At 39.9% G+C, this 144179-nt stretch overlaps 2 protein-coding genes across 8 annotated transcripts; one reads left to right on the forward strand and one right to left on the reverse strand.

Moving 5' to 3' along the window:
- Window positions 1-48503: 48503 nt before the first annotated feature.
- Window positions 48504-88543, reverse strand: CCDC122 (coiled-coil domain containing 122). Of its 5 annotated transcripts, XR_011488975.1 has the most exons (8): window positions 84618-84721; window positions 81960-82179; window positions 78576-78726; window positions 77944-78059; window positions 69459-69857; window positions 68593-68709; window positions 54456-54663; window positions 48504-49119 (listed from the first exon to the last, which is right to left on the reverse strand). XR_011488975.1 is itself a non-coding variant. In XM_070471191.1 (7 exons), the coding sequence occupies exons 3-7, from the start codon at window positions 78616-78618 to the stop codon at window positions 54514-54516; spliced, it is 825 nt and encodes a 274-aa protein (XP_070327292.1). In that variant the 5' UTR covers window positions 78619-78726; window positions 82020-82179; window positions 84618-84721; the 3' UTR covers window positions 50082-54513. The 5 variants fall into 5 exon arrangements, 4 of the variants coding, with proteins under 4 accessions (XP_070327292.1, XP_070327291.1, XP_070327293.1 ...); XM_070471191.1 differs by lacking the exon at window positions 48504-49119 and having other exon boundaries at window positions 50082-54663; window positions 82020-82179; XM_070471190.1 differs by lacking the exon at window positions 48504-49119 and having other exon boundaries at window positions 50082-54663.
- A 227-nt stretch (window positions 88544-88770) lies between these two features.
- On the forward strand, window positions 88771-100055 carry LACC1 (laccase domain containing 1). 3 transcript variants are annotated; one of them, XM_070471189.1, is made up of 7 exons: window positions 88771-88859; window positions 90050-90654; window positions 92364-92542; window positions 94264-94429; window positions 98213-98438; window positions 98859-99019; window positions 99940-100055. In XM_070471189.1, exons 2-6 carry the CDS (start codon window positions 90105-90107, stop codon window positions 99016-99018), a joined length of 1281 nt encoding a protein of 426 aa, XP_070327290.1. In that variant the 5' UTR covers window positions 88771-88859; window positions 90050-90104; the 3' UTR covers window position 99019; window positions 99940-100055. The 3 variants fall into 3 exon arrangements, with proteins under 3 accessions (XP_070327290.1, XP_020765743.2, XP_020765742.2); XM_020910084.2 differs by lacking the exon at window positions 88771-88859 and adding an exon at window positions 88909-88997; XM_020910083.2 differs by lacking the exon at window positions 88771-88859 and adding an exon at window positions 89147-89341.
- Window positions 100056-144179: the final 44124 nt, after the last annotated feature.

The raw sequence follows: 144179 nt of genomic DNA on the forward strand, positions 1-144179 counted from the left end.
TTTATGACGATGATTTATTTGATGATTAAGAGTAGTTATCTTTCACTGGGCAGTGAATGGGTCCCTAGAACTTCAGCTGTTTTACCACCATGAGGAGCAAGGAAAAAAGCAAGTTCTAAAGAAAGAAATCCTAAATCCTGATTAAATCATGCCTGGAAGTCCCAGCCCACAGGATTTTTCAGTATGTTCTATTATTTAAACTAGTTTGCCCTGGGATTTGCATTACTCACAATGAAAAGCATTCAATACAACTGTTTAGTCATTAAAAAGATAAGATATATTTGTTGACATGGAAGGATGCCCAGCACACGTCAGTAGAACAACATAGTAGATTACAGAATAGCATGCATAGCAAAATCCCTTTTATTTAGAATTTCATCTGTATATCATGTGTACACACATATGTATATGTGCAGATATATACATATATATATATATATATAGAGAGAGAGAGAGACAAAGAGATATGCCTGGAAGAACTTTACTAAAATGTCAACAATGATTAGCTCCAATATTTCTGAAGAATTTCACTTTCTTCTTTGTATTCTTCTATAGCGTTTGCTGTTACATAACAAAAAATATTTGGGGGGGGTGCAAAAAAATCAAGCTTTAAGAAAATTTATTTACTGATTCTGTGTATCTTGAGTGTAAAATAAGTGGACAGTTTTGCCTCCTATCCCTCACAAAACTGAAGTGTTTCAAGATTTTTTTAAAAAATGAAGATGATAGCCAGACACTCAAAATATTATTTCTTTATAAAATTCCATGATGAAGCAGTGAAACCACTTTCAGATCTGAGATAGTACATGCTGAAAAAGAAACACAGCCCGAGGTGCCTAAGCATCATTCTAGGAGAGTGGAAATAATATTAATCAAAATGAAACATCTTCTTAAAGAAGCTGAGCACCTCATTTCCCCAAAAGGGAAAGCAGGACGGGGGAGGGCGGGAGGGGCAGAGAGAGGGTAACACACAGCTGCTTCCAGGAAAAGCAGGTGCCAGTGAGCAGGCAAAGGGCACAAGGCTGGCTGCTATGGGATGCTGCCGTGCTGGGGTGCAGAGAGCTTCACCCCTTGGCTGCCGATGGACATCCGCACCCTTTTCTCATGGGGACAGTCCCCCCCAGCAAACCTAACCCCACTCCCCAGCAGCGAGGACCGTGACAGTCCCTTCAAGCTCTCCAAAGGTAATTGCTTCAAGCAGACTAGAAAACTAGATGCTCTCCATGAGCTATTTCAGTTCTAAAGCTATAATTCAACCAAACATATTATCTAAATTGTTGGGAGGATTATTTGAAAGATCCAAACACCATTAGGACAGAATCATCTGAATGGCTTAGACTTCGTGGGAAGTGACTTGGCTTAGACGTGGCGGGAAATTCTGTCTGTAAGAGGAAGCACTGGGCTAGAAAAATGTAGCAAAGGCAAGTGGAAAACAGAAGTCAAAGACAAAAATCTCCATCTCTTTGATGGCGATTTTTACTACAGCTTTGTAGGATCTTCTGACTACGAAGTCTCAAAAACTCTAGATCTAAAGTCAGTTAATTAGAGGAAGTATCTCTTTAAAGTTGTAAGAATCTTGTGGCTAGAAGGTAACTCCAAAAATACCAGGATGGTTTTCTTTACAAGTTAATTTCCTGCAGTTATTGGCTTTTTTTTTTTTACAATAAATTGGGCTTCCCAGATGGCTCAGTGGTAAAGAATCTGCCTGCCAAGCAGGAGATGCTGGTTTGATCCCTGGGTTGGGAAGATCCATCTGGAGAAGGAAATAGCAACTCACTTCAGTACTCTTGCCAGGAGAATCCCATAGACACAGGAGCCTGGCAGGCTACAGCCCATGGGGTTACAAAAGAGTCAGACACAATTTAGCGACTAAACAACACAATAAATGACTACACAGTACCTACACTGTATTGCATGATAATGCCATTGTTCACAAGTCAGTAACCATTAATTCTGGGAGAGGCACGAAACTCAAGAGAAAAGAATCAAAAACAAACACCACCCACAGAATTGTCTACACTACACATCCCGATCTGCTTTGGGATCAAGTCAAAGACACATCTCAGAAAAGCATCTCTCCCATTCAAAGTCACAAGCATGCGCTAGGCAATCCGTTTGTCTATCCTGTGTCTCGTTATGATTCATCCCTCTTGGATGGACTGCTGGCAACCTTCAACCTGAAAGGGCATCAGAATGAGGAGACAGTAAGTGGTTCTCAAACCGCAGTTCAGCTTATGTTGTATAAATTTCACCCTGATTAAAAAAAAAGAAAAACAAAAAACCTTTTCAGTGATGCCCCAGGGTGTTTGGGCTAAAAGCCAAAGTCCTCAGCTTGGCCTGGCAGGTCCTGCGTCACCAGACCCCAACCTACCAACCTACCCTCAGCAGCCTCACGCCAGCCACGGCCACCCTGACTCTGCCCTGAAGCCACACTGCCTCTTCCAGGGACCCCCGCTCACACACGGGTCCCTCCCCACCACCACACCCCAGGACAGCCCCAACCAATCTCCAGGTCTTGAACGACTCTCTCATACAGGCCTTCCCTAACCACCTTCACGGAATCTTTTCAGAGAAACCTGGTCTTTTCCAAGAACTTCTCGTAAGCTTCAGTTACATCATGATTTTTGCTTTACTTGATATTCTTTCCAGTAAACTATGGACTCCCCGGAGAACAGGACCAGGACTTTTTGTCCACTCCTGCGTTCCCAGCACCCAGTGGGAACCTGGCAACCATAAAATCGTTTGGCACAAAGGTTGTGTAGCGTGCCTTCCTCCAAAACCATTAACTCTCTGCTACAAAGGGAGTAGAGAGCTGGGTCATGATACGACGGGAGATTCAAAACAGACATGTCAACATTATTAATAACTAGATGGGAAACGTCACACACTACTTAGGGCCAACTCAGCACAGTACAGCGAACACCCACCTGGCACAGAAAGCAAGCTCTCTGCCTTCTGCAGCACCTGCTTTGTGCTTCTGGGCAGAATCGAGTCCCTGATGCTCAAGAAAACTCCACATCCAGACTCTCTCCTCGTGCCACTGCCCATCGCTGAGTAACATGGAAAGAAACAGAGAGTATATCTCTGCAGAGAGATATACCTGAACCAGGTGAAAGACCAAGCTTCGGAAGGATGTCAGGAGAAACCACAAGCTGGCTCTCTCGTGGGTACCAATTTCTTAAAGGAAAATGTGGAGAGCCTGACCTGGGAAAGAGAGGATGCTGAACTCAGACTGTTCTGAGGGATATTCCTTTGCAAGGGAAATAGAGGAGAAACTCACATAAGAGCAGGCATAATTGGTGTTTTGTTACTAAACAAATTGTTCTTTGGTGATTATAGGTGTGCAAGTGACTTATTCTTTTCAATCTTGTGTTTGTATTAACTAGAACCCTAATTTGTAAGTGTGTCTTAATTAACTTCCTTCAAAGCTTCTGCCCATTGAAAATAAGCTTATTTCTTTTCCATTGCCAGCTCACTCAGAGCCTCTAATCCACAGTCCTCGGGCCCAGCTCTCGCCACTTGGGCTCACCGTGGAGAGCAGAGACTGGCAAGTGACCCAGCTCCAAGGAGACCCATCTGTGCAAAACTCTGCACAAGCCCTGTCCCCCACCAAGGGCAGGAGAACATCAGGATCGGGCACATCACTACCCATGTCATCAGCTATTTCTCAACACTCAAGTTCGCCTTTAGCCAGAGCTCCTGACTTGCCCAAGCCCCAGTCCTCAGACCTGGTGGTGATCTGCATGCCTGGGAATTTAGGGTATCTCCCTGTATGCTGAGGGCTTTCCAGGTGGCTCAGTAGTAAAGAACCCACCTGCTAATACAAGAGACGCAGGAGAGGCAGTCTGAGCCTCAAGTCGGGAAGATTCCCCGGAGAAGGGAATGGCAACTCACTCAGGTCAGGTCTTGCCTGGAGACTCCCATGGACAGAGGGGCCTGGAGATCTACAGTCCATGGGGTCGCCAGGAGTCAGACACCTGGGCGCAAAGCTGAGCACTTCCGTGCTGCAACGCCAGAAGGTTCTGCTCCTGGCATCTGAGGATGGGGCACCTACAACTGGGCAGTGTGTGCAAGCTCTTGGACATCGTGGTCGAAGACGACTCGAAGGCTTTCTCCTTGCTCCAATTCCCAGCTCTCTGTGCTCAACTGGGGACCCCCTGGAGAAGGGACAGAGCTGCCCCTGTGGTCAACTACGGGCCCCAGGGAAGCAACCACCGAGACGCGCCCTCCAGGGGGAGAGAGGCCTGGGCAAAGCTGGCCGCCAGCATGGCTTCCTCTGATGCGGCTTCTAAATTAGCTTTATACTGGAAGATGCCACTTCAGTCCTACCTCCCTCTTCCCAAAGCATCCTTATTAACGTTCTTAGCAATGGTTTGTTACAAACCACATACGCTTCCATAGGAGATAAGGGGGTCAGACATTTTGAAAGCATCTCAGTAGGGGAAAGCAAAGTGCCCGCAAACCCAGGATTGTTGTTGTTTAGTCTCTAAGGCGTGTCCGACTCTTCTGTGACCCCAGGGACGGTAGCCTGCCAGGCTCCTCTGTCCATGGGATTTCCCGGGCAAGAATCCTGGAGTGGGTTGCCATGTCCTTCTCCAGGGGACCTTCCTGACCCAGGGATCGAACCTGAGTCTCCTGCATTGGCAGGCAGATTGTTTACCACTGAGCCGCCAGGGAAGTCCAGTAGAAGTACAACTGTAAACCGAAGGACATTCAGGAGTGAGTCACGAGACCAACACACTGAGACGGGCTCTAAGGATATAACACACAAGAGATGAAGCCAGCAAGAAAAACCACTTGCAGAAAATAAGGCAGGGATGGTTAGACAAAGAGGAGCTCAAGGACAGATTACAAGGACACCAGGGGAGGTTGCCAAACTGCAGAATATATTTGACAAAGAGAAATTAGCGCTTCGGAAACCAGAGCCTAGAAGATGAATAGTCACTAAAAGGAAGGAAACGCCTGGTGGGAGGCGGTGACATTAAAAATGCAGGTACTTTCTGCCAGGACTGGAGCTGGCCAGATTCTTGTGGTGGAAGAAGCCAGCATGTCAGAAAGAGGAAAATCTCATCAGATTTTATCATTCCCACGCTTTGAGGACCTGGGGACTGTCTAACTAAGAAAACAGGAATCTCTACAAGTATATTTCACAGAGGAAATTTATGAGCGTGAATCGGTTACTCAGGTGATGGGAGGAGCAGAGAGCCTACACCAGGATAGTTAGATAATCCAGAGATTAGCTCAGAGCAGGAAGCTGCCGCCTCCCCTGGGCTGAGGGGACAAGAGACAGTAGGAGGAGGTAGGGCTGCAGGCGTCCAAGGCCACTTGTGAGCAGCTGGAACCACAGAAGGTCCGTCAGGCATGAGTGGTGCTACCAGGGAGGGCCTCCCACTGCCAGGGATGCCCCAGGAAGCTGGAGGAAAGAAAAAAAAAAACCCTCCCTGGCTGGGCCCTTCTGCCTGCTGCCTCCTACCTGCCTCCCCAGGGCTGAGGACAGCTGAAGCCGGCAGCCTCAGAAACCCGGGAGAGAAGCCAGCAGGGGTGAGCCCCAGGACCCGCAGGGTAAGGGGAGACCAGGGGCGCGGGACGCGGACCAGGAGGGCGGGCAGCGCGCTGGAACAGGCAAGCTTCCCTCCCAACAGACGCACTTCTAAAAGAGCCCCTTACTGCGGTCTCCCCGGTGGCGCGGTGGTAGAGAATCCGCCTACCAGCGCAGGAGACACCGGTTCAAACTCTGCAACCACTGGAGACACGGGTTCAAATTCTGCAAACACTGAAACCCGCGCCCTAGAGCCCGTGGTCCGCAACCAGAGCCCCGCAACGAGAGAGCAGACCCCGCTTGCCGCGACTAGAGAAGGGTCGGCGCAGCGACAAAGACCGAGCGCGAGCCAAAAATAAATAAAAAATAAACTTATTTTTTAAAAAAAGCTTTGCTTCCTGCCACAGAATGGTCACACAGGAATAAATTAAGTGGAAGTTACGCCTGCAGCATGGCCTACTGACCTGGTCTCCACAGTCCCTGAGTAGCAAGGGGTGGGGAATTTATTCTAACTTTATAATTTATATAATACCCTTTCTTCAGCTACAATTAATCCAGGACTAGTCTTAACAAATGCATTCCCCGCCCCCCCAAAATCCTAAGGGAAAAAAGACTCGTTGAAAAAATATAGGTATCGAATAGGAGAAAATATACATGAGCACGGCTGAGCGCACACACGCCCAAATAAGTCCAAGTGAAACTAGGGAAATCTGACGAAGACTGGCCTGCAGCCGACCAGGTTGGTCATGATGCCGCCCTACAGATCTGTAAGACATTACCAGGGGCATGGGGTGGGGGTGGGGTGGGAAATGTTACCAGACACAGGCTCTGCGACTTCCCTGGCAGTCTTTAGAAATCTATACTTCCAGTAGAGAGTTTGGGTTCGATCTCTGGTCGGGAACTAAGATCCTGCATGCTGCGCAGCCAAAAACATTTAAGTGTACAACTTAATTGAAAAGTTGTCAAACTTTCAAAAAGTTTCAAACATATTTACACATTAAAAAAAAAGTACACAGGTTCTGCATTCTTACAACTGCACAAGAATCTATAATGATCTCCAAATTAAAATTTTAATTAAAAAATATCATAAATGTGAGCATGCATGCTAATTCATTTTGGTCATGTCTGACTCTTTTGAGATCCCATGGACTGTGGCCCGCCAGCCTCCTCTGTCCATGGAATTCTCCAGGCAAGAATACTGGAGTGGGTGTGTTCCTCTCTTTAGAGGATCTTCCCCGACCCAGGGATTGAACATCATCTCATGTCTCCTGCATCGCAGGCAGGTACGTTAGCACTAGCGCCACCTGGGAAGCCGAGACTCTTGTCAATTATTAAGCCCTCTTCCTTTCCAGGGTGTTTCCTCCGTAAGCGTCTCCGGTGTGTATACTCACAAGCACGCATCGCTGCTCTCAGGACTCTGACCTCCCTATGCAGTGAGGCCCAGGAAGCTCTGCACTGGCCCCATCTGCAGCTCCTCCAAATTCTGTCTACTCTGCGTCATTGGCTCAGGGCTACTTTTGCAGAAACAGGATGGTGTTACTCGTGTTTGAGTCTTCAGCCTTGGCCTTTCTGACTGCAGACGGAGCCAGGACATTAGTATTCACACACAGGACAATTAGGAAGCCGCCTGATCTTAGTACAGATCAGCTAACAAGCCTTAACCTGCTCATTTCACGATGAAGGATTCATTTCAAAACCACTCTCTTTCTGGAATGCATGCTTTCCTTCCCACATCCTCTGGTCTCCTATGAGAGCTGGTGGCCTAAGAACCAGTGGGAGAAGCTGCATGGGGAGAGCCTGGCACTTTGACAGATCAAGAGGCAAGAGCCAGCCCACCCCAGCCACCACTCATCCACTTAGCTAAAATACAGGCTCCAGGAGAAGCAGGGAAAACAATAGATAGAAGTGCATGCTAGGTCTTCCGGAAACTGATGCTGGATGAATATCCCTTCTTAGGCAAGAGTATGAGGGTGGGGGGAAAATCACTATTCATCACAAAATGGACACGCACCACGGACATCTCTCCAACTCTCCTTCTCTACCACTCCACAAATCCTGCCTGTGAAATATAACTTTCTTCCTTTAATGATCTGGTGGTGAATTATTTATATGCTTCAATTTATCTTTCTGTCTTCTTTTATTTATGCCCAGAATTGTACTACTTAACTCTAAGACAGCCTGACCAGGCCTGCAGGCAAGGCAGAGGCGACCCGGCCCTTTAGGGGGTCACTGAGCTGGAGGGACAGAGCAGGTGGAGCTGTGGGGAGAGGCCGAGGTCTCCGTCTAGGGACGCTGCATCAGGCTGACTTTTCCAGCCAGCTTTCCATCCAAATCCATCTTGCATCCCCTCCCCATCTCCAGCCCCCCAGCCACTATCTTCACTATTTGTCTGGGCAGCGCCACCTCGGAGCTGGTGTCCATGCCCCCAACTCTTCCTCTATCAATCCCTCCCCCAACAGCCGTTATCAAGAGGAACAATGCCGTCATCATAATTCTTAAGCCGCTCTCTATCACCTGAAGCCAGAGCTCCCAAATCTTCCTAATTGGTGAAACCAGTGTGGTAGTGATTCAGTCACTAAATCACGTCTGACTCTTGCAACCCCATGGACTGTAGCCCACCAGGCTCCTCTGTCTATAGGATTTCCCAGGCAAGAATACTAGAGTGCATTGCCATTTCCTTCTCCAAGGGATCTTCCCTCCCAGATCAGGAATCAAACCCAAGTCTCCTGCACTGCAGGCAGCTTCTTCACTGCTGAGCCAATGGGGGCATTATTTTAAAATAAATAAATCAAGCAGATTCTTCGGTGTCTTATGTTGGGGTTCTCCTGAAACAGCCCTTGAGACAGAGGTCTCTTAAATGCAAGTTATTCATCTGAGAGAGGACCCTGGGAAAGACTAGTTACTGGGGAGGAAGGCAGCCAAATAAGCCCAGATTCTGCAGGAGACGGCCACCACGGGCAACACCGTCAGTCTCACCAGGGATCCTGTGACATCGCACAGGACACAGGTCAGTCTCTGCACGGGATGGGTCAGGAGGCCAGGGCACTGCCTCCCTGCTCTCTTCGGTCATCAGCTGAGGTCCACTCCTGGGGTCACTTAGCTTCGCTGCCCCACAAGTCAGAGAGAAAGCCCTCAGGTGGAGAAAATAGATGCTTGCAGAAGGATTTTGCAGAAGTGCACAGGAGTGGTGAGTGTCTGGGCATATAGCTGAGTCTACCCAAGCCGGCCATGTCCCTGAAGATTCTGATTTTGTGGGACCCAGGAATCAGCACTGTGGCCAAGCACTTAGTGGGACTTTTGCACAGGCAGACTGTGAAACACTGACCCATATCAGGAAGTGCAAAACCTTCAGTGGCAGCTCCCAGGAGTCACCTGTAAACCACACTTCAGTGGTTTACAGTGCCCTTTCCACAAGTCTTCCCTTTAGGCAGCATACTCTTCTACAAGCAGGAAACGTGCCTTAAAAATGTCCATGATCCCCAGAGCCAAATACCAGTCATACCAGTCAATATGCTCATATTGAGCATAAATGCTCAATAAATGTGTGTTAAAGAAATCACCCTGAAAAGAAACAGTATGGTACTAGATACATCGTTTCCCTAGACAAAACTATCTGCCAAATCTCTCAAAATAGTAGTAAAACGAAAAAAAAAAAACCTATTGAGCACCTATCTATGCAAGACACTCAGGAGTTCCTCCTGAGATGCTCCGGTAACTGCTGATCCGCGTGCACCTTAACAGAGACTTGCTGCTATAACACAAAACGGTGAATTAATCCCTACCAGGGAGACAAAAGACTGAGGTCCTGGTGGGAAGGTGAAGCGTGCTTTCTTTCCGAGGAACTGGAAGCCTTCTGGGCTTGACCCTACCTGGTGATTCTGCCGGGACTGTCCCCACAAACCCAGTCGCCCTCCACCTACTTCACAGAGATGGAGCGGGATGAAGAGCAAAGTCGTATTTCAGCGGCAGGCGCTGATGTCTCAAGATGAAAGCTTCTTCCAATGACCAGAAATTTGGTACCTGGGGCCTCGATGGGAACTCTGGGCTCCATCCTCAGAGGCACAACAGTTTCTGTGGTTTTCAAGGAGCTCTCTCGCAGACGAGACCGAAGCAGAGGCCTGGGCACTGGGAGTCACTATAGACCTCCTCTGTGGCATTTCTCCCCCGTCTGGGATGTTAAACCACAGCGTGCTGGCCACGCTCCAGTCTGGATAATCAGGCTGGGGCTAGCAGACTTCCCCTCCCACTCCAGCTAAATAAAGTATTTCTTCAGACCAGATGCCCTAACCTCTGTTATGTGGCTGTGGGCTATTAAAGAGTTCTTCTGTACTTAGGATGGCTGTATGTGTGAAAAATCAACACCCCAACACTTTTACACTGACAAGAAGTACGTTCCAAAATATCACTGACTATGCTAGTCCTTTTGATATGCTTTTATACAGGGCTGGAAACAATTAGAAAAGTATAGTCATTTCTTCTCCATTTCCCCAGCTTTTGCTATTCAGGAAGATACAGACCAAAATATTTGCAACATCACAAAAAGGAGGCGGCAGGTGCATACTTCCCAAAACACGCTGAGAGTCCACTGCAAGCCAAGCGCAGATGCAGGTACCAGGTGCTGATGGAAGGGTCATAGGTTATGCGGTCAGCACAAATCTGACATTTTTCCAAGGGGAATAATTCAATTTAATTCTTCCTCTTCTGCTGCATTTCTGAAAATTTGAATCCACCGGCTTTGCTTAAAATCTATTCATACACAAGTGGCCCCGTCAAATACTATTTCTGTCCACCCTTAAAACTAAAACCACCAAAAGAAGAATACGTAAGACCTTAAACTCAGTGTGTGTGTGGGTGTGTGTAGAAGTGTGTCTGTGTCGAAGAATGAGAAAATATGCTTCTTGCCCAGGCTGTAGGGCAGCAAATGGGATGCTGCTTAGGTAAATATTTATTTGTTTGCTTGTTTTCAGCAATCATCCTATTTGTGTGGGCGAGAGTTTACAGCTTATAATAGCAGAAGCTGACATAAGGAAGTGGAAAACATAAATATCTCTTGCTTAAAGATTCTCTTTACTGTATGAAAAAAAATACAAATCAGGCCCGTTGGCATTCTATTGTTAGCATAAAAGCAACGAAAAGGAAAACAAATGCCAACACATATGTATGCATACACACACATTATCTTGAACATGAAGATAGAAGAAGGAAGTTAATTAAATTTCAAGATTCCAGTGGAATAAATTAAATGTAAGAACTACAGAATATTTAACATCATGCCACAAAAAGAGAGACAGTTCTGATTTTTCTAAAAAATAATAACTTTAAAATTTAGATTACTCCTAGAAGACCCAAAGCAAGTGCCTGTCCTGAACTACAGACTGTGAAAAATAATTTTAAAAATCAGTGAAGTTCACTTGAAATCTGCCAAATTATTATTGCTTGGAAATCCTTCTAGCTAGAACAAGTTAATAGCAGGCTTCTAACACTAGGTGAACATGCTGTAAATCAACTTATTCCCCCCGACAAATCTGCTAAAGTGCATGCTTTTCTGGTGAAAATGGTTCTTCAATGATACTTAATACTGTCACTACATTGTTTCCCCAGCCAGTCCAATCCAAATTTTTCTTCCAGTTAAATGCCTACCTTTGTAAAAAATAATAAACAACAGAACACAGATTCTTCAAAGTATTTATGGCAGAACGAAACTCAAAATGTATCGCCATGCAATACATTTCCTAAGCTTAAAAAGAAGGCTTAATAAAGCACATGTGATTCAAGTTCACCATCCAATACTCCATTCATTAGCATCTCAGGGTTCAGAAACAATCTATGCCATTGTCATCTCTCACAGATAGATGACTGTCCTCCACAAGTAGGCTTCAGGTGACACCTTTGCAAAACAGTTTTGAAAAGGACCAAAAGTAGGATTATGCAGCAACATAGGCTGTCCTGTGTACTTTTTTTAAAAATTTTTATTCTCTACTGGAGCATAGCTGATTAATAATGTTGTATTAGAGTCAGGTATCCAGCAAAGGGACTCAGTTATACATACACCTGCATCTATTTTCCAAATCATCTTCCCATTTAGGTTATTAGAGAATATTGAGCAGCGTTCCCTGTGCTACACAGTAGGTCCTTGTTGGCCAGCTGTTTTAAATACAGCATGCATACATGTCTATCCCAATCCCCAATCTTGCTTCTCACCAACTCATCCCCTGGGGAACCATAAATTCAGTTCTCTTAAGTCTGTGAGTTTGTCTGTTTTCTAAATAAGTTCAATTTTTGTTTGTTTTTGAGCCCCGATCATTAGACCAAAAATGTGTCTCTCCCTTGCAGACAGAAGCCCACAACAAGTGGGCTTCAGCAGTAATGGTTAAACTCTCACAGGTAGACACGTGGACCAATACAATCCTCAATCTCATCCCTAGTTTAAATTCTTATAGAGAAAAGGGGAACATTAAAAACTGTCCAAAGATGTAAACAATTACCAAAGCAAGGGAAAGGGCATCCCCAGTTTGAGGAAAGAGGTAGGAGGCCCAGGACTTTCTGAGACCGAAGGCTGAACACCTACACAAGGTATCTAAAACCAAAACGGAGCCTGGTGTCAACACTGAATCTTGACTCCCAAATACTACTGTGTTTTTCTAATGATCTTTATCAGGGTAAAAATCCTGATTACAAATTATGTGTAAATAAAGAACAAAGAAAGAATGATTTGGGGGAGGAAACGGGGTGGGGGTGATTTTCAAGTGTGACCCAAGGCAAGACCTCCTGGAGAGCCCTTGGTCAGCAGGTCTGAGTCACAACAACCTCCCCGGGCCACAGTGTCCCTTAAAACTAAAGGCTTAGGCCAGAGCATCCGTTTCTAACTCCCTCCTAGCAGTAAAACCCAGTCACCTATTTAGGTATCAGAGAGAACTCAAGTTTTTGCAAAATCCTAAGAGCATCGGAGAGCGGCAGAAAACGTGCTTATGGTGTTTAATGACTACAAAGGGGAGAATGAGGAGGGTCTAAACAATCCTCCCAGCCTTATTTTCCAGTTTCTACCGGGCTTAAGAGGGCAATTGAAATTAGATGCTTCATTTCATCCCACAATAACAATGTAATTCTGATTATAATAAAATGTTGGAATGTTCTCTTTAAAAACATCCCCCTCCAAAGGAAACAGCTTCACCTTCCTCAGATGTAGCCTGGTAGATCAGCCTCCGGAGGTTGCAGTGCCCGAGCTACGGTGTGAGTATCAGGATGTGGAAGCAGCTGTCACCGCTTTGTTGTTCAGTCACAGTAGGTGGTTGCCAAGCAACAAAATACTATTGTCTGTTTCCATGATCTATTGGCCAATTCTACCGGTGATAATGCTTTCCACAGTTTAAAACAGGGCCACCTTTTGGACAAGGAGAAATGCGAAAAAATTCTAAGAACAATAAACATATATATAAACAAACACACTGAACGTATCCCTAAATTATGTTTATAAATATCCAGCTGTGTGCTGATACACATACATAATTTTGCATGTGTATGTATGTGTGTGGGTGACTATTTATTACCCATTCTCCTCCCACCTACCTCCAAACTCATCTAAATTGAATAGGCCAAAAACTAGATCTAAATCCCAGAGGGCAAATTAAAGCATGACCTGGGGATACGAAAACAAGTCAGAATTATTTTCTCAACAACAGCAATAATTTCCAACTTGCCAGATGTATCAAATTCTGTCCCTTGAATACAAAGTTCTCCAGTCAGGAAAGCAATTCTACTGATATAAAAATAATAAATGGAATGCCTTTACTATCTACTTTGGAATCACTGATCATTTGTTGTTTTACTTCATGTCATCATCTGCTACCCCTGTGTACAAAGATAATAATTCAAATGGGAAAATTCTGTTTTTCTTTACACCCAAGAATATTAACATATATTCACTTTGAAAATAATTGAATTGTTCTCTATGGAATAGCCTCATGTGATTCCCCACTTTGTTCTGATATTGGTCCCCCAGGAATAGCAGTCATGCTATGTTACTCTTGCATATTTCACTAGCTTACAAATAAAATAATGCAGTGTACTCAATATAAAGTTGTCAACATTCGCTTGCATCAGCTGCTGTTTGTTTTCCATTGACAAGGCTTCTAAAGATAAGAATTACAATATTCTTAGATGTACAGACACAACATCAAAACAGCCTGAAGGAATTAAAGCTGGAAACTGCTAGAGGCAATCATGCTTTGAAATGAAGAGAAATCAGTATCACTTATGCACACATATATTTCGGCAAAGACCCTAAATAATGCCAGAACAGTCTTTGAATTTTATGCAACGCTCATCCATCTTCCCTCACAATATTTCCAAAGCACTTTAACTATTTAGTTCATTCCTCTAAACAAGACTTTGAAATTCACCTTTTGAAATTCACTACCACTTGTAAATCTACACGATGTAAGAAACTGGTAATAAGAAAAACTCATTACGTGGATTGACGTTATTACTATAAAATCTGCTATCAAAAGGGCAACTTTAGCAAAACAGAAACAGAGTACGTTAAATAATTAACTGAATACTAGTCAAATGATCACTTTTCCGGACAGAGCCATCCTCAGCAGTCCGCTCCTGGGAAGAAGCGCCCAATCCAGGTTTCTCCTTCAGGTCTCACCCCACACACGACCTTCTCCCACAGCTTCCCAAGCTTGTCCACCTTATCCCGACCTCACTAAGAAACATGCTCTCCCCACTTTCTCCACCCTTGTCATATTCCTTAGACACTCATTACTTTCTGCAAACCACCGGACTCAAACCTGCAGTTTGCCACGAACCTCCCCATAAACACTTGTCTTCCCGATTCTTCAAGATCTGCTTTAAAAATCTCCGACACCGAACAAATACAATATTAATAAAAGAAAGGCTACAAGCCAGTTGATTTTTTAATGTCATAGCAGCAAAACGTTGGGGGAAAAAAGACAGAAAAGGAGACATGCAGGCGTGTACTTGGAGGAAGGCGGGTGGAAGTGTAGCTCCGCACAGTGGGTCGCGGGGACCCAAGGGGCCTCGCTTCCCCCACTTGTCAACCCCACTTCCCCCATGTGCGCAGCGCCGCTGACAACCACAACACTCCCGGACCACCCCCTCCGGAAAGGGGGCGGGGTTACGCTTTCGGCCAATCAGAACCCGCAAGCCCCGGGTGTCCAACCTATGGGGTGGCCCTGGCCGTGCAGGGGGAGGACGCGGGGTGGTCGGGGAGGGGCCGCGTCCGTGGGAGGCGCGCACGTGTCGGGTCCGGGGAGGCGGCGGGCGTCCGGGTCCCGAGGCGTGGGCTCTGCACCCCGGCAGCCCCCGAGTCCCGCTGCCCAGTGCCTCTTTTGCCTCGGCCCGATTCGGGCAGGACATGCTCCCGCCGAAAAAAAACAAAGACCGGTCCACGACGTCTGACTTCCTCCCCCGAGTAAGGGGACAGTCACAGATAACAACAGTAGTACCCGGCTCAGACAAGACCGGGAGGAAAGTTTCAGGCCCGCATCCGACGGAGTCCTCCAGGGCTGGGAGGAGGAGCAGGAGGCGGACGGAGGCTGGGCGGGAGGGTGACGACCTGGAAAGCAGAAGGCGGCGGGAGGGCTGCGCGAGCCGGGCGCGGACCGGGGCGCGGTGCTGGGGGACGCTAGCGGCGGGGTGCGCTGTCCAAGGTGCACGGGAGGTGGTGGGCGCGCGGCGGGCGCGGAGCCCGGAGCCAACACTGGCCGGCGGCGGCGGCGGCGGGGGAGAGAGCTCGGAACGGCTGTCCGGGGGAGCCAGGCCCCCCCCCCCACCACCACCACCCAGGCTTGTAAAAGTGAGCCTAGTGGAGCTAAGACAGGAAGGGGAAGGGCGCGGGAGGCTGCGCCGAAGCCCCTCACGCTCCCCTGCACCCCTCCCTCCCGGCCGCACCTCGAGCTCCTTTCCTTTTTCCCCTTCCCCCGCCCCGAGCCCACTCCCCTCCGGGCCTCGATCCCGGTACCGCGGCGGGGGCGGGACCGCGGGACCCCCGCTCCGAGCCCGGACGCCCCAGGGATGCTGCGGGCCCCCCGGAGCTGCTTACCTGTGGCCGCGGCACCAGGAGCGGGCGCGGCGCGGCTCCTTCTCGCCTCCGCGCCCTCCTTCCCCGCTTCTCCCCCGGACTCTGTCCTGTGCGCCGAGCTCTGAGACCGGGCCGGGCTGCAGCCGCCTTCCCCGCCGCCGCCTCGGCCGCCGCTGCCGCAGACAGAGGACGCCCAGTGGCGGCTGGAAGCCCGTGTGAGTAGCGGCGCCGGAGATTCCGCGGCTCCGGGCGCGCGGGCGTGCGCACGCGCGCCGGCGAGTGTGAGTGTGTGTGTGAGTGTGCGCGCGCGCGCCCACGGGGAGGGGGGGAGAAGCCGAGAGATGCTCGTAGGGACCGAGGCAAAATTCTCCTGCCTCGGGAATCCGTAAGCCGGGGAAGAAGGCTCGAACGCGCGTCTCGCCGCGGGGAGGAGCTGCCCACCGGGCGACGCCGAGGAGGAAGGGGCGGCCGCGTGGGGCGTGCGGGTTCCGGATCCGAGCGGGGCCGAACTGAGCGGGACGCGCAGCCACAGACGCAGCGGAGGCGGTGTCCGCAGCCCACGGTCGCTCTGCCCGCTCTGGGGAGGGGCCGGGCCGCTCGCTCCCGCCGCCGCCGCCGCCGTCCGGACTTCTCGGCTGGGCGCGGAGGACAGGGATCGAGACCCTCACCGCTGCCACCTCGACCGTGAAGGCGCCCGGGGCCGAGCCGGGGAACCCGGGCGCACGTGGCCGATTACCGGCTGCAGCCGGCGTGCGCGAGGGCTGCAGGCGTGCGGTGGGCGGTGGACCCGGGGCGGCGCGGCCCGCCGCCTCCGCTGGGTGGAGGAAGCCGGGCGGGGGAGTGGGGGTTAGGTCGGTCCAGGGTGCGGTCGGCAGGCAGAGTCGAGGGTTGCGGGGGGCTTCCGCTCCGGGCGGAACGTTGCCTGTTTTCCCCTTCGGAGGGCACTTTTCCTCAAAGTTATCCACTGCCCAGGTAAAAGTGCTGGCTTCCTCTTTGTTCGGAGCCAGCTCACTGTGCAAGGCATCTGAACACTGTGCTGCTTTGAAGTCCGGCTTCTCCAAGAACCAGCCAGCCTGGCGCCTCTTAAACCTTTTAAACCGCTACTCTCTCACTTATCCAGGCTACACTTTTTATCACAGAAATAAAATGTTCAAGCACATTTACATGCCTTTTCTCCTAAAAGATTTGTCGTCCTAGCGGTATTCTTTTCCCTGCTTATTTTAAATTCGGAATGCACTTTTATTCACTCAAGAATTTCTTAAAAGGTCATTGAGGTCTGTTTGATACTTGAAATAACCCGTCCGAGTCCGCGGGCAGGGGTTGTGTTCTGCGTACTTTTGCATGCCCTCCAGTCCTGAGCCCAGCACCGTGGACTCTGTGTGTTCTCTACAAATGTTAAATGAATGACATTGTTTTCTAGCTTCACATATCCTGAAGGCAAAGGTTTGGATGCTGGGAAAGTCATTACCACCCCACCAGGCTTGCTTGATTTTAACTTGGGCCATTACCCCGTGTGTGTGAGTGACTATTTTCCCCTCTGGCGGCCAGAGCCCCAGTGCAAAGAAAGACAGCAGAGAATACTGACCCTTAGTGCTGTGTTGCCGAGGTGCAGGCAGAGAGCACTCTGCGGGGAGCCCCAGAGGACATGGGTGTGAGAAGGCTAAAGAGTGCTTCATTTCAGTCCTGGGGCAATCCAGTCTCTCAACACGAAAGTCACATTTCATTAGCAGTTTATAATGTCTTTTTTTGTGTGCAGGACAGGAAGAGAGTTTTAAGAGAAATGCATGCTTCTAATAGCTTGTCAGGTACAGGCTTTTCTCTTGTAAAAAGCATTACTTCATGGCTACTTGCCAGTCTATGCAGGGTCATCTCAGATTACTAATTCTCCTGTGCACTGAGCCCACACGATTCCACGCTGGTATTTCCACAATCATCCTCTGAGAAGCAGAAGCCCTGGATTTTACATTGCATACTAAATTTCAGTGCGTTTGAACTCGGGCTGTTCTATGAGCTGCTTCTCTCTCCACTCATGATATCACAGCTTTGAAGCAGAACGGAAATGAAGTGAAAATTAAAATGGATTTATTTGGGCGCTGCCTTGTGTTCTGTAGTGGGAGTCCCTTTAAATGACTTCTGTTCTGTCACTCAATTTACAATCATTGTAGAAGCCATTTGTTGTGCTATGGAATTCATGTGCTTTTTTGTTAAGTTAAAAGCGTGGATATTTAATTTTTTTACTTGAAGCTCTAGAACTTGCAGGAGCAGAAAATAAATCTCTGACATTCCAAATGGACTCTTGACAGCCAACCTTTAAAATGGGTATGAGTCAAAGTCTTCCAATGTAATTGTAAAGCTTTATTTTGCTTAGAAAGATGCCTTTAGGGTTTCATTCAACAGCTTCCCAAGAGCTTGCTCACTTGGTAGGATGGAAGAATGGAACAAAGCCATAACTTCTCTGATGAGCACCAGAGGGAGCAGACTTGGCCGTGTAAAAACAAAAACATTTACAAGAAGCCAAAATTTAAAAACAAGAATGTAGACTTGCAGCAGTCCTAATAAATGTTAATTTAAAAGATAAACAATAGAAAGAAAAAAGTCACAACATAAGAGTTAAAAGTGCTTCTGACCCGCTTAAAGTTTGGAGGAGGAGCTAGGATTAAAATGCCATAAACCATGGCTCTTCATGCTAGCTAAACACTAAATAATAAAATGTTCTACTGAGAGATTCATTTTCATATGTTGTTATCAGTTAAACTGAGAATTAATAGCATAATTATAAAGGTTTGATTTTTCTTCCTTAAAAGGGAATGCTCCTTAACATAACTGCCTTTTTTTAAAATTCGCAGCAGTGCAATAAACCAAGTTAAACGTTAACTTCCTTAGAAATACAGGACTGGGAAAGGGTAGGGTGTGTAGAGAAACACTTTGAACTGATTTGACCACAACTAACTAATCTATTCTGTCCATCTACAGAAACAACAAAAGCTTTCTAACTCTGAAGACTGGTAAATTTAAGCTGTGAGATGTACCATGAATTCGAAAATCAACTCCTCATGCTGGGAGCCGATTGCCCCAAATTCTTTCAAGTGAGAAGACAGGGACCGTTAGCTGAAATGTCGCTGTTGAGTTTAGTGGTGTGAGCACGCATAAGGATACAGGTAATTTCCCCCATAATTAGGTCGCAGATCACTTCGTGCATTAGAGTTTTAAATAATAAAAAATACCTTGACCTACACATGGACCCACATGCCAGCTCAGTAAAGAGTGCAGCCTAGGAACAAGAAGTTTCAGTTATCCTGTTTGTCTTCATGCTTTATACACTGGTTTATTCCAGATATTATTAAATGCTTAGGGCAACTTGAGTCTAACCGGAGATCAGGCATGTTTAGGAAAGTAAAAGATCAGAAAAAAGGTTATAGTGTATTCCAAGCAAATGTAGATGGGCTTCCAGAGTTATCAGTGCTGATATTTGAGATGCAGGGGAAAATATTAAATACCACTTGTTCTTAATAGTTTATGGAGTGATGGATTTTCTGGAAGTGAAGAACATTCTAGATCCTCTCCCCAGCAAAGTTAACATATGAAGACACAAAAAAAACTGAATAAAATTTCAAAGAGTTAAGGGAACACCCTCTGAAGGTCTGGGTAAGAACCCCCATATAACATAGATCCTTTGCACATTGACATTTATGGCTAACGGGAAATGAATTGGTAAATACACTACCATCCTTACATCTGTTTTTAATCTAATAAGTTATTTAACTGCCAAAGCCAAGAAGGTGCAGAAGCAAATCAGTAAACCCCACAAGTAACTACTGAGTACCTGCTTCATCAGTTCAGTGCAGTTCAGTCGCTCAGTCGTGTCCGACTCTTTGCAACCCCAAGGATGGCAGCACACCAGGTTTCCCTGTCCATCACCAACTCCTGGAGCTTGCCCAAACTCATGCCTATCGAGTCAGTGATGCCATCCAACCATCTCATCCTCTGTGGTCCTCTTCTCCTCCTATCTTCAGTCTTTCCCAGCATTAGGGTCTTAACCTACTTCATAATCAGTACTATTCCTCACGCCATGATTGTTACCAATGAAGTATAAAATGCAATCTATCTCTGCCTCTAAGGAGCCTACAATACAGCTATGCTTATTCTTGGAAACAAAAAAGTGAACATAAGCATACTTTATCACTTGACAAGGTACAACAAACTTAAACGTGAATTACCAATGTGACTTAGTGAGCCACTGGTTAAGTAAATAAACCAACTGAAAATTGATTAGTGGCCAAGGTATATATGCATATTTCATATTCATATTTCCTGGTAGTAATCACTTAGATTACCACATGATGTATAAGGTGAAAAGCTCATCTGATGCTGAATTCTGAATTTTAAATTGGGGACAAGAAGAAAATTATGGACAAGAAAAAATCAACCATATTGGCAACAGCAGCTGTGAATTGCCTATCATTGGGGATCCTTGGGCAGAATGGAATTGATTAGAATATGCTAATCAATTTTATAGACTTTATATTTCAACTGATTCATAAGTTAGTAGGGCTACCCATGTATTTTGAAGTTTCTCTATCTACAAAGACCCTTTAGTCTATTCTTGAATAATGTTAGTATAATACTTTATTATTCCTCTCCTTAAAATTTCTTTCTTTTGCCCTCTGTTCTTCTCACTTATTAACATGATTTTTTTAAATGTATTTAATTTTAATTGGAGGATAACTGCTTTACAGTATTGTGTTGGTTTCTGCCATACATCAACATGAATCAGTCATAAGGATACCTAGGTCCCCTCCAACATGACTTAGTTTTGGCTAATAGAGCTTTTGAAACTACAACTCCTTCACTCAATTCATGAAAAACTTATAAACAGGAAAAGGAATAATCCAAGGATACAAGAAGCTTTCAGGTGAAGGCAGTGTTAAGGGGAAGTCCCCTGCCACTTACAGGGTGGCACAAACATAAAGTCAGACACGTGATTCAGTTCAGGTCAGTCACTCAGTCGTGTCCAAGTCTTTGTGACCCCATGGACTGCAGCACACCAGGCTTCCCTATCCATCACCAACTCCTGGAGCTTGCTCAAACTCATGTCCATCGAGTAGGTGATGCCATCTAACTATCTCATCCTCAGTTGTCCCCTTCTCTTCCTGCCTTCAGTCTTTCCCAGCATCGGGGTCTTTTCCAAGGAGTCAGTTCTTAGCATCAGGTGGCCAAAGTATTGGACAGCTTCAGCATCAGTCCTTCCAATGACTATTCAGGACTGATTTCCTTTAGGATTGACTGGTTTGATCTCCTTGCAATCCAAGGGACTCTCAAGAGTCTTCTCTAATACCACAGTTCTGGACGTGATTAGAGCTGTGGAAAGCTCACCCATCCATGTGTTGACTATTTACATAACCTGCCTCGCCAAGTACCAGGACTACCAGTCACATCTTTTTACTTTTCCAGCAGCAGTCTTGATGTCATATAAAAATGGCACTGAGCACCAAGTTGTATGATCCAAGGTCAATCCCAGCCTGGTTTTAACCTTTTTAAAGGTGCTGGGAGACCTTGGCAACTCACTTTCTGAACTTCAGTTGACCTTGCTGTGTAATCCGGACAATAATAACTACCTCACTGGTTAAGAACATTACAACGTGAGAAAGGGTTTCTCATGTAGGAGCTTAGTCACTCTTGCACAGCCTTGGATCTAAATCAAGTGTGTGGCAGAAAATTGGAACATGTACATGAATGGGCAGCTCCCGTAGAAATGCTGGAGCCTTTGTTAGACTATAACTTAGAGAACGTTGAACTGATTTGATGATTTCTTGGAGTCCCTTCCAAGGATATTTTAAGAAAACCACAGACAACCAGAAGTTGGCAGAAACAGACACACTGCAGGAAATTGTGGGTTCCATAATTCTAGAGGTGCTGTAATTCTATAAATTCTGCTGCTGTTGCAAAACCCAAGCTTTTGTGTTCATTTGTTTTTAATTAGTCTCTGTTTTTCCTGCCACACAGATCCTGCTTCCCCAGTGGTGCTCTGAGTTGCTAACTTAGCTATAGGAACATTTATTTTACAGATTAAGACCAACCATAAAATTTCTTTTGTTTTTAAACAAAAATAATTCACTGTTTATCCCTCCTTAATTGTGAAAGCAGTGTGTGTACTCACTGGGGGAAAAGAGCCAATACAGAAATGTATAAAGAAGAAAAAAATTGTTGTTTAACGTTCCTTCTTAGGGAACAACCAACATTGCTACTTTGGTGTGGACCTTTCCAGACATTTTCTTTGCATCATTTTACTCTTTTAAAATGTCATTCAAGTCAACATATCAGCCACTTAAATATATGCTACCAGCATTTTAGCAAAAATAGACTCTTTCACAATAAGATTCAAAAGTGTTTTCTTTTTTTTTTTTTCCCTTTCATACTCTTTCTTATCAGGATGGATTCTTTGCTCAGCAGGTCCTTTAAATGAGATTTTACCAAGTCATCCTTGAAACCTTTCCTTGTACTTCACCACTTTCAACACCTCTAACAATGAGCACTTTTTAATGACCTTTAAAAATTTCATCTCACCTTGAGTTGACGTATTCTGGAGTCACAAGCCCTGCTCCTTGGCCTCTAGCCATTCTGTGGATGCTTTGCATTACTTAACCTCCACCCTCAAGATGTGGTCCAGCACTGACCTTGGATCTGGTACTGAATTCCCTAATGGAGCAGGAAAGATTCCTGATTTCAATAAGTAACCAGAATGTTCACTGGAGTGACCATCTATTGGTTATACAGAAGATTGGCCAGGAGGTAAATTATTTGAGTTCATGTTTTGCCTCAACTGCTGCAGGCAAAATTTGGGAAGTATGTTTTGTTTTCAGAGTCCATAAACAGTCCTTCAAGACACAAATGCTGACCGTAATTCCAAAAGAATCTCCTGCTTTTGCAACTGAGCATACTCATTATTTTATCTAGGAAGCTATCATTGTTAATGAAACATGTAACAATGCTTCTAATTTTGCTGATTTGTTAATTGTACAGAGCACAAGTTCCCACAAGTTCCCAAAACAACTCCAACTCAGCCTATCCCACTCCATCAATCCAAGAAACCAGGACATCTGGCATCACTCTTAAAATGAAATCTAAAGAACTGACAATAAGAAGGAAGGAAAGAAAACAAGGTGAGATTAATTATCTATAGGAGCTTTCTAAAGAATATACACTCTATACTGTGAATTATGAAAGTTTTAAGTAAATAAATTACCACCCTCTATGTGCAACTCATATAAGAAAATAATGAGATAATAAAATGCAACATATGAGACTAGCTATAATCTTAGAAATTGCATACATGGCATAGCAATATGCATTAAAAAGTTTTAGAGAATTGATAACATGTCTCTAGCATTCATCAAAGGAGGGAGCCACCATATTTGGAAAATCAGAGAATTTTAGCAACTGGAAAGGTATGCTTGTGCAGGATCATTTACCCTGGCTCCTTCCTGCCCTAGATGCTGCAAGTCTGTGTCTGTAGGTCCAGCTTGGGCTGAGAAGCTGTCTGAGGCAGGAAAAGACACCGTGTGTGCAGCACCGAGTCTGAAAGGTGCGGTGAGAACAGAGACAGCAAGTCTGCCACGTGGGGACAGGGCTAGGCCGCTGCTATGAACCAAGCCCAAGAGCTGAGCAGCCATGGATCGTGTCTCGTACGTGGGACTTGGCTTGGTTAAAGGGCAAAGGGGTGAATGTGCTCCAGTTTTATTTCTTTTGACCCCACTTCTCAAAAGTCAGCCTTTATTTCAACTAATATAATAAGGCCATATTTGACCCAAATAATTAAGAAAAGTTAAGTACCAAAATATTTTTAAATTTAAGTATTAAATACTTTATGGAATTATGCTAAAATATAGTATGTTGTATATGCTCTAATCTTCACAAAGTAAAATCAGTAGTATAAATATAATATTTAATAGTATGATAAAGAGCATAGAACAGTAAAAATATTATAGGATTTAAGATCAGATTGGGCTAGATTTAAATCATAGATCTGTTACTCTCTGAGTGAACATGGGTGAGTTTTTCAGGTTTTTTTATCAAGATCAATAAAATGAACTTCTTAAAAAATTGGAGTAAAATCAACTGATTTACAATGTGTGAGTTTCAAGTGTACAGCAAAGTGATTCAGATATATATATATATATAATATATATACACATATATACCTACATATGCATATGTGTGTGTGTGTATATATATGTGTGTGTGTGTGTGAATATCTATATATATAAATGTTCAGTTCCTGGGTCATGAAGATCCCCCGGAGGAGGGCAGGCAACCCACTCCAGCATTTTGCCTGGAGATCCACATGGACAGAGGAGCCTGGCAGGCTACAGTCCATAGAGTCGCAAAGAGTCGGACATGACTGAGTGACTAAGCACACATACACACCTATCTGGAGAACTCTGGCTAATACACCCTCTTCTACACCAAACAGACCTTTGAGTTCACATGTCTGCTTTCTCTATATTCTTTCAAGGTGTCAGCCATTTCTTCTTAAACACTTATTCAGTGTGACTGACTGTAGATTCTTCTCTGCTCAAAACAGAACTCCATTACACAGACTTGAGGACATCAATTTTTCACTACAAATAGTCTCTTTATTTATTTTCCATGTCCAAGCTATATTCAGAATACATAATATTTTGTATTATTGATATCTTAAAAGATGTCAATATCAAAAGATATTGATATCTTAAAATACAACAAAAAAAAGTCCAACAGAAAAGGCATACATCTGTCCTGCCTCCTCCATGTTCAACTCCGTACCCCTCATGTCATACCACATATTCACCCTTGTAAACAAGTTTCTTGTGATTTCAGCTAGCATGAATCATTTGCTCAGGCCCAGACCACTCCTCTGGAGAATGCAATGGCAAACCACTCCGGTACTCTTGCCTGGAAAATCCCATTGATGGAGGAGCCTGGTAGGCTGCAGTCCATGGGGTCACGAAGAGTCGAACACGACTCAGCAACTTCACTTTCACTTTTCACTCTCATGCACTGGAGAAGAAAACGGCAACCCACTCCAGTGTTCTTGCCTGGAGAATCCCAGGGACGGCGGAGCCTGGTGGGCTGCCATCTATGGGTCGCACAGAGTTGGACACAACTGAAGCAACTTAGCAGCAGCAGCAGCAGACCACTCCTCAATTTACTGAAACTGTAAAACCGTGGACCAAGGGCCAGACCATGAAAATTTCATTAAGGATCACAACATGTGTGATACAGCCTGAAACATTCAGTGATTTTCATATCATAAAAATCACAAGTTTTTGGAAATAAATTAAGTTGTTTTCTATATTTAAGACAGTCCAAGAGTCAAATTTTCAAATGCAGATATTCAGTCTATATTTCTTAATCTGTGGTAAGGGATTTTATCAGTATAAAGAAGAGTTTTGAAACAAAGAAAGTGATTGCATTCTAATTCAGTTAAGAAAGGTAATGGGATTGTCCTCTCTGAAACTCTTCATAAATAAGTCTAAATGAAAGTATTTATACACAGTACTTCCTAAAGGCAGACACTGCTAATCAACCAAGTACTCTTCTAGTCATGATTCTCTGCTTCTATAGAAAATTCAGAGTAGGATGATATGTTTTGATAGTTTTATTACATGACAATTATAGAAGGAGAAATGAAAAGAAAGGGAAATTGGCCTTCAGCATGTGTTTTAGTAAGACAATCTTTATTTCAGATTTCTGAAATGGAGACAACAGTCTGGGGGAGAAGAAACAAGATTTTGTTTTTATTGTGATAAAAGATCTTTAGTTAAATATTTTGTTTTTATTGTATGTGTGTTTGTGGGAGAGAGAGAGATCTAAGCTACTTGCTTTGGACTGAATGTTTGTGTCCCCCCCAAAGTTCATATGTGGAAGACTAATCCCCAAAGTGATAGTATTGGTTTTAGAAGATGGGGTCTTTGAGAGGTAATTAGGTCATGAGGATGGAGCCCTCATGAATGGGATTAGTGCCCTTGCAAGAAGAGACAAGAGAACTTGTTCTTTGCTATGTGAGGCTAAGGCAAGAAGATAGCCATCTGCAAGCCATGAAGCGTCTTCACAAGAAGAAGCCAGGGTCTTCACAAGACCCTGGATCTACCAACACCTTGATCTTGGACCTCCCAGCCTTCAGAACTGTGAAAATAAATGTTTTTGTTTAAGTCACCAAGTCTGTGGTATTCTGTTAAGGTATGAACATTAACTATAGCACTACCTCCGGAGTTATTGTAGTGGTTGTTGTCTTTTACCCCAACTTTGGCAAAGGGGCCATGCTATAATCTGTTCTTGGACTAGAAGACTATTAGAATTTCCAGGAAAGCATTAAAGTTTTGCTACAACCATGCATAATTATGTGATTGTGTATGTGTTTTACTCATACAGCCTTCTCATTAATTAGACATTTAACTAGAATCTGATTTCATTCTTTAGAAAAGAGATGTCAATTATGACTTTGTATTTGGGTTATGTTTCTCTAAAGCTATTTTCACTCTCTTTTTAGATTTCATGTTACATATGACTACCTGTAACTAATGAAAATAAACTAAATCCTTTATGCTTTAAACTTTTTTAGTGAATCTCACATCAGGGTTCTTTTTCTTTTTTTGGAGAATTCTAACCATGTTATAAAAGAAAATGTCATAAAACTATGCAGAACCACAATCCACAATTAAATCTTCACAGTGACATTCCTTAAGAAGGCAGAGTTTGCCCCAAACAACCATTTCATGAAATTCTACTAATAACTGCATTACTCTGGAAACCAATGGAATGGACTTGTAAATCCTACAGATGGAATAAGATGAGTATAAAAGGCACAAGGCTTCCAAGTTCAAGCCATGCTTTGAGTTTCCTTTTAAATTTATTTACCAGGTTTCTTTCTTTTTCCAGTACATTTTAACAGCAATTTATTTTAGAATGTTGATTTATTTTTATGTGACATAAAGATGGAAAACACATCTAAGAGTCAGAAAATCTGGGTTCAAGCCATGAGTCTCTCACTTACTGTCTTACTTCCAGTAAATTATTTTAACAACTCCTGCCCAGCTTTTTCATCTGTAAATTAGAGATAATGGTGATGGCCATCTCATGAAGTTATTATGAAGATTAAATTTAATTGTTCATGTAAAATATTTGTAAAACCTAAGGCATCATATAGATACTAAAATACCTGGGGGAGTAGTATTACAATTGTTACTACTTAAAAATATTAATATTTTCAAAGCTAACTGTTCAACTATGAGTTGAACTACTTAGTATAGTTTCTAGAGCAAAATAAAGAATCTGCTTGATGTTCATCTCGTACCAACATCAATCTTTCCCCCATTGAGGGCTCAATGTAATATAAATCATACAGCATCTTGTTGGACTCAACTTCCCCATGTTATTTATTCCTTTTTTTTTTAAATTGACATATAATCTTTTTTTAATTGACATATGGTTGATTTGCAAAATTTCAGGTGTACAGCAAGGTGATTCACTTATATATGAATATATGTATCATTTTCACATTCATTTTAGGTCATTACCAGATATTGAAAATAATTACTTGTGCTGTACAGTAGGTCCTTGTTGTTTATCTATTTTATATATAGCAGTGTGTATCTGTTAATCCCAAGTTCCTAATTTATCCTTCCTCCTACTCTTTCCACTTTGGTAACTAAGTTGGAATTTTTTTTTTCTCTATGAGTCTATTTTTGTTCTGTAAATAAGTTCGTTTGTTTCATAGTTTTACACTCCACATATATATGTGATATCATATGATGTTTGTCTTTGTCTGACTTATTCCCTTCTTTTTACTCAATTTCTTTTCAGTCCTCCTATAGCTTTCTTTTTATTTTGCATTATGTGGATTATTTTTTCACAAGAAACAAATATCCTAAGGGCTATGAAAAAATGCCCATAGCACTTGCCATCTAAGAAATTCACAGGCCTTTTAAAATACATTAATGATCATCACACAATACTGTCTACCTTGAATGGTTTGTCATCGTTTTGTCACGCATGTCTGCCTAGTTTAAAATCACAGGGCAGGAACTCTAATTCTGTCTGTAAATCAGGGAGTGAGCGTTGTTGTTCAATAAATGCCACAAAGCAACAGCATGCATGTGAGGTGAATAGGCGGAAATTACTATTTCTGTCTATTGCAAGGTGAAAATAAAATGGGCACTTTACAATTTTTAAAGCATTCTCCTATCGATTATCTGGTTTGTCCATCATACCAACACTGCAAGGAAGCTGGATGGGGCAGTTTGACTGTTAGCCTCCATGTATGAAAGCAGAGAGTGAGACTAAAAGGTTAAGTGCCCTCTCTCAGGCTCCTTGGCAACTCAGCAGCACAGCCAGAGCAGAACCTCTGCCCATCTCCTCTTAACTGATACCCCAGGAACTTCACAGCCATCACTGGGGCTGCCTGTGAACACATCAGGAAGCGTATCTATCTTCTTTCCTTTGAAACTCAGCACTGAACTCTAACTGGGGCCCACAGCAAGTGCTCAGTAAACAGTTGTTTGATTAATTAATTAATACTATGGATGTTCTGTCAGCAAGATTCAAGAAATAATTATTGAATCCATAGTGAGGTCTGTATCTCTGCCATCTAGGCTGTTGCTCAGCCCACGGAAAATCATGATATATTTCTAATTTTCTGTTTCATTTAGGGAAACTTGTGAGGCCAGTTTTCCATCCCACTTTCCAATCATACCATTCTCTCAACAAGTTGATACCCCTGTTCAGCAGCCCAATCATACAGCCATCACTCTGATAGACTCAACTATAACCTATAAAACACATTAGAAGAGCCCTTAAAAGTTTAACTTCTCATCTCATTAAGAAAATGTGTGGCTTGTTACTGCCAGAATCTTCTGTGTTGTCCAGAAGTCAGACACTGATACCAGGACACATGTGACTGAGTGTCTGCTATGAAGATCCTCTGTTTGTGCTAATGGCATACAGGAGTTCTGAGACATTGGTGTGCTTAGACTGAGCTTTGGAAAGTGTTGAGCATGCAAGCTGGGTTGTGCAATAAGGGAGCTGGGGACTGTACGAGTAAGGAAGGGAAGGCTATGAGAATGGCTGTCCATTTCTCAGCAATGCTTTTCTTACACGTGCCAGAAACAGTGAGGAATCTTCTCACCTAGATGAGATTGAGCTGAAGGAGCTGCCTGCTCACATATGAGTTGCTAGAGTGATCTTCAACCCTTGATGATACCAGAATCAAATGACAAGGCAAGTGTTTGAATGTGCACTAGTGTAGGGACAAAGTCGACATCCTCCACCCCCTTTCTATGTATGCTTTCATTTTGCAGATTCATTTCGTGTTTTAGTAGCATTTTGCCTAATTATCTTTTCAAAATGGTTCAAGGAAGTCAGTGGTTGAACTTAGTCTTATTTCTCTTAATCAATTCTGATTACAATCCAAGAGACTACCAACACTTTCTCACCCACACAGCCTCTGTTAGACAGACATATGGGTGAATTCAACTAATTCTGCATCCTCAGTTCAGTTTTTCAATTTCTAGTAAACTGACAAAACATCCATCAAACTATTTCTCTTGGAAGAAAATCTTATTTAAAATGAAGACCTTATGATAAAATGTTCTAATAACATTTTGAGAAATTGTAGAATATACAACCCTGGATTCATGAGTGCCAATATCAACATATGGTAGTTCAATTTTAATATCCCTTCAATAAAACCATCTGAGATTTTAAGTACTTTTTCAACTTTTAATATCAAATGAGAGATCTGAGAGACACATAGAGAAAGGGACAGAGGAGAGTGGGTCCAAACTCTTTCTCTTGATCCTTAAGTCTTCTTTATGTTCATTTTGCTTAACCTTTTCACATCCTGACTAGACACATATTAACTAATCTCTCTGAATATCACAAAACAACACACACACAACACAACACACACACAGAGAAAATATCTAAGTTAACAAACCTAAACATCTAAATATCAACCAGTCCTATTTAAAGTAGACTATAGACAAATACTTGTTAGGTGTTTCCCTACTCCTCAAGTAGGGAAGCTAATTTTCGTTAATAGGACTCAACAAATGAATGACTTAGAAACAACAATGTCTTCCTTTTGGTGTCCTGTTATTCCACAATTTCACTGTACTTAATAACATTTTTTACAGTGTCATTTTTGTTAAATTTTAAATGAACGAATAGATGCTTTTTAAGGTAATTCTATTATTATTTCTTTTAAATTATGTTTAAAAATAATTATTAACAAACTAATTTTTTGTAGTTGCAAATCCAGGTTTTAATATATCCAGTTGTTTAAGGGTCCACCTATGCTCTGAGTTAATTTTTAAGCAAATATTTAGCTACTCCTATATTTCAGGCACAGTGATGAAATACTGCAATCACTTCCTATGGGGCATATGTTATTAACCTCTTTTTTTATAGATGACAAAGTTTTGCTTCAGAAAGGTTAAATAAGTTCTCAAGGTAAGAAAACAAATAAATGCTAGTGTCTATCTATGAATCCAGATCTGTCTTTCTCCAAGGCCTGTGCTCTTTTCAGTATATCATATGGTTTCTCAAATTTCAGAACCACCAAGGTTTATATAGATATAACACACAAAAATACACACAAGCAGAGTAGGATTCTCTCTTTTTTAAAAATAATCTTGGCATCCAAAAAACAACTGCACTGAAAAGACATGAATATCAGTAGTGAACTTCTGACATCTTGGTATATACCTGCCTTGGCTTTAACCTGGACAAAATCTTCTTTTTATTTATTTTTTTAATTGAAGGATAATTGCTTTATGGAATCTTTTTGTTTTCTGTCAAACTGCAACATGAATCAGCCATAGGCATGCATACATCCCCTCCCTCCAGAACCTCCCTCCCATCTCCCTCCCCTCCCCACCCCTCTAGGGTGATCCAGAGCCCCTGTTTGAGTTCCCCCGAGCCCTACAGCAGATTCCCATTGGCTATCTGTGTTGCACATGGTAATGTAAGTTTCCATGTTACTCCCTCCATACATCTCCCCTCTCCTCCCCTCTCCCTATGTCCGAAGTCTTAATTAACATTGGGCCAACCTTGAGAAATCAACCTTGCTCTTAATAAATATGGTTTGTGAAGGAGATACTTTGCCATTTTCTGCACTTCTAAACAGTTGTTTCACCAGGCATAAAGACTAACGGCAGATTTAGTAAGCTATTTATTTCTATAAAGAGAGACTCTTATTATTCACCAAGAATAGACTGCATTTGGGGATACTATAATAGATGGCTGAAATAACAACTGAAATTCTGAATACATTGGAACCCCCAGCATGTTGCCAACCAATTAAAATTGACAACCAAGTAGAGCAAATACACACGGATAAACAAAGAAAATTCAAAATATTTCAAAGGTGATCCCCCTCTTATCTCTTTACTAGTTGGTATTTTTCTTCCCTCTGAACATTCCAGTCTCAATTTGTTAATATTTTTCTGCTTGGCTTCTGAATTTTAATCAAATTGAATGCCGACAGACATCAAATTTTAATTCACAGGAGAATACCTTGGCACTTTGATGTATTTAGTGCTCTGATGTTGGGAAACTATCACTAACTAGAAATACTAGCTTTTGTAGACAGTGTATAATTTTCATAATCTTAAACTAGGATGGGAAAAAACAGATACTGTACTAAACATTTCAGCCATGTGTTCACCTCTCTGTATTAAATTAGTATTGGCAGCTGAGTAGGAGATTACAGGGTACAGCTGCTTTAACCTTCAACAGTAAATGATGCTTGTTGAATTGCCTCTGTGTGCCTGCCTCTAAAGCCCAAGAAGCTTAAAGACATAGGCTTGGTGCTAATGATGAGAAAACACAGTAAATTAGCATCCTGTAGGTTGGGGGAGAGTTACAACTAAATATACTACTGATAGAAATTATGGAATTTATTTTTCTGAAGTTTTTAGAAAGTTTTGTATCAAGCTTGGCTGATTCTGGGAGATTAAGTTTGATATAACAACATAAACAACAGATACTAACTACTACTTGATTATCTGTTGTGGATAATGCACTGTACTGGATGCTTATACTATCTGGTTTCATTTTCATCATATCCTTATGGAATAGTCATTGCTATCACAATTATACACAGGGTAAAAATGATGCTCAGACAAGTTAAATACTGGACCCAGGGTCCTATGATTAGAGCTGGGGCTCATACCAGAGCTCCATCTGATCTCAGTGACCTACCCACAAGGATTACACCTTGTTTCTCTCATCAAGAGACACATGAGAGGTTTGTTCATAAATGTATTATAACATTTAAAAAAACATGATGTTCGAGAACAGCTAGGTATAATCCCAATACAAACATAATTTCATTTTAGCACAAGTGCAGTTCTGGCCTGAAATTGATTTTGAGCCTACATCTTTTTTGAAGAGGGAGCATCTGTAGAGTGGATGGGGGTGGGTGGCGGAGGAGAAATACAGCTGTCTCAGCAGCACTGAAGGAAAAGGGACAAGCTAAATGCATTCTTCACTCAAACAAGATTAATAATCCTTAAGTACTTTTCTATTTAATAAATTGTGACAGAGTTACTCAGCGTAGGTCCAGAAGAGGACGTAATGATTGGGCTTCTTGTAAGGAACGCTTTTTTAAAACGGAGGTTAGATTTATATTATTGTAAAAACAAATAGATTTGGGGGACAGGGGAATGTTTCCTTGCTGAATTAACTTGTAAAAGGTAGCAGACAGTGACATCTACTGGGCTTTAATTTCCTCTTTGTTAGAAGTTTTTGTAACAGCTGTGTACCTGTATATTCAATATACATACACAAGATAAATAAAACAATAAAATAAGAAAAAATATGTTACCTGTCATGAAGATTTCAAGCTATTTTATTTTTTTTCAAGCTATTTTAAAGTGGCTGTTTGTTTCTTTATGAATACATTCTAGGTCACTTTCTAATGGTATTAACAGAAATAGTCAATAAAAACAGAAATCTATTTTGATAATAGGAATTCCCAGGTGGTGCAGTGGTAAAGAATCCACCTGCCAATGTAGGAAATGCAAGAGATACGGGTTTGATCCCTGGGCTGGGAAGATCCCCTGGAGGAGGAAGTGGCCACCTGCTCCAGTATTCTTGCCTGGGAAACCCCATGGACAGCACAGCCTGGTGGGCTACAGTCCGTGGGGTCGTGAAGAGTCAGACACGACTGAGTGACTGAGCACACAACACTGTGATATTTAAAAAGATCTTTGTAGAAAGAAAGTCAGAGTACACTACATGGAAGCATCGTCAGGGAAAAGTCGAGTGAAACCTCCATAGGTTATGAGATAACCCATCTCCTCTGCTCAGCTGACAACTCTCCAACCTCAGTCTGATCCATCTCAGAGGCTAACATATTACCTTCTCTACAGAGAAGAGGAGGAATAAAATAACTTATCCTAGGAAGGAGACTAGGGCCTATGTGGTGTGTACGATGCTGGTTCTATGCTGCCCATATGGTGGGGGAAAATGGCTGGAAGTGTTGGTCCTAACTTCCCAGGAGGACTCAGGGCACTGGGTCACCTGGCTTCCACACCAGTGAGTGTGCAAGGCTGTTCGTGATCCACCTCCTGGCAATAACCTGCACAGTGTTTCTCAAACTGAGGTCCTCAAACCACCCACATAGGAATCACCTGGGGAGCTTGCAAAAGACTGAGGTTCCCAGTCTGAACCTAAGATGTGCTTAATCATAAACCTCTGGTTCTGGCACCCAGACATCTTCATTTAACAAAAGGTTCTTATGCATGTGGAGGTTTGCTGACCACAGTCCAGCACCTTGGGATTCTTGACTCTGCAGCCCCTGTGGTGCTTGAGACCACACTGCAGGTGGGCAGGCCTCCAACCGTCCATCTAGGCCTTTCCTGGTAGGGCTGTTCTGGGACACTGTGTGTCTGCGCATCAGCACCATCTGTGGCATTTTAAAAGCTGTGCATCACTCACCCATAAAAAAGAATGAAATTATGCCATCTGCAGCAACATGGATGGACCTAGGGTTTATGAGACTAAGTGAAGTAAGCAGGAGCAAGACCAATATCATATATCACTTATATGTGGAATTCAAAAAATTTTACAAATGAACTTATCCACAAAACAGAAAGACTCACAGACACAAAAAACAATCTTATGGTTACAAAAGGAAGCAGGGGAGGAAGATGAATTGGAAATTTGGGATTAACAGATACTCTCCTTAAAAATAATGGATAAACAACAAAGACCTACTGTATAGCACAGGGAACTATATTCAATATCTTGTAATAACTTACAATGAAAAAGGATATACATATATATACATAACTGAAACACTTTGCTGTATACCTGAAATCTTGTAAATCAAGTATATTTCAATTAAATAATTGCTGAAGGCATACAAAAAAAAAAGTCTTCCACAACATAGATGTACTTGAAAAACATTAAAAAAAAATTTTCCATTCCTGGGTCCTAGCTCAGTTATCTCGATTAACTGGGTGTCTCCCCAGGTCACACCAATGTACAGCCAGTCTTGGTAAGGTGCAGCTCTGGGGAGACTCCAGGCCTACCCCAACAAAGGAGTCTTCAGGAAAACTATGGAGCAGACGGGAAGCATCTGCTGGCCATCTCCTGCTGCTTTTTGAATGTCCCCGCCTTCCTCTTGGCACCTGTCTCTCCCTGTGGGCTGCTCCTCTCTTACACCCTACACTCAAGATTCCTCTCATTTATCCCATTCTTGATCAGTCTCATTAATGGTAATTTACCTCTCCCAGAACATTAACTTTTAATGAACTTCAGTGCTCACCAGGTGACCTATAAACATAAAATATTATTTTGTCATACACTGTAACAGAATACCAATAAATCATTTATTCTTTTTCCAACTATGTCCTCAGATTGGTGCTCCTTCAGATCTGGTGTCAAATACTTTGGCCTGGCAAAGGCTCTCAGATGTGACGGCGATGCGTGTGTGGTTGACAGAGCGTGTGAAGGGTGTGGCAGTGTGGACAGGGGTTCAGTTACCTGGCCTTATGTGGAAGTCGGCTCGTGTGTGGTGTCACCTCTCCTGCACATGCTGGTGCAGTGAGGCCACCTGACTGTCAGTAAATCCGACCTTCTCTCACTCTCCCTAAGGACAACAGTGACACCAGGGAAATGCAACCCCAGGACTGACAACACCCTCCTGTCAGTTAACTACAGCCAATTCAGCCATCAGACCCAGCTCGGGTTTGAGCCCCCTGTGAAGTCCTCTCCTAGGTCAGCCCTGTCTGCGGTGATCTCTTCTTGTCTAAAGCCACAGCACTTACAGTTCGACACTCTCCATGACAACTAGTCACTGTTTCAAAATACTTCAGTTGTGTTGAAGAAGGCCTTGAAGAAAGATGATTTGAAAGTGAACATTTGCAATAATGTCAAGCATGAGTGTTGGTGTTACAATTATTGGAAATATTCTGCTAAGAGGCAGGGACCATATATTTATTATCTCCAATATCACGCTCATAGTACCTCCTATCTCATTAAATAGTGGCTCATTTAATGCAACTCTTTCTTTCCTACCTGTCCTAGGGGCTAAGATGCAAATAGCAATTTTTGAAGTGTTCAGAATCTCCTTTAATGCAGGACTTGCTGACTGTTCTGCAGATTGGAGGTTTACAGTCAACAGAGAAGGATTATGTCTGAGGTTGAGACCCTCTGAACATCACTGTCATGAAATTTTGATTCAGTCTCTTCCATACCAAGTCCTTCTTCACGTGGGGACCTTAGAAGTCTACTTATTTCATTTCATCCAGCTCTAATGGGCTCTGCAGCTTGTCTCTTCATGCAGAACTCCTCCCAGGGCAATTCCATTATGCTCTAAGCACAGCTTTTGCCCTGTTTCCCCAGACACTTCCATAGCCATAAAACACTTCCTCTTCTTACTGGTTGTTGGTTATCCTTTTCTAGAGGATCCTAACTTCAGCAACGTATCAGAAACATTTGAAAAACTTTGTAGAATGCTGATGCCCAGGTCTCTTAAGCAAGTCTGATTTCATTGGTTTGGAGTGGACTCAAGGGGTCAGTATATTTAAAAATTTCTCGGGTGATTTTTAGGAAATTTTCCTGGTTGCTCTGACGGTAAAGAATCTGTCTGCAATGTAGGAGACCTGGGTTCAACCCTTGGGTCGGGAAGATCCCCTGGAGAAGGGAATGACAACCCATTCCAGTATTCTTGCCTGGAGAATTCGATGATAGAGGAGCCTGGAGGGCTATAGTCCATGGGTTGCAGAGTCAGACACTACTGACCGACTAACATTTTCACTTACAGGTGATTTTAATATGAGAATTGAGAACACAACTTTTCTTATGCTCAGCTAAGAAGCTCCTATTTTGTCTTTCTCACCAAATTTAAGTCAAAATTCCTGACTTAAGATGTAACTATTAAAAATTAATATATGAAAATATTGACATTTACAGAAAGTAGGCAGACAGTGGTATAGACTGTATAAATCTGAATATGATTATATAAATACAATGTATTTGAAGTGTTATACTCTACCTTATTTCCATCAGCTTATGTAGCTAACTAAAATCCTCAGCTATTTTAAAGGTTTTAAGGCTAGGGATTCTCCCTAATGTGTTTAAGAACCACCAAGTTAATATATTAATTATAAATGGGTGTGAAATGGAAAGCTCTGGTAAAACAAGACCTTGGAAATCTTCACCAGTGTTCTCTCCTCCCAAGCATTTCTCTTTAGTGCTGGAGAAATTAAAGGGTTGAGAGGTGTGTTTGCTTTAAGGACTGCCTTGAATGTAATTTAAAAACACGACTCCCACTCAGATGTGCTGCCCAGTAGATGATGTTGCCAGGCATCGTATCTAACCCGGTTTACTGCCCACTCAGTGCACTGTTTCCAGGATTTATTTGTTAATTACCTTTGAGGACAATAGCACGGGATACTTCTCAACCCATCTCTATGTTTTGCATGGCACATCAGTGTCTAGGGGATATGTGAATGGCTAATAAATACATGTGTGCAATAGGTTTCGCTAAAATAGAATGATTCACATTAGGACAAAATGCCCTCCTCCATCCATCTGAAATTGTTTTATTTAACTGCATTCCACATTATTGGATCCCTACGCTGTCTGTCAGTAACCAATTGAGATGACGATGGTATAAAATCTGCATGTCTAATCATCTATTTTATCAGCAAATATTAGCTGATCTGAAATACATAATTAGTTTATAAAGTGTGTTTTTGAACACATTTAAAGAATGAGAGTATTTTTAATCTGCCAATTTTGCTAAATAGGTATTTATAGGTATATGGGAACTCCAAGGACAATTATGAAAGAATTCACAACAAATTGAGGGATGAGCCTTAGAAGGGTACTGAGATCATTATGAAACCATGTCATCCTTCCAGAAACATTCTGTGAGCTGAAAACAGCCATTTCTGTTTCTTCTTAAAGAACTTTAACAGATTTTTCTAGGTTTGGATTTTGTTACCTTTCTAAAGATACAGAGATGTGTAATTGAAAAATCAAAAGACTTGACAAGCCAGAAAGCCAGACTGAGAAGAAGCAGAGCACATAGGTGTGCAATTCTTGACAGACCCCCAGCCAGGCTGCCTCCTTTTTTTTAACTGCAGACCCATCATGTAGGCTTATTTTCTTTGTTCTGTTTTACTCGTTAACTAAGCATGTCAAAGTTGGCCCAGCAGCATCTAAAAGCTTTGTAGAAATAAAGTGGAATCTAGTGACACAATAGCATCACATATTTTTAAGTATGAAATATGCCCTTTTAGAATGGTTATTAACATTGGATAAATGCCCAGGTAATGAATATTTTTGCTATCTTAGAAATTAACAGAGAAGATCAATAGAATAGCAAATTGTCAGAACATGATGGTCCCCTGCTGCCACAACAAGGACAAGCTAAAATCTAGAAATGAGAGAGTGAAAAAAAGCCAACTTTGTGACAGTTAGCAATTAGCAGTGACTTGTGGCTTTTGGCTACTATTGATCAACTGACAAAAGAAGGAAGAGGGAGGGTGAAGGGGAAGAGAGGAGGGAAAGGCATCTCTTTCTTCACATTGTTCTACTAAAGAAAACTATCATTGTTTGTAAAATTTTGAATGAGAAACCAGAAGGCACTACTCAATGGATACCATGATTTACATGGTTACACGCTGATTACAGAGTAAATTATTCCTTCAGCCTCCCATAAGATAATGGCAGTTGACGTCACCTCCTCTTCAACTATTCCAAGAAAATTTGTTTCAATGAGCAAAAACCTGACCTACATTAGTAATCGTTGCTTCCCTGGTAGCTCAGCTGGTAAAGAATCTGCCTGCAGTGCAGGAGACCCCAGTTTGATTCCTGAGTCAGGAAGACCCCCTGGAGAAGGGATAGGCTACCACTCCAGTGTTCTTGGGCTTCCCTGGTAGCTCAGCTGGTAAAGAATCCGCCTGCAATGCGGGAGACCTGGATTCGATCCCTGGGTTGGGAAGATCCCCTGGAGGAGGGCATGGCAACCCACTCCAGTATTCTTGCCTGGAGAATCCCCATGGACAGAGGAGCCTGGCGGGCTGCAGTCCATGGGGTGGCAGAGTCGGACACAGCTGAGCAACTAATCACAGCACAGGGCCATGTGACACATAAATCCAGAGACCACATTCTAAAGGACACTTACTCATTTAGCAGGTATGACTCTCAAACCACAAACACAACTGTGTGAAAAATATCCACTTACTTTCTAAAATGCACCTTAATTTCTGACTCCAGACTTCCCATCACTCCTGCCTGGAGGAAATCTTAATTTCCTGCTTCTCTTGGAAGCCTCCTCAGCCCCCCAAACGTCTCATCGTTCCCGGACTTTGCACATCACAAGCAGTGGATACCAGAGAGGAGCCAGGTTTGAGCCAGCTCATGAGGCTGCCCGTTGAAGTGAAAGGACCCCAGCATAAGGAGACTGTGGGTGCACAACAGAGGCTGGGAGCTGCAGGGGATGGTAGGAGGCCATATAGGAGGTATTCTACTACAGAACGGTGCAGACTAGAGTTCCCTGACTGGGAGGGATTTAACTCATCAGCGCACACACCTAGACAGAGAGTCTACATCTGACAGAAGACAAACAGCAAAGCTAAGTACTTAAGCTTTTGCTCTTTCCTCTCAGCCCTCCTCCTTGACCTTGGGGTGTGGAGAGGAGGTCATGGTGTTGCTAGCTGGAGTTTGGAAGAAGACAGCTGTAGAAGTAGCCTGCACCTCTTAATCCTGGCACCCAAACAAAAGCAGGAGTCAGACCTCAGCTGAGAGAAGAGAAGTCTTATTGTAAGCAGGGAATTAAGAGTTACATTTATGCCTGCCTGAAGACAAGACTGTCTTTTAATTTTAATTTCAAAAGACAGTCTTGTCTCCTTGGAAGGAAAGTTATGACCAACCCAGATGGCATATTAAAAAGCAGAGACATTACTTTGCCAACAAAGGTCCATCTAGTCAAGGCTATGGTTTTTCCAGTAGTCATGTACGGATGTGAAAGTTGGACTAAAAAGAAAGCTGAGCGCCAAAGATTTGATGCTCCAACACTGTGGTGTTGGAGAAGATTTTTGAGAGTCCCTTGGACTGCAACAAGATCAAACCAGTCCATCCTAAAGGAAATCAGTCCTGAATAGTCATTGGAAGGACTGATGTTGAAGCTAAAACTCCAATACTTTGGCCACCTGATGCAAAGAACTGACTCATTGGAAAAGACCCTGATGCTGGGAAAGATTGAGGGCAGGAGGAGAAGGGGACGACAGAGGAAGAGATAGTTGGATGGCATCACCGACTCAATGGACATGAGTTTGAGTAAACTCTGGGAATTGGTGATGGACCGAGAGGTCTGGTGTGCTGCAGTTCATGGGGTCACAAAGAGTTGGACACTGAACTTCCCTGCTCAGTTATGAGTTCTGTAAGTAAGTTGACTCCTGAGATACCTTACAATTCATGCAACTGTCTGGGGCTTTCTGATTCAGAGTCAGCCTGGTGTTATATATGATCTGCTATAGGATTGGGGGTTATAGGATATATTACAGCAAGTTTTGTTCAAGCATTTGTTAAAATAAAAATTTACTTTCTTTTAAAAATGGAAGTATAGTCGATTTATAATGTTGTGTTAGTTTCAGGTGTATAGCAAAGTAATTCAGTTACACATATTTTTTTCCGATTCTTTCCATTATAGATTTCTACAATATTTTGAATGTAGTTCCCTGTTCACTTCAGTTCAGTTCAATCGCTTAGTTGTGTCTGGCTCTTTGCGCCCCAGGAACTGCAGCACGCCAGGCCTCCCTGTCCATCACCAACTCCCAGAGTCCACCCAAACCCATGTCCATCGAGTCAATGATGCCATCCAACCATCTCTTCCTCTGTCATCCCCTTCTCCTCCTGCCCTCAATCTTTCCCAGCACCAGGGTCTTTTCCAATGAGTCAACTCTTTGCATGAGGTGGCTAAAGTATTGGAGTTTCAACTTTAACATCAGTCCTTCCAACGAACACCCAGGACTGATCTCCTTTAGGATGGACTGGTTGGATCTCCTTGCAGTCCAAGGGACTCTCGAGTCTTCTCCAACACCACAGTTCAAAAGCATCGGTGCTCAGCTTTCTTTATAGTCCAACTCTCACATCCATACATGACCATTGGAAAAACTATAGACTTGACTAGATGGACCTTTGTTGGCAAAGTAATGTCTCTGCTTTTTAATATGCTGTCTAGATTGGTCATAACTTTCCTTCCAAGGAGTAAGTGTCTTTTAATTTCATGGCTACAATCACCATCTGCAGTGATTTTGGAGCCCAGAAAAATAAAGTCAGCCACTGCTTCCCTATCTATCTGCCATGAAGTGACAGGACCGGATGCCATGATCTTAGTTTTCTGAATATTGAGCTTTCAGCCAACTTTTTCACTCTCCTCTTTCACTTTCATCAAGAGGCTTTTTAGTTCCTCTTTGCTTCCTGCCGTAAGGGTGGTGTCATCTGCATATCTGAGGTTATTGATATTTCTCCCAGAAATCCTAATTCCAGCTTGTGCTTTATCCAGCCCAGCGTTTCTCATGATGTACTCTGCATATAAGTTAAACAAGCAGGGTGACAATATACAGCCTTGACATACTCCTTTTCCTATTGGGAACCAGTCTGTTGGTCCATGTCCAGTAGTTTCCTGTGCTATACAAGAAATCCTTGTTGTTTACCTAGGCTATATATAGTGTTTATCTGTGAATCCTACACTTCAAGTTCATCCCTCCTCTGTCTTTTAACCCCTTTGCTAACCGTAAGTTTGTTTTCTAACATCTGTGAGTCTGTTTTGTAAATAAGTTTATTTGTATTATTTTTAGATTCCACATATAAGTGATATCATATAAACAATTTACTTTCCAGACATAGGATAAAATGGCATCAACCTACCAGCTGGTTTTAGAACTATAACGAAGGAAAACATCTGGGCTTAGTTTTTTACTTTAAAGGGGAAATCAGAAAATTTAAATTGCTACCTCTTCGTACTTATTTGGTATATTTTGAGACTTTAAAAAGAAAAAAGTATAGGTTGCTTAAAGGCCTTGTGGCTTGCTCCACAATTGTTAGTTTCCAATTTAACTTAAGACTACTGAGTTGGTTGGCTGAGGACTGCTTGCAGGAGAGGGACTTACTTAATGATGACAGAGAACACTAACATATATATAAACTTCATGTTTTGAAAATCATTATGCAGGATTTATGATAAGTTATAATATTCACAGAACACTATGTGAATAACATACCATAGTAATGACTCCACAGTCAAAACAACCTAGAGACTTAGATCCAGCAAAGCCAGTGATGTAAACAGATGCTCAGAGATGTGGTTCTCTTCTCTCCCTCCATGAAGCAGCCCTCCCAACCCTACCCAGCCTCAAGGTCAGTATATGATTCAAATATGCTCTTTCACTCTCTCCCGCATAGTAACAAGACTTGTGTGCTGTGGGTATCCCAGCACACAATGGCTGTAGTTTGAAATATCCAATTTTTTTTCCTTTCCTTTTCATCCAAATCCTATCCATCACCCCAAAGATAGTTCATACTGTTCATTCCTCTGAAAATTTGTAAAATATGTTAGTAGTTCATTATAATTACTCTTCCAGTGTTGCTGAACTGATTCATCTGTTTCATATCTTACTGGAAGGCACACTTGGGTATAAGATAAAGGAGAAAAAGGATTATGTATTGAACTTTATATTACATTGCAGAGAGATGCAGTTAGTAGATATACAATTCTTGAATAAATGATCCAGAACCTTGGAATGCTTAATTAAATCAAGTTACATATTTGTGTGGTGCCCTAGCAAATATTGAGCATTTCTTAGGTATCCCATAAATATTAGCACTCCACTTGTAATCTGAGATGTCAAATTTAATTTTAAAATAAACCAACAAGTCACACAAACTACTTTCCAGGTATGAGTTCAACCTTCTTTTTTACAACTTTTATATTTACCACTATACTAGCAAATGGAGAGAACAGACATTTAAAACGACTTCCCTCTGGTAAAAGTCCGTAATTTTTTAAGAAAATTAAAAAGTGTTTAACACACTGAATTTATTTAATCCAATTTCCATCCCATCTTTTGCTATGCCTGCCGACCCCGGACAAGAGAACTTCGCTGAATAAACACTGCAAGGTTTAAATTAGTAGGTTCACCACAGATTTACACTAACCATGGATTTACTCTAATCAGCCCCATTTAGATCATTAAAGCTCATCCCTTTTTTCCCTAGCTTTATGGCAGCTCACATAATTTCCCTTTTCCTCTAATGTGCTAACACTACACTGTCACCCTCAGCTGTTTTCCTTACCCTCTGTCTAATAATTAAGAACTCCTTTGATTTCCCATTTTCTTTCAATTGTCCTATTAGTTTATTCAGTCTTTTTTTTTTCCATCCTGATTCAGGAGTACTCTTTCTTCTCAAGGCTACTCCCTTCCTTTCTGCCCTGGAACCTGTCCCCTCCTGGCTTCCAGGATTAGCATCCATGAATCAGCTTTCACTCTCTTATATCTTCAACGCTGCCCTTTTCAAGAGCCCGGCAAGCCTGGTCACCCTTTTAGTTACCCTGTAAGTCATCTTGCATTTCTATAGAACAGTCAATATATGCCATCTCAATTTATCCACTTCTTGAGTTGGATGTATGGCATCCCTCTGGTCCGCATACCTAGGGCCACAAATCCCAGTCCTGAGGGGTAGTAAGCTTGTACTTAGATTCTGTGACAAAACTAGTGACAAGGGAGCAACTACCACCCCTCAGATTTAGTTTTGAATCTCTAGGTTAGGTGCTCCTACCAGAACTCGAGGCTGCATGCGTGCGTGCATGCTGTCGCCTCACTCAGTCATGTCTGACTCTCTGCAGCCCGCCAGGCTCCTCTGTGCAAGGGGTGCTCCAGGCAAGAATACTGGAGTGGGCTGCCATGCCCTCCTCCAGAGGATTATCCTGATCGATCCAGGAATCGAGTCCACGTCTCCTGTGGTTCCTGCTTTGCAGGCGGATTCTTTACCACCAAGCCTCCTGGGAAGCCTAGATGCTGCCTGTGTCACTGCTACTTTAGAACTTACAGAAACTAGCCACCTACTGGCTTCAATTTCTACCTACTGCTAACCCCCAATGCACTCCTTTCTTCCCCCTTCACATTTGGACAGACCTCAGAACGTTGACTTTACTATTGATAAAGCTGATTGGTAAATGTGTCTTTAGATATTTAGGCTAATAGTTCTATTAAATTGGATTTTCTCCTGTAATAGCAGCCTAGAATGCACCCTCTCTGCACTTGCTTTGCAGTCTGGCTTACAAGAAAAAGGATCAGGGGCTAAGCATGATTCCAAATCAACAAGAGGTAAGTCACTCATCTACTGGGACAAGTGGAAGATCAGAGATTAGCTGAAAACATTCCTACCATAATTTTCCATTCCTGGAGAGTAGATTGGACATTCTCTTCCCTTTATGGAAATATGAGTCATGGGGAATTAATGTTCTACACTATCCATCCTCTGCCTCCTTGCTAAGGCTTCTCCTAACTGCTCCTCTGTGCCAGAAAGCCTCTAATCTTAGCCACCATGGGAGCCCTGCAGCTGCTGGAATACACTCACTCCTTAACTCTATATGCTCTTTTCCGGCTCAAGGATCAACTGTAAGATTGCAACTACTCAATCCAGTGACACCTTCCCAGTCTCAAATTCTCAGCTCTAAAATTCTGATCACTTCCCATCCGACTGTGGAAAAAGTCATGAGGTCATGCAGTGCGGTATTGTATACTGTTTCTTATATGATCACTACTATTTCCAATCAGAAGAGATTTCTCTTAATAACTATGGTCCTCTAAAATTAACATTCCTACTGATGTAGTGAGGAATGGGAGCTCTGAAGTAAAGTCAGATCACAGGTTACATTTGAGTCCAAAATCTGACACATACTAGTTAAATGACTTCATCTAACTTTCCACTGCTTCAGTAATTTCATTCATAAATTGAGAATTTTATTAAGTAATAGTAATACTAATTATATTAACAGTAGTTAGTATATACTGAATATTTCATTCTAATCACTAAGGACTTTATATGCATTATCTTATGTAATCTACAACAACTTCATGAAGCAAATAGTATTATTATTCCCATTCTACAGATTTTAAAACTGAGACTTAATGAATATAAGAAACTTGCCCCTAATCACACCACAAATGGGTAATAGCCTGGACTAGTAAAATCTGGTAAAACAGGTATCAGAACTCAAGTTTATATAACTGTAAAGTTAAATCTCTTAACAACTTTATTTTTCCACTTTCCCTATACTTAACTGTATGTAAAGATCTCCTACAGGGCCCTGTACAGAATATGAAGCCATTAGATAGTCAGCTGGCATCATCATGATGGTGGTGTCATCATTATTATTGAACAAAGGATTACATTCTAACTTGGACAACAGTCTTTGTGTATAGTCTTTTCTCAACTTGGTTTTTTATCATTTGAGGAAAGGAGTCAATCTTTTTCTCTGAAAATGTTATAGTGTTATTCATGTACTAGAAGAAAACATAGGTATGTTCCTTTATAAGTTAGGTACAGTGAAAACTGTCCTGTGACACAAAATATAGAAGTAATAAAAAAATTGATAAATTTAACTACATAAAAATAAAATTATATTTGCATGGAAAAAAGTACTATAAGCAAAGTAAAAAGACAAGCTCAGGGCTGGTGCACTGGGATGACCCTGAGGGATGGGATGGGGAGGGAGGTGGGAGGGGTTTCTGGATGGGGAACACATGTGCACCCATGGCTGATTCATGTCGATGTTTGGCAAAAACCACTACAGTATTGTAAAGTAATTAGCCTCCAATTAAAATTAATTAATTAATTTTTAAAAAAAGGACAAGCAACAAACTGGGATAAATATTTGCTACTTGTATCACAAATATAAGATTCTTCTGTCATCGAGGTAGATGTGTTGATCAATGAAATAGAATACAGAGCCCAGAAATAAACCCTCCTGTGTGTGGTCAAACGATTTTTGACAAGGGTGCCAAGACCATCCAATGGGGAGAGGGCAGTCTTTTCAGCAAATAGAGCTGGAACTCCAGATATCCACACACAGAAGAATGATGTTGGACCCCTACCTTCTGTTATGCATAAAATTAACTCAAAACAGATGAAAGACCTAAATGTAAGAATCCAAGCAATAAAACTCTTAAAAAAAAAAACAAAAAGGAAAAGCTTCATGACACTGGATTTGGCAAGAATTTTAGGGATATGATACAAAAGTACAATCAAAAAGAAAAACTAAATAAAAGGCTTTCATCAAAATTTTCTGCACATCAAAGGATGCACTCAACAGAGCAGAAAGGAAATTCATGGAGTGGGAAAATATTTGTAAATACATATCTGATGAACAATTAGTATCTAGAATTTATAAATGACAAAAATAAAAACCCACTTAAAAATGGAGAAAGATTTTGAGTACACATTTCTTCAAAGAAGATATACAAATGGCCAATAATCAAACTCTACATCACTAATTATTAGGGAAGCACATCTCAAAACCAAAGTGAGATATCAACTTATATCTATCATTTTATATCCATCACTTTATATCTATTATGAAAACAATATGAGTTGGTAAGATGTTGAGAAATTAGAATGAGTGTGCATTGCTGGTATGCCAACATAGTCTCTCAGGTTTGGGAATGAGTTCAACATACATGATCAGTATAATATATGGCTACCACAAAGGCTTCTGTAAACTTAAGTTGCATTAATAGAAAACTGAGCCCCAAGAATGTGATGAAATAGGTCTCTTCTACAAGGACTGATCAGACTACACCTTAAGTGTCATTTTCTGTTTTGCATCTTTCATGGGATAATGTCAGGTCAGAGTACATCCAGAGGGATGTGACTAAGATGGTGGAGGAGCATGTAGTAAAGTCACATGAGTTGCTCCAAAAGAACTGGGAATATTTAGCTCCGAGAAAACAGTTCTTGGGCTAGACATGAGCTACATGTTCCCAGCTCTTTGAAACCAAGTCCATAGCCACTTTAAAAACTACATAATTAGAATATATATCTCCTAATTTTTACAATCTACTTTTCCTCTTAATTCATTCAGCAAATTTATACTCAGTAATATTCATATTGATAGGTCTTTTTATCATTATTTTAAGTAAGGTATATTCGGCTTTTCATTTTTTTTATTCACTCCATTCCAGGGTCCATCATATTTAAATAGTGCTGCAATTTTTATTCAGATTCAAAGAATGCTTACAATTTCAAGGACTTTGGTTTTCTTTGAACTTATTTGCCTAAATTGTGATGTATTAGCAATTACAATAGTTAATATCACAGAATATACACTGTCCTTTGGTGTATGGGATGTTAAACTATGTTACCATGGTCATTTACTTATCAGCTACTCAGTGCTGTTCTCAAACAGCCCTGGTTAAAGCAGCCATAATTATACTAAACTATAGCTGAAACGAAAGTATCTGGGAAACATCCTAATGGAAGCTCAAAACCCCCTTTCTACAAGAAAATTAGCACTCTTGAAGGCCTAATCAGCATGGTTAAGGGTACTTCTGATGCCAAAACTGAAAGCACTCAAAATTTCCATGCCATCAGCTTGTGGAAGATTGCCATTCAAGGGGCAAAATGCAAAGTGTATTTGAAAATGATTAAAAGAGAGGCTATTTTGACATAAAGAATAATATAACAGACATGGAAAGCTGGTTTTCTGAAAATGATTGTGCTACAGATGTCATTAGGAAAGCTATAAAGTATATCATTGAAAAATACATTAGAAATATGGTTAAACTCCATAAGTATGCATAACCCATAGAGAAACAATACAACAAAGTGAATTTGCCCCAAATCATCCTGAATAGGCATTATATTTAGGAGTAATGTATTATATTCCATTCAGAGAAATGTTATGGTTTCCATTTTTAAGAAAGATTTTTCTTTCTGTTTCCATACAGGTCCCTTGTTTATATTTTCATGAAACTTTTACAGATTTCTTCTTTAAAATATAGAGTATTTTATACAACTTTTCAATACATAAAACTTTTTAAAAGCATGGTTCAAACTGTTTATAACTGAAGAACACAAAAGTATATTTCTTGTGGCTTGTTAAACATGTTTATTTTCATTAGGGTTACCTAAAAGTTTCATTTGATTTTCTATAAAACTGTTTAAAGAAAAGTTTTTGTCTTTATAAATATTCACATATTTTGGCTTAAAACCATAAAAGTAAATTTGGGACGTAATCTTCATGTTCTTTTATAAATTATAAATGAATTATCTGTTATTTGGAATTGTTCAATGTCAATCAAATGATTCCATACTGGACTCTCCATAATCAAGCCCAACATTTAAAAGCTTAAAGTTATTTTAACCTATTTTAAAGAAGGCACTCTACATAAGTTCTCTAAATTGTAAACCAATATCTATTTTGAGTCAGAAGTCATGATGTAGATTTCTTTGTACTTCTAAGCTATTGTAGAGAAATAATTCTAGGTTCATTGCAGAGAAACTGAGGCATTTTTTTAATTTTTATTTTTTAATTTATTTTAATTGGAGCCTAATTACAATATTGTGGTGGTTTTGGCCATACATTCACATGAATCAGCCATGGGTGTATATGTGTTCTAAATGTAGTTCAAGCTTTATAGTAGCTGAAACTGGTTCTGAGGCTATGTTAGAATTGACTCTTAGGTGACAGAACTTGAGGCAAAGGGAATATGTGAAAATACATGCCTACAGAAGAGTTAGAATTTTGCTTTCGATGGAATATGGGTTCATTGTTAAACAGAGCAGAAAACAAAAATTGACAAGTGGATTAATAGGCAGGTTGGGACAGATTTTTAAGTGTTTACTGTTTAGTCCTAAAATGGATTTTGTGTTTTGGCAAGTTTTTCTCCTTTTTTTCAGAAGAAGCGTTCCATGCTCAGTTTCTACTCTAAGACAGTAACTCAAGCACTAATATTAACAACAAGATTAGAGGTGGGAGCGACTGAAAGTAGGGCTATTGGGAGACACTGATCACAAGAGTAATGGTCGATCATTTTATTCACTAATTCATTCAGTGTAAAGCTGAGCATCTACTACGCAGGCCAGGTATTTGCTTGCTAATGGAAATGCAGAAACGGAATAAGATAGCAACTTTCAGAGTGTGATAAGTGAAAACAACCATGAGAACTTAATAGCTGCTTCAGAGTCCATCTCAAATGCCACCTCTTCTTTTAAACTCTCCCACCCTCGTCTGGAAATAATTGCACCTTATTTTGTGTTTCCACAGGGCTTGGTTTATGCTTCCATCACGGATGTTTTATGTTGTATTTGAGCTTTTTATATATATATATATATATATATATATATATATATATATATACACACACACATGTCTCTCTTGCCAACTAAATTGACCTAGATAGAAAGAACCATGTCATATTTGCTGAACAGAGAAGGCAGAACATGAAATTTGTTTCTTTGTCATCATCAGCTGGTTCTAACTCATACCAGTCTGCTTCTTTCTAATATTATGTTACAAAATGAAAGCCATTTATTCAAATTTTCTTCATACCACTGGGCCCTACTTCCATAAATATCTGACCTTTTGCAGAGTTTTAAATTACTTACATCCGCTTAAAGTTTTGAGGACTAGCAACATTAGTGTTTGTAAGTGTTTGGAGGCCCAGAGCAAAAAGTCTAAAATTTACTTTAGCCTAGGTTAAAACCATTTTCACAACAGCAATAATTGTTTTTTGTAATTGTCACTAATTTTACATTTTCCAGTGCTGCTAAAGTACAAACAAAATCACAAAGATATCATAAAATACCCTTGGCAATAGATACGTTTACAATGACTGCAAATTTTCTGAAGTCATGATGGCAGGTGCTATGGCTCTGACTCTACAATATTCTGTCTTCTGGATCCACGGTTCTTTGTGATATTTTGAGTTAATTACTCTTGATCTGCAGCAGGCTGTTACTATAGTGTTTTGAGCTGTAGGTGAAATAATGAATGATTAAAAGGGAGAACAGCTAATTTTAAAAAATGGGTAAGATTAGGATCATTGAAAGAAACAGGATGACTGTACAAAACAGTAACTGATTGAGTATACTTGAAGGCTCATAGTATTTTTACTGTTGTACTAAATATCTGGAGTAAAGTTTGTGCCTTTTGCCTTGCCTTTTTAAATACAAATATCAAAATTATACTAAATGGAAGAGTGAGTAGATTTCAAAGGTGATAAGTTTCTTGCTTCTTTAAAATTATTATTATTTTCTGTTGCCGCTGCGGCTGGGAGCAGAACTGATCTGCAATGAGGAATAGGAGTAAAGTAACGCTCATCTCTTGAAAACAGAGATTTAGGTGTGTAACTATTTTTGCACGGTGACTTAGTTTGGGATCCCCAGAAGCAGACTCTGAGCAACTAATTTATGAGTGAAGTTTTCCCAGGAGAAACTGGTAAGGGATGCAAGAAGGAAGAAAGAAGCCAAGTGAGGCTGTTGTCCTGGGCAAAGTCCTTTTGAGGGTAGCAAAGCTCCCACAGACAGTATTAGGTGAGAGCTAGTGGAGGTAAAATCACAGCTCACTTGGGAGAGGGGTGCTCCTCAAGGATTTTTTTTTTTTCCATTTATTTTTATTAGTTGGAGGCTAATTACTTTACATCATTGCAGTAGTTTTTGTCACACATTGAAATGAATTAGCCATGGATTTACATGTATTCCCCATCCCGGTCCCCCCTCCCACCTCCCTCTCCACCTGATCCCTCTGGGTCTTCCCAGTGCACCAGGCCCGAGCTCTTGTCTCATGCACCCAACCTGGGCTGGCTCCTCAAGGATTTTTAAAAAGATCTGAGAGAATCTGGGCAGAGCACTGACTGTCTACTACACAGTGTTTCGCAGAAAATTTATCTTTGTGGAGCATTTCAAAGTAAAGATGGAGCCTCCTGCATAAGACAGTTGCAAATTAAAGATTATCTTTAATGTTCAGGATCTGTATTTTGGCCAGTGAATTAAACTTTGAGTTACAACAAAAATAGGAATTGGAACTTAAAGATGATACAACTGGAGCTGTGCAGGGAGTGAGAAAAGGAAAGCTCTGAAGGTAGAAGTGGTATTTTTTGATGGAAAGAAAAAGAAAAGTGAGAGAATTAGACTAATTATTAGGAAACTGTGCATGAGTAATTACATTGACAGATTAACTGAAATTGAAAGACACAGAGGATGAATAATCTAAATTGGTGAAAGATTAGAAAAAGAATGGACTCTTTTGAGAATTGAGTGCTTTATATAAACTTGTATGAACCACAAATAAAATAGCAACATTTTCTAACTTCCCAGTCAAGTCAACATTACATCCAATGGATGGAGGCATCCTCAAAGCAGTATCCCTCCAAGGAACAACAGAAACTTGATAATGGCTGTACACAGTCCGCGTGGAAAAGACGTATGAGGAGAAAACTGTGTAATGTTTTCAGCCCAACAGATACATCTGGCTGGCTGACTGGGCTTGAGTTAGTTAACACTAGTCCCTGAAGACGAAACAACTCAGTTCTGCAGGATTGTTACATTTCTCCCATATCACATACACAATGAGGCACTATGGAATCAAGGAAAAATAAGTCTTGAGAGCACCATGAGGAAGCTTCTCTGATATGAGCACAGGGATTACAAATTTCTATTCTACATAAAACAATGTCACAGAGAGTAATAAGTAGATGAGGTGGATGGTATGTCTTAACGTAAATGTTTTGGACAAGAGAAATTTGGAAATGTATCTTAGATAGGCAGTGCATTATCATTGCCTCTACATTACCTCGTGCTATGTGACTGAGCAATACTGGCAAATATCTGTAATTTAAGTGTTTTATTCTGATTCTTACATGATTGTTATGCCAGAGAGCTTTTTAAAACTATTTATCACGTTAACTCTGGTTTTGCTTTTGGAATACATCATCTAATTAATTAAGAGATTGAAGTTTCATTATTTCATGTCTGTCTTTACTGGGTTATGTCAGCAGCAACTCTGTCATTAGTAAATCATATGCTATTTTTATGTTTCTCAAGATCTAGACTGCGGTCATCATTTAAATAGAACATTACAGGGGAGAAAAAGCAATTTGAAGCATTCTATTCTTAGCTATGTATTGAATAAATCTATTCTGCTATTAGTATCTATTTCTTTTTCCTTATTTCGGTCATAGTAACATTCAGGAGAAAGTGCTATATGGTAAGCTAATGTGATATAGAAGACCCATTACTTACCTGCCAAATTTATCAGAAAAGTAAAAGAAAAAATCCTTCCCTTAGAAATACATTATAAATTTAAGTAAGCAAATACAAGATAGGTTACTTATGACAGGCATATAACTTTTAGCTTTTGATCATTAGCTTTACTAATCATTAGCTTAATTTATGAAAAATAAAATATTTATCATACTGAAAACATGAGCAACTAATAAATCGGATAGTGTTCAGTTGAAAAACCATAAGTTTTTCTTAATCTACTGACTCTCCCCACCAAAAAATAGTCCTAAATTTCCACAGTATTGATGGAGGCCTTAATTATTTTTATGGATGAACAAAGGATTCCAGTTCAATCAATGAAGATGATATAGGAACTTGGTGTGTTAACTGCAATACCCTCCATGGCTCACACAGTAAACAATCTCTCTGCAATTCAGGAGACCTGGGATCGATCCCGAGGCTGGGAAGATCCCCTGGAGAAGGGACAGGATACCCACTCCAGTACTCTTGCCTGGAGAATCCCAAGGACAGAGGAGCCTGGTGGGCAACATGACTGAGCTACTAACACTTTCATGTGAACTTTACAAGGTTCCAGAACAACCTTTACAAGTAGAATTTCACTTTCCTTGCAAAATGCTTTACTAATACTGACTTGCATGCACTGTTATCAATGGATCTGAGTGCTTTAAAAAAAAAAAAAGACATTTTTAAAACAGTCGTAGGTTTACAACAAAATTAAGAGAAAGTTAGAAGTTTTCCATATACTTCCTGTTCCCACACATGTGTAGCCTCCCCATTTATTACCATTACTCACCAGAATGGCACATTTTTTTAAACCGAGGATAAACCTACCTCAAAATCACCCAGAGGGCAGTTTACCTTAGGATTCACCCTTGGTATTGTACATTCTGTGCATTTGAACAAATGTATAATGACATATATCCATCATTATGGTATCATACAAAATGTTTTCAATGCCCCCCCAAAAAAATCCTTTGTGTTCTGCCTAATCATCTCTCCTCTAACCCCTCCCCGCCTAGTGACCCTGGCAACCCCTGATCTTTTTACTGTCTCCATAGTTTTGCCTTTTCCAGAATGTCATATAGTTGAACTTAGGTAACCTTTTCAGATTGGCTTCACTTAGTAATATACATTGAAGTTTTCTCATATCTTTTCATGGCTTGATAGTATTTCTTTCTTTAGCACTGAATAATATTCCATTATTTGGCTGTACCACAGCTTATTTACTCATTCACCTACTGAAGGTCATCTTGGCTGCTCCCAAGTTTTGGCAATTATGAAAAAACCTGCCATAATCATCTGTGTTTTGGTGTGGATATTGGTTTTCTATACTCCTTTGGATAAATACCAAAGAGTGTGACTACAGGACCATATCTTAAGAGTATGTTTAGTTTTGTAAGAAACTGCCAAACAGTCTTCTAAAATGACTTGCCTTCCCAGCAGCAATAAATTAGAAGGTCTCTGTTGCTCCACATTCTCATCAACATTTGGTGGTGTTGGTGTTCTAGATTTTGATCATTCTGATAGGTATTTGATAGTACCTCGTTGATTTCTTTCTCATTTTCCTGATGACATTTCATGTGGAACATCTTTTCATGTGCTATTTGCCATCTGTATATCTTCTTTGGTGAGGCATCTGTTAAGGTCTCTGGCCCATTTTTTAATCTGGTTATTTGTTTTCTTATTGTTGAGTTTTAAGAATTTACTTTGTATTTTAAATAATGCTTCTTTACCAGGTTTGTCTTTTGCAAATGTTTTCTTTCAGTCTACGGCTTGTCTTATCACTCTCTTGACAGTGTCTATCACAGAGCAGACACTTTTAATTTTAATGACGTCCAGCTCTTCAATTATTTCTTTCATGAGTTGTGCCTTTGGTGTTGTATCTAAGAAGGACATCCCTATGCTGATGGTCATCTAGGTTTTTTCCTATGTATCTTCTATCAGTTTAATAATCTTGCATTTTGAAGTTATGTCTGTGATCTACTAACCTTAACCCCAGTCCTAAAAAAGTAGCAAGAAAAAAAAACAAACAAAACCTAGCTCTGAGTCATGGACCACTGGCTGTGTTACAGCATAAGCCACTTGAAGTGTTAGCCATGATTAGCCATGCAAATTCCTAATAGGCCTACAATTATTAGGCATAATAAGATCATTAATATCAGGTTTTAAATCAGCTATAATCTAGCTGAGTCTTTGCACATACATAGGTGAGGACAAAATGGACCTGAGATACTTTTTTGATGTTATTGCTTTGACTCATTAAATCCTAAAAGTGAATATTTAAAAACTGTATCTTAAATAATTAATAATTTATTTCTGCTTCTAAAAATTTGATTCAATGGAGCCACAAGAAGGACCACTTTTACTCTAAAAGTGACAAATTAAGTATTGATTTGTTGCTGTGGACATAGTATATTACTTTCAATGAGAAAAAATACATGCTAGTCTACACTAGCTAACATTCATTTTTCAAGAGCTGGTATGTTTGTCTTACATGATGCTATAACTTCAATTTAGTTATAAAATAGTAAGAATGTATAGACAGAAAAGTGAACACAAGATTGTATACATTGCAAAGCTCTAAAATACATTTATCCAACAGCAAAGAAAAAATGATTGTTACCTTCTGGATAAAACAGAAAACTAAGTAAATATCGAAAGCCTTGAATACATTATAATAAATGTCAATATTTATGGACTTCTGTGAAGCCAAGGTAAAAAAGCAGGTTGTCTAAAACAGACAACCATTTAAAATATCTTAAAAATTGAAATCATTGAAAATTCAAGTGCTTCTTTTCTTCTAAATGTTTGCTTCATATAATAGTAAGAGCAACATGTTTATAAATAGGCATTGATGAGTTCAGGATATCTTATACAATCAAAATAATCACACAGTCTTTCACTATTCTGTGAGACTTCCTACTGTCTCTCTATTGCTATCAATTACAGAGTTGGAAGGAACTTTAATAAAAAGATGACTGACTCAAAAGAGGAGAAAATATATCTGTCATTAAGACAACCCCTTGATAGTGGATGCTGTTGTTAAGACGCAAAGGGTTTTCTCACCTTTCTATCCCATAATTTTTGTGGCATAGTCTGTGCTTTACAACACCCTATAGCCATGCTAATCTTTCATTTCAATACGTTTTCTCAGTTCAGCAGCGGTTTTCTCCAGCTGTTGGATGTCCCATTGCCATTGTCTTCTATTTGAGTGAAGCTTGTTTACCTGACAGTGCAAACGCTTGAGAATTGCACCGTATCTTTTATGCTGTACCTATTAAAAGAAGGGCACATATAAACAGGGCTTGAGAAAGAAAAACAGTAAAGAGCCATAAAGGATATTTTGACTAAATAGGCAAGCACTCAATAAAAATTACTTAATAAATAACAATGATAATAAAAATAAACAGTAATTGTAACTATTTATTCAATGCTTACTACATGTTAGATACTGTGATGAGAGCTTTCTACATATAATTAAATCCTCGTCTTATGATGTAAAGATTATTATTCCCATTGTTGTATAAATTGAAGATCAAAGAGTTTAAGTCACACACTCAAGGTTTCACAGCTGGGAAATGATGGTGTTTGGGATTTGAACCCAAGGCAAGCATTTATGATGGAGGCCCTTCTACTTATCAAAGTAGTTTCCAGTTAAGAGAAATTTTTTTTTTCCTGTATCAGATGGTTCACTGAAACATAGACCCAACTATCTAAAAGATCTGGGAAATAATGTAGGCCATTTTCCTGCCAGTAGGTCAGTATTTATGCATGACACAGTACAACACAACATACCACATTTTGTTTATCTGTTCATCCATCTAAGGACATTTGGGTTGTTCCTGTTTCTAGCTATTGTGACTAATGCTGCGATGAATGTGGGTGTATGGATATACCTTTGAGAGACTGTTTTCAATTTGGGGGGGGCATATGCCCTGAAGTAGAACTGTTGGATCATTTAATAATTCTATTTTGAGGAATTGCCATGCTGTTTTCTACTCTGGTTGTACTAGTTTACGTTCTCACCAGCATGGAGGAGGGTTCCAATTCTGCACAGACTGGAAGTACTTTATACTATCTGTCTTTCTGGTCATAATCAGAGCCCTCTTAGTGGGTATGACATGGTATTTCCTTTGAGTGTGACAGTGGTGTTGTGGTAAAATGTCCTTTTTAAATGAACTGATAGAATAATATTAATAGAATAATGGGACTGTGAAAGTTACCTCTTCATTCTCATATCTGTTTAAGAGAGAGCTCTAGTCAATTAGGAAGGTGATTCTAGGTCAATACAAAAAAGAATCAATTTGTCAAAACACCACACCACATTTATCAGAGTAACCAATTTGCCAAAATAAGCTTATAGCTTAAGATGGCTGTAGGGGGACAAGACTCTGGGTTTCTGGGGCCTTGACACTCTGCCCCAAGCTGTTTTCCCTTCTCTCTGTAATTCAGCTTTCCTTTCTACTGGGACCCTTCTTCCCGGGACCCTCAGGGGAGTGCCCCTCTCTCTCTCAGAGCTCCTCCCTTAGTGAGCTCAGACCTTCTTTACCTTTATTATGCCATGGCTCATTTTGATAGTATAGCAAGGACCATAGACTCCTTAGAATGTTTTTAAATGTATAAAATACAATACATGGGATTACAAAAGAAATCAATTATATGGAAACACAGTTCTGCAGAGCATCAGGGGAACTGGGACAGAGACACTCTAGGCATTCCAAAATACTGATATAAAAACTCATCAACTAAGACATCACATAAATAACTAAAAGCTTTATATATCTTTATAAGTTTTCAGTTTTTTCAATTCTGCAAATTCAGACAGTTCATTCAAACTGGTGAACTAGGCCTCCTGATATGTTGGCAAAACAGAAACTGACTTTAAAAGAATTATAAATAAATTAGTAAACAGAAACATTATCATATTAGGCAATGAAACTATATTCAAAAGAAGATTTTAATATATCAAATATATTCAAAGGGATATATTGAGCTTCCCAGGTGGTGCTAGCAGTAAAGAATCTGCCTGCCAATGCAGGAGACTTAAGGGATGCGAGTTTGACCCCTGGGTTGGGAAGATCTCCTGGAGTAGGAAATGGCACCTCACTCCAATATTCTTGCCTGGAAAATTCCATGGACAGAGGAGCATGGTGGGTTACAGTTCATGGGTCCACAAAGAGTCAGACATGACTGAGCAACTAAGCACATGGCATCAAGTTATATCTATATATATAATATATATCACTGTTTATAATATATATTAATATGTAATAAATGCATCCATTGATATATCCAATAGACTATATTAATAAGAATAGTCACAAAATATGCTTATATTCATGTTCATAAAATATATTAAGAGAATCAAATAACTATAACAAAATTTTGGTTAATCCATAAATCATACTAGCCAGCTTCTAAAATTATTCTTCAGGAATGAAGCTGTGAAACTCCTTGGATAAAACCACCATGGATCAGAGTAGAGATGTGCACAGTCCCCTTAGTAGGACTGTAGATCACCAGCCTTGGCTAGATATCACAGAAGGTATTAATATAAACCAAAAAACGAATAATCCATCAGAAGGGGTTATGTGAAGAACACAGCATAAAAATAGGCAAGTGAAGATAGTTCCCACTCTGACTCTCTCATAAGAATGACACTGTTACGGAGATTGGCTCCTTGAGTGTCCAGAGCCAGAGGTCAAGAACACTCAAACTCAAGTGATGGACTTGATTTCCATGCTCAGTAACCAGCTTTGTGATAATCTGGCTTCCAGTGTTGTTTCCTTACAAGGAGAATAAGCACTAATGACCAATACAAGTTTTCTGATTTCCTTGAGAGTTTTGTGCATTCTTGTAAATTAATAAACTGGCATTTGAGTTTTATATAGTTGCTATTTGTGAACTTTACTAACACTTCTCTATACCCACCCAATCCTGGGATACTTACAAGGTCAAGTTTCCAAGCTCATAAAGCTAAAAGGCAGTTTTGGCCAAGAAGTGACTTTGTAAAGGTGAAGGTCACATTGGGAGCCTTCTTGGAGGCCAGTCAATTGTTCAGCCTCTATTGGTATAATTCTGACTTGGGTACGTGTCAATACTTAAACCTGAGTTATCTAGTTATTGTTACCCTTGCGGCAGAAATGAGAATAATAATGACTTCCCTGGTGTCTCAGATAGTAAAGTGTATGCCTACAATGCGGGAGCCCTGGGTTCAACCCCTAAGTCAGGAAGATCTCCTGGAGAAGGAAACGGCAACCCACTTCAATACTCTTGCCGGGAAAATCCGATGGACGGAGAAGCCTGATAGTCCATGGGGTCGCAAAGAGTCGGACACGACTGAGAGACTTCACTTTCACTTCACTTTCACCCGGAGGCAGAAATGAGAATAACGAAGCAGGGGTGGTGCCCACAGAATACAGAGGTAACAAGAACCGCCTCTTCATTCCCTTCGCTTTAGACATACTTCACTTCTAGAATCTGAGTCCAGGTATGTTCTCATCTTAAGACCTCTGCACCTGTTTTTTCCTTTGCCTGAAAAACTATTCTCAGACTTTCATAACTAGCTCCTTCACTTCTTTACACTGTGTATTGAAAGTTGAATGGACTTCGATTCCTGAGATAAACTTTGCTTGGTCATGAGGTATTAACTTTTTTATATATACCAGCTATAGTCAATTGGAAATATTTTGCATCTATGTTCTTGAGGAACACTGGTCTGGAATTACTTTTCTGATAATGTTCCTGTTCATCTTGTGTGTCAGGGTTAGGCTGGCCTCCCAAAATAAGCTTGGAAGAGTTCCCGCCTCAATTTTCTGAAAGAATTTGTATAATCTAGATATTATTTCTTCCTTAAATATGTGATAGAATTTACCAGTGAGGTTATGTCAATCTGAAGCTTTCCTTAAGGGAAGGGTTTTAATTATGAGTTCAATTTCATTGATTTCTAACTCATACCATTTATATAGCCTAATTTGAAATGGATCATAGAGCTAAACATAAAAGTAATTTCTTCCTGTGTTAATGATGATGTGTATTTTTCAAGGAATTTGCCCATCTTATCTAAGTTGTCAAATTTATTGACATGAAGTTGTTTAAAAGAGGCTTTTATCACCCTTTTAAGTCTAAAGGACCTAAAGTAGTATCCCCACTATCCTCCTTTTTCTGATCAATATTGTTACATTTTATCAATTTTATCAGTCTTTTCAACTTTTGGCTTTGTCAATTTTTCTGTTTTTCCATTTTCTATTTCTTTCAATTCTACTATTTATTATGTCATTTCTCCCTATTTGCTATTGGCTTATTTTTCTAGTCCCCTATGATAGAAGCTTAGATAATTGTTTCTAAACCTTTTTCCTCTCTAATATACACATTTAAAGCTGTAGGTTTTCCTCTAAATACTGCTTTAATTGTACCTCACAATATTTACATGCTGTTTTCATTATCATTCAATTTCAAATATTTTCTAATAATTCTTGTGATTTCTTCTTTGACTCATGGATTATTCATAATGGTGATGCTTAATTTCAAAATGTTGATGTATTTTCTAGCTTTGCTACTGTTACTGACTTTTAACTGAATTCTGCTGTGATTAAAGAATACAAAATTCTTTGAAATTTATCATCCAGTACACTGTCTATCTTGGTGAAAGTTTCATGTACATTTGAAAACAAAGTATAATCTAGTTGCTAGGTAGAGTATTTTATAAGCGGTAATTAAGTTTAGTTGGTAGATTAGTTGTTCAAATTTTCTATATGCTTGCTTATTGATTTTCTATATTGTTCTATCAATTACTCAAAAAAGTTAAGCTCTCTAGTATGACTGTAGATTTGTCTTTTTCTTTTTAATTTTGTCCATTTCTATTTCTGTATTTTGAAGCACTGTGATTAGGTAAATTTACATTCATTATTATTATTCGTTTCTGACAAATTGACTGGCTCTCTTCAACTATGGGGGTAGTACATACCTTAGAATCTACTTGATATTAATATAGTCATGACCAGCTTTCTTATAAGATTGATGTCTTCACAGTTTATCTTTTTCCATATTTCAAATCATTTGTCTATAATCAAAATGTATCTCTTGTGAAAAAGTTATGTTCCCAAACTGTTTTTTCAATCCAATCTGAAAATTTTCCCCTTATAATTGGATTGTTTAGTCCATTTACATTTGGTATAACTAATGGTATGCTTGGATTTAAGTCTACCATTTCAATATCTGTGTTCTATTAGTCTCTTTTGCCTTTTTTATTTCTTACTTATTTTCTGTCTTCAGAGTGGATCACAGGCCAAAATATAAAATGCAAAACCACAGAACTCCTAGGAGATAACACAGGAGAAACCTAAATGTCCTTGGGTTTGGTGACGTCTTTTTACACACAACACTGAAGGCACAATTCATGGAAGAAATAATTGATAAGCTGGACCTCATTAAGCCTCTGCTCTATAAAAGATACTGTCAAGAGAATAAAACAAGACACAGACTGGGAGAATATATTTCCAAAAGATGCATCTGATAACTGCTATTCAAAACACACAACAAATTCTTAAAACACAACAAGAAAAAAATAACCAGATTAAAAAATAGGCCAGAAACCTGAACAAACACCATACCACAGAAGACAAACACATGGTAAATAAGTATATGAAAATATGCCCAACATGAAATGTCACCAGGGAAATGAAAATCAAAACAACAAGTTATCACTACACATCTATTAGAAAGGCCAAAATCTGGAACACCGACAACACCAAATGCTAGTGAGGATGTGGAGCAATGGGAACTCTCTCATTCATTGATAGTGGGAATGCAAAATGGTCCAGCCACTTTGGAAGACAATTTGGCAATTTCTTACAAAACTAACCATACTCTACCACATGATCCAGCAATCATAATCTGTGGCATTTACCCAAAGTGCTTCCCTGGTGGCTCAGTGGTAAAGAATCTGCCTGCAATGTAGGAGACTGCCTGCAATACAGGAGATCAGTTTGATCCCTGGGTCAGGAAGTTCCTCTGGAGAAGGAAATGGCAACCCACTACAGTTTTCTTGCCTGGAAAATCACATGGACAGATGAGCCTAGCAGTACAATTCATAGGGTCACAAAGAGCTGGATATGAGTGATAGATTAAACCAATTCAATTCAAGCGAGTTGAAAACTGATGTTTACACAAAAACAGATGTTTATAGCAGCTTTATTCATAATTTCTCAAGCTAGGAAGCAATCAAGATACCCTTCAGTAGGTGAAAAATAAACTATTGTATATCCAGACAGGCTGGTTCCAAATTGGGAAAGGAGTATGTCAAGGCTGTATATTGTCACCCTGCTTATTTAACTTATATGCAGAGTACATCATGAGAAATGCCAGACTGAATGAAGCACAGGCTGGAATCAAGACTGCCAGGAGAAATATCAATAACCTCAGATACACAGATGACACCACCCTTATGACAGAAAGTGAAGAAGAACTAAAGAGCCTCTTGATGAAAGTGAAAGAGGAGAGTGAAAAAGTTGGCTTAAAACTCAACATTCAGAAAACTAAGATCTTGGCATCTGGCCCCATCACTTCATGGCAAATAGATGGGGAAACAATAGAAACAGTGACAGACTTTATTTGGGCTCCAAAATCACTGCAGATGGTGACTGTAGCCATGAAATCAAAAGACGCTTGCTCCTTGGAAGAAAAGCTATGACCAATCTTGACAGCATATTAAAAAGCAGAGACATTGCTTTGCCAACAAAGGTCAATCTAGTCAAAGCTATGGTTTCTCCAGTAGTCATGTATGGATGTGAGAGTTGGACCCTAAAGAAAGCTGAGGGCTGAAGAATTGATGCTTTTAAACTGTGGTACTGGATAAGACTCGTGAGAGTCCCTTGGACTCCAAGGAGATCCAACCAGTCCATCCTAAAGGAAATCAATCAGCCCTGAATATTCATTGGAAGGACTGATGCTGAAGCTGAAACTCCAATACTCTGGCCACCTGAGGCAAAGAACTAACTTATTGGAAAAGACCTTGATGCTGGGAAAGACTGAAGGCAGGAGGAGAAGGGGATGACAGAGGCTGAGATGGTTGGATGGTATCACTGACTCAATGGACATGAGTTTGAGCAAGCTCTGGGAGTTGGTGACGGACAGGGAAGCATGCTGCAGTCCATGGGGTTGCAAAGAGTGCGACACGACTAAGCGACTGAACTGAACTGAACTGATATCCAGACAATGGAATATTATTTAGCAATAAAAAGATAAATAAATAAAAGAAAAAATGAGCTATCAAGCCATGAAATGACACAAGGAAACTTAAGTGCAATTAAAGCCAATCTGAAAAGGCCACAAAGTATATGATTCGAACTATATGACAGTCTGGAAAAGGTAAAACCATGGAGACAGTAGAAAAATTTTAGAAAATTTTTAGAAATTTTTAGAAAATTTATACAGTAGACATTTTTAGAAAAGATTGGACTTTCCTGGTGGCTCAGATGTAAAGAATCTGCTTGCAATGCAGGAGACCCAGGTTCAAACCCTGGGTTGGGAAGATTCCCTCGAGAAGGGACTGGCAGCCCACTCCAGTATTCTTGCCTGGGAAATCTCATGTACAGAGAAGCCTGGAGTCCATGTGGTCACAAAGAGTTGGACACAACTGAGAGATTTTCAGGGCTTTCCTGGTTGCTCAGAAGATTAGAAGATTAGGAGAAAAGTTCAAAAGACATAGACTCATATTCTATTCTGTCTCTTATCACTAGCTATATAAAATTACACAAGTTATTTAAATTTTCTGAAATTCTATAAAATATGTCACTATGAGAATTTAAATGGGATAGCTTATAAAAAGTGCTTGAAAAATACCAGGCAATCAATAAACAACAACAGATTTAATAATACTGAACATTTCTCCTCGCATTTTTGTTACCATGTTATCTAGCTATCTGAATCATTCTTACCTTGCCTTTAGTTTACCTTTCTACCTTTGTTTCTTCGGGTTTTTCACCTAGGACAGGCTTTCTAGTTGTGTGGTCATTTCTGTGGCTGACCTTAATAATTCAATGGATTAGTTAATTGGGTAAGCTGTAAGCTGTACTGTAACAAGTTAAATGTGTTTTGTTCGTGCTCCCTAGTAGCTCCGAAAGCACTCTTAAATTTTTCCTGTCCTTTAAATTTGGACAAAATTGAACAAAATTTAGGCAAGAGTAACCAGCAATGAATCTTAAGATGCTTTCAGTTCAGTTCAGTTGCTCAGCTGTGTCCGACTCTTTGCAACCCCATGAACCACAGCACGCCAGGCCTCCCTGTCCATCACCAACTCCCAGAGGCCACCCAAACCCATGTCCATCAAGTCGGTGATGCCATCCAGCCATCTTATCCTCTGTTGTCCCCTTCTCCTCCTGCCTTCAATCTTTCCCAGCATCAGGGTCTTTTCCAATGAGTCAGCTCTTCGCATCAGGTGGCCAAAGTACTGGAGTTTCAGCTTCAATATCAGTCCTTTCAATGAACACCCAGGACTCATTTCCTTTAGGATGGACAGGTTGGATCTCCTTGCAGGCCAAGGGACTCTTAAGAGTCTTCTCCAACACCACAGTTCAAAAGCATCAATTCTTTGGCACTCAGGTTTCTTCACAGTCCAACTCTCACATCCATACATGACCACTGGAAAAACCATAGCCTTGACTAGACGGACCTTTGTTGGCAAAGTAATGTCTCTGCTTTTTAATATGCTATCTAGGTTGGTCATAGCTTTCCTTCCAAGGAGTAAGCGTCTTTTAATTTGATGGCTGCAATCACCATCTGCAGTGATTTTGGAGCCCAGAAAAATAAAGTCAGCCACTGTTTCCACTGTTTCCCTATCTATTTGCCATGAAGTGATGGGACCAGATGCCAAGATCTTAGTTTTCTGAATGTTGAGCTTTAAGCCAACTCTTTCACTCTCCTCTTTCACTTTCATCAAGAGGCTCTTTAGTTCTTCTTCACTTTCTGCCATAAGTGTGGTGTCATCTGCATATCTGAGGTTATTGATATTTCTCCTGGCAATCTTGATTCCAGCTTGTGCTTCCTCCAAAACCTATTATCACAAAATGTTACTTGCAGCACTCATCATTTGCTAAAAACTTCTTAAATGCTCTAGTTTCCCCTTCCTGAAAATGCTTAGATTTGGCAAATAACAAGTTTTAAACCTTGAACTAAAAATTACTGATGGTTGCTTAATGTTTTGTATTTGAAGCTTTGTGTTTGTATGCTTTGTATTTTGCGTCCCAATTTTTTTGTCAGTGACTCATAACTTATCTTTGTTTTCCTCTCTCTTATCTTTAGCTCCTTTCTTCTACAATGTATATATAAAGACAGAGAGTAGACGGGGAGAAAAGGCATTTGGGGGTAAGTACTTCAAATACTTCTTTTACTCAGACATGGCCTAAAACAACCAAACACATTTATTTTATTAAAAAAAACATAAAATCCAAAAACCATTTTCATTTTTTCTTAATCCAAAATGTAAACAGTAGCATTAATATGAAGATTAAACATGCAAAGCACAAAATGTTTGAAAGAGTTAAACATTAGAACAAAAGAATGCTATAACCAAGGTAAAAGATGATCAAGAACTGCACCAAGGCCACAGCTGAATACATCCAGAAGGGGAAGAAAAAAAAAAAAAGACTCGAAAAAGAAATAAGTAATAAAAATCTGTTTAAATTTATCCTCTCAGAAAACTGGTTGTTTTGAGAAAGAAGTTACTTGTATCAATGATAAATTCTCATCAAGCAATAAGAGAAATTGTTGGGGAAAAAAATGCAGTGTTCTCAAGGCAATGCTGTGGCATTTGTCCTTCAATTTTATGGTTTATTATAGATAATCTCTAATTTCTTAGATTTTCGTTTCATTTTTCAACCATAATATAGTAATAGAATTGAGGACTATTTTTAATACATTAGAGTTAATAAAACTAAGATTAAAAAGTCTAAAAGAAACTTTAGTAACCCTATTATGAACGCTTAAAAAGAGTTTATTGAATTTCAGGATAAGAAGTATAATGATGAAAACATTAAAAACTGAGTATCAAGCTCAGTGACATTCCCTCTAACATTAGGAAAAAAATAAATAAATTTAACAGTAGTCACTTACATCACCCTTTACCACTAAATACACCCATGTACACTTCTGCTTCTGTCAAAATAAAGTGTATGTATTTCATATAACTACTCCTCATGCTAAGTACAACTAAAAACCCTGGACAATGGATATAATATTAACTTAAGAAGTTCTGAAAGGTAGAGAGCAGAAAGCAAACTGACTGGAGGCCTTAGGATTCGAGGAACGACTTGGTAATAGCTCCCTGGGTTTTCACTTGGCCTCATATATCACAGATATGAGGAAGGAAGAAAGAAAGCTCAAAATGCCAACAAATGCAGACAACAACAAAACAAAACAAAAAACTCCAGGAAAAGCCTGCTCTCTAATCAAAGGACCAGGAAAAGGGCAGCCTTAAGACGGAAAATATTGAGGTAGTAGCTACTCTACTGAAGTCAAACACCACAGAAAAACAACAATGGCTCTACCACCAGCCACACCAGCAAACACTGAGTGGAAAGCCTAAACTTTCACCATTGCTGGGCTATAGCAGGACCCCAGTCCTCCAGCTGGGCTGGCGTCAGAGAAGGCTGAGTGGGGAGATCAGACTCTTCATTCCCTCTGGAAAGTAACAGACTACATCCTCTGGCATGAGGGGAGCCCCTCTGGGGAGGCTAGACTTCTCCATCTAGTGGCTAACAAGGCACTCTCCCCTTTCCCACTGGGAGAGTGTCAGAGGGGGCCTCATGGAGAGCGGAAGTTTCTTACCATCACTCATAGTAGCAAGGCCGCATCTCTGTGGGAGCAGTATGAGGTGCTCCTGCCCCGCCCAGCCAGGGGCTTATCAGCAGAAGCCTAGTGGTCAGCCAGCACTCCCACTTCTGGCCAGCAGTAACAGGAAGCCCTTATTCCCTCCACCAGTGACTATGGAGTCTCTGAACATTCACTACTACGTGGAAGTAACAGTGATACAGAGTCTTACAATGTAAAACCCAACATGTCCAGATTTCAACAGAAAATCACTCACCAAAGCAAGAACCAGGAAGCTCTCAAACTAAATAAAAAATAACAATCATCATGTGCCAACACCAAGAAAATGCAGAGGTTAGAATTATGTGGCGGGCATTTTAGAGCCATCATCATAAAAATGTTTCGATGAGTAATTAAGGGATGTGCCTGAAACAAATAAAAATATTAAAAGTCTCAGAAAAGGAATAAAAGATACAAAAAACCAAATGGAAAAGACACAATAACTGAAATAAAAAATCTAGTGGGACGGTTCAATAGCAGAATGGAGGGGATAAAGGACAGAATCAGTGAATGTAAGATGGAGCACTAAGGAGTATGCAGTATGACCAACAGAGAGACAAAGACTGAAAAAAGAAATGAAGAGAGCCTCAGGGACCCATGGGACTCTGTCAGAAAAAGACCTATAATTTCTTCCATGAGAGTTCTGGAAGAATAGGAGAAAGAGGGCAGATCTGCAAAAGTTTCAAATAAATCAGAACAGAAAATTTCCAAAATTTAGCAAAAGACATAAGCCTACAGAACTGAGAAGTTAAGAATTTTCAAAATCGGATAAATCCAAAGAAATTAATTCCAGAAAAAACCCACTCCAGTACTCTTGCCTGGAAAATCCCATGGATGGAGAAGCCTGGTAGGCTAGTCCATGGGGTCGCAAAGAGTCAGACACGACTGAGCAACTTCACTCAAAGACAGCAAAGCTTGAAGGCAGCAGGAAACAAATGTCTGAGAGGAAAACAATTCAATTCAAATGACAGTGAATTTTCCATTAGAAATTATGAAGACCAGGAAGAAGTGGCACAGCATTTTCCAACTGAAAAGAACAGTTAACCCAGAAATCTATATCCAGTAAAAACATCTTTCAGAGATGAAAGGGAAATGAAGACATTTTCAGATGAAAAAAAAAAAAACCCAAAAGACTGCCACCAGCTGACCTCTCCTAAAAGAATGAATTTAGAAGCTTAAAAGAGAAATAAAACAATAAAAGAGGAAATCTTAGAACATCAGGGAGGAAGAAAGAATACGGTGGAGCAAAAATACAGATAAATACAATAGACAGTGGAGAAGGCAATGGCAACCCACTCCAGTACTCGCCTGGAGAATCTCAGGGACAGAGGAACCTGGTAGGCTGCTGTCTATGGGGTCGCACAGAGCCGGACACGACTGAAGCGACTTAGCACACACAGCACGACAGACAGATGGAACAATGGCTCCCTTGGTGGCTCTGAGTCCGCCTGCAATGCAGGAGACGCACGAGACGTGGGTTCAATACCTGTATTTATATTAAAACCATTTATGCATTTTAAATGAGTGAATTGTATGTTATGTGAATTATATCTCAATAAAGCTGTTTTAAAAATGAGAATCATGGTAGCCTGAGAAAAAGGGACCAGAGAACTTTCTAGACATGATGCAAAAGTTTTATATCTTGTTCAAGGTCATGGTAACACAGGTATATATATAAATTGTCAAAATTAAATAAGCTAAAGCCTTACAAATAATGTACCTACTCTTATGACAGCTATACTTTAATAAAAATTATTAAGAATCTCAAATTTCTTTCCAAAATGCTTTTACCAGTTTATACTCATACCAATAGTATTTTAGAATTCAGGTGGTCTACATCTCACAAATTGTAATATTGATAATTGACAGGCCAAATTTTGGGCCTTAGTGTGGTCTGATTTATCAATCCCTTACTGTTAATGAGATTGGTCATCATTTCCATTGGATTTTATCTTTTTTAATATATATTTATCTTTTAAAAGGTAAGACTTTTCAAACCATATTCCCAAGGTTCTATGGCTTGTTCAAAATTTTCTTATCGCTTAGTCACTTATGTATGTTACAAATACACCCTCTCAAAACGAGTCTAGTCTTCTTTATTGTTATGCTGCATCTCAATAATCTAGAAATTTACGACATAGCCAAAGTAGTATTTAATCATGCAGTTTGGATATATGTCTGTGTCTTTTAAAATAAATACTTCTGTAATGCAAATACAAAGTAATTTTGTCTCCTACATTATCTTTAATCCTTGTGGAAGTCTATGTATGTATGTGTTCAGAGGTAGGAATCTAATTTTACTGCAAAATTGTAATTTTTTCACACGACTAACAGTTTGTTTATTCTATTTATGATGGATTATTTCTGGATTCCTTTTTTCTGCTTCATTAATCATTTTTTCTATTTCTATGCCACATATATAGATTTATAATAAATCTTGATATCTAGAAGGGTAAAAATACCCATTTATTTACATTGCTAGTAAAATAGAAGATAAAATTATGGTGTTTCTTAAAGAGAATGTTTTGTAAAGGTGAGGGCTTTCGTCTTCCTGGTGCTTTTTCATTGTGCCAAATTAGTCACAAGCAAGTTGAAAATATGCATCTTTTTATTTTCCAAAGTAATTTTAAAGGGTGAAAATTATTTGCCCATAACAACATACACTTTTCCCTTTTTGTTCTCCACTCATCTAAACAATGACTATAAGGTATACCAGTGGCATCTCAAATTTAGTCTCACTTTTAATTTATCATTCAGTTTGTTTTCTAATTGGACTATTGAAAATTACAGATAGGAAGTCAGAGGTTTAGAATACCAACACTTCCATTGTCTTTACTTTGAAGAGTCTTTAATTTCTGTCTATGAGTGGTCCTTTTTGACTGGATAGCCTCTACTGTCTATCCATATTAATCGGTTACAAAGCTGATGGAATGTGGAGAAGGAAACGGCAACCCACTCCAGTATTCTTGTCTGGGGAATCCCATGGACAGTGGAGCCTGGTGGGCTACAGTCCACGGGGTTGCAAGAGTTGAACGTGACTTAGCAACTAAATCACCACCACCACCTGATGGAATGAGACCTGGAAGAACTCTAGGCCAGACTGAAATAAGACTGAGTACTTGCTTTTCTTGAATACATTCAAATATTTGAATATTTTGGGAGTTATCTACACTAATCTATAAATAGTTTGGATGTATCAACTGTTTTTCATAGTTCTTTTCGGTTCTGTAACTGTTTTGGGAACTGACAGTAAACTACACAAATTATGACTACAGTATTAATAAAAGTTTAAAAAATGATCCCATAAAACATTGAAATCCAGATATTTAAGACTTACCTCTATTTCTTTTCTTAATTTTTCATGTGTCTTTATTTCTTCCTCAAGAAAACAAGTTTGTTCACTGATGGATTCTTCTACAGTTGTAATTTCATCCTTCAGTTTTGTAATATCTTCCTGTATGTTTATAACATTTAAAATATACATGTCAAACAATGAATCGCCAATATAAATCCAAGATTTTCAGCGTTTCTATAATTTAAGATTAACCATCACATTTAATTTTGATTAATATGATTAGAATGTTACTTCTATAGATATAAGAAATGAGAAAGCATTATTCAAACAAGCAAACCTTAGATTTGAAGATACAGAAGTAAAAACCAAATGAAAATAAGAAACAAAGGAAAGCAGAAGTCATAGCGGCAATTGTTTGGCAATGTTGTATAGGATATTTGTTTAATTATTAGCAAGAAATAATAGATATTTTAAGTTTTCATCTCCCAAAATCTTCAAAGAATATTAAGAGAAAGATGCTTAGGGTGCAATTATTAATTCACATTGTTTGTGTAACAGCATTAAGCAAACTAAATAGATTTTAATTGGTCTGGATGCACTAGACTGGAAGCTAGTTAACATTTTTGTGAGTCACACTTTCTGTAACAAATGGATTAATTGTTCATCTGATTTTGTGGGACTATATATTTTTATTAATCCACAAGGGATTTGGGGATGTTTCCTTTACACATTTGTACTTTTGGCATAGTTGTTACATAACTCATGTACTTACATGAGTTTTTAAAAGCTCTGAATCCAGTTACAGCACTCATGGATATTTTACTAAGTTAATGATAATTTATCACTGAGTAAGTATACTCACAAAAAAAAGAATACTAGAAAATGTTTTAATAAGTGATATTTCAAACCTGTGCTTGTCTCATCAGGTTTCCTTCTGGATTTTGGAGATCCAGCTTAAGTTCCTCTTTCATTGTCTTTAGTTTTTTAACAAGGTCTCGTTTCTCATTGAGTTCAGTCATGAATGACCATTTGTTCTCTATCTCTCTCAAACTATCTTTATGTGCTTTTATCTTGGCATAGTATTCATTATATTTTATCATTTGTTCCTCAAAATTTTCTTGGGCTGTTTCTATGTCAGATTTAAGCTTCACATTTTCTGCGTGTAAGGATTTGATTTGATTTTCCAGGTCTCCACAGTGAAGTCTGGTATTCTGTATGGCAGCATCTTGCTGATAAATTTGCCTTTCTGTTTCTTTAGTTTCTGCAGAGACAGATGCTATTTGTGTTTCAAGCTCATGAAGTTCATTCTGTAAGATATTTCAACATTATTATTATTAATTCATGATATTCAACATGAAAGAAAAGCCATTGTTTTGATCCACAGTGTGTGTAGAAAAATCACTTAACATAAAAAATATTTTTTATCAAATATACAAAAATTGATGCATAATAGAAGGAGAAATGTAATAAAGTAATGAAATTATTTTATAATCAGAGGGATCCCAGGGTTACATATTTCTTATTTTTTATTGTTCATCTAATTCTCAGTATTAAAATTGTATCATTTGTCTTGACACTTTATATATAAAAAATACTTTACAATAATTTTAACAATATGTTTATGGGCATCAGAAGTACAAACTAAAGAAAAATTTATGATAAAAATGATAAAACTCTGAGTTAAAAGAACAAAAGATGTAAATTCTAGTGCCCTTAATGCTGTTTACTAGTTGGGGTGATTATACATGCTGTGCTCAGTCGTTCAGCCATGTCTGACTCTGTGTGACCCCATGGACTGTAGCCCCCCAGGCTCCTCTGTCCATGGGATTCTCCAGGCAAGAATACTGGAGTGGGTTGCCATGCCCTCCTCCAGGGGATCGTCCCGACCCAGGGATCAAACCCAGGTCTCCTGCATTTCAGGCAGGTTCTTTACCTTCTGAGCCAACAGGGAAGCCCATGATCAAATAGCAAACTTAATTATCCTATTCAAGTCTCACTTTCTTCACTTGTAAGATAAGTATGAAGGTATATTCATCTTTGCCTCCCATGTGGTGCAGTGGTAAAGAATCTGTCTGCCAACGTAGGAGGTTCAGGAAACACGGGTTCGATTACTGGGTCAGGAAGATCTCCTAGAGAGGGAAATGGCAACCCACTTCCAGGATCTTGTCTGGAAAATCCCATGAACAGAGGAGCCTGGTGGGCTACAGTCCACAGGGTTGCAAAGAGTCAGACACGACAGAGCATGGGTAACTCTTACCTCTCTGGGGCACTTGGCAATTCTAACCAGCACCTGCTTTTTAAAACCTACCCAACACTTCTCTGCTTCTCCTCAGATACCTCTGAGCATTCCTTCTCTGTCTCATTGGTCCCTTCAAATATAGATTTTCCTCAGCATGCAGTCATCATAATTTTCTTCTCTCATTCTATCTATACTCCTTGGATAATCTTACACATACTTAAATCTTGAGATACATACATACTGATGATTCACATAATGTAGGTGGCTATTAAGTCCTATGCCCAGTTACCACTGGGCATCTCAAATTCATCGTCCAAAAATCAGACAATGCTTCCCCTCCCGTGGCCCATCCTGTTCTGCCTTGTATCAGTTGCCAATTGTCAGGACCACAAATACTCTGTAACACACTAGTGTTTATTGCAGAGTGCCTGATGAACTATGGATGGAGGTTCATGACATTGTACAGGAGACAGGAATCAAGACCATCTGCAAGAAAAAGAAATGCAAAAAAGCAAAATGACTGTCTGAGGAGGCCTTACAAAACCTGTGAAAAGAAGAGAAGTGAAAGGCAAAGGAGAAAAGGAAAGATATTCCCATTTGAATGCAGAGTTCCAAAGAATAGCAAGGAGAGATAAGAAAGTCTTCCTCAGCAATCAGTGCAAAGAAATAGAGGAAAACAACAGAATGGGAAAGATTAGAGATCTCTTCAAGAAAATTAGAGATACCAAGGGAACATTTCATGCAAAGATGGGCTCAATAAAGGACAGAAATGGAAGGGGCCTAACAGAAGCAGAAGATATTAAGAAGAGATGGCAAGAATACACAGAAGAACTGTACAGAAAAGATCTTCACGAACCAGATAATCACGATGGTGTGATCACTCATCTAGAGCCAGACATCTTGGAATGTGAAGTCAAGTGGGCCTAAGGAAGCATCACTACGAACAAAGCTAGTGGAGGTGGTGGAATTCCAGTTGAGCTATTTCAAATCCTGAAAGATGATGCTGTGAAAGCGCTGCACTCAATATGCCAGCAAATTTGGAAAGCTCAGCAGTGGCCACAGGGCTGGAAAAGGTCAGTTGTCATTCCAATCCCAAAGAAAGGCAATCCCAAAGAATGCTCAAACTATCGCACAATTGTACTCATCTCCCACGCTAGTCAAGTGATGCTTAACATTCTCTAAGCCAGGCTTCAGCAATACATGAACTGTGAACTTCCAGATGTTCAAGCTGGTTTTAGAAAAGGTAGAGGAACCAGAGATCAAATTGCCAACATCCACTGGATCATTGAAAAAGCAAGAGAGTTCCAGAAAAACATCTACTTCTGCTTTATTGACTATGCCAAAGCCTTTGACTGTGTGGATCACAATAAACTGTGGAAAATTCTGAAAGGGATGGGAATACCAGACCACCTGACCTGCCTCTTGAGAAACCGGTATGCAAGTCAGGAAGCAACAGTTAGAACTGGACATGGAAAAACACACTGGTTCCAAATAGGAAAAGGAGTACGTCAAAGCTGTATATTGTCACCCTGCTTATTTAACTTATATGCAGAGTACATCATGAGAAACGCTGGGCTGGAGGAAGCACAAGCTGGAATCAAGATTGCTGGGAGAAATATCAATAACCTCAGATATGCAGATGACACCACCCTTACGGCAGAAAGTGAAGAAGAACTAAAGAACTTCTTGATGAAAGTGAAAGAGGAGAGTGAAAAAGTTGGCTGAAAGCTCAACATTCAGAAAACTAAGATCTTGGCATCTGGTCCCATCACTTCATGGCAAATAGATGGGGAAACAGTGGAAACAGTGGCTGACTTTATTTTTCTGGGCTCCAAAATCACTGCATATGGTGACTGCAGCCATAAAATTAAAAGATGCTTACTCCTTAGAAGGAAAGTTATGACCAACCTAGATAGCATATTAAAAAGCAGAGACATTACTTTGTCAACGAAAGGCTGTCTACTCAAGGCTATGGTTTTTCCAGTGGTCATGTATGGATGTGAGAGTTGGACTATAAAGAAAGCTGAGCACTGAAGAATTGATACTTTTGAACTGTGGTGTTGGAGAAGACTCTTGAGAGTCCCTTGGACTGCAAGAAGATCCAACTAGTCCATTCCAAAGGAGATGAGTCCTGGGTGTTCATTAAAAGGACTGATGTTGAAGCTGAAACTCCGATACTTTGGCCACCTGATGCGAAGAGCTGACTCATTGGAAAAGACCCTGATGCTGGGAAAGACTGCGGGCAGGAGGAGAAGGGGATGACAGAGGATGAGATGGGTTGGACGGCATCACCGACTCAATGGACTTAGGTTTGGGTGGACTCCGGGAGTTGGTGATGTACAGGGAAGCCTGGCATGATGCGATTCATGGGGTCGCAAAGAGTTGGACACAACTGAGCGACTGAACTGAACTAAACTGAACTGAACTATAGCGCACTAGGCTCCTCTGTCCGTGGAATTCTCCAGGCCAGAATACTGGAGTGGGTAGCTGTTCCCTTCTCCAGGGGCTCTTCCTGACCCAGGGATCAAATCTGAGTCTCCTGCATTGCAGGCTGATTCTTCACTGAGCCATCACAGAATCCCTCTCTATATTTAACTATTCATCAAATCCTGTAGATTATCCCACCAGTATAACTATAGGCCTTTATTCTTTTTCTTCTTTAAATAAATGTATAATAATGGGAGGGAAGCACTTCACTAAGAAGGCAGACCCAGCCTATCCTTTTCTTGACAGAGACAGGAGAGGGAAGGACACTGAAGATGCAACATACTGATGAACTTCAATCTTTATCTCCAGTTTTGATATTTAAAATGCCCATTTGACATTCTATTTGTATATCTAACAGCCATCTCAATATACATGTTTAGAAAAGAGCCTTTTTTTTTAGGAAAGAGCTTTTAATTTGCAAGTCCAATATGCTCCTCTTTCAGCCTTTCTGATTTCAATAAACTTTCCACCTTGGATACAAAAAACCTAGAAGCCATTCTTGATTCATCCCTTTATCTTATCCCTGCAACCTATTTAACAGCAAATCTTGATGCCTGGGCCTCTAAAATAAAATCCCAACCCACTTCTGACCAGTCGTTGTAGCATGGCCCAGCTCTTAACTGGTCTCCCTGTTTCCATGCTTCCTCCTCTCCTTCAACCAGAACTTCCAACACTGTTCTTCAAAGTTGTTCTGATTATACAGGTTCTTTGCATTCCATAGGTGTTTTAGAATCAGTCTGTCAAGTTCTATAAAAAAGCCTGTTGGAATTTTGAGTAGAACTGCTTTTAAACAACAGATAAAAGAGAAAGACCTGACGTGTTAACAATACTGAATCTTACGATTCATGAAAATGGTACATCTCTCTATTTTGGTCTTTAATTTCTCTCAACAGTGTGTTACAGTTTTCAGTACACAGGTCTTACATCTTGTCTTAGTTTGCTACAGCACAGCCATAACAAAATATCATAGACTTAGTGGCTGAAACAACACAAATTTATCTCTCACAGTTCTGCAGGCTGGACAGAGTGTTAGCATAGTCAGGTTCCAATGAGAACTCTTTCTGGCTTACAGAGGGTCAACTTCTCACTGTGTCATCACATGACAAAGAGCATGCTCTTTGGTATCTTTTCTTCTAAGGGCACTAACCCTACCACCAGGATCCCAACCTCATGACATCATCTAAACCTAATTACCTGACAAAAACTTCATCTCCAACCACAACCACATGGGTTTTCAAGGCTTCAGCATATGAATTTTGGGGGTGATACAAACATTCAGTCTATAATACAATGTTTTTGTTAAATTTACCCCTATTTCATAATTTGGTGCCACTGTAAATGATAATGCTTTTTAACTTTCAGTTTCTGATTGTTTCTTTTTAAATGTAGAAATATAACTGGTTTTTATAATTAATCTTATCTTGCAACCTTTCTAAACTCCCTTATTAGTCCTGAAAAAGTGAAAGTGAGAGTCTCTCAGTCATGTCTGACTCTTTGTGACCCGATGGACTATACAATCCGTGGAATTCCCCAGGCCAGAATACTGGAGTGGGTAGCCTTTCCCTTCTCCAGGGGATCTTCCCAACCCAGGGATTGAACCCGTCTCCCTCACTGCAAGTGAATTCTTATTAGTCCTAATAGACTTTAAAATAATAGATTCCTTAGGATTTACCCCAAAAAATCATGCTATATGTGAATAAAAACAGTTTTACTCCCTCCTTTCCAATTGGGATATCTTTATTTCTTTATCTGTAAAGGAGTGGCTTGAATTATTGGTACCACAGAATGAGAAGAAGTGATAAGAAGACATATGCTTGCCTTATCCCTGATCTTAGGAGAAAAATATTCAGTCTTCCACTATTACGTATGTTGCTTGTAGGATTTATGTAGATGCCCCTTTTAGTTGGCTAGAACTTTCTTCTGTTCCTAATTTGCTGGTAGTTTTTATCTTAAATTGATGTTAGATTATAAGAAGTATCTTTCATGCATCTAGAATTCTCTTTCTAAAAATAAGTTTATTCATTCACTCTTTTGAAGTCTATCAAAACCCTCTCATCAACTCTAAAATAAAGTTTAAGCTTCTTTTCATGCTACACATCTCTTATAGATTCTCAGAATACACTCTATGTTATTCCACTACCAAACTACTTACAGCTCTATGAATGTGCCAATGCTGTTTCAGGCCTCTTAAGTTTCTCAGTTTTTTTTTTTTTGCCTAGAATATCACATCCTTGTTTCCCTTTAACCCTCAAACCAGTCCCATACACCCAATCATTCTAGGGAACTGCAGCTATTCTTTAATAAGCTATTCTTATCACTCCTTTTTCAATGTTAAATCTGTGTTTATGTCTCTATTGTTGACATACTTCCTTGCATGTAATTATTTGTTTAGGTATTTGTCTCCCTCTTCAATACATGGCGAGGCCTTCTCTGATGGCTCAGATGGTAAAAGAAAACACCTGCAGTGCAGGAGACCCTGGTTCCATCTCTGGGTCAGGAGGATCCCCTGGAGAATGGAATGGCAACCCACTCCAGTATTCTTGCTTGGAGAATTCCATGGACAGAGGAGCCTCGTGGGCTAAAGTTCATGGGGTCACAAAGAGTCCAATATGACTAACACTTTCACTTTCATTTTCAACAGATGGTGAGTAGCTTAAGAGTGAGGACAATATTCAGCAAAATGCTTAACAGAAATTAGGTCCTCAATATAAATGAAATAACATCCCTAAAACTCTTTGAAGATTGACAAGTTTTACGGAATGATTCTTTATAGAAATCTAAGACATTATTATTTTTATATTATATCCTACTGTCAACATGTATTCTTTTCTAAAAGTGACTCAGTTCAGTTCAGTTCAGTCGCTCAGCTGTGTCCGACTCTTTGCGACCCCACGGACCGCAGCATGCCAGGCCTCCCTGTTCATCTACAACTCCTGGAGCTTGCTCAAACTCATGTCCATTGAGTCAGTGATGCCATCCAAACATCTCATCCTCTGTCATCCCCTTCTCCTCCTGCCTTCAATCTTTCCCAGCATCAAGGTCTTTTCCAATGGGTCAGTTCTTTGCATCAGGTTGCCAAAGGACTGGAGTTTCAGCTTTAGCATCAGTCCTTCCAGTGAATATTCAGGACTGATTTCCTTTAGGATGGACTGGTTGGATCTCCTTGCAGTCCAAGGGACTCTCAAGAGTCTTCTCCAACAGCACAATTAAAAAGCATCAATTCTTCTGCACTCAGCTTTCTTTATAGTCCAACTCTCACATCCACACATGACTACTGGAAAAACCATAGCTTTCACTAGACAGACCTTTGTCAGCAAAGCAATGGCTCTGCTTTTCAATATGCTGTCGAGATTGGTCATCGCTTTTCTTCCAAGGAGCAAGTATCTTTTAATTTCACGCAATGCAAATATTTACAAGAAATCTATACTACCACGTAGTGTAAGTATTATCATATCTGCTGATGCATTAATGCCTAAAACCATATTCAAAATCTGGTCCTACACTGCCCACTAGGGCCCCGGCAAGGATATCTTAAGTAATGTTTACAAGTATCCTTTCATTTAATTATCATGAAAACCTTACAGATAGGTCCTATTATTATCTCCATTTTACAAATGAGAAAACAGAAGCATGGAAAGATTAAATCAAGGAGTTGGAAGTAGCAAATCATCTCCTGGCAATTCAGATTTAGAGTATATTCTTTTCATACTCTTCTCATATCAATGATACAGTTAATAAAAAATCTTTTAAAAGTAAAAATACTGTTTTCATTTTTCCTTCTTCAGCTTTATTAACAGAATAATTGTGTCTATGCTGAATACAAAAACAAGTATGGCTTTCAGATTCCTGCGATGGAATTATGAACATATTTTGAAATCTAAGTGTTAGTCGCTCAGTCGTGTCTGACTCTTTGTGACCCCGTGGACTATAGCCCACCAGGCTCCTCTGTCCATGGGATTCTCCAGGCAAGAATACTGAAGTGGGTTACCATTTCCTTCTCCAGGGAAAATTTAAGGAACACAGAAATGTTCCTTATCTACCTGAAATGTTCACTGGCAACTAGTAATTTCTAAGCCACATCTTTAAAAACACTGGCTTAAAAACTTAATCTTTCTTCAATTCAGCATTTTAGGAAAAACTACCATATAAATTTAAAAATAATTCTATGTGATCATTGTGTTTTACATGCTTATCTATAGTACGATGACACTGTTGAATCTCTGCACAATGAGTATGTAAAATGTTCCACAAAACTGTAATATTCATGTAGATTTTACATAAGGATGTTATGTGTGCTTAGTCATTCAGTTATGTCTGACTCTTTGCGACCCCATGGACTATAGCCCACCAGGCTCCTCTGTCCATGGGAATTCTCCAGTGAAGAATACTAGACTGGGTTGCCATGCCCTCCTCCAGGGGACCTTCCCAACTCAGGGATCGAACCCAGGTCTCCTGCATTGCAGGTGGATTATTTACCATCTAAGACACCAGTGAAGCCCTTACTGAAGGACACCAGAATAATTTAAAAGGTATAAATATGAACATTAGAAATGTTATACTGCTTCCTCAGAAGTTATTAAGTTTGCTTAATAACTTCCCTCTTACTAATTTAATATAGTTTTGAAGAACATAAAAACTCATTTGCAAGACTTTGTGAAATAGGTTACCTGTAAATGGAACAGAACTTTTCTGTTTCTTTCTATTTCTGATGTTTGTGATTGCTGTTGCTTTGCAACTTGTTCTACAGCATCAGTTAATGAAGATGTGTCTTGTTTAGCCAGAGCTAGACAAAAAGAATAAAGTACATAATTAAAATCTAAATGCAAAAATTCTAAGAAACTTATGTTTAATCACACAAAATCATGAAAATTGTGATGCTTTCTTATTAATAAACTAAATTTAGGGTTGATATTCTTCCCTTTCGGACTATAAACAAAACTAAAATCAAAGGCCATAATAATAGACAATTAAAAGTCACCTACTGCAACACTACACCTGTTCCTTTATGAAACATTATAAATATTTTGATTGTCCTAAAATTTTTTATCCAGACCATCTGCACATATACTATAATTATAGTGCTACCATAACAACTATTTCTCAATTACAGTTGATGAATTTTCATTATAGGCCTGCATTTTCAGGTTGTTATGCCTTTTCTAAACACTCTAGAAGCTTCCTCCTGGCAGCTTTCCTCTATTCTAATTTGCTACTAATTTTAAGCCAATTTTCCTATCACACTACTTTTTCTGTTACTGCTCATCTTTCAGCTCTATATTTATGAAAAGTGCTTCATTACCTTCTTTGGGAACTCCTTGACTCTTCCTTTCGTTTTCTGACATTCTTGTGTCTCTTTCCACCTTTTCAGTTCACCTTTTCTCATACAAAATAATCAGTGCTGATAATATTTCACTTTTCTTTCTTTTTTCTTCTGTTATGTATTAGTGATCCTGAAAGTAAATTAACTGTCAAATGTGTCACAGCGATAGCAATGACATTCATCATCAGTTCCGAGAATTAAAATACAATGATTGAGTGAGAGATTGGGGAAGAAAGTAGAACTCTCGACCTGATGAACTATGGACAGGGGTTCTGTGATACTGTACAGGAGACAGGAATCAAGACCATCCCCATGGAAAAGAAATGCAAAAAAGCAAATGGCTATCTGAGGAGGCCTTATAAATAGCTGTGAAAAGAAGAGAAGCAAAAAGCAAAGGAGAAAAGGAAAGATACTCCCATTTGAATTCAGAGTTCCAAAGAATAACAAGGAGAGATAAGAAAGCCTTCCTCAGCAATCAGTGCAAAGAAATAGAGGGAAACAACAGAATGGGAAAGACTAGAGATCTCTTCAAGAAAATTAGAGATACCAAGGGAACATTTCATGCAAAGATGGGCTCAATAAAGGACAGAAAGGGTAGGGACCTAACAGAAGTAGAAGATATTAAGAAGAGGTGGCAAGAATATACAGAAGAACTGTACAAAAAAGATCTTCATGACCCAGATAATCACGATGGTGTGATCACTCACCTAGAGCCAGACATCCTGGAATGTGAAGTCAAATGGGCCTTAGGAAACATCACTACAAACAAAGCTAGTGGAGGTGATGGAATTCCAGTTAAGTTATTTCAAATCCTGAAAGATGATGCTGTGAAAGTGCTGCACTCAATATGCCAGCAAATTTGGAAAACTCTGCAGTGGCCACAGGACTGGAAAAGGTCAGTTTTCATTCCAATCCCAAAGAAAGGCGATGCGAAAGAATGCTCAAACTACTACACAATTGCACTCATCTCACACGCTAGTAAAGTAATGCTCAAAATTCTCCAAGCCAGCTTCAGCAAAACGTGAACCGTGAAATTCCAGATGTTCAAGCTGGTTTTAGAAAAGGCAAAGGAGCCAGAGATCAAATTGCCAACATCCGTTGGATCATCGAAAAAGCAAGTGAGTTCCAGAAAGACATTTATTTCTGCTTAATTGACTGTGCCAAAGCCTTTGACTGTGTGGATCACAATAAACTGTGGAAAATTCTGAAAGAGATGGGAATATCAGACCACCTGACCTGCCTCTTGAGAAAGCTGTATGCAGATCAGGAAGCAACAGTTAGAGCTGGGCATGGAACAACAGACTGGTTCCAAATAGGAAAAGGAGTACGTCAAGGCTGTATATTGTCACCCTGCTTATTTAACTTATATGCAGAGTACATCATGAGAATCACTGGGCTGGATGAAGCACAAGCTGGAATCAAGATTTCCTGGAGAAATATCAGTAACCTCAGATATGCAGATGACACCACACTTATGGCAGAAAGCGAAGAACTAAAGAGGCTCTTGATGAAAGTGAAAGAGGAGAGTGAAAAAGTTGACTTAAAGTTCAACATTCAGAAAACGAAGATCATGGCATCTGGTCGCATCACTTCATGGCAAATAGATGGGGAAACAGTGGAAACAATGGTTGACTTTATTTTCTTGGGCTCCAAAATCACTGCAGATGGTGATTGCAGCCATGAAATTAAAAGACACTTACTCCTTGGGAGGAAAGTTATGACCAACCTAGATAGCATATTAAAAAACAGAGACATTACTTTGTCAACAAAGATCCATCTAGTCAAGGCTATGGTTTTTCCAGTGGTCATGTATGGATGTGAGAGTTGGACTGTGAAGAAAGCTGAGTGCTGAAGAGTTGATGCTTTTGAACTGTAGTGTTAGAGAAGACTCTTGAGATTCCCTTGGACTGCAAGGAGATCCAACCAGTCCATCCTAAAGGAGATCAGTCCTGGGTGTTGAAATCAGCCACGATCAGAGTATTTACCCCCTGGAAACTGTAAATGCTATAATCAGGGCTTGACTTATTGTTCTGTTGATTGTTTAGACTTACAAAAATGACGGGGGAAATGTAAACCATGCCAATTAGAAAAAAAAAAAAGAAAGTAGAACTCTCTGTGGATCTTGCTTGTCCTGCTTTTTAGCTGTTATGACCCTGAGAAGTTTCTTAATTTATGTGATCATCAATATCCTCATCTGTAAAACTTCACAGGGCTAGTGTAATAATGAATGTGGTCTTCCCCAGGTGGCGCTAGTGGTAAAGAATTCACCTGCCAATGCAGGAACCACAAGAGATGGAGGTTCCTAGAGACTCAGGAACATGGGTTCTCAGACAGCGGTTGGGAAGATCCCTTGGAGTAGTAAATGGCAACCCACTCCAGTATTCTTGTTTGGAAAATTTACTGGTCAGAAGAGCCTGGTGGACTACTGTCCATGGGGCCACAATGAATTGGACATGACTGATCACACAACAATGAATGTATGTAACATACTCAGCACAATATCTGACATATATTTTAAGTAAATAATTATTATGGATTAGTAGCTGATACCTCCGGTACTATTGTGAAGTGTATTCTAAAACTACAACCAGACTCTGTGAAAAACAGTAACAAGATGGATCAGCAACTTCTGCCATGGGTACAGGATGCAGGGAATATGTCCAGTGCCAGCCAGGGTAAGTCTTACACAGGTTTAAAATCACCAACCTCCTCTATACTTAGGAGAAACTGATGAGATGAAGGGGGAGATATTTTTCTATCTTGAAAGGTGAAAAGAAAGAGTTCTTTCCTCTACCAGTGCACGAATACAATGAATGAATGATGAGTTGGCAGAGTTAAAGACATTACCAGTTTTTGGAAAAAGCGTATCTGATTTTGCTTGTCCATTCCTGTACAGAGGAAATCACACAATTCTGCATGATTAATAAAAGGAATGTAATGTTTCTGCTTAACATTTGAACATATGGATTTTTCTTTTTAGATGACATCTTTTTAAAAAAATCTTAGTTGATTTTTTATAGAACTTGTGAATCTTTCCAAATCATACTAAAGTCATGATAAACTTTGCCAGCCAAAAGAAGTAAAATATTATCATAACAGTAAGGCAAGTATATAAGGAAGCTTCCACAAGGAAATCTGCAAAATCACTAAATATCTTTCCTAAAGATTGGTTAAATATTGATACAGAGTACTTGTATACTAATTACAAGTGTTTTTAAAAAACAAAATTCTTAAAGATTGCAATCTGATAAAAACAACAACAAAGTTAAATTTCTTCCTAAGTCAGGAAACTCAAATCTATCCAGAAATATCTTATCAAGCTAAAGAAGTCCTGAGAGGAATACTCAACAGTGTCCTAATTACCTCTGAGAATCTATGATTCTTTCCTGTTTATTCACATGACTTCCTTTCTTCAAACCTCACCTCGATCAGTCTCTCCAGAAGTCTTCCCTGATACGGAGTCCATTCACTCTGTTCATGCCATTACTCTAGGTCTTTTCTACCCCCAGATCAATGCCAATGAATCCAAACTCTCTAGATCTTTTGTAGGTTTCATGGTTACAGATGTTATTCTTAGTGTTACCTATGTTGAAAATGCATACACCGTTTACATTTATACTTTCAGTTAGTTCTCTCAATTGATTATAAACAACTAAATAGTGCCTTAGTGTTTTTGTCCCAGACACTGTTCTAAATATTTTAGATTTAAAAAAAAAAGAACATTATATTGTGCTGATTCTGTGCCATGTGTGGGAACTCTATAAATATTCAATTTATAAATATTAACTCATTCAGCCCTATGAGGTAGATACTACTAGGTCTTGGGATAAGACAGGGCTAATCTTGAACCAAAGTTGAGCAACTGCTAGTTTATTAGGTAAATTCTTTCCAACCTGAGACTCAGATTCCCTATCGATAATAGTAGCAGCCTCATTAGATTACTGTGAGGATGAAGTGAAATAATGATTGTATTTAGAAAATTTCTGCCTCTCAACTATTTCTATTCCTATTACTGAATTTACATTATTTTATACTGTATTTCCTTATTAGACTATAAGCTCCAGGAAGGCAAATACAGTGTCTCATTCATTTTCATATTCTCTACAAAGTATTTGATGAAGAAACCAAAAAAAAAAAAATTAGATTTTTACAGTAAAAATAAAGTAATTGGTACTTTTTGATTTCTACTCTTAAAGCAGCATACACTGAAGAACTATTGGGTGATATTTCTTTAAACAAGCTACTCATGAAAGGATATCTGGTTTAAAATTGAGAAAGTAATCCTTTTTTTTTCGGATCTCCCTAAAATGAACAAAAAATAAAAATGAAAATAAACCACTGCCATCTACTGATAATTCCTTATAATTGCATAAATCAATGAAAACAAGAGTTTAGAGATTAGACAATATCAGTTATTCTTTCATTCAAGCTACATATATATACAAAACATTGTGGGAAATATAAATATGAATTAAGTGACTCTGATTTAAAAAATAAAAATAAGATGTACAGCATTTGATAACAGACAAATATTACATGTAAAAAATCATTTAGGAAAAACATTTTCAACTAAAAATAGCTTTACAGAAAACAATGCAGTGGAAATACTGTAATAAACCACATGTCCTATATTAACTACTGTTGTTTAGTTGTTAAGTCATGTCTGACTCTTTGAAACCCCATGCACTGCAGCATGCCAGGCTTCCCTGTCCTTCACTATCTCCCAGAGTTTGCTCAAATTCACATCCATTGAGTCGGTGATGCCTCCTTACCATCTCATCCTCTTCGTCCCTCTTCTCCTTTTGCCTTCAAATATTAATTACAGCCAACATTTACTAATTACCTGTAAGTATTTTCACATAGTGGGGTCATTCCTGGTGACTCAGTGGTAAAGAACCCATGGGTTTGATTCCTGGGTTGGGAAGATCCCCTGGAGGAAGAAACAGCAACCTGCTCCATTCTTGCCTGGGGAATTCCACGGACGGAGGAGCCTGGCAGGCTATAGTCCATGGGGTTGCAAAGAGTCGGACATGACTTAGTGACTGAGCAACAACTTTCACATAGATTATCTGTTTTATCCTTCAGAGCAGTCCTACAGTGTAGATATTTTTAGGTATATTTTGAAAATGAGGAAACTAAAATTTGGAGAAATTAGGAAAATTTGCCAAAGGTCATACATCCAAGTAGGAAGGATGAAATCTGAAGCAATTAGGATCCAAATTAACATTTATTAGGTATTTGATATGTACTTAGGCATTGTAATAAACAACATTTGTGCACTATCTTATTTGAATTCAAGAGGCAAGTGCCTATAATTGGCCCTTGGGAGGAGATTTTTAAAAGGCCATGTTTCCAGCTTTTGGAAATTCATCATCTGTACCTCCCTCTAAGTTAATGAGCAAAATAAAGCAAGGCTGTCAAATCCTTCCCCCCACCCTCCCAGCCCCAGGATTTTGAGAGCTTCCGGCTTAAAAGAATTAAGAGGCAACCATCCATGTGCGCCCATGTCACATAAACATCATTTTTCATCCATAATGGAAAAAACTGCTATGTGGACCTGCCAGGTAGTTTTAATTAAGTTTACAATTTCCTCCCACCTCTTTTAGAACAAATATTTCATGAGAAAACAAGGAGAGAAAAATTGTGTAGATAATTTTCAAACAGCTTTGAAATTGCCTTTGTTTTTGTTTGTTCTTGTTTTCCAAGTGGGAGGGGAAGTTTAACATCTCAAGTTGATTTCGACTGGGGAAGCTAAAAAACTAACCTGGGGAAAGATAAAGTTTTCCTGAAACTGAGACTTCAAAAAACATGATGGAATCAGTTCTGGATGGCTCAATTCCAACAAAAAACTAAAGAGGCATCATGGGAAAAATATAACATACAGCACATATTAGTAAGAGTCAATAATACACAATCTAGGTAAAAAAGACTATTTCTACTGCATGTTTTCAAGAGAAGCTACAACATCAGAGTCATCCCAAAAGAATAAATTAAAATTAAAAAATTATTATAACATCATACCTATTATATGGCAGAGTCTTAGAATCTGCTGAAACTAGGGATTATTCTCTTCTCTCGCTAGGCAATGAGACTAAAATTTCAGGTTGCTGAAAATAGAAAGTAACCAGAGGATTGGTACTGTTCCTTAACTTCCTTTCAGAGAGAATGTAGAGAATATTTATATATTATTCACTGTTTATAGCTTTAAGTCAAAGGTGGGATTTCTGTGAATGTGAGTTTGATGTATGAAGCAGGGCGCCAAACTCCAGTGCTCTGAGATAACCTGGAGGAATAGGGTGGAGAGGGAGGTGGGAGGGGGCTTCAGCATGGAGAAGTCCTATGGATTCATACTGATATACGGCAAAAACCACCACAATACTGTAGAGTAATTATCCTCCAATTAAAATACAGAAATAAATATTTTTTAAAAAAGACTTCTGCCTCCATAATTACAAGAGAACACATTTTGTTGTTTTAAGCCATCCAGTTTTGGTCATTTGTTATGGAAACTAATATAAGTTTTTCACAAGGAAATTTGCATGTTTTATGTCCATTTCTGGAAGGACTCATAAACTCTAGGGTAAATGGCTTAAAGACAACTGTTATCAGTTTTAAAATCATCAAGATAAGGAGTTACATGGTGATGTAACAATTCCTGGTGATTTTCCCAAAGGTTCCCCTTAACAGCCAGGCACTCTCTCTGTCCCCTGAAGACTTTTTAAGTCTCTATGGGTGAAGTAGATGCAAAGTAAAATAATGAAAATGTAGAGATACAGTATGTGTTTTCTAAGTCTACCTACACTTAACCTCTCACCAATTAACTTATTCTATTTCCTTTTAAATCATAAGCTGCAAATCCCCACATCACGCTGAACGTGCATGCTGAATGATGAAGGGTTAGAAAGCCACTCTCCAATGAGTCTGCCCACTTCTGCTCCTACCAGTGAAAATTGTACATGTGACAATGTCACTTGTGTTTGTTCTCAAACCTGTTTATGCCAGTTGAACCTGTCACTGTGTTTTCACAATTTAATTAAATATTAAGTAAACCAATGTAATAGTGTGGGAAAAAAATTTGTTATTTTTTTCCCCAATTATTTTTATTAGTTGGAGGCTAATTACTTTACATTATTGTAGTGGTTTTTGCCATACATTGACATGAATCAGCCATTGTGTTCCCCATCCTGAACCCCTCTCCCACCTCCCTCCCCATCCCATCCCTCTGGGTCATCCCAGTGCACCAGCCCTGAGCACTTGTCTCATGCATCCAACCTGGAATGGCGATCTGTTTCACACTTGATAATATACATGTTTCGATGCTGTTCTCTCAGATCATCCCACCCTCGCCTTCACCCATAGAGTCCAAAAGTCTGTTCTATACATCTGTGTCTCTTTTTCTGTCTTGCATATAGGGTTATCGTTACCATCTTTGTAAATTCCATATATATGCGTTAGTATACTGTATTGGTGTTTATCTTTCTGGGAAAGTTTGTTCTTTAAAAGCTACATTTATATTTTTCAAGACCCTATTAAGGTGAGTTGTTTGAATGCATGAGATAACTATAAAAAGATTATGAAGAAGTAATTTGCACTCAGATAGCTTCACAAGTGTCTCTTGCATGCATGGTAAGTCGCATCAGTTGTATCCAACTCCTTGTGATCCTATGGACTGTAGCCCGCCAGACTCCTCTGTCCATGGGATTCTCCAGGCAAGAATACTGGAGTGGGCTGCCATTCCTTTTTCCAGGGGATCTTCCTGGCCCAAGGATTCATAGAACCTATGTCTCTCCTGCATTGGCAGGTAGGTTTTCTACCGCTAGCACCGCCTGGGAAGCTTCATTTTCCTCTTAAAAGAATGATATTTTGAGAAAGCTTAGCTGATAGTTAGGAAGTGTACTTTATTGTAGTACATGACGCAGAACTCTAATCTGGAGGCCATGTACAAAGGAAAGGCTGTGGCAAAAGGCTGTGCCACTCAACAGACTAGCAAACAAGCACGTAGTTGTTTCAGGTTAATAAAAGAACCTTTAAGGTATTATGGTATACATTTTATACTTTTTCATGACTGGTTTAACTTTCCTTTGAAACAGTTTTATTAGATATAATTTACATACTACCATGTTCGTATTTATGAAGTATACAATTTAATGTTTAATAGACTTTTTCAACGTATTGCTTGGTTATGGATCCAGACTGCATCTACGAATGAGCTTCTCCTGTAAAAACAAAATGCTAAAAGAAGTAGTTGATTGTGCTTGGTGAAGGGGTGGGGCTTCAAGGAAGGTTATATTTGAGCTTGGAGGGTCTTGAACAAGTAGCTGTTTTTTAAAAAAAGTATATATAGAGAACAGTGTTCTAAGTAGAAGAAATAGTTTATGTAAAGGATGAAATCATATGGTGTTCCAAGGAACAGCCTTTAGTTTGAGTAGTTTGGTAATAGGGAAGTCATTTTTTCAAATCTAATTATGCATCTGAATCATCTGTAGAGATTAAAGCAAAACAAAAAGCAAAGCAAAACAGGCTGAGACTTGACTCCTTGAGTTTCTGATTCAGATGTGTATCTGGAGGTGGTACAGAGGGGTGGTCCCTGCATTTCTGCTTTTTTAAAATTCTACTTGTAGTTCTGATGTGCAGCCAGCATTGAGAGCCACTGGAGTGGGGGAATGGGGATGAGATGAGTGTCAGATCAGGCCAAAGTCCAGGACCAGATGGTGAAAGGAAATGGTTTGTAAATACAATATAATGACAAACTTTCTCTTCCCTGATGGCTTCTCTATTTTAAAATATTTCTTTTTTAACTTGTTTACTGTTGCATGACAGGAAATAAATGCTCATCATCTATAAAAACAGACATAAATGTTTTAACCCAGTGTTGTAACTAAAGACCTCCATTTTGTTTACAGTGATGTTCAACATAAAACAAGCTTGGGACAGAGTGGATCAGGTGTAACACCTACCACTCAGTGCTCTTAATAAATGTTCAGAAAAATAATGAAAATACAGTTTTTTGGGGAAAAAAATCTGCCAGATACTGAAGAGTGGGTTCACTGATGGGTGGATTGGTGACCTCATTCTCTACTCAAACAGAATAGCAGTAGTCTCAGTTCCCAGTGCTCTAATAAACTCCCAGATTGCTGAGATTCTTTCTTTCAGGGAAACATTCTTCAGAACTTATCATGTGAGCAACTGTCAGAAAAAAAGGGACTCCTTCCTTCCATCATAAACAGTGCCACAGGAAGCACCTTGTCTCCTACGTTTGAAGGTTGGAGATATTTTCCCTTTGGCCATAGAATCTGCCATCTACATAGGTAGGAGCTGTTCAGTATTTTAAAATAAATAAATGTTACGCTCTTTGAGGGGAGAAAGGGGATGCTAATTTACATTCTTATCACAACTCTTAAGGTCAGTGCCTTCTAATTTTCTATGCTTGGCCCATATTTTTATAAGGACATGGGTTTATCCACACACGTGAAGGAGCTATTAAGTCTAGTCAACAAGTTAGGCGGGATCAGCAAAAAAGGCAGAGGGTTCAGTCAACTTGTTTCTGGAAACAAAGCCAAACAGTAAAGAAGAAAGAAAAAAAAATCTGCCTGAGGAGGCGCAGTATGTGAACTTGGACGCGACACAGTGCCAAGTATTAACGTAAGGAGGGTCTCGGGCCAGGGCTCTGAGGACGAAACTGGGGGTCCCGACCGCGCCGACCGCAGACGCAGGAGAAGGCGTCGTCTCCCGGGGGAGGGAGGCGGCCGCCGACCCGGGCCGCTCCCCCGCGCGCCCCGTCGGGAGGCCGGCCCTCTCCCTCACGGCCCGCCCGCCCCTCACCCGCCCCGCCTCCTGCCCGGCCTCCCGCCCGCGGACCTGCCTATAGCTCCGCTCGGCCCGGCCGCAGCTCGGTTCCCGTTCCTCTTCCAGGGGCCGCGCGGCGGGTGCAGGCTGGCGGCCGCCGGACCCGGAACTGCTGACGGTTCCCCGCGCTCGGGCGCGTCCGCCCCCCCGGGTCGCTCCCGCTCCCCGCCCCCCGGCCCGGCCTCCGCAGCCGTCGGGTGGATGCGGGGCGGGTGCTCCGTCCACAGTCAAGCGGGTGCAGCGGCTGAGGCGGGACGGGCGCCGCCCTCACAGCGGCGGGGACTCGGCTGAGGACTGCGGGGGCGCACGCTCGCGGCCTCTGGGTCTCGTTCAGGCTCAGGACCGGGGCCGGCAGACGCCTCAGAGCTCGAGCTCGCCGCCGAGCGTGCAACCGAAAGTGACGGAGGACGGACTCGGGTGTGCGCCCGACCGTCAGAAAGGCCCGCAGGGGCGGCAGGAGTCGGGGCGAGGGCCCGGCGTGTGGGCAGCGGCCGACCCGCGGGGCAGAGCGTCGACCGGGCGGTGGCCGAGGCGTTCGTCGTGAGGCGTTACTCGGTGCGGAGGGCGGGGGTCAGGAGGGGCAGAGGCTGACACCGGAGGGGTCGCCAGAGAGAGCGCGGCAGCCCGGACGGGCGGGCAGGGGCCGGGGTGAGAAGGCGTGTGAGTGCAGTGGGGGGTGAGGAGAGCGGGGCGGGGGTGCGCACGTGATCCAAATGGCAGTTGCTTGCGTGATCGTTGGACCGAGTGCCGAGTGTTAATGTAACGAGGTGCTGCCATACCTGTGACTCCTGGAGGCAAACCTGTCGGTCATCTCTGCTCTTAACCTTCAAAACGGACTTTTTTTTTTTTTTTTAATTGAAGTACAGTTAATTTACAATATTAATGTTGGGTTCAACATGGTGAGTCAACATTTTTATAAAGTATGCCATTTAAGGTTATTCTCAAATACTGGCTGTATTCTCTGTGGTGTACAATATATCCGTGTAGCTTATTTATTTTATACATAATAGTTTGTATCTTAATCCCCTTACCCCTATCTTGCCCCTCCCCTCCTTCCCTCAACTGCTGGTAACAGCTCATATCTGTGAGTCTGTTTCTGGGGGGGAAAAAAAACAACAATTTTTCTTGAAAAAAAAAATAGAAATTAAAATTTTTTTTTAATTTTAAATGCAACTCCAATTAATCTTATTGAACTTAAGGCCCAGGTATTTCGTAGGAAGGGATGTGACCTAACAAGCCTGTCATGTCAGGATTAATGATGTATCAATGATAGGTTGACACCCTGTAATTAAAAAACAGTACTTCCTCTAAGTCAATAAGTAATTCCCTGCTTAAAATTTACTATCTGAAAACAAAACAAAACCTGTTGTTCTACTAGAAAGATGTACATTCACAAAATGAATTAAGAGCTGGCTTTGCTCTCATTGTCATGGTTCTCTTCTGATAAATAGTAGATTAGCTTTTCTGGGAGGAGTCCAGGTTCACTATTCTGATTACATTTTTAAATCAATGCAATTCTTCTGTTTACCCATCCACAAGTTTCTGTTGTAACTGTAACTATGTTGATATAATTTTGCATTCTTTCTTATGCTAGTTTTTCTTTACAGGTGAATTTTGGGGGACACAAAAACTTCATTGAAGAACTTTGTACAGAATTGAAGAATGGCAGAAGCAGTGTTGGTTGATCTCTTTGGTTTGAAACTGAACTCTCAGCAAAACTGTCATCAGACATTATTAAAGACATTGAATGCGGTCAGATACCACCATGGTGCCAAGGCCAAGTTCTTTTGCATAATGTGTTGTAGTAACATCAGCTGTGACCATGATAATTGTGAATTAGAAACAGGCAATGGATTATCAGCTCTCTTGAGAGAATTTGAGACTGTTAGCAATCCCAGCATGGCTGCCTCTTTGTATATAATTAAACAAAAAGTTGATGAAAAAAATTTGAGTAGCATTAAGGTAATTGTGCCTGTGCACCGGAAGACATTAATGAAGGCTTTCATTGACCAACTCTTTACTGATGTTTACAGTTTTGAGTTTGAAGATTTACAGATGACTTTGAAGGGAGGTCTCCTGAAACAGTCTACTGAAGTAAACATAATCAGAGCTCAAGAACTAGAAGCAATCCAGAATGAAATAGAAACATACTTGAGAAGTTTGCCAGCACTGAAGGGAGAATTAACCATTATCACATCTCCTTTGATCCCAGGTATGTTCAACACTATCAGTTGTTTTACTTGAATATGAAAAGCCAGTCTTTCTTTACAGGTTGTTCACCTCTTTTTCTTGTTTCTTTTGTAGACTGGTGTGAGATCATGTGTTCCTTAGCATCAGTTATAACATGGGAGTGTAATGCACGGCCTTACAGAGTCACATGTGTGAAGGAATAGTCCCTTCAAAGCCACTCTAAATAAATTCGCTTTATGCAAATTCAGCTTTAAGACAAATCCCCCAGCCTTGGTTTTATTTATTTTTTTTTCTTCCATTTATTTTTATTTGTTGGAGGCTAATTGCTTTACAACATTGCAGTGGTTTTTGTCATACATTGAAATGAATTAGCCATGGATTTACATGTATTCCCCATCCCGGTCCCCCCTCCCACCTCCCTCTCCACCCCATCCCTCTGGGTCTTCCCAGTGCACCAGGCCTGAGCACTTGTCTCATGCATCCAACCTGGGCTGGTGATCTGTTTCACCCTAGATATACATGTTTCGATGCTGTTCTCTTGAAACATCCCACCCTCGCCTTCTCCCACAGAGTCCACAAGTCTGTTCTATACATCTGAGTCTCTTTTTCTTTTTTTGCATATAAGGTTATCGTTACCATCTTTCTAAATTCCATATATATGTGTTAGTATACTGTAATGGTCTTTATCTTTCTGGCTTACTTCGCTCTGTATAATGGGTTCCAGTTTCACCCATCTCATTAGAACTGATTCAAATGAATTCTTTTTGATGGCTGAGTAATATTCCATGGTGTATATGTACCACAGCTTCCTCATCCATTCGTCTGCTGATGGGCATCTAGGTTGCTTCCATGACCTGGCTATTATAAACAGTGCTGCGATGAACATTGGGGTGCACGTGTCTCTTTCGGATCTGGTTTCCTCAGTGTGTATGCCTAGAAGTGGTATTGCTGGGTCATATGGCAGATCTATTTCCAGCTTTTTAAGGAATCTCCACACTGTTTTCCATAGTGGCTGTACTAATTTGCATTCCCACGAACCGTGTAAGAGGGTTCCCTTTTCTCCACACCCTCTCCAGCATTTATTGCTTGTAGACTTTTGGATAGCAGCCATCCTGACTGGTGTATAATGGTACCTCATTGTGGTTTTGATTTGCATTTCTCTGATAATGAGTGATGTTGAGCATCTTTTCATGTGTTTTTTTGCCATCCGTATGTCTTCCTTGGAGAAATGTCTGTTTAGTTCTTTGGCCCATTTTTTGATTGGGTCATTTATTTTTCTGGAGTTGAGCTGGAGGAGTTGCTTGTATATTTTTGAGATTAATCCTTTGTTGCTTCATTTGCTATTATTTTCTCCCAATCTGAGGGCTGTCTACTTAGAAATTCTGAAACCTTAACTCCGTGGTGCCTTCACAGAAGAGTGAAATTTAAAACAGTCAATCTCACTTGTTAGTAAAAGGATATTTACTGTGAGCTATATGCTATTGGCATAACAAAAACTAATGGGAAAAAGATACCCTTTGAAGAGCAGTAATCCCACAGAGAAGGTAAAACAAACTCAAAACATTGTGTCATAAGAACAGATGAAGCTATAAAGAACTGTAGAAATTAGAAGCTGGATAAACTATTGCAGGGTGAGGTTATTATGGAAAGTCCTAATGAGAGACTGGGTTTGTAAGGCTTTACAGTCTTTTGTACAGCCTAGTTTTAATCTTCACTGTTTATCCTCAACAGATACTTTCATACATGGATTTACTACAAGAACAGGTGGGATATCTTACATACCAACTCTTAGCTCATTCAATCTCTTCAGTAGTTCCAAACGGAGAGATCCCAAGGCTGTTGTTCAAGAAAATCTGCGTAGGTTGGGGAAGGCTGCAGGATTTAATGCGAATAAATTTTACCAAATAAAGGTACAATTTTGTTTCATATTTTGGAAGATTTAAAGTATATTCTTGACTCTGCCAATGACTATATGGACTTTAAATAAGCTATTTAATGTTTACATCTAATGTTTTATCTAAAACTTAGGATAATGTTTGTGGTTATTTTTCTTAGAGATACATATCATATTCTAAAGATCAATTCTATGATATACACACACACACAAACAACTGCAACTCCTCACATCTAAAAATAGTTGTTTTTTAGTCACTAAGTTGTGTCCGATTCTTGTGACCCCATGGACTGTAGCCTACTAGGCTCCTCTGTCTATAGGATTTCCCAGGCAAGAATACTGGAGTGGGTTGCCATTTCCTTCTCCAGGGGATCTTCCTGACCCAGGGATCAAACCTGAGTCTCCTGCATTGGTAGGTGAGTTTTTTTTTGTTTGTTTCTTTTTTTTTTTTACCACTGAACCATGAAGAAAGCCCCAGAGTATAGTACCACTGCCTTTTTGATTTAGAGGTAAGTTTCCTGAATGGTGAAAGAGAAAAGCCATTGTTTTCTATATTAACACTAGGAGGAACTGGGGTACAACTGATAAGATATTTGGTTCTTACAGAATTCTGGATTTCTTTGACTCCAGGAAAAGTAAAAATATATTGATTTGGAAATTTAATTTCTTTGAGTCAATTAGTACTTTGTGGAAGGTACTGCTATTAGGTTTAGACCCCAATGCTGAGAAAGATTGAGGGCAGGAGGAGAAGAGGGTGACAGAGGATGAGATGGTTGGATGGCATCATCAATTTAATGGACATGAGTTTGGGCAAATTCTGGGAGATAATGAAGGACAGAGAAGCCTGGTGTGCTGCCGTCCATGAAATCGAAGAGAGCAGACACAACTGAGCAACTGAACAACTACTGCAATTAGAGATTTATCCATCTCTAGTGAGGGGTTTTCATGATGGATGGACTATTTTAAATTTTTTAAAATTTATTTTTAATTGGGGGACAATTGCTTTACAATGTTGTGTTGGTTTCTGCCGTATAAGTATATATATATCTCCTCCCTTTTGAACCTCCCATTGGCTATCTGTTTTACACATGGAAATGTATGTATGTCAATACTACTCTCTCAATTGATCCCACCTTCTCTTCCCCACCCTCCTGCTGTGTCCACAAGTCTGTTCACTCTGTCTGCATCTCTATTCCTGCCCTGCAAATAGGTTCATCGGTACTATTTCGATTTTTTTTTTTAATGTTGAAGTCTGCTTTCCTTTGAGGAAAATACATAGAGATTATGTATTGACTCATATCATAGAGTCAAGTAAATTTGTTATATATTATACACATATGGACCTGATGTATTTAAGGAATGCTATGGCACCCCACTCCAGTACTCTTGCCTAGAAAATCCCATGGACGGAGGAGCCTGGTAGGCTGCAGACCATGGGGTCGCTAAGAGTTGGACATGACTGAGTGACTTCATTTTCACTTTTCTCTTCCATGTATTAGAGAAGGAAATGGCAACCCACTCCAGTGTTCTTGCCTGGAGAATCCCAGGGACAGAGGAGCCTGGTGGGCTGCCGTCTATGGGGTCGCACAGAATCGGACACGACTGAAGTGACTTAGCAGCAGCAGCAGCAGTAACCTTAAACTGGTTATATTATTTTGTACAAAATACTTTCAGAAAAGCTTATGGTATGAGAAATTCTATTTTCAAAACATTTTTATTTCACATCTTTGGTATTAGACTGATCATGCCAATGATGTCTGGATTATGGGAAGGAAGGAGCCTGAATCTTATGATGGAATCACCACAAATCAAAGAGGAGTCACGATAGCAGCTCTTGGTGCTGACTGTATTCCGATAGTTTTTGCAGATCCTGTCAAAAAAGCATGTGGGGTTGCTCACTCTGGTAAGTGTACTTAATCACCTAGGATTTTTACCAAGTTGGGGGGAAAGTTATAATTTTCCCCAAAATTATAAAAGTTATAATTTCTTTCTGATAGACATTGTTTTTGTTCATTCTCTAAGTAATGGTCTGACTGTCTGTGACCTCACGGGCTGCAGTACTCCAGGCTTCCCTGTCCTTCACCATCTCCCAGAGCTTGCTCAAACTCATGGCCATTAAGTCGATGATGCCATCCAACCATCTCATCCTCTGTCATCCCCTTCTCCTCCTGCCTTCAGTCTTTCCCAGCATTAATAGTTAATTACTACCCATGGTGATAAGTGTAAAGATAGAAGAGAGCTAGTAGACTCTTAGGTCAGGAGGAGATACAAGGAATACTTATGTCAAATTATATGACTCAGAGTATAATCCCTAAAGAAAGCAGTTACCTAGATGGTGTGATCACTCACCTAGAGCCAGACATCCTGGAATGTGAAGTCAAGTGTGGGCCTTAGAAAGTATCACTACGAACAAAGCTAGTGGAGGTGATGGAATTCCAGTTGAGCTATCTGAAATCCTGAAAGATGATGCTGTGAAAAGCGCTGCACTCAATATGCCAGCAAATGTGGAAAACTCAGCAGTGGCCACAGGGCTGGAAAAGGTCAGTTTTCATTCCAGTCCCAAAGAAAGGCAATTCCAAAGAATGCTCAAACTACTGCACAGTTGCATTCATCTCACATGCTAGTAAAGTAATGCTCAAAATTCTCCAAGCCAGGCTTTAGCAATACATGAACCGTGAACTTCCAGATGTTCAAGCTGGTTTTAGAAAAGGCAGAGGAACCAGAGATCAAATTGCCAACATCCACTGGATCATCGAAAAAGCAAGAGAGTTCCAGAAAAACACCTATTTCTGCTTTATTAACTATGCCAAACCCTTTGACTGTGTGGATCACAATAAACTGTGGAAAATTCTGAAAGGGATGGGAATACCAGACCACCTGACCTACCTCTTGAGAAACCTATATGCAGGTCAGGAAGCAACAGTTAGAACTGGACATGGAACAACAGACTGGTTCCAAATAGGAAAAGGAGTACATCAAGGCTGTATATTGTCACCCTGCTTATTTAACTTATATGCAGAGTACATCATGAGAAACGCTGGGCTGGAGGAAGCACAAGCTGGAATCAAGATTGCTGGGAGAAATATCAATAACCTCAGATATGCAGATGACACCATCCTTACGGCAGAAAGTGAAGAAGAACTAAAGAGCCTCTTGATGAAAGTGAAAGAGGAGAGTGAAAAAGTTGGCTTAAAGCTCAACATTCAGAAAACTAAGATCATAGCATGTGGTCCCATCACTTCATGGGAAATAGATGGGGAAACAGTGGCTGACTTTCTTTTCTGGGCTCCAAAATCACTGCAGATGGTGATTGCAGCCATCAAATTAAAAGATGCTTACTCCTTGGAAGGAAAGTTATGACCCACATAGATAGCATATTAAAAAGCAGAGACATTAATTTGCCAACAAAGGTCCGTCTAGTCAAGGCTATGGTTTTTCCAGTGGTCATGTATGGATGTGAGAGTTGGACTGTGAAGAAAGCTGAGTGCCGAAGAATTGATACTTTTGAACTGTGGTGCTGGAGAATATTCTTGAGAGTCCCTCGGACTTCAAGGAGATCCAACCTGTCCATCCTAAAGGAGATCAGTCCTGGGTGTTCACTGGAAGGACTGATGCTAAAGCTGAAACTCTAATACTTTGGCCACCTCATGCGAAGAGTTGACTCGTTGGAAAAGATCCTGATGCAGTGAGGGATTGGAGGAGAAGGGGACGACAGGATAAGATGGCTGGATGGCATCACCGACTTGATGGACATGAGTTTGAGTAAACTCCGGGAGTTGATGATGGACAGGGGGGCCTGGCGTGCTGTGATTCATGGAGTCGCAAAGAGTCAGACACGACTGGAGCGACTGAACTGAACTGAACTGACTGAGGCTGATTCCTGGGAGACTTGTAGGATTTGGCTAGGTACCAGTGTTTCTCAGCAGGAATGTTATTAACATTTGGCGCAAGATAGTCACATTGCAGACTAAGTGTGCTTGGCTTTCAAAATTCTTAATGCCAGTTGTACTTATGTAATAACTAAAAAGACAAACCTCTGTGCTTTTCAAAACACTCCCAGGGAGTTGTACTGAGTTGTATTGTCTCTGGTTTGAGAAGTCTACCCTTGAAGTCTGGGTAGTAGGGAATAGGAAGGTTAGACTCGTTGCAGAAGGCATTTTTGAAAATGCAGCAGCAAGTGTAAAGATAAGAAAAAACAAGATATGTTTGGAAAATTGCATTTAGTTTAATATGTTATAGTTGATTAGCTTTAACTATTCTCTGAAAATAAGAACAAAGAATTTTTAGGTGCTATGTTTGTTAAGGTTTTGGAATTTTGTTTGCTGAAGGTTTTTTAAAAATCCTATTATTAGATTATCCAGAGGTAATGAGTCTATGTAAAATGAGGAGTGATCTTTTGGATTATCTTCTGCTGACTAGAAGTCAGGGTTTACTATTTAGCATTGTCAAAGTCATTTAAAATTTGAGTCTTAGTTCCGGGATAAAATGTGAATATTATTTGTTACTTCCTGGGTTTTGAAACATTAAATTTAAAATTATCAAAGATACATGAAACAGTCTTGAAAAGGAACAAAGTTAGATGTCTCGTACTTCTTGATTTCAATTATAAAGCTACAGTAATCAAAACAGTATGTGTGGTACTGGCATAAAGACAATAGAGCAGTGGAATAGAATAGACATTCCAGAAACAAACACTTGCATTAGGGTCAAATTATTTTTGAAAAGGTACCTAGACTATACAATGGGGAAAGGACAGTTTCTTTAACAAATGGTACTGGCGAAACTGGATAAGCATATGCAAAACAATGTTGGACCCTTATGTCATATATAAAATCTAACTCAAAGTGGATCAAAGATCTAAATGTAAGAGCTAAAACTCTAAAAATTATAGAAGAAAGTATAAGTGTAAATCGTTGTGATCTTGGATTAGGCAGTGGTTTCTTAGATACGATACCAAAAGCACAGCAACAGAAGTAAAAATAGATAAGTTGGATTTTATCAAAAACAAAAATTTCTGTGCCTCAAAGAACACAGTCAACAAAGTGAAAAGTCAGCTCAACAGATAAAGAGTAAATATTTGCAGTTCATACATCTAATAAGTTAATATTCAGAATACAAAAAGAATACCTACAATTCAACAAAAACAAAGACTAAAAGGTTTGATTGAAAAATGGGTAAAGGACTTTAGTAGGTCTTTCTCCAAAGATGATACGTAAATGGTCAATAAACATGTGAAAAGATTCCCAACATCACTAATATGGAAAAGCAAATCAAAACCACAGGATATCACCTCACATCCATTAGAATGGCTGATATTTTTAAAAAATGAAAATAAGTTTTGGTGAAGAGAAATGGAAACCATGATGCACTATTGGTGGGAGTATAAAATTGATGCAGCTGCCATGAAAAACAGTATGATGTTTCCTCGAAAGGTTTTAAATAGAATTATCATATTATCCAACAGTTCCACTTCTGAACATATATCCAAAGAGTTAAAAGCAGAATGTCAATAGGATATCTACATACCCATGCTCAAAACAGAAATTATTCACAATAACTAAGAGGTGAAAGCACCCTTAGGAAAAATACATAAACTGACCCTGCTCACTTTTAACTTAGATATAAATTAAGATGACATTTTGTTATGTTTTGACTTTGCTTCTCTCTCTTTCTTCCTATTTACTAGGTTGGAAAGGTACCTTGTTAGGTGTTGCTATGGCTACAGTGAACGCTATGAGAGCAGAATACGGCTGCAGTTTGGAAGACATTATTGTTGTACTGGGGCCTTCAGTTGGACCGTGCTGTTTTACTCTTCCAAGGGAATCAGCAAAGGCATTTCATAATCTTGATCCTGGATGCGTACGGCTGTTTGACTCACCAAATCCCTGTGTTGACATCCGTAAAGCCACTAGGTATGCTTGATCTCAGGCTTCCCTGGTGGTTTAGTAGTAAAGAACTTGGCCTGCCAATGCAGGAGATGTGGGTTTGATCTCTGGGTTGGGAAGATTCCCTGGAGAAGGAAATGGCAACCCACTCCAGTTTTTTTGCCTGGGAAATCTCATGGACAAAGGAGCCTGCAGGCTGTAGTCCATGGAATCACAAAAGAGTCAGACAGGACTTAGCGATTAAACAATGACGATTGATTTCAGTCCAGAACTGTAATGGTGAAATCTACCATTTCCTGTTGTGGCCCTGCTCTGTAACTGACAACTTGCATTGTTCCAAGCAGATCTTTCCCAAAGTTCTTCTACACTAATATCAATGCTTTTTCCATATTGCTTTGTCTGTTGGTAAAGTAAACTTTCTGTCTTTGGAAAAATCTTTATCTTAAGGATTCTTCTTGAACGGGGAGGAATTCTGCCACAGAATATTCAGGACCAGAACCAGGATCTCAACCTCTGTACGTCTTGTCATCCTGACAAGTTTTTTTCCCATGTCCGAGATGGCCCTAACTTTGGTACACAGATTGGCTTCATCTCAGTTAGAGAATGAGGTACAGTAGCTTCTCTCTCCCTGCTCCCCCTCCCTTCTCCTCCCTGCTTCACCTTTCCCTCCCCTCATTTTGAAAAATAATTATATTTAACTTCACTCCTTTATTCCTGCAGGAAGAATTAATTTTTTACTTTTTAGTGAAACAATAATGGTAGAACAGTTCATTTTCAGTGATGTACTCTAATATAAAAGGGCAGTATAAGTACATACAAGAGTATAAAAGTAACACAATTTTTCATTAAAAAATCCTTTTTGTATGCCATTTAACTCTCCTATATACTTGACATCTATTTCTATCATAACATCTTTATAATTTTTAAGAAGAAATCCTTGCATAAAAAAACTAAATTCTAGAGTAATGATACATACACAGCCCAGCCTAGTTTTACATCCAAACTTCCAAATAATTATCTGTAGCAGGAGTTGGTCAACTTTTTAAAGGTCTAGATAGTACACATTTTAGGTGTTGTGGGACACATCATCTTTGTCTCAGCTAAACAACTGCTTTTGTAGAACAAAAGCAGACAGAAGCAGAAATGAATGAATGTGTCTGTAAAATTCTTTTGACCAAAAAAAACAGGTGAGGGGCCAGATTTGGTCCACAGGGTATAGTGTACTGACACTTGAGCTACAATCATAGAGCAGGATTGAGTGTAATTTCATTAAATTAGTATTTCTTAGAGATGGATTTTTTTTGTTATGCAAAATTTTGTGACAGTGATATGGCACTAACTCTTTAGCATATATCTGATTTTCCTTAAGGTTATTTTAACTGAATATTGTTTTTAGTCTTTACAATGTCTTTAACTCTTTAATATACAAAAGACTTTAATAAATTTAGTGATTCATTTTTTTTTTTTTGGTGATTCTTTTAATAGCACTACTAATGGCCTCATATTTGATTTCTATGTATTTTTACAGATACTTGACTGGATTTTTGCATAACTATTTCCTGCTTCCTTCCAAACTGACTGTAAGAGAGAAATGTAGCTGTTTGATATACTTAAAATCAAAAGGATTACAATGAATAATTCATCTTTCAGATATACTTTCATTATTATCCAAAGCCAAATGATTTATTGATTTTAACAATAACTGACAAAATCAATATGATATAGTTTTAATGTTATACAGATAAGAATTATTCTTAAAGTTTGTCCTCTGTATTTGTTACATACATCAGGAATAAGTATTCAGTTTAGTATTTACTGGGTAGCCTTTATTTGTCAAGCATTCTGTGAATCATAGATGAAATGAAGATGAGTAATACTTTTTCCCTTTGAGTCTGATGCATTGGAAGAGATAAACATTCTTAAGTTTAATTTTAATAGCAGAAGAGCATAGGAGAAGAAGGATTAATTCTATCTGGAACACAGACTGGAGAAGGTATTACAGAGAAAATGACTTATCACATGGATCTGAAAGACATATAGACTTTAGACAAAGAACAACCGTAACAGGTTAAGGGAATACCATAAACTAGGGCGTGAAACTGAAAGTGTTCTAAGAAAGAAGAGGGTGTGGGTAGGAGTTACTGGGAAAACAGGTTAGAAACAAATTAGGGTCTTGAATGCTATGTCAAAGAGTTTGGAGTTTATTTTCCAGGCAAAGAGTAAGCATAGAAAGTAGGGGAGTGTTTTTTATGTCCTTGGCATTATATTTAACAGGATGGATTTGTGAGAGACTAAAGCAGAGAGATTAGTTAAAAGGCAATCAGAATACTTTAAACAAGATATAATGAAGCCCAAATGCAGTGGAAATTAAAATTGAGATGAGAGTAAGTGAAATAGTATGACATTTCAGAGACGGAATCTGCAGATCCTGTTCTTGGAGCATGGAGGTGAAAGGTGAGGACCAGTGGAGAAAATCCCTGTTTACTCCACAGTCTCTGCTTGATTACTACCTGGAGTGGCAGCAAAGATGGGGAGGAGGTTTGGGACACGGGAGGAATAATGAATTTGACACATAGACTGAAGTGCTTCCAGATGGAAATATGTGGTCAATAACTAGATAGAGACCTGGAACCTGGGAAGGAGCCATGAAGAAAGAGAGATTTGGGAGTTGGCTGCACAGAGATAGTGCCTGGGTCTACTGGAATAGGCTGGGTCATCTTCACAGAAACAGAGTGAGAAAAAAGGAGGTCCAAGGATGAAACTTTACACTACTGCATTTGAAGAGCCAGAAACTGAACCAATAAAAAAGACTAATCTAGAAAAAAAAAAATGACCCCATAGACTGTAGCCCACCGGGCTCCTCTGTCCATGGGATTCTCCAGGCAAGAATACTGGAGTGGGTTGCCGTTTCCTTCTCCAGGGGATCTTCCCGACCCAGGGATCGAACCCAGGTCTCCTGCATTACAGGCAGACCCTTTAACCTCTGAGCCACCAGAGAAGCCATAAATATGAGAGGTGATCAAAGAGAAATCTACAGGGAGTTCCCTGGCGTAGTGGTTAGGATTTGGTGTTTCCACTGCGGAGGCCTGAATTTGATTCCTGGCCGGGGGTGGGAGGGATCATCCTGCATGCCGCTGGTTGCCGCCAAAACACAAAAATAAATGAGAAGAAACTAGTAGATTAATAACTGTGTTGAGGCTGTTCTGTGGGTCATTATGGTGGTGGATTTCAGTGCTTTGAGGAAGAGGATGCACCAGTGTCAACTCTACTTTGCTAGTATTTATTGAAGTAAGTCACTCAGTCGTGTCCGATTCTTTGCAACCCCATGGACTGTAGCCCACCAGGCTCCTCCGTCCATGAGATTTTCCAGGCAAGAATATTGGAGTGACTCTCCATTTCCTTCTCCAGAAGATTTTCCCGACCCAGGGATTGAACCTGGGTCTCCCGCATTGTAGGCAGATGCTTTACTGTCTGAGCCCCCAGGGAAGTCCAGAGAACGTAAAACACCAGGGGCTGTGTTTTGATACAAGGGGCGTGTATATACACACACACACACATATATATGGGGGGGGTAATGAGTAGTTTTAAGTGTATGTGTAGACTGAAGAGAAAAGGTGTTTTCACTTGGGAAAAATGGTATGGTACCTGTTTTTAACATGAATTTTGTCACAATGAATCTTAAAAGGATTTCTTATTTCATATATTTCTTACCTGAATATGCAGAAAATTATATTTGTTTGGTACTTCTCACCCATTACCTCATTTTACCTTTACAGGTACTCTGAAGTACATGGGGTCAGGTGCTATTCCTCTTATTCAGATGACCCTTGATGAGTTAGAGACTGAAATCACATAAATTGTGATAAAGTAAGATTTGAACCTATGTCTTATGACCCAAATCTCATTTCAGATTTTAAGTTAATCAAAGCTATCTAAATTAAAATTTTATTTTGTTAATATCAGTATTCTTATAGACAGTCAAAATTTTGTTGAAGTGTTGTAGCCCACATTTTTTTAATATCCAGTGAAAGGTGACAATACAACAACAATTTCAATACTGTGATATGTGTTGTATAGTTGTGACAACCTGATACCTTGTTTAATTCTTTTATGAAACTCATGAGAAATTTATATAAAATACCTCACTTCAAAGTAAGAAAGACAAGATAAATATTGGGTACTAACGCATATATATGGAATCTAGAGAGATGGTACTGATGAATTTATTTGCGGGGCAATAGTGGGGAAACAGACATAGAGAACAGACTTAATGGACACAGGTGGGGGGAGGAGAGGGTGAGATGTGTGGAGAGAGTAACATTGAAACTTACATTACCATACGTAAAACAGATAGCCAATGGGAATTTTCTGTATGTGTTAGGAAACTCAAACAGGGGCTCTGTAACAACCTAGAGGGGTGAGATAGGGAGGGAGATGGGAAGAAGTTTCAAGAGGGAGGGGACATATGTATACCTATGGTTAATTCATGTTGATACTTGGCAGAAAACATTTTGTAAAGCAATTATACTTTAATTAATAAATACATTTAAAAAGATACCTCATATCTTCCAATTCAGGGAAGCCATTGAATACAAATTATAAGAGCAATTTCAAACTCATGCAAAATACTCTTTTGTTTCATGATAACAATAAGATTAAAGAATAATTCCATTGAGAAAGATGAATAATTTTCCAATTTTTGTCACTCTATATTAATCTGTTGAATGAAGAGTATTAGGCAGTCATGTTTTACTTTATGTACCAAAATATTATACTCCAAAGCCAAATAAAAAATTATTTTTGAAAAAAAATTATGTTCGATTATTTATGACTTTGGATTATCTGTGTCAAAGCATATAAAAAGTAGTTGTCTCCTTGCAGTTTTACTGAGTGAGAAGTACTGATTCAATAACTCAGAAACAGACTGTTAAATAGTCATGTATTATTGCCTCTACAAGATTCTCATGTTTAAGCATTTGTACATAGGTTTCTGGGACTTTCAGGGTGTAACTACAATGATGACTTTGAGTAAGTTTTGTTCTGTTTTCAATCTCAGTACTGCTGCTAACTGTACATGGAAAATACAAGTTGTCATTTTAGTGAGACGATAAATTAAGTTTTAAAATCAGAGTTCAGGACATCATTTTTTAGAGGTACTAGTTATCAAACTAAAATTTATCTAATTTGAAATTCTGAGGGGTAGCATAGTGACTAAATATGCTATACTCCATTGCTTTACAAAGCAATGCAAATAAAAAAAAAAGGTCTTTCCGTGACGAGGCATTAGCTCTGCTACTTTGTACAAGTAGCTCTGCTCTGTTTCTTGGTATAAAGTTGAACCAGTCTTAACCTATGTGTACAAAGTACATGTAAAGCTCTTACTTTAGATACAACTTCTTTACACTTTCAAGTAGATAAAAACATTTAGGAATCCTCACCTGCCTGGGTCTCACTTCTACAGAATCTCCAGTAACTGCTTTTCTGTAAGTTGATTTTGGGGAAGGAAATTCAGAGAAGCTTATTCTGTGTCATGTGGCAAACACATAATACCCATGGGTTCAGAAGCTGGAAATGAGGACAATGACATGTGAATTACATCATTTTATATCTCAAAGTAGGATTTTATATTTGTTTTCACCTGTTTTTCCTGAAGTTATCCTTCCAATGTATCCATCCTACTACTTTATGTGAACTTTTAGAGAATGCCATCAATCTGTAGAAGTCCACTCGGTTATCTGTGTATTTGTGTGTGTAGACATGGATCTGTCTGTGTGCTAAATAGTAAATGAGAAATATCTACGTGCCATGTAAGATACATAGCCTCTTTGCCCTAGCTAGTGTAAATTCACACAAAATACATTGGATGCAGTGGAATCATAGATTTCTCTGTATAAAAATTCTGTGAATCGTGCAGTAAAGAATGGAAGCATGGTCTCTGGGCTCACTGTAGTGTTTGTGGGAACTTTGGCCTAGAGCATGCCTGTTTCCATTGTAGGCAACGTTTTAAACTTTACTTGTGATGGCAGAGATGAGGCAGCTACTGTAAGTAATGCACTGTTCCGTGCTAGGTCATCATGTAACTAAGGAAGAGGAAATCAGCCAGTACTGTTTTTTCTGAATTTAATAACATTTAGTTTGGACTCACAATGATCACACATCAGTTACGTGGAGACAAACTTCTCATACTCTCCCCACAGTTGCATTTTCTTTGTAGAAAAAGATATGTCACACCCCACTGTGTTTGTGTCAGGGGCCTGAGGTGAACTATGTCCTTTCTGTATCTGGAGCAAGCTTTTTTATTTAATTCTCAGAAGGCTGGGGTGTCCAGTTACTGTATCTTGTTAAGCAATTAAAATTTCTAGCCAATTCAGTAGCTCAAACTACTACAGTCCTTTCTAACAATAGCAACAATAAAAAGGGTACTCATTTCATGAGAAACATTTAAGTGTAAATTAGATTTATTTATGGTGACAACTGAGTTTTGAATTTTCATCCTTTATTTTCTTATTTTTGCATCACTCATTACTACATTTACATCTTACCAGTGCTTCCCTATGCCTTCACTTTCCTTAAGCATGTGTTTCAGTCTCGTCTATTAGTGCTCTCAAGCTAATTATCAATGTATAAGAAATATGTGGAAGAGAGGGTTAAGTTGATACCACAAATTCAAGGAGGTAAAAAAGTAATCCACAGTTTCCAGCTGGTCAAGAACTTTAAAAAGGATAGGTGAATAGCTGAAACCAAGATGTCAACTACACTTCAATAAAATTTTTAAAAAATAAATTGGCTATACCATTTTATGAAAAAAAGGAGGCAGACTTTTCTAAATAAAAGTATGTTTATTAGACCTAACAATCCCATGTAGTGAGCGGTCCTAGTTTGATTCAGGAGAAGAAATGAGAAGAAATAAACTATAAAATGTATTTTTGAGACAATTGGGAAAAATTTAAATATGGTTGAGGTATTAAATGATGCCAGGAATTATTAATTTTTCTAGGGTTTAATGATATTGTAGTTTTGTTGAAAATGTCTATGTTGATCCTTATTGAACTATGTAGGAGTAAACTGATATGTTATATGCCAGTAACTATGAAATATTTTAATAATAATAAAATGGATATGATGCAAATGTGGCAGTATCTTGATAACTGTTGAACCTGAGTGATGGTTATCTGGGGGTGCATTGTACTATTTTCTCTACTTTCCTGAATGTTTTAAATTGAGCCATAATTTCTTGCCCTGCTAGTAATATTTAAAGTAACATTTCTGTTTCAAAAAAATATGTACATGTTTCAGTTTTTTTTTAAAGCAGATGAATAATGTCAACTCATTCTTGTACATACATGGTGTGGACAGTGGAGAGAAGATAGCAAAAATCTGTTGAACTCTTGTTTATTTATTTTTTGAACTCTTGTTTAAAAGAAGAGTTTGAGGGTTGTATGTCATTTATATTAGCACTGTTCTCTTATATAGAGGAGGAATAATTCACAAAATATCAGACAACAGGGAACTGCCTTTTCTGCTAAATAACAACTATCTTAAAATAATAAGCTTACTTTCACCTTTTCTATTATATGAAATGGAATCTGGTTGATACAATGATTAATGAAAAACTACATGAAGAGTCCATCCTCTGGCATAAGAATAGCCTAGGACAGAATAAAAATGTATGGCTTAATAGCAGTTTATGATAGAAGTCAGTGTTTTCCAATAAGAATTAATGGGACTGCCAAAAATACTCATGGGATCCCAGGTTGCAATATAGAAGCATACTTCTAGAATAAGCATAGCAGTGTCTCTTTCTTCTAATAAATTGATTAGACAATATTTGGAGCATTATATTTTGGGAAATAATCCTTCTATAAGGTCAAAGAAAAGCAATACTAATGGTGAGGGTAAAAAGCAAGAAAGTTCCAGAGAAACATCTGCTTTATTGACTACACCAAAGCCTTTGTGTGGATCACAACAAACTGTGGAAAATTCTTCAAGAGATGGGAATACCATAACACCTTACCTGCCTTCTGAGAAATCTGTATGCAGGTCAAGAAGCAACAGTTAGAACCAGACATGAAATAATGGACTGGTTCCAAATTGGGGAAGGAGTATGTCAAGGCTGTATATTGTCCTCTCACTTATTTAACCTATGTGCAGAATACATCATGAGAAATGTCAGACAGGATGAAGGACAGGCTGGAATCATGATTGCCAGGAGAAATATCAATAACCTCAAGATATGCAGATGACACCACCCTTATGGCAAAGAGCGAAGAGGAACTAAAGAGCCTCTTGAGGGTGAAAGAGGAGAGTGAAAAAGGTGGCTTAAAACTCAACATTCAAAAAATGAAGATTATGGCAATCTGGTTCCATCACTTCATAGAAAATAGATGGAGAAACAATGTAAACAGTGACAGACTGTTTTCTTGGCTCCAAAATCACTGCAGATGGTGACTACAGCCATGAAATTAAAAGACACTTGCTCCTTGGAAGAAAAGTTATGACCAACCTAGACAGCATATTAAAAAGCAGAGACGTTACTTTGCTGACAAAGTTCTGTCTAGTCAAAGCTATGGTTTCTCCAGTAGTCATGTATGGATGTGTAGTTGGACCATAAAGAAAGCTGAGTGCTAAGAATTGATGCTTTTGAACTATGGTGTTGGAGACGACTCTTGGAGAGTCCCTTGGACTGCAAGGAGATCAAACCAGTCAATGCTAAAAGAAATCAGTCCTGAATGTTCATTGGGAGGACTGATGTTGAAGCTGAAGCTCCAATACTTTGGCCACCTGACATGAAGAACTGACTCATTAGAAAAGACCCTGATGTTGGAAAAGATTGAAGGCGGGAGGAGAAGGGATGACAGAGGATGAGATGGTTGGATGGCATCACCAACTCAATGGACATGAGTTTGAGCAAGCTCCAGGAGTTGGAGATGGATAGGGAAGCCTGGTGTGCTGCAATCCATGGGGTCGCAAAGAGTCGGACACGACTGAGCAACTGAACTGACTGGTGAGGGGACTCAAAGCCAGATTATGGGAGGCGGGAGGCGTGGTCAAAGGGACTAGAAATGATTAGTTTGGAGAAAAGAAGTCTAAATGAAATTTAAACACACTACAGGTATCTAATGTACAAAATCCTGAAGGGATAGAAAGAAAAAAGAACAAATTAGTGGAAATTATAGAAAGGCAATCTGCCATAATTCTTAAGTACCTCAGCAAGGCCCCAGCTGCTGTTTCCTCCCCGCCACCCTGCCCCCGCCAGGCCATATATCAGGGTAGTTTGAAGCAAGCAACCTTGAGGGATAAGTTAGAGATCCCACTTTGGAGAAAAGACAGACTTGTTTACTACTTATTATAAAAGCAGTGAATTTCCCAAGTTCAGTGTTCTTAACCTAGGACAAAACCCTACTGTGTGCATAGAATATCCCTGGGCCCCTCCTTGGAGCCCTCATTGACCTTGGAACATAAGGGAAACTAACTCAAATGTGATGTTTATCCTACTTGTTAACTATGAATAATGGCATCTTTGGTCTCTGACTCAGACATCTCATATCTTCTGCCAACACTGGTGAAACAATGATAGACTAATTTATTAGTTCATAAGTAGGATTAGATAAACAAATCCCAGATCCAACAAAGGAAAAACACATTAGTTAGTGGGTTCCCTGTTGAGAGGTATTCAAAAGATGCACAAACCTTTATGTAAGAATACTGCATAGACATAGCAAAAACTAAAGCCCCACACTAATTTTCCTTAGACTCTTAATGTCATTCCAATTGAGTAAATTTTCTTTTTAGGGAACACAGTATATAGGTTTAGACTTGTCTGTAGAATACCAGAAGACTTTTATTGAGTTATCCCAAGAGAATATTGCTGTATTGCTGTATCCCTCCAAGACGAACCATTAGGAAATCCCTATATAAACATGATTCAATGCATCTTTCACCCAACTTCCACCCACTGTCCCTACATATCCCTAATCTCATAAATCTTTATTTGCTAGCAGATGAAGGAAAACTCAAAAAGTATTGTGCCAAAAATTTAATTCATCCCTGACTTCTCATCAAAGCTTTTAGCACCCTGGGGAGTCAAGACTTGAATCTTGAATCTCTGCCTTGGCAGCTCTCTTTCTGCCATGTAAGAAGTTAAATATCTCTTATTTGTCTTATTGGAAATTCATGAACTTAAGTTTTATTAGCCTTAGTGAAACTCTAGTATGTAATATGGTAAGCACACTCATAATATTTTTCTTTCACTGCTAGAAGCCTCTCATAATGTTTATCAGAATACTTTGAAAAATATATATTAAAATTTAGTCTGGCTTTTGCATGAGTGGTGTGATTCAGGTTTGCATCACATATGATGTCACTGAACACAAAAGTTTTAACACAAGCTTCCTGTGATATGCTCTCACATTCTTTTGTCTTTTTCTTTGCATATGATTTGTGCATCACACACATTCATCCACTGGGTGGCGATGTGTACTCAGGAATATTTCTAGTTTCCTCACTAACTGAATTTGACATCAGACGTTTTTATTTGGAAAACTGGCATTATATCAAACCTTATGAAACAATATTACTTGAATTCAAGCTTCTACCTACAGATATTTTAATAATTTTAATACTTCCTACCAGCGACTGAACTGAACTGACCATTTGTTCTCAACCACATTCTCCTCCCAGTATGTTCAGACCACACATTTGCAAAATAGATGAACCCTCATGCTCTTCTCAGTCCATGCCATTCTATAATTATTCATACCTCACTCCTTAAACACACATATGCCCTTCTGTATTCCCCTAAACTGTTTTCCAATCCTAACACTCTTAGTTCCCTACTTCTCATTTCTGTGGCTCATGCCTGACAATGGATTTTCCTCTTTTCCAATTTGTTTCTAAAATATCATATCTCCTTCATAGTGAAATCAAGAGACACATCATTAAGCTCCTATATAACTTGATAGAGATCCACTCTGGTTCTTTACTACATCCTAGATGAGGAGAGCAGATTCAGGATATTCAGTCTTGGGAAGTCATGTAGTTGCACTTAACTGTCCAAAATGCAGAATGAGACTAATGTAAGATTCCAGGCTTGCCTGGTGACTCAGCAGTAAAGAATTTGCCTGCCAAGGCAGGAGATGCAGGTTCAGTTCCTGAGTCAGGAAGATCCCCTGGACAAGGAAATGGCAACCAACTCCAGTATTCTTGCCTGGGAAATACCATGGAAAGAGAAGCTTGGCAGGCTACAGTCCATGGGGGTCACAAAAAGAGTAGGACACAACTTAGTGACTAAACAACAATATTCCATTATACATGTACATATCTTCTTTATGCATTCATCTATTGATGGGCACTTGGCCTAGTATGTGATCTATCCTGGAGAATGTTCCATGTATATTTGAAAAGATTGTGTATTCTGTTGCTTTTGGATAGAGTGTTCTATTAATATTAAGCCATTTTGTTTTAATGTGTCATTTAAGGCCTGTGTTTATTGTCTTTCTGTCTGGATGACCTGTCCACCGATGTAAGTGGGGTGTTAAAGTCGATTTCTGTAAGTTACTGTCAATTTTGCCCTTTATGTCTGTTAATATTTGCCTCATGGATTTAGATACTAGTGCTCAGAGGTTAAAGAATCCGCCTGCAAAGGAGGAGACCTGAGTTCGATCCCTGGGTCAGAAAGATCCCCTGGAGAAGGAAAAGGCAACCCTCTCCAGTATTCTTGCCTGGAGAATCCCATGGACAGATGAACCTGGTGGGCTATATATAGTTCATGGGGCTGCAAAAGAGTCAGACATGACTTAGTGACTAAACAACAACATGTAAGATTTATTTTCAATTTAAGAAAGGGAAAAACTTCCAAGGAATTAAATTCTATGACAAGTTTTATTACAATATGAGAAAACCCACAAAAAATTATATATATGTATATATAATTGAAAATAAAATAATAGTAATAGTTGCATTAGATGGTGAAATTATGGAAAATTTTATTTCTCCTTTCTGCTTTTCTGTATCTTTTTAATATTTTCTATTTATTTTAATGAACTATACTTTTTTCCTGGAGGAGGAAATGGCAACCCACTCCAGTATTCTTGCCTGGAGAATCCCAGTGGAAAGAGAAGCCTGGTGAGCTACAGTCCATGGGGTCACAAACAGTCAGACACTACTGAGCAACTAAGCTCATACTTTTTTCAAAAGACAAAATTATATGTAACTGTGTCTAAAACATATTTATTTCTCTTCCCTGGATTGAGAACCTTTTTCTTTCATATATCCTTCTCCCATCTAATTTTCCAAAAGGTACTTAATAATATTTTGACATTTCCTTGCACAACCACATAGTGCTAAGTGTTTTGGGAGGTTGGCTCATGCTTTTTTTTTTTTTTCTGTTAAAGATTTATTGTAGAATAGCTTTTAGACTTACAGAGAATTGTAAAAATAAGACAAAGCAAAACACAACTACTTTTCCCTATTACTAACATCTTACATTAGTTTTGTACACTTATTGCAATTACTGAACCAATACTGATACATTATTTTTAACTAAAGTTCAAACCTTATTCAGATGTCCTTTGTTTTCATGTCCTTTTTCTGTTCCAGGATCCCATCTGAGACACCACATTACATTTAGTTGTCATATCTCCTTAGGCTCCTCTTGGCTACAAAAATTTCTCAGGCTTTCCCTATTTTTCATGACCTTGGCAGCTTTAAGGAATACTGGTCAGGTATTTTGCAGAATGCCCCGCAACTGGAATTTCTCTGCTGTTTTTCTATTAATTAGACTTAGATTATGGATTTGGGGGAAGAAGACCACAGAGGTGAAGTCATTTCATGGGTAAGTGCTATCCTCATGACTTAGCACGGTTGGTCACCTGGCTGAGGTAGTGTTTGTTAGCTTTCTCCATTGTAAAGTCACTCTTTCCAGTCCGTGCTTTACTTCGGTGGTTGGAGCACAGTTATGCTTACTGAGTAGGGGGTTATGTTCCACCTCTGTGAAGGCAGAGAATCTACATAAATTATTTCAAGTTTTTATGCAGAGGAGATTTGTCTACTCTTCTCCTTTTATTATCTCTTCAATTATTTATATTAAAAGAAAACAGAAACACTAATTTGAAAAGAAACACGCACCCCAATGTTCACAGTAGCACTATTTACAAGGCCAAAATATGGAAGCAACCTAAATGTCCATTGACAGATGAATGGATAAAGAAGATGTGGTACATATATACAATGGAATACTACTCAGTCATAAACAAGAATGAAATAATTGCCATTTGCAGCAACATGAATGGACTCAGAGATTATTATACTAAGTGAAGTAAGTCAAGCAGATAAAGACAAATATATGATATTACTCACATGTGAAACTTAAAAATTAAAATGAATGAATGAGTATAACAATAGATAAACAGAACAAACTAGTGGTTACCGGTGGGGAGAGGGAAGGGAGGAGGGGCAAGAAATATATAGGGGACTAAGAAATAAACTACTATGTGTAAAGCAAATAGGCTACAGGATATATCGTACAACACAGGGAATATAGCCAATATTTTATAATAACTATTTTTTTATTATTATTTTTCCATTTATTTTTATTCATTGGAGGCTAATTACTATAATAACTTTAAATGGGAGTAAAAACTATAAAAATTTTGAATTACTATGTTGTACACTTGAAACAAATATCATATTATAAATCAATTATACTTCAATTAAAAACAAAATTCAGTCATCCCAATGAATCTTTTTGTATTTTCAGGACTGATATGTAGCTGCTCTTCTGACCCTATTAGCGATTCTACACATGCCAACACTGAGGCCCAGAGATCCGGCGACTTCCTTAGGTCACCCCCCAGTCAGCAGTATGGAACTGGATGCCTACTCTCTTGACCTTCAGATCAGAGCTCTTTTCACCACAGAGCTTTGCCTCATTTAATAACTGACTTATGCATTCAACTCATTCATTTGTTCAACAACAAGAACAAAAAAAAATGCCTGAGTAATGGCTCCATACTTGTCACTCTGCTAGGATTTGCAGGTACTTAAATTTTTGGAGAGTTTATACAACTTTAAAAGAATTGAATCTAAAAGTGGATAAACTGCCACCAGGTGGCATAAACCCTCAGACTGGCAAGAATGTAAGTATTTTATAAGCAGCCATTCAGCTTTTCCTTTTAGACTTTTTTTTTTTTTTTCAAATTCAGACAGTGAGAATTGGTCTGAATGTGTTATCCAGATTTATCATTTTCTGTGAAGGTGCTACCCATCTTCCAGCCTTCCAGCAAAATCTTTGAGTTACTTGTGTGTTCCACTTCACATTTTACTTATTGAGTCACTGCTTGTTCAAACTAGCTCCTTCCCTCACCTATAGGTAGTTCATAAAAGCCTCCAATTTGGCAGTGTCAGGCGAAAAACACCTGGGCTGGTCTCAGCCTACTGCAAGTTCACTGCCATTTCTGGGCCTTGCTTCTGCTCTTCTCTTTCCCTGAAATTCCTCCTTTAAACTCTTTCATTACTGACTCACCAGTATTGAGCAAACATTTAAGTAGTCATTATGGTGATGCTAATATAAAAAAATTCCTAAACTATATACTCTCTTCTCACACTGCTATGTTCCTCCCTACCCTTCTAAGGGTAGAGAATATCTTGTTGATAAAATGGTTTTATGAACAAATATATCGAAAGCATTTGCCAGAAACTATGGTGGCCAAATTACTGGCCTTGTAGAGATGGTCAAGAAAGAACCTGGTCCTTGGGTTAGGACTGAAGTTAAACAGTGTAAATGGATACAGAGTTAAATATTGTTTTACACAGATGAAAGGGCATGGTATTTCAAAGTCTGACAATGGATAGAAGGTAGGAGGTATACAGGCAAATGGCCAAAGTTGGTATGAAGAAGAAAAACAGGGATGAGATTTTGAGGGCCTTTGAATGACATGCAAAGCAGTGTTATGACTTACATATTGGGGCACTCCTATGTTGGGAGAATGTTATGCTTTAGACACTTGGAGTCACTGAAATATTTAGAAAGGGGTATGACACAGACTTGCATTTTTAGAAAGGTCATCTGCAACTCTGTGTGGCATAGATTGGAGACAGGTGAGATCAGATACAAGGCAGCCAGCTAGGAAGAGGGCATAGAGCCTGGGTGCAGAAGTGAAGGCTTGAACCAGGGTGGAAGCCAGAAGCTGTCTGAAGGAGATCAGGGATGAATCTGAGAGATTCAACAGTATTTGATGAGGAATCAAACTTGAGAGTAAAGAGAGTGCTGTTTGACCACAGTTTCCTGATTTACGTCACTGGGTGAGTGGGGATGTCATTAATCAGGGTAGAGGATACAGGAGGCTGAGCAGTTTCTAGGAGGTGGTGGTGATGAATGTCTTGAGTCTACTTTAGGACATATTATCCAATTATTTGCTCTAATCAGCTTAATACATTATTAATACACACATTAGAATGAAAGATTCCACAGAGAAAAATCTCCTGCTGCCATTCATCAATCAATCAATATGCAATCAAAAATATTTTAGGGGTTAAGTGGAATGGGCATTGTGGCCCATACATCCCACACTTTCCAAGACAGTTTTACTTCCTACAGTTTTATTCTTTTTAATAAACACAGGTCATTAAATGTGTAATTAATATGATTTAACTTTTTATCTCTTGTAAAGACTGTTCTCATAAGTAAGTTCAAAAATTATTAAAAGGTTTAAGATCTGAGACCTGTTAGTTAGGAATCTGCAGCCCAATCCAGAGGGAGAATTCGACACCCAGTGGGAAACCATTTAGTGATAAACTGTGGTGTACAGAAAGCGGCTGTCATTTTGGGCAGACAGGGCTGCACTGAGGAAAGCTGGAACTGCAGCAAAGCTCTGAAGGATGAACAGTATCTGAAAGTCTGACGCTGAGTGAGGAGAGTCGCCTTAGGAAAGGAACCGAATTGGAAACGACCTCGCGTGTCCGAGGGAGATGGAGGACCACGACCTTCCTTGATTTGTCTTTTTTGACTCAGCCACAGGGAGAGGCTGCTGGGTGCTGCGACTCCTATTTCTGCCTTCCTATATCCATCTCCTTGGCAGGATTCACTATGTGATCATTTTCCTATGCTAGAATGAAAATTTCTAGCTGTGTGGATTCCAGGATTTCTTTTTTTCATCCCCTTTCTGGCTTTTTCTCATTTGCATCTCGTTCTGAATTTTAGCTTTTCTGACCTGAGTCCTAAAAGCTTTTGCTAAATTGTAGGATTCCCTAGTCACCTTAGTCTCTATTTTGGGTAAGATTCCTGTTTTCCTGTGAGGAATACACAGTCTTTTGAGACAGTGTTATTGGAATTCCCATTAGAGTTAACTGTGTAACAGTGAGGGAGTCTTCTATCATATTTTCAAGAGCTTTGGATAGATACATGTGTGGTACTGAAAAACCCATAATGTAAGGAAGATACATAATAGTGACTCCTGCATAGAGGCATCTGATAAGCTTTCATAAATAAGTGAATTTTATGTAATAACCTATTTAAAAATGAATACATCTTTTCTGTTCTACACTTTAAAAAAACTTACCTATTTCATTGCAGCGCACAGTGTCTCTGTGGTTGCCAAACACAGCATAATTGCCCCATGGCATGTGAGATCTTAGTTCCCCAACCAGGGATCAAACCCACATCCTCTGCATTGGAAGGTGGATTCTTAACCACTGGAGAACCAGGGAAGTCCCATGTTACGTACTTTTCAAGAGCACTTTTTTGCCATCAGAGCAACAAACACAGTAGAGGCTCCAGAGATACACGATGAGGTCGTGCCTCTTCTGAGACAATTCCTCTGGCTTCTCCTTAAGTCAAGCTCTGACTCCGGAGGCTGTGAGAGCAGGTGTGGGTCAGGGGCCTTGTGTGTCAACCCCCTTCTCCCCAGGGTCCCTAGCTCAGGGATTTGTAAGAAGTGTATCAAAACATTAGTCTAAGTGGCTGGCTCCACTTCAGCCATGGTGCTGTAATGGGAGTTCTGAACACCCTGAAAATAGTCCATTCTTTAAGGTTGATGAACATTCCTTTTATAATTTGCTGACACATATGGACAAGCTACTAATATATCTGATAGAGCAAAATTAAAATTCAGCTAGCCGCACTCTGATGGTTGATCATAAATCCAAAATTGGCAAAGTCCAATTAATGAGGTTTTATTATCCACATAAACATGTGTATGTATACAGGGTTACATGTATGTGAATCAATAAGGGTAGCAATTTAGAACTGAAGGGACACAGAAAATGAATTCTACTTAAAGCCTACAATTTTGCAGATGAAGAGATTTGTGACTGGTAAATTGTTCTTGTACCCAAGAGACTAGCTCTGTATTTAAATACAATCCAGAAATAGCCTCCTTTACAGATGTAATTTGCTATGGCTCCATGGCTCCACTGAGCACATACATGTTATGTAATACTCTTAGTCCTATTAGCTGTGTCTTATCTTCCTGTAAGTCTCCAGCCACTTTGAAGATAGAGAGATTTTATCTTTTCACAATCGCCATTTATCTTTGCCCAGTCCATCCCCATGTCCGGTACTGGACTGAGCATCAGTCAAGCCAATAGGCAGCCATGATCCTGCACTGAAATCAAGGAAATAGGTGATAGATTTCTTGGGAGCTTGCAAATCTGCCCCAGTACGTCTGACAGTTTCCCCAGTAAACCTTGTGTGCTATGTGGAGTGCTGTGGTCTTTGCTCTTCTCTTGATAGTGGGAAGCTCTGCCCTTACGCTAGCGCTATCCCATCCCATTGTCTCCCCACCCTAACACCAACAATTGCAGGGGACTGCACTGGGTTTGCCTTCTCTGGTTTGGATACAATTTAGAATTGTTGCCACTCACCAGCCCTCTTTTCATGGTGCCTCTCAGCTCAATCTCCTCCATTCAGGCAACCTGAGTGGTAAATAACAGCAGCCTATGTAATCCCACTCTGAGATCTAAAGCTATTGCTTGCCTGGCACTGTTACATAAAATAAATGGGTGTTGAATAATTCAAAAGAGTGAATGTGGATATTATTCACTCAACAAGTATTTACTGAGTACCTAATATACTATACAGTGTATTAAATAGCAGACACATCATTTTGCTGACAAAGGTACATACAGTCAAAACTATGGTTTTTCCAGTGGTCATGTATGGATGCGAGTGGGGGACCAAAAGAAGGCTGAGCACTGAAGAACTGATGTTCTCAAATTGTGGTGTTGGAAAAGATTCTTGAGAGTCCCTTGGAATGTAAGGAGATCAAACCGGTCAATCCTAAAGGAAATCAACCCTAAATATTCATTGGAAGGACTGTTGCTAAAGCTCTAATACTCTGGCTACCTGGGGCGAAGAGCTGACTTATTGGAAAAGACCCTGATGCAGGGAAAGATTGAAGGCAAAAGGAGAAGCGGGTAGCAGAGGATGAGGTGGTTAGATAGCATCACCAACTCAGTGGACATGAATTTGAGCAAACTCCGGGAGACAGTGGAGGACAGAGGAGCCTGGCATGCAACTGTCCATGAGGTCACAAAGAGTTGGACACAACTTAGCAACAACAACAACCTAATATATATGAAACCAGATCCTTTTCTAGGTGCTGGAGACACAGCAGAAAACAAGATCAAATTTCTGCCCTCATGGAGTTTACATTCTAGCAAGAAGGGCACTATAAACAAATAAATTAACAGATATATAATATAAAGTCACTGCTTAAGAGTTAAGTGCTGTGAAAAAACAAGAAGCAGAAGGGAATGGAAAATGACATCACTAATCAACATCTCTAATCATCAGGGAAATACAAATTAAAACCTCGATGAGTTATAACCCACATTGTCAGAATGGCTATTATCAAAAAGACAAGATATAACAGGTATTGGCGACAATGTGGAAAGAGGGAACTCTTGTGTACTACAGATGAAATTGTAAATTGGTGCAGGCACTTTGTAAAACAGTGTGCATGTTTCTCAAGTTAAAAATGAAAAAAAGAAAGAGGCATTGCCCCTGAACAAGAAGTCACTATTATTATTGTGACAAATGTTACTGAGAGATCACAGGTCATTTATTGAGTGTCTTCCATTTGTTGGGTATTTGTTGGGCATTCAAAATTTAGAGATGGATAAAACACAGGCCTTGACTTCACGAAGCTCCAGGGAAGAACTGTGAACAAATCAAAATGTCAGGGAATGAATGCAACAAAAGTATTTACAACTCTCCAAGGTTTCTGCTCTTGTTCCCACTTTATACATGAGAAACCAAGACTCAGGATTAAATGATTTGTTCCGTGTTATACAACAGACAAAACTGAAATCCAACATGGAGATAGGGAGTTAAAACCTAAACTCTTCCTGTCATTCCATACAACCTTCAGAAAGCAAGAGTAGAGGGGATCCAGTGCCTTGCTGGATGCTGGAATCCTTGCATCCTTCAGCAGAAAGCCAACATCTTGGTGAATTTGGTCATAGATGATGAATGTAAAATGGAGGATTACATATGCTTTTTCTTGGTTTGTAAGTCTGTTCTTTTTACCCATTGACTTAGGTTGTCCATCAAACTAGCATTTGTAATGTTAAATAGTAAGCTAGATTTGCGTACCTATCCTGGGCTAGTAGAAATACGAGATGTCCCCTGGAGGGTACATTGGTCAGTTTTCAAAATATCTGAGTCATAGGTCACAGCCTTTTAGTGAATTGGATTTTTGTTAATATAATGATGAAAGTATTTTGATGATAAAGGGAAAACTGAATGGATCATTAGGTCTTCCACTCCTGAGAAGTAAGAAGTATTGTGGACAGTCATATGGTATCCTGAGAGGTAGAGTGTGTGTACAATTACAACTTTCAGCTCCATTAGCCACTATGGAGCTATTACTATAATGTTCTATATCAGTATTTATTAAGCGTGCTATAACAGTTTAATATGAAATGGCTCTTCATATTCAGGAATATTCAGAAAAATATCCATGAGCTAAGTGTTTGCAGAACATTTACCATAACTCTGTTAAGGTAAATTATAGGTACCATACTATTGTTCCTGTGTTAAGACAGAGAAATTCAACTAAAGCACGAAATAAAAATATGCACTTCACTTGGGTACTGTAATAAATCATTGGAAAAGGCCAAGGTAGGACAGAATTCTAGTGACTACTAGCCTGAATTAATAGAGCTTTAGTTTTTAAAACAAAACTTTTGGGGAATATAAAGAGCACAAAAATAAACCTGACCACTAAGACTTAATTTTGTTTGGCCTATCAGAGAGAAATTTAATGAGCACATTTAATGCTCTGGCAAGAACTGGGATAATCATGAAAACTAGAAAGGATTAGAAAGCTTGAATGATCAGGACAATGTTTCTATGCCATCGTTTTACACTGGAGATGTTTGCATTTTGTTCATTTCTTATAGTGAGCTTCGTATTGTCTATTTGAGGTCTGGATTTTGTTTTACTTCAGTTCCAGTTAGCATAATACTGAATGCCAATATTCTGTTACTTAAATTCTCCCCTCCTTTCCCAATTCCTAAATCCTTCCTTGGAAACTCAGTATTGCAAGTCTGTCTCAGGAGTGGGTTGCCATGCCCTCCTCCAGGGGATTTTCCTGACCCAGGGATCGAACCCACGTCTCTTGTATTTCCTGCAATGGCAGTCAGGTTCTTCACCACTAGAACCACCTTTAAGGTCCCTTTACTAACAAAGGCCCTGGGAAATCTGCAGGTGTCCCTTCCCCACCTTGATAATGGAGCATTGGAACCAAGTTGAGCCTGTTATTCAGGTAGCCTTAACTCTTGAATCTGCTGGAACACACTTTCAATAGACCTCTGGTGGAATCTGGAAAATTATGACAAGGAAAAAAATCACCCACTGCAGGTCTAGATACTCAGAGTATTTTATTTACAGTGAGCAAATATCCTTACAGTTTTAGGAGCTCTTTCCATGTGTGTGTTTTTGAATTAGAAACAGGATCTCAGATGTTTCTCTCTCTGGAGAGGATATTTATTTACACAAAACACAAGGTTAGAATGGTTTGTCTATGTACCTGTGTGAGCAAGCCCCTGGTATAAGGAACTAGATCTATTTAGTATTACTATCTAGCAATTAGGGTCTATTCTATTATTTTCTTTTTATTGTTTTTTGCTTTTTTGTCTTATTTTTTAAAAGAGAAGTATATGGAAAAACATATGGCCCTCTTCCTTTGGATCAGAAGGTAAACATTCTCTCATCATGGAGCAAATTATTTGGGAAAGAGTAAATTAAAAAGTTAGAACAATTTGAGATGGGAACACTCAGTCTATTTCTTTGCCAATAATGGTTATTACCTCATGACTATGTTTGAAATTTTCCTCAGCCTGTTTTTAAGGGCTGGAATTGATCAATTTAAGCATTTCCATGACACTAACTTGATTTTTCTCCATCTGAATTTTGTATAGTTGCTTCTAACTAGAAAGTAATTTGTTTGGCTCATTATAAAAAATGTTGAAATGGCCAACATTTCCAAGATCATTTCTATTTTTTTTCCTTTCTTTTGGTAAAACCAAACTGCTTAGCCAATTGTCTGATTAAAATTAATTTCCTATGAGGGAAACTTGTTCTTATGGTGAAGGTTCCTAATTTACTTGGACATCTTTAGATATATTGGGTTGGCCAAAAGGCTAATTTTCCATAGTCTTATGGAAAAACCTGATGAACTTTTTGGCAAACCCAATAATTTGATTTTTTTATGATGGTTAGACTTTTCTTTCCTTTGGACCAACATCTATTCTGTGGCTTTCCCTTTCTGTACTTTTTTCTACTTATTATTCAGACAGTTTTGGTCTTCTAGTATCATACTATTTTAATCACTGTAGCTTTGTAATACATTTTGAAATTAGGATACCTCCACTTTATTCTTCTTACTCAAGATCTCAGGATCAAAATAGCTTTGGTTATTCAAGATCTTTTGTGACTTCATATGAATTTTAGGATTTTTTTTCTACAAAAAGATACCATTGGGATTTTGATAGAAATAGTATTTAACCTGTAGATTGCTTTGGATAGTATGGATATCTCAACAAGACTGAGTCTGAACATGAGGTGTTTTCCATTTATTTGTATTTTTATTTTCTTCTTTCTTTCTTCAATGTAGTTCAGTTTTCATTGTACAAGCTTTTCCAACTATTTGGTTGTTTATTTCTAAGTATTTTATGCTCTTGATGTTACTGCAGATGGGATTGCTTTCTTGATTTTCTTTTGGATATTTCATAGTTAACATATAGAAATGGAACTTGTTTTTTAAATTATTTATTTTAATTGGAGGCTAATTACTATATTGCAGTAGTTTTTGCCATGTGGAATTTGCTTTTGTTTGTTGATTTTCTATCCTGCAGTTTTACTGAATTCATAATTAGTTCTAATTTTTTTTTTTTTTTGGTGAAATCTTTAGAATTTGATGTGTATAGGAGCAAATTATCTGTAAACAGAGATCCTTTTACTTTTTCCTTTCTGATTTGGATGCCTTTTATTTTTCCTTGCCTAACTGCTTTAAGACTTTCCACACTATGTTGAACAGAAGCTTCACCACTATATTTCAATCAAACACCAGTAATAGTGATTTAATCTCTTATATATTTTTTCTTTTCCTCTTTCATTCCAACCCTGCTGCCACTTTGGTTTTCATCACTTCTCTCTCTGCAACAGCTTAACCAATTTCTTCCTGATCCTATGTTGCTCTTTTTGATTTTTCCACCTCTCAGTGGAGTGACATTTCAGTAATAAAAATGCTCCCTTTCTTAAACACGTGTTATGTATTCCTTTAACTTTTAGGACAAAAATAACATTTTCTTTTTTTGCTTAGCATGTAAGGCCCTTCATGATCTGATTTTCACACATCTCTTTAGTTTTCATCTTTTACTGGCCCTTCATACGAAGCATTTATCAAATAGAACTCCTATCATCATCTAAATATTGTGACCTTTCCTACCCCTGGTCTGTGGTGCAAGCTTTGAACATTATAAGATCTTTTTCAGATTATCTTCTCTGGATCTGCCTCTTATCCTTCGACTCATTCATCATCAGTCAGCTCAGTATCACTGTCACCCAATTTCATTCTGATGTCCCTCTTTTATGCTCTTATAGTGTCCATATCACATATATTTTTAACCAGACCACACGCTTCTAGAGTTGTTACTCTATGCTTTTTTAGTATATTTTCTACTATGGAAAGTGAATTAAGTGAAAGTGTTAGTCACTCAGTCATGTCTGACTCTTTGCAACTCCATGGACTGTAGCCCACGAGGCTTTTCTGTCCATGGGATTCTCCAGAAAAGAATACTGGAGTGGGTAGCCATTCCCTTCTCCAGGGATCTTCCCGACCCAGGGATCAAACCCAGGTCTCCCTCATTGCAGGCAGATTCTTTAACATCTGAGCCACCAGGGAAACCCATTTTCTACTACAGTCACTGATTATTTTTACATTCTAACAAAATAAAATAATTGAGGGGATACATATTGAGGGAATTGATAGCATTGGGCTGCAGAAGAGAATGGTGTGGAGGGGTGAGGTGGGCAATAGAGAGGTGATGGATCATGATACCTGTTTCCACATCTGAGAGCTTTCCTAATGGAGGGTTTATAAAGCCATCTGGGGGATATTGCAGGGGAGCAGACTTTCTCTTGATATAAGAAAAATGAGCAGTGTTGTCTGAATAAAGAATTGACTATTGGGTCATGAGGAAGTGAATAAATCACTTATGGACCTGTTTAGAGAAATGTTGCTGCTGTGTCTTTTGATTAAGTTTTCTGTTGAAGGAATTCAGCCTTTCCTGGAAGGCTTGGTCAGATGGCCTATGAGGTTTCTTCCAAATGTTTAAAAAAATATTTATTCATTCATTTATTTTTGGTTGTGTGGGGTCTTAGATATAGCATGTAGGAACTTTCCATTGCAGTGTGAGGGCTCTTTGTTGAGGTAAGGAACATAGGGGAAATCTCTGTACCTTCCTTTCAAAGTTTGTTGTAAACCTAAAGCTGCTCTAAAAGGTAACACATTAAAAAAAAGTAAATAACAGCCTTGTCACACTTATACCCTGAAAACAGACTGACTTACCTAGTACCATTCAGAAACTACCAGTATAGGCGAAGGATTTACTGCACAAGTGTTTGATAGAGCGGCTTCCTGATTTCTGTGTTTCACTCTTTTCCTCATCAGTAGTATCCCATTCCTGATGGCCAGTGTTTCACAGTACAATGGTCAAGGAACAATGTTTCATGCATCCTAAGACACCTATCTCATTCTACCGTGTGTTATTAACACATTGCTTTTTTGTGCTTGAATATCTACCCAACTAGATAGTGAATGATGTCTTCAATTTTCATTTACCCTCTGTAAATTTTTTATCTGTCCTTAGCAAGGATTCCATAAGTAATTGTCAAGCTGCATTGAATTTAGGTGACAGGACAAAACAGATTCAGCTAATCCATTCTAAAATAATGTAGTATCTACCAGAGGGATAAAAATAGGGAAAAAAAAAAAAGAAAAACCTGAACATGGGACCTCAGGATACTCTGGCATTTCAGTTCCTGAAATGTGGCAAGTTGATAGTACTGGCCAGTTGGGAAGGGAGAAATGCCAATTACAGGTTGAGGAGGTGAACAGTACAGCTGAGAGTCAATAGCAGGCACATTCGGCTGAGCACCTATGTACTGACTTAGCCTTAAGTGGTCCTCAGTAGCATCTGACAGGCAGACCCCCCTGAGGTTCCAGGAAATATTGCAAACACAGAGAATTCAGTCTATTGTTAATGTTGGCTAGATTACACACAGTATGAGTTAAAATACCAGAATTCACAAAGCAAGAATGTTTCTGTCTTTTTCATACACATCTAAAAATGGCATTAGCTACCAAAGAGAAAGAAAGAAACCACTTGATTTTTCAAGAGGAGTAGAAAAGATTTTGATTCCTCTTTATTTTTTTTCTTACAGATTTTTTTTTAATGGCTCACAAAGCTATGCTCTTCAATCCTTTGGTGTTGACAGCAAGGTATCCCACAGTCTCTACCAGGTAGCTGTTGATCTGTAAATCAGCCACCTTCTCTCCCAGACTTATTGCCTCTGGGGAGCCCCTGCGTGGCAGCATCCTGCTTGGAGCTGAAAATAATTGCTGATCTTTATAAAGGCACAGAGAGGCCTGAGGGAAGGAATACTGGACCAAGAGAATAGTGGCAGTGGCACAAAAGGAGCTGACCAATCTGTATAGTAACCTTTTTCTCAAAAATTCAATTGAAAGCCTTCCCAAGTCTGCATGTCCAGTTCTGTTGGCTGGTTATCTGCGGCAGCAGAGATCAGATATGATGACAAAGCTATGTGAATCCTGGGTGGAAAGATATTTCTGTGATGTGCCCTGTGGGACTTTTTCCTTCCAGCTGACAGCATGGTCTGTTAAAAAAAAAAAAAAAAATATGCTTCTAATCAAGACTGAAGCTGAGAAATTGTCCTGACAGGGATGGAAGCTGTAGCATGCATGGCCTGTTAGATTTGCATTCTTTGTTCAGTGGGACGTAAAGTCACTACCAACAAATTGAAATACCAAGGCTATTCTCTATGACTTTCCTATACACAATCATTCCACCCGCCACATGCATGCCTGCAGACACATATCCACCTTACTACTGTAGAGTCAAGTCTTTTTTTCTTTTTAGTTTCAGGTGGAATCAATCCATTTCTCTCTGTGTATCTGTCTCTCTCCAATATTTCCCTGACTCATGGCTGACTTTCCTTCCAGATTTGGTTGTTTTAAATTCAGGACAGACTTGATAAAATAAAGACACTTTACCACTAAGGAGATTTGGGGAAAAGAAAAAAAGCCTCTGTCCTTAAAGGAAATACCGAAAGTTGAGCAAAAAAAATTTTTTGAGTGGGCATTAACTGCTGAAATAAGTGATCATTTCCCCATAATGACTAATTTGAAAGGGACAAGAGTCACCTAGAAGTAAACAGTTTGATGCATTTGGTAGGGGAAAAAAACAGCCTCCTTACTTTACAATGACAGCTTGTGTTTTAGATCTGTTCCTAACGTGGGGATGTTGCCAAGGCAATAGCTTGGCAATCTTCTACATGGCTGCTTTTTACATTAATCCACACAGGCTTTACGGATGTTAATCTTTATAACACACCTATGTAGTAAAGAAGGGCAGAATCTATTTTTCTTAGTCTGTTTTTCATGAAGAATAATAGAAAACAAATGTTTCTGGTCTCCCTTCTCCTTTCCAGGACACACTGTCAGTAATCCAACCTAGGATTGTGACATGGCCTTAGGACCTCAGCCCAGGGCTGTGGAGAAAAGAGAGCAGGAGACCTAAAGGGAATGGATGCAACAAGCCAGAGCAAGGACACAGCCGATGGTCAGAGCCGCAAGGTCTGCTACTGAGAAAACGTGGACGCCAGCGGGCAGAAGCCCAAAAGGAACCAGAGCCAAAAGTCACAGTTAGCAAAGCTCAGAGCCAAAGCACAAGGCAGGAACCAAAGAAGCGATCAACACTGAGCAAGAATGTCCAGTGTCAGCATTCAGCAAGTGCCCTCGTGACCTCCCTTGGTGCGATGGCGCTTCCTTACCCCCAGTGTGGGCAGCTCCTTTGGAAAGCAGCCACTACAGCTGGGCTTGGGGGTGTGATTAACCTTGGAGTCAGGGCGAGCTGTTTACATTTTTACTAGCTTTCCACTATGAGGAGACAGAAGAGACAAGATCTTTATACCCAAGATGTCTCTGGAGTCATAACATTCACCAAAGTGAACTTTATGGAGGCAGGGCTTAGACTCGGGTGGGCGAGTGAGGTGCCAAGGGTGTCACACTTAAGGGGGCATTCACTCTTAGGGTCAGACAGATGCAGGCCCCTGGGACTCAGACAGGGGAAGGCGCCTCCCTACCCAAGACTGAGCAGAGAGGGACTTCCCTCATGGTCCAGTGGTTAAGAACCTGCCTTCCAATGCAGGGGACATGCGTTCGACCCCCGGTCTGGGAACGAAGATCCCACATGGCTTGGGACAAGTAGGCCTCCAGCACCACAACGAGAGAGAAGCCCACACACTGCAACGGGGACCCTGCGCAGCGACTGAGACCCAGCGTGGCCAAGTAAGTGTTAAAAAGAACAGAGAGGAAGTTACTGAGAGACTTCAGCAGGTACTCACTGAATGAATAGATCGTGAATTAAAACTGACAACAGGGAGAACAGGACACACAGGAAGCCCAGGAAAATAATCGGTGTTCTTCATTTTAGTTCCATCTGGTGATAAACAGACTTGTTTTATTTTACACACTAACTTTTTGGAATCAATATCTATGTTAAGTGCCCACAAGCTTTACCTCTGAAACTTATCATTTAAATCACTTTGATCGATTCTGATCCCAACCAAGTAAGATGTTAAGGAAAGAAGTACAAGAGAAATAGCATAAAACTTTATCCAAGAAGACTTTTTCATCAGTTTTGATTTGGGTTGTTTGTGAAGAGCTCCCTCACACCCATATTCTAAACCGAAACAGGAGTTTCTTCAATTTTCCATTCAAGAGTGATTTTCTTTCTCCCTTTCCTCCCCCACTGGGCTCCACAGATTGGGCTGTCTTTTCTCAGCTTCTGGGGCTGTCATCTGCCTCCGGGGTTTATAGTTGCTGACAACAAGCTTCAATAATTCACGAGGAACAGGACCTATTTTCTCAGTTGGCTCAGTGATGCAAAGCAGATTAAAAACATGATTTTTGTCAGTGAAATAAGTCGAGAGGAATCAGAGACACCCTACGAGGAGTAATATTGACAGAGTTACTGCTGTGAAATGTTTTCCCACCAAGGCACAACCGGATAAAACCAGAAGCACACTGGGGTCTCACCAGTATCCTTGAATCTTGCCCACCTGGTGACTGTACTCAAGACTCCCCTGTCCCACCTCCAGAGTGTGGAGTTGATTTACTCTGGCTCTCAAGGTTTGAGAAAGGGAAATCTAAGGACAAAATGAAATTCTAAATTTACTCACTCAATTTATAACCTTTTGCTTGCGTTTGTTTGCTAATTATGTTAGTAAGATGTTTCAGTTCAGTTCAGTTCAGTCGCTCAGTCCTGTCCAACTCTTTGCGACCCCATGAACCACAGCACACCAGGCCTCCCTGTCCATCACCAACTCCCGGAGCTAAGTAGCAACTATTATGCAACTATTAACTCTCTTCAAAAGAAGATGCCTTTTATATCTGCGTGGTCTCAGACAATAGGTCAGGAAAGAGAAGGCCACACAACCTTGACGCTGACCCTTCAAAGAGCCTCCTGGGGATGTGCGGTTGCTCGGGTGTCTTTAATATTAGATGTAGAAGTTCTGTGTCAGGCTCAAGTCCCCAGACTGGCCTCATCCCAGAGGGGGACGGAGCCTGCTGGGGCTTCCCACGTCCCGGTGCTGTTGATCGAGTCTGCTCGTGGAAATGCAGCAGCAGAAGCAGCTCCCTGATCCCTGCAGCCAGCTCCTCTCCCTGTGCAAACAGGACTGTGGCTCACGGGCATCCTAAACCGCGCTTCTCGTGGCCAAGTTCAATAGTCTGGTTCCTCTCTGAAGCCAGTAACCAGACCCACACCAGAAGGTGGACGCACCCCTCCAGAGGAAGAATGTATTTACTTAAATTCACGCAGAAACCAAAGTAGAAAGAAGGGTGGGTGAGAAAATCCTATACTGGTCTTTGCAGTTGAGCTGAGAGCTTCGTGGAGCCTGGCTGACCACACCAGCGGCCAGGTACACACAGCACGCCCTTTGCATGACCTTGGCAGGTCCTTGCATTTTCAGTTCGATTTTGGCATTAGTGGTTTTCCTAGATTCTTCTTCCTTGTCTTTCCCACATATCTCATATTCTTATCAAAAGTGTATTTTGGATAGATTGGTCCTAGTCATTAAGTGAAAAATTATGCTTTTGAAGAGTGTATTTGTAATGAAATATTGCAAGGTTCACTATCTGGAAATCAGGTGATATCGGATATGTCCTTATATATATCAGTACATATAAATGTACACAGATACACAGATAGATGGGCTTCCCTGTTGGTTCAGTGGTAAAGAATCCACCTGCCAATGCAAGAGAAACAAGAGATGTGGGTTTGATCCCTGAGTCAGGCAGATACCCTGGAGTAGGAAATGGCAACCCATTCCAGTATTCTTATCTGGAAAATTCCATGGACAGAGGAGCCTGGTGGGCTACAGTCCATATGGCAGCAAAGAGTCAGACATGACTGAGCAACTGAGCACACACATAGATAGATAGTTCTAGATGTAAAATATTAACTAGATTTATATGAAGTTTTCTTTGGGTAAGTATATAACTTAACCTCAGTTCCACTTGGCTTTTGGCAAGAGATTGGCATCTTGTTTTTCATCCAATTGGCAAATGCACATAATAAATGAGTTTAAAGGATACGATTTCTCCTTTTGTTTTAACTTGTAATTTGAGATTGGAATAAAACAGAATGAATATCAATGGAGGCCCAAAACCTTCCATAAACTTTAATAGGATAAGCCTGTGGTATCTGGAACCCTAGCCCTGGAGGTCTACACTGATCCAGAAATTCCAGTCACGGAATTTTTTTTTTTTTGGCTTTTCTATAATATTCTGAAGCTTGTGGTAGTCCTGAAAGGGTTGCCCCTTCCCGGTTACAACTCTGCCCCAGGCTAAAGGAAGAACTGACTTTGAAATGTGTCCTGAAAGCAACTTAGTCCCAGCTCTCACCTCACAAAGGTGAGTCTTCTAGGTGTTAAAACTATCATGGCTCCAGATACAGGGGAAGTGCTCACAGGCTTCACTGCAGGGATGCTGGGAGCAACTTGGTCCCGCAGGTGAACGCCACATGGACACACCAAAATGCAGAAGTGGGCACAAGACTGTGAGATGCTCTGTTCCTACCATGTACTGCACCAGCAGAGCCCAGCTCCGCACACGCCACAGGGGAACACTCACAACACAGCAGAGCCCGGCTCCTCACACGCCGCAGCACCACACTCACGACAGCGGGGCCCGGCTCCTCACACGCCGCAGCGCCACACTCACGACAGCGGGGCCCGGCTCCTCACACGCCGCAGCGCCACACTCACGACAGCGGGGCCCGGCTCCTCACACGCCGCAGCGCCACACTCACGACAGCAGGGCCCGGCTCCTCACACGCCGCAGCGCCACGCTCACGACAGCAGGGCCCGGCTCCTCACACGCCGCAGCGCCACGCTCACGACAGCAGGGCCCGGCTCCTCACACGCCGCAGCGCCACGCTCACGACAGCGGGGCCCGGCTCCTCACACGCCGCAGCGCCACGCTCACCACAGCGGGGCCCGGCTCCTCACACGCCGCAGCGCCACGCTCACGACAGCAGAGCCCAGCTCCGCACACAGCACAACGCTACACTCACGACACAGCTGAGGCAGCAGTTTGAGACCATACCTCATAAAGAGGTGCGAGTCCCTACCCAGGGTGCAGTGTCTACTTGGTATTAATGGATGTTATATGGTGTGGCATCCTCAGCGGGCAGAATACAGAATTCTGGGAATTAGGAGTGGAGGCAGGACTGGCCCTGATTACCATCACCCCCGGTTACCTGCTTGGAGAATTTCTCTTCCTCTCCTTGTATGTCTAGGTTCTACAGGTTTAATGGCCCTGATTCCCTCTGGTCCTTCCACCAGAGGACACGGCTTGAGTCCTGTAACCATAGTTGACAGCTGGGCCCTCTCGGTTCCTTGTGCCAAGGGACCAACAGGCCAGAAGGGGATGTCTCCTGGCATCAGGAGGAGACTGGAAGACTGTCATACATGCAGGCAGGGAAGAATCTACTTGACACCCATATTTTTTAGGTGCCTCTTGGTGCTACTTTGCATGAAGTGTTCTCTTGGTATCTTGAATTTTCTTGAAGAGATCTCTAGTCTTTCCCATTTGTTGTTTTCCTCCATTTCTTTGCATTAATCACTGAGGAAGGCTTTATCTCTCCTTGCTATTCTTTGGAACTCTGCATTTAAATGGGAATATCGTTCCCTTTCTCCTTTGCTTTTCGCTTCTCTTCTTTTCACAGCTATTTGTAAGGCCTCCTCAGACAACCATTTTGCCTTTTTGCATTTCTTTTCCATGGGGATAGTCTTGATCCCTGTCTCCTGTACAATGTCACGAAACTCCGTCCATAGTTCATCAGGCTCTCTGTCTGTCAGATCTAGTCCCTTAAATCTGTTTCTCACTTCCACTGTATAGTCATAAGGGATTTGATTTAGGTCATACCTGAATGGTCTAGTGGTTTTCCCTACTTTTTTCAGTTTAAGTCTGAATTTAGCAATAAGGAGTTCATGATCTGAACCCTAGTCAGCTCCTGGTCTTGTTTTTACTGACTGTAATAGAGCTTCTCCATCTTTGTCTGCACAGAATATTATCAATCTGATTTTGATGTTGACCATCTGGTGATGTCCATGTGTAGAGTCTTCTCTTGTGTTGTTGGAAGAGGATGTTTGCTATGACCAGTGCGTTCTCTTGGCAAAACTCTATTAGCCTTTGTCCTGCTTTATTCCGTACTCCAAGGCCACATTTGCCTGTTACTCCAGGTGTTTCTTGACTTCCTACTTTTGCATTCCAGTCCCCTATAATGAAAAGGACATCTCTTTTGGGTGTTAGTTCTAGAAGGCCTTGTAGGTCTTCATAGAACCGTTCAACTTCAGCTTCTTCAGCGTTATGGGTCGGGGCATAGGCTTGGATTGCCGTGATATTGAATGGTTTGCCTTGGAAACAAACAGAGATCATTCTGTCATTTTTGAGATTGCATCCAAGTACTGCATTTTGGACTCTTTTGTTGACCATGATGGCGACTCCATTTCTTCTAAGGGATTCCTGCCTACAATAGTAGATAAAATGGTCATCTGAGTTAAATTCACCCATTCCAGTCCATTTTAGTTCACTGATTCCTAGAATGTTGACATTCACTCTTGCCATCTCCTATTGACCACTTCCAATTTGCCTTGATTCATGAATCTGACATTCCAGGTTCCTATGCAATATTGCTCTTTACAGCATCGGACCTTGCTTCTATCACCAGTCACATCCACAACTGGGTATTGTTTTTGCTTTGGCTCCATTCCTTCATTATTTCTGGAGTTATTTCTCCACTGATCTCCAGTAGCGTATTGGGCACCTACCGACCTGGGAGTTCCTTTTTCAGTATCCTATCATTTTGCTTTTTCATACTGTTCATGGGGTTCTCAAGGCAAGAATGCTGAAGTGGTTTGCCATTCCCTTCTCCAGTGGACCACATTCTGTCAGACCTCTCCACCATGACCCGACCGTCTTGGGTGGCCCCACACAGCATGGCTTAGTTTCATTGAGTTAGGCACAACTGTGGTCCTGTGATCAGATTAGCTAGTTTTCTGTGATTACAGTTTTAGTGTGTCAGTTCTCTGATGTCCTCTCGCAATATCTACCGTCTTACTTGGGTTTCTCTTACCTTGGACATGGGGTATCTCTTTACGGCTGCTCTAGCACAGCACAGCCGCTGCTTCTTACCTTGGACGAGGGGTATCTCCTCATGGCCACTCCTCCTGATCTTGAATGTGGAGTAGTCTGTTGTTCCATGTCCAGTTCTAACTGTTGCTTCCTGACCTGCATATAGGTTTCTCAAGAGGCAGGTCAGGTGGTCCGGTATTCCTATCTCTTTCAGAATTTTCTACAGTTTATTGTGATCCACACAGTCAAAGGCTTTGGCATAATCAATAAAGCAGAAATAGATGTTTTTCTGGAACTCTCTTGCTTTTTCAATTATCCAGTTGATGTTGGCAATTTGATCTCTGGTTCCTCTGCCTTTTCTAAAACCAGCTTGAACATCTGGAAGTTCTCGGTTCACGGATTGCTGAAGCCTGGCTTGGAGAATTTTGAGCATTACTTTACTAGCGCGTGAGATTAGTGCAATTGTGCGGTAGTTTGAGCATTCTTTGGCATTGCCTTTCTTTGGGATTGGAATGAAAACTGACCTTTTCCAGTCCTGTGGCCACTGCTGAGTTTTCCAAGTTTGCTGGCATATTGAGTGCAGCACTTTCACAGCATCATCTTTCAGGATTTGAAATAGCTCAACTGGAATTCCATCACCTCCACTAGCTTTGTTCGCAGTGATGCTTTCTAAAGCCCACTTGACTTCACATTCCAGGATGTCTGGCTCTAGGTGAGTGATCACACCATCATGATTATCTGGGTCATGAAGATCTTTTTTGTACAGTTCTTCTGTGTATCCTTGCCAGCTCTTCTTACTATCTTCTGCTTCTGTTAGGTTCATACCATTTCTGTCCTTTATTGAGCCTATCTTTGCATGAAATTTTCCCTTGGTTCCAAATAGGAAAAGGAGTATGTCTAGGCTGTATATTGTCACCCTGCTTATTTAACTTATATGCAGAGTACATCATGAGAAACGTTGGGCTGGAAGAAGCACAAGCTGGAATCAAGATTGCCGGGAGAAATATCAATAACCTCAGATATGCAGATGACACCACCCTTATGGCAGAAAGTGAAGAGGAACTAAAAAGCCTCTTGATGAAAGTGAAAGAGGAGAGTGAAAAAGTTGGCTTAAAGCTCAACATTCAGAGAACTAAGATCATGGCATCTGGTCCCATCACTTCATGGGAAATAGATGGGGAAACAGTGTCAGACTTTTGTCTTTTGGGGCTCCAAAATCACTGCAGATGGTGACTGCAGCCATGAAATTAAAAGACGCTTACTCCTTCAAAGGAAAGTTATGACCAACCTAGACAGCATATTAAAAAGCAGAGACATTACTTTGCCAACAAAGGTCTGTCTGGTCAAGGCTATGGTTTTTCCAGTGGTCATGTATGGGTGTGAGAATTGGACTGTGAAGAAAGCTGAGTGCTGAAGAATCGATGCTTTTGAACTGTGGTGTTGGAGAAGACTCTTGAGAGTCCCTTGGACTGCAGGGAGATCCAACCAGTCCATCCTAAAGGAGATGAGTCCTGGGTATTCATTGGAAGGACTGATGCTGAAGCTGAACCTCCAATACTTTGGCCACCTCATGCGAAGAGTTGACTCATTGGATAAGACCCTGATGCTGGGAGGGATTGAGGGCAGGAGGAGAAGGGGGTGACAGAGGATGAGATGGCTGGATGGCATCACTGACTCAATGGACATGAGTTTGAGTAAACTCAGGGAGTTGGTGACGGACAGGGAGGCCTGGCGTGCTGCGATTCACAGGGTGGCAAAGAGTCGGACATGCCTGAGCAACTGAACTGAACTGAATTGGTTCTACTTTGCCCAATTTTAACCATAATAGACAAGTTCAGAAACCTTAGTCAGAGAAGAACATGGTGACTGGGAGCTCGGACTCCACTAGTGGGTTTTTGCCAGCAGGTGAGACACCCAGCCCTGCAGAGGTACTAGGTGAGATTGAGGAGAATATAGAATGGATGATGGAGGAGCAGACAGTGAGTTTCCCTTGTGACTCCAAGACTGGCTGCTCAGCTGAGGCTGTACCTAATGCCGCCAAACCTCAGTAAGTTTTACTTGAGAAAGGATACACCAGCATCTTAATCTTAACAAAACTGCTTCCAGAATGTCTACAAAGAAGAGTATTCAAAGGGTGGACTTGTGAACTCTGTGAAGCGCAGCCTAGATCCTCATTCAGTACCAAAAAGCGTATTCCCCAAGCTGCTGGGAGTGCTGCAAATGGATAGCTTCGGCTGTTGACTTTCTTTGGAATATTCTGAACTGAAGAGAGCCACTGACATCCAAGAACAGGTTGACCTGAGGATGTCAGACTTGTTGCCTCTTGCTGAAACAGTTTATCTCTATACTTTGCAGCTTCAGAACTCAACTGTGGGGTTTGTTGAGGTTTTTGTTAAGACTGTAGTTGTAGCACCATATCTCCCTTTGTCTACTGCTTTTATCTTTGTCTTCCTTCCCTTCCTCTGGTGTTGATCAAGACAACCAATAATAAACTTCCTCCCTGCAAACTACTCCTCAGTTTCTGGTTCCAGAGAAACCTAACTTGCAGCAGTGCTATGGAAAAAACTAAACAGGGTTGTTGTTGTTCAGTCACTAAGTTGTTTCTGACTCAGAGGATGAGATGGTTGGATGGCATCATTGACTCATTATGAATTTGAGCAAACCCCTGGAGATAGTGAAGGACAGAGAAGCCTGGCATGCTACAGTCCATGGCATCACAAAGACTTGAAACAGGGTAACGGAATAAATATCAGGAGGGGCTGGGCTTCCCAGGTGGCTCAGTGGTGAAGAAGCCAATGCAGGAGATGCAGGGCATATAGGTTCGATCCTTGGGTTGGGAAGATCCCCTGGAGGAGGAAATGGCAACCTGCTCCAGTATTCTTGTCAAAGAAAATCCTATGGACAGAGGAGCCTGATGGGCTGAAGTCCATGGGGTTACAAAATAATCGGACACAAACGAGCACAGATCAGGAGGGGCTGCTCTAGTTAAGATAGGCAGGTAGGACTCCTCCAAGGAGCTGATATTTGAGCTGATATGTGAATGATGAAAAAGGGCATGGAAAGATCTGGGGGAGAGCCTTCCAGACAGAGAGATGTATGAAGGCCCTAAGGGGAGAATGAATTGGATGTGTTCCCCAGAAAGGTCAGCGTTAACACAAGTGTGATAAACAAAAAAATGGGCTGGTAGAAAAAGCTGCTGAATCATGGAGTCTGAACTTTATTCTAAATACAGTTAAGAATTATTAGTGATAATTTAAAGCATTACTTGACTTCTACTTTGCAAGTGTAATGAATGACTTGCCGATGTTCGAGAGAATTGGGAAGGATAGTGAGATATAAGACCACCCAGGAAAGAAATGCAATGTTTGGGGCAAGGGTGGTGATGATGGTGTGTGACTAATTTTGCTATTTATTTCGGAGGCGAATCTAAAAGAAGTTGTGATAAGTTATGTGCAGAAGAGTAAAAAAAGAATAATTAACAATGACCCCTAGGATAGGCCATGAGCATATAGGGCCACCTCACTAACTGGGATCTGAAAGACTAGCAATACTACAGAGGAGAATGTTTGAGAGGAAATATAAAGCAATCTGAGGGCAGGGTATAAGGTTCTAGAGAAAAGAATAGATTCAAAGTTTAATAACCTAATTAAGTAGTGAATTCAACTTTGCTGATCTTTGCCATCCTTCTCTGTCTCAGTTTCTAGTTTTCCCTTCCTTCCTAGGCATTTTGACATTTGTCAGCCCTCCATCTATAATTGTCTATAAACTGGTAGCAGTTTCTCAGAGATTTTGCATTTTCAGCCACCTCCCAGGTGACACTGATGCCGTGGTCAGAGCATCAAGGTTTCAGTCAGACCCCATTTTGAATTATTTCCTGGCCAATTATTAGTCGTATAAAGCTGGTAAAATTTAAATCTCAGAGCTTTCATTTCTTTTAAGATGGGAACAATACAATTACTTCATAAAGTTACTGTGAGAATTAAACAATGTCATGTCTCTTGAGCATAAAGCAAGCTGCCCAACTCCTGACTCACACTGGGGCTCACTCATTTAGGCTCCCTCTCATTTGGACTCAAACAAGCTGTATATTCACAAATTATACTAAAATTTAAAAAATCATTATAAGACCATTGGGGTTTAGAGAATTGTGCAGTTTCAAATACAGCTAAGTAACTCCAATGGTTCACAGAACGTAGTCATTTGAACTTTCCTGAGCTACGCTTTTGAGTTCTGCACACGGAGGTGAGGGTCACTGGCAGGAGTGAGTCATGTTTCTGGGGTGAGACCTACCCAAGGCCCAGGATCCTCATCTCAGCCTAACTTCAGGGTCCTTGGTTCATTGTCTAATCCATGCAGCTTTTGTGAAGCAAGAAACCTCTGTATTTTATGGAAAATGCTCCTGCTAAACAAAGGCACAAACAGAAAAACAACAACAAATAACAAACCAACCAATGCAGAGTGTTGGCATGAAAGTGAAGCAAAAACTAAGAAATCTAAGAAATAATGATGATTAAACAGCAAAATAGGAGTTTAGAATAATTTGTGGAGTGGGAATGCCACATTGGCGGTGGCTTGGAGCCATGATATGAATGCTTTTACCATTTGCCCCATAAGGAAATAAGGAAAGGCAATTCAAAAACTATTTCAATAAATTTTCCAGACAGAATTCATATTAGTTGCTTTATAAATGAGTCTACTCCTCTATTTATAGAATTATAAAGGTCTTAGGGGGTCAATTAAGAGTTTTAAATGATATCTGACTGAACCTTATGGAAAAAATTCTGTGCTATAATGGTATCTGTGATCTGGGGAATTTGTAAATTGTGAAGTGGAAATTGTTAACCATTGGGTTGCTAATTTACACTGTAAAGAGAGAATTGGCATCTTTCATTTTCTGATTTACACTAAGACCATGGTGTTTGTCAATAGATATTCAGCATCATGTACACAAAATACAGGGATAAGACATGCCCTCTTTTGAGGAAGGAAAAACACTGGCTCCATGATACAAATATAATGTAACCCTGAAAATCGGGAGGATAAATTGTCCTCGGGAAATAATATTGGGGTTTATAACTGGCAGATGCTCATAATATAGGTGCATTTAAACAATGGCTAATCCCTTGGTAACCATTCAGAGAGACAAAGGGGAGATATAATTTCTTATGATGCTAAAGCACTTGTGGCTCAGCTGGTAAAGAATCTGCCTGCAATGCGGGAGACCTGGGTTCAATCCCTGGGTTGGGAAGATCCCCTGGAGAAGGGGAAGGCTACCCACTTCAGTATTTTGGCCTGAAGAATTCCAGGGACTATACAGTCCGTGGGGTCCCAAAGAGTGGGATATGACTGAGCAACTTTCACTTTCAAAGCACTGAGTTAGCTCTAAAAGATAGGACACATCCTAAAAGTGATCAGCAGATCTCAGCACTTTCTATCTCTGTGAAGTTACTTAACTTTGGATCCTTCCTGTGCTAGCTAGGTCCAAAACATGCCTAAAGATAAATCTATTTCCACAAAAAATAATTTTTATACTTACATCCACAAACAAGATGAAACAAGACAGTCACATTTTCACAAGGCTCTGATCAGTCTCAACACTGGTGTTCCTTTCATTTGAGCCTTGCAATCCTTGTGGGACTTGCCATGGTTGTTTGAAGAGTCTGAGTTGAAGTCTGTAGACATGCTAGGCTATGTTGCAGAAAGACTGGTGTTTCCTAGGGCAGGTTGAAGTGAGTAAACTACAAGATCGATTAAAATTCAATTGGATACTAATTCTTCTGCATTATCTTTTGGAACCCTCACTTAAAATGCAGATACTCTAGGGAAGGTAATGCATTAAAGATCCTTAAGAGAAACACTATCAAGAGAGCTGAGGCCAAGGTCAATTTCCATCTGAATAACTTCCTCAGAATGTCACTCATTCTTAGAAAGCTTTTCAAGACTTTTTCAAGAATTCACTTAAAAGTCTTATCAGTGATTTCCTGGTCTCCTGAGTGGAGACAGGCTAACCACTGGCATCACCAATGAAATGAAATGCGGAGAAAAAAATGTAGTATGGCATTCAAGTAGTCTTAATCAAATCGGGGAAATAAACTTTTGTTGAGTCTCCTAAGTCCCTGACTCTGTCCTATGAGCTTTGCACACGGTGTCTCATCAAATCCCTTATCCAATCCCATTATGCTCTTACTTCTATCACTGTTTTATGGACAGGAAGCTGAGGCTATGGGAGGCTAAGTAGCTGCCATTAGGAGCTGATAAATAGCAGATTTTGGAGTCAAAGTTGACCTATCTCCTTTCAAATCTCACTAACCCCAGAAAAAGATCTTACATAGGAAATTTTGTCCATGGCATGCCAGTTCTCTCTGTCAGCATCCAGGTCTATAAGGCTCTGGTACAGAAGATCTTCCAGAGAAGACACGTAGAAGATAAAAGGTTAATGTGTTAAGTATTACGAGACCTACTATTGAGCAGGACTAGAGCAGCAATGGAAGAAAGGCTATTTTCCGTGTCAGAAGAAGTGCCTCATTTCTTTACTTTAAAAATATTTAAAAAGTGAGTCTGTGTCAAAGCTAAACATAGTCTTACCATATGATCCAGCAATCATGCTCCCAAATGAGCCAAAACTCGGGTCCACTTAAAACATTGCACACACATTTTTATAGCCGCTTTACTTAAACCTGTCCAAATTGGATGCAACCAAGATGTAATTCAATAGATGAATGGATAAGCAAACTGTGGTACATTCAGACAATGGAAAATTACTTAGTTATGGGAAGAAGTGAGCTAGTGAAAAAGTCATGGAGGAAGCAGTGCATATTGCAAATGAAAGAAGCCAGACTGAAAGGCTGCATACTGTATGATTCTCACTATGACATTCTGGAAAACAACTACAGACAGAGTAGAAATATCAGAGGTTGCCAGGGGGTTAGTAGGGTTGGTGGGGTGGGGGAAGGAGATGAACAGCTGGCACACAGAGCATTTTTAGGGCAGAAAACTATTCTGTATAATACTATAGCAATGGATATATGCATTTATCAAAACCACAGAACTGTACAACAAAAAGAATGAACCCTGGTGTAAAACTGTGAACTTTAGTTGATAATAATGTGTCAATATTGGTCCACTGATTGTACCACACCAATGCAAGATGTTAATAATAGGAAAACTGTGGGCAGAAGGTGGGATGTCTTAGACTATGTGGGAATTCCGTAATTTCTGTTCAATTTTTCTATAAACCTAAAACTGCTCTAAGAAGTACATTAATTTAAAAAATCATTCTAAATCTAGACAATACTATTGTCCTATAATTATGTAACGTGATAAATATCACTACAATGGTAATCATATTACAGTACATGACGTGACGTGAAAGTTGCTCAGTCGTGTCTGACTCTTTGCTACCCCACAGACTGTAGCCCGCCAGGCTCCTCTGTCCATGGGATTCTCCAGGCAAGAGTACCGGAGTGGGCTGCCATTTCCTTCTCCATATTACAATGCTGAAGTGTATCAAAGAACATCTTGTACATCTTAAGTTTACACAATGTTGTCATTCAGTCACTGTCGGGTCCAACTCCAGGACTCCATGGATTGCAGCCTGCCAGGTTCCTCTGTCCTTTACTGTTCCCCAGAGTTCGCTCATATTCATGTCCATTGAGTAAGTGATGCTATCTTACAATCTCATCCTCTGCCGCCCCCTTTTCCTTTTGCCTTCAGTCTTTCCCAGTATCAGGGTCTTCTCCGATGAGTCAACTCTTTGCATCAGGTGGCCAAAGTATTGGAGCTTCACCTTCAATGTTACGTACCAAATATATTAAATTAAAAAAAAAAAATCATTCCCTGGCAGTCCAGTGCTTAAGACTCTAGGTTTCCACTGCAGGGAACATGGGTTTGACCCCTGGTCAGGGAACTAAGATCCCACATGCTGTGTGGCATGGCCAAAAACTTAAAAAAAAAAAAAATTCAAATACTTAAAGACAAAACTTCAGGTGGATACAGTCTACGGGCCACCACTTTGTGATCTTTGCTAATTGGTTTCCAGCACTCAGTAAATGCTAGTGTTCAACAAATTTTAAAAAAATAAAAATAAAAAATTTAAAATGTCAATCATTCCAAAACGATTTCATTTTTCTAATATCTTGTTAAACTATAGCAGGTATAGGTAGAGAAAAAAGAAGTAATAAGAATAGTGGAAAGGAAAGGAAGAGGCAGAAAAAATATGAGAATTATAATAGGCTAAAATAAAATTTGCGCCAGCAGGGGAAAGAGAGGAGATTAGAAATTTACAGAGCCACCTTCTGCTTAATCTTTTTTCTTCTTTTCTTCCTTTGTTCTTTTCTGGGCCATGATGTAGGAAGGAGGACTTCAGCAAGCTTAGAATGTGGAGTAAGATGACAGTGTGGAATCGTAAAAATAGTTTATGCACTTTCCCCAAGGCGGACATTTTACTTAGGGCTGACGGAAGCCCAGGATGTCTGGAATAGTATATATTTATGAGATGGTTAAGCCTGAGATGGTTAAACTCTAATTTCTGGGGGGCTGGGGGAAGAGAATGCACAATGTGCTGCCATTGGAAGAATCAAGGGGCTGAACAATTGGGAACCAGCTTTCCGTTTGGACATCAAGTGTAAATAGGACACACAGGGGCTGTGGGTGGGAGAGTGCTGGAAATCATCCATAGCTGTGATATAGAGACTTAAGAGTGAGGGAGGTAAAAAAAAAAAAAGAGTGAGGGAGGTGAAGGAGCTTGGAGGATGGAAGAGGATCTCTTCCAAACAGTTTTTCTTTTCTGTTGAGGAGTAATATCACTACAATGGCATTCTCTGTGTACTTGTGGATTTATATGTTTTATTGCCTTTATTGCCTCCCTACTGAGGTTTCTAGAGGAAAAATGGTACATGTTTGTGCTCAATCTACATTTTAACTGAAAGCCAGTTAGTCAATATGCAAGAATTTAAAATCATCTCTGGATGTCTCTGAAACATAAATAAGAATTGCTACTTTTTCACTGATGTCCTAAGAGTAAATTGATAAATAAAAACACCCACACTCAGTATGCCCCTTGGGGAATGTTTTAGAATGAAATGAGAATCAAGAAATAGATCATTGCCAAGGGGACATATTGGGACTAACTTTTCTGGTCATATTTAGGATCAAATCCCCACAGAAAGGTGGCAACATTATAATATAAAACTGTTGTTCTGGATTTGTTGGCTTGATTATTACAGGAAAAGAACAAAAGAAACAAGAATGTAACAATTATCAAACATATAATAATTATCAAACATTGATAATCAAAATAATTATCAATCATTAGGAATGATTATTTTACTCATTTGATGCAAAGACTAGAAACCTAATGTGAGATTCTGATGGAATATTCAAACTTTATTTATCAGAAATCCTCCAAGTACATGAGCATTTTAAATACATTCTACTTATGCTTTTTGGTCTTCATGGAATTACTTCCATATTTTACAGATAAACATCCCTCCTGTTGCTAGTCACTGGTGGTGATTCTGGATATTAAAAAAAAAAAAAAACACCATCACAAAAAAAAACACACGTTTGTTAAGAAGCTCGGCACCAATTTGTGATAGTGGTTTCTTTTTTCCATTTTGCTTTGTGTAGCTGGAAAATCAGGCTACATTTTTTTTAAAGAATGAAATAAATCCTTGTAATTGAGGGAGTTAGTGACATTCTCCTCACATGCCATTATTAGTGACTGCCAGAGTCTGATCTTAGATAACTGCTTTATTAGCCTCCATCATTATGGAGATTTATTTAGCATCAAGAGTTGATAGTCTGCCAGACTTAAATGCTGCTATAATATTATATGGTCAGAAAAAGTAGGAGATGGGAGGAAAACATGGAAAGTATGTTTGAGTCTAGCAAAGTAATAGTGTAGATATAAAACTCCTTTTAAAAGACTTCAGAAGTTTTGAGATTTTTCAGACCATCTAAATACATGGAGCATTTAAAGGAGAGGAATGTGGAGCTAGCTGAATGGGAATTATTTCAGACATGTGTGGCTGTAGGCAGGAGTTGGGGGTGAGAAAATGGAATGAAGGGAACTAGGATTAAGTAGAGGAAGGAGACCTGTGAGGTGCACTGAGCTGGGTGGGATAAGCCTAGACACTGAGAGCATCTTGCATGCTGTGTATGAACTGTGAGCTCTTCGTGAATGGCAGCCGATGTAGCAGAAAAACTGAGAAAGTGCTGTAGAATCGAGAGTCTGGAGCTGACATATTAGTTAGAAACTGACGCATGTGATTCAATGACGAATTTGCGTCACTTTACGAAAGCACTTTATAAAAGTAGAATAGGCAATCCAAGATTTAATACGGTTCTCAGAATATTAAGGAAGCCCAGGCATGTGACTCAAAGCACATTTAACTAAAGTCCTTTTTAACTGCAGTCCCCAGTTACCAGCATGTTACGTGCACAGGGCTGTTGACTCACCTACCACTATTTAGCAAATTGCCTAATAAATGAGAATAGTTTCCAATATTATCAGCAGGTTTTCACAAAAGGCATTGGTATAAATATTGTTCAGTAGATTCTGGATTACAGGTTTTCTGCTGACTATCCTTTTCTTTGCATCTAATGAAGGGGAAAATGGTCCACCTATGTTTCTTGGCCTTCCCACAAATAGAATTCCATTGGCTGCCATGGCATACCCTGTGTTTTTGTGATAGAAGCTTTACTGGAGTGATGATTTGTTACTGAGAAAACTGTGATGCCACAAGTTTTTCTCCTTGAGTTATTATCTGTCCAGGAAAGATGCTGGCTTAAAGAAGAAAAATGTGTTTTTTTGAAGGAGCCCCAGATCTCTGTTGTGTTTGCCCATGTGAACACCAATCCAATGGAAAAAAAAATTGTTGCCCGTCTTAGCAACAAAGTGCCTACTAGTGCTAATTAAATGGTTAAAATATGTACTAAAAGTTATAATCAGAAAAATTCCTGTAAAAATCAGTACATCTGAAACAAACCAACTGATTTATTAATTCAGCCTAAGGAAATTTTATCCTTGATAAGTTATAATTGAGAGAAAAATCCAAATTTGTTTATCACAGCAGACTAGTGGGCAGATCCATTTCATTTTTATATTAAGGAATACTTTCCCAAACCCAATCCATTAAGTCATGTTTAATTAAAACATAAAACATGGTTCAAAATTCTACATAAAAAAAATTATCCTTTAGTTTTTCACCCCAGAGAAATCCTAGAGTAGATGTGTCCTCTTTATAAAGTCAGAAGAATAAATATTCAGTAAACACATATGATGTGTCAGGCCTTGCCTTAAGTCCTACAGGAGGAACAGAAGTCCTGTCTTAAAATCTAGTAGAAGAACATAGTTAAGAATTGAAAGTTTAAATAGTACCATAAGATAAAAGTAATAAAGACAACAATGGAAAAATACATACAAGGCCAGTTGTGAATCTATGTTAGACACTAAAATTCCTCTGGGAATCAGTAGTTCAGCTCTTTGGCTAAAGAACAGAGTTTCTGAAGATAGTAAACCTCCCTAGTGGCTGAGACGGTAAAGAATCTGCCTGCAATGCAGGAAACCCGAGTTCCATCCCTGGATCAGAAAGATCCCTGGAAAAAGGGAATGGCAACCCACTCCAGTATTCTTGCCTGGAGAATTCCACGGAGAGAGGAGCCTGGCGGGCTACAGTCCATGGGGTTGCAAAGAGTTGGACACAACTGAGCAACTAACACACTTTTTGAGTAGAGGAGATAGGCCTAAGAAAGAAAAACTGTGGTAAAATTACAGGCCTTAGATGCCAGGCTAAGGTTTTAGAGCTTGATTTTACGGGGAAACCACTGAAAGATTTTAATTTTAACCTTCAATGGAGAAGTGAAAAATCAGAGCAGCATGTTGGAAAGGTGAATCTTTCAGCTGTGTGCAGACTGCACAGAGAAAACTTCAGACATTGAACTGGCTTAGAAGGTATGGCCATTTCCCAGGTTGTTTAGGTCCCTCCATGAAAATGGGATGGACTTGCCACCATCCCAAATTCGATTCAGGGGTCTAGAATGATGATGCCACACACAAATAGAGTCCAAGAAACTTCATTACTCATACAATGGAGATTTTAAGGGAGTACAGGACAAATTCCCAAACAGGTCTAAAGATCTGAGAGAGCAAGGAGGTCTGATTAGCATGACTTTTTAGGATGGTTAGAGCGTAGGAATGAAGTGAGTGTCCTCTCACACGTGCTGAGGTTTGTGTGACCTGAATTTCCTGCTTTACCAAACGAGGGAGCACCCAGGCTATGTATTAGCTGGTTCAGATGTGCGGCAGAAGGAGAAGGGGAAAAATAATGTGGCTGGAAAGTTGTCAGCAGACATCAAAAGTGGAATCTGATTCACTATAATGCACACATAGGGTGGAAAGTGCCAAATGAGTGCTGTCAATATTTTATACATGAGCTATAATCCTCAACCTGAAAGAACCTGCATTGTAGGAGGCAGGTATCTGGAAGAATGGATTTTCGTAAGCATGTGGTTATATAACATTCAATTTACAGGCCTATTGAGGGCCTTTGGAATGTCAAAGAGGAGGTCTCCAGGGCTCTGAAATAAATATCCCAGGAACTCTTGACCTTTTGTTCACTGCACTTCTTTTTTAAAAAAAGTTAATATATTGCTTACGTTTGGAAAAAAGATTTTTTGAAAAATTCAAAGCTAAATGGAATTTGTTTGCATCTGGGATCACAGTTGTAGATTCTATCCTTCAATAAATCCGTTATCTTTCAATAAAACAGTTTGAGGACCAGTTCCATGCTGTCAACCTATATGTACAGTAATAATTATCTAGAAAACTAGTTTACAATGTCCATTTCAGCCCTCAACCCCTGGGATTCTGGGTGGGAGGTTTTGTGTGGGTCTGAGGAAGGTACCGCGTGACAAGTGTTCCTGATACAGGGCTCTACAGGCCTCACTTGAGGAGCATCGCCCCACGGTGCACCAAGGACCGCACTAGGTGCTGCAAAGCTTCATGTAAAGTTTAACATGATCATAATGAACAAGACATGTATGGATGTGAGAGCTGGACTATAAAGAAAGCTGAGTGCTGAAGAAATGATGCTTTTGAACTGTGGTGTTGGAGAAGACTCTTGGGAGTCCCTTGGACTGCAAGGAGATCCAACCAGTTCAATCTAAAGGAGATCAGTCCTGGGTGTTCATTGGAAGGACTGATGCTGAAGCTGAAACCCCAGTACTTTGGCCACCTGATTCGAAGAGCTGACTCATTTGAAAAGACCTTGATGCTGGGAAAGATTGAAGGCGGGAGGAGAAGGGGACGACAGATGAGATGGTT

The sequence above is a fragment of the Odocoileus virginianus genome, chromosome 8, assembly GCF_023699985.2.
Source record: "Odocoileus virginianus isolate 20LAN1187 ecotype Illinois chromosome 8, Ovbor_1.2, whole genome shotgun sequence".
NCBI lineage: Eukaryota > Metazoa > Chordata > Mammalia > Artiodactyla > Cervidae > Odocoileus > Odocoileus virginianus.

What these genes read in the sequence shown, in the direction of transcription:
- CCDC122 (XM_070471192.1), bottom strand. Translation starts at nt 78,618, where the DNA reads ATGTCAGAAAACGAAAGGAAGAGTCAAGGAGTTCCCAAAGAAG. An exon ending in TCAAGGAGTTCCCAAAGAAG is followed by an intron (nt 78,060 to 78,575) that starts GTAATGAAGCAC and finishes CTTTTTGTCTAG; the next exon opens with CTCTGGCTAAACAAGACACA. An exon ending in AAGTTCTGTTCCATTTACAG is followed by an intron (nt 69,858 to 77,943) that starts GTAACCTATTTC and finishes AATATCTTACAG; the next exon opens with AATGAACTTCATGAGCTTGA.
- LACC1 (XM_070471189.1), top strand. Translation starts at nt 90,105, where the DNA reads ATGGCAGAAGCAGTGTTGGTTGATCTCTTTGGTTTGAAACTGAACTCT. An exon ending in ATGTGGGGTTGCTCACTCTG is followed by an intron (nt 94,430 to 98,212) that starts GTAAGTGTACTT and finishes CCTATTTACTAG; the next exon opens with GTTGGAAAGGTACCTTGTTA. An exon ending in GACATCCGTAAAGCCACTAG is followed by an intron (nt 98,439 to 98,858) that starts GTATGCTTGATC and finishes CTTTATCTTAAG; the next exon opens with GATTCTTCTTGAACGGGGAG.